Raw genomic sequence first — 144,179 nt, forward strand, 5'->3', positions numbered from 1 at the left:
TTGTGTAGTTCGTAGAACTGTACAACGTGATCGCGAAATGCTTCTTGTTTCGATGGCATTTTTAGCAAAACTAAGCAAGCATAAACCAAATTAAAACAAAAAAATGGCAGAAAAAGGAAAGAGAGCTAACACATACATACTGTCATTTCTCTCTGAGCCTATTTGTTGTTAACACTCCTATACTCGCGCATAGGTCTGTCAGACCGAGAAATCAATAATTCGTTCATTTCTCATAAAATATCAACACTGCACCTTTGCGATTCTCTCTAGCTTCGTTATTCGTCGTTCGTCATCGTTTAACACTTTCGGTCTGAGACACCGACGCGAGTATAGGAGTAACTTTTTTGGACGTGTGACTTTTTTCCTATTTTAGAGTATTGTTCAATGAAATGTATAAATTAATGTTAGTGGCGTAGAATATTTATTGAATATAATGCATAAGATCCTTACCGGACTATTCTTAATGGATTTTAGTCCTTTTTGTCCCCGGATTGAACGGATTCATATATTATTCGTCGTTAAATTCGTACGTGCAAAGGCAAAATATAATTTTTTTTTCCAAAATATATATTTTTATCAAGGATCATATGGCGTTAGCCTGACGGGGCCGGAGTTTAATATTTTGACAGTTTTTCTTATTATCTATGTTAGTAATATGTAACCGATTACTCGCGGTCGGCTCGAGGTTAGTATTACAAGTGTTTTCGTAATAGGGATGTTGCTGTCTCCAATGCTCTGTACGTGTGCCCGACACGGGATACTTCCTATTGGGATGCAGCTGACCATTAATCAGCAACGCCCCCCTAGTATGTACCCCATATCTAGCGTGGTGCGTCTTCTCGACTCGAGGAATCCAGGATAGAATGGTCACTAGCCGGCGCAATCATCAGCTCGTGTAGAGTTGTCATGAGCGGTACAACCTTTGGCTCTTGTTGAATCATCAGTGGACTGCACAACCTTTGGCCCGTGTATCTGTAAAGAGTGTGTGTATGTATTGCCGCGACTAAGTAAAAGTTTATCGATCGGATAGGAGGGATATGAAACGGGGACACAACGAAGGAAACATCATTAAACGTTGACATCGGCGTTTCTGAGGAACAGGTATAGATGAAGCAGAAGATCAGGATCACGGCTACCTAAGATATCCCGGACGGGGATATCCGATTGTCTGTCTTGTGCTCTCAGTGCTCTAGAGAGCTGAGAGCGAGCAGCATGGAACCGGATACACGACCAGACAACATGATTGATGTCGTGGTAGCCATCGCCACAATCACAAAGATTGTTTGTTGCGAGCCCAATGCGATAGAGATGCGCGTTTAGGTTGTAGTGATTGGACATAAGCCGAGATATCACGCGAATGAAATCACGACCTACATTCAATCCCTTAAACCAAGCACTCGTCGAAACCTTAGGGATAATCGTGTGTAACCAACGACCGAACTCATCTTCACTCCACATGCGCTGCCAACTAACGAGTGTGTCCTGACGAGGAATGTGAAAAAAATCATTATAGGCAATTTGCCTTTCAAAAAATGTGCCTTCTGAAGCGCCCACCTTAGCTAGCGAGTCCGCTTTCTCATTCCCCGGAATCGAGCAATGAGAGGGAACCCATGCTAAGGTAATCTTGAATAATTTTTCGACCAAAACACTCAATAGATGTCTTATTCTTGTTAGGAAATAAGATGAGCGTTTATCAACTTTCATTGAGCGGATTGCCTCTATTGAGCTGAGACTGTCTGAAAAAATAAAATAATGGTCGATGGGCAGTGTTTCAATGATCCTTAGAGCATATTATATCGCACCCATTTCTGCGACATACACGGAACAAGGATCTTTGAGTTTGAAAGAGGCACTGGAATTTTCATTATGTATGAACCGTCAGTAAAGAACTTAAAATGTTTGATTTTCGTATAGTTATTCGGTAAATACAATGGTCACACATATACACACTTGTGAAAGTATTGCACTTGTGGAGGAATTGTAAACTGTAAATTATGAACTAATCGGTGGCTTATGGTTGTACTTTTCAGTTACATTTTCGGGGATATTTTTTTTAAAATACATGGGCTAAACAATATCGACGCAGGAAGCAGGAGGTTCTTAGATTCTTTTATATTACCTTTTTATGCATCATCAGAAAGAAAGCATTAATTCTTAGTTTACCAAGAACACAGAGACAAAAGATATTGAAAATATGTAAACTTTATATTCCAGAACCTTTATCATTTGGAAATTAACTAGAAGGTTTTTCTACATTCTTCTCCTCGAAAAAAGACCCGCAAAACACGTTACAATTGCATGAAATGTAAAAACTATGTTTGTCTCGAGCATGCAGTTATGGTATCTTCTGATTCTTACACCAGTTAAACCACATAATCGATTTATGTTATTTTATAGCTCTTTATACTTTAATACGTACGTTTGAGAATCGATCCGATAACGGTGTTTTTTTTTCACGCAGATCTATATTGTGCTTTTTTTCATCAGTGCTTGCGAGTGAAGCGAGCTCAATTAAAAGTGGTGCACGATCGAGACGCTGAGGATCCAGTTCAGATCAACACACATTCATCACACGCTACACAGCAGCGGCAAGTAGAAGTTTATTTTTCTATTGCTCCATATATCATTCCTTCAACCTCCTGTGTACGATTTACACCATTGTCCAACATTGTATTTACCAAATCGGCAAGCGTTGGCATTAGGGGTGTACATCTTTCTTACATTACCGTTGAACTTTTGTTGAAACTTTTTTTCATTTTTGAATTTTATACAATAAAAAATTGAAATAAATATAATTTATATATACCTTGAATACAAATATAATTTATTTACTCATTTATTTTTTTTCTATTTTTTATTATTATTCTACACTGTTCACATCGAACAGGTGACTAATTCATTATTATGGCTGAGGGTGGGGAAGATCCCCCATCCACGTCATTGAATGTTTCTGATGCTGACCCACCTCCTGAAGAGCAGGTGGATGAAGCAGACGTTGAGGAGGAAAATTCTGTGTATGAAGTAGAAAGTTCTGAAGATGAGGAAATTGATGAAAAACATGATTTTCGTCTAAAGGAATACCCGGAGGGATTCAAAGGTCCATTCATTGTATACTTTAGACGAAAATCAAAACCTCTTAATGTCATTCGCATCTCAAAAGAACTAACGCAGAAATTTTCCAAAGTTACAGAAATTACTCGGATGGGGCCAGACAAATTACGAGTTGTCGTCTCTTGCAGGACCCAAGCGAATGCAATAACGCGCTGTGATCTCTTTGCGATTGAGTATCGCGTATACGTACCCTGTTGCAACGTTGAAATAGACGGTGTAATAAACGAAAAGGGTTTGACTCGAAAAGAGATACTCGATTGTGTCGGTCGCTTCAAGAATTCCTCACTTAAAAGTGTGAAGATTCTTGAATGCGATCGACTGAAGTCTGTGTCACTTAAAAATGACAAACGAGTTCTCAATCGGACAAACTCTTTTCGAGTGACATTTGAGGGTTCCGCTCTTCCAAACTACGTTGCAATAGGTGCTCTTCGTTTACCTGTTCGGTTGTTTGTACCCCGGGTACTGAAATGCAACAAATGTATGCAACTCGGTCACACGGCCGCCTATTGTTGCAATAAACAACGTTGCGCAGATTGTGGAGAGAGTCATGATGGGACTTCTTGCGCAAAAGAGCGCAAGTGTCTTCATTGCGACGGGGCCCCCCATGATCTTTCTCAATGCCCGGTGTACATACAACGAGGGGAAAAAATCAAGCGTTCCTTAAAGGAACGTTTCAAGCGGACTTATGCAGAAATGCTTAAGAGTTCCGCCTCAACGACTCAGGACAATCCCTACTCCATTCTGCAGAACGACGAGCCTGTTGCAGACGCTCCCAATGCAGGAAGTTCCGGTACATCACAGGGTGCCATTAGGAGAAGAAAAATTACTTCTTTTCCATCACTCCCCAGAAAGAAGACCGAAACTTCCCAAGTTGGAATGAAACCTCGTATCGAACGTGCTGAGAATAGACCGAAGCAAGTACCTCCTGGTTTAAGCGGTTCTTCTACGCACCAGGGGTCCTCAGCACTTCCCGGAGCAGAGCCCAACACGTCTGTTCCTTTTTCGCGGTCGAGGCAACAGCCACAATCTGGCTTGCTTGCGCTTTCTAACCTGGTGGACAATATTTTAAATGCTTTAAATATAAATTACCCTCTTAAAAGCTTAGTATTATGTTTGCTTCCGATTGTGAGAACATTTTTGAAATAAAAATGTGGTTTTTTAGCAGCGTTCATTTCCCTCGATGCCTGATTCAGTGCAAGAGATCAAGGATTCGACCACTGTAATACAGTGGAATTGCAGAAGCATCATCCCTAAACTAGATCAATTTAAATTTTTAATTCATAGTTCTAACTGTGATGTATTTTCCCTCTGTGAAACATGGCTTTCTTCAGCCGACGAACTGAATTTCCACGATTTCAACATTATTCGCCTCGATCGAAATGACTCGTTTGGTGGCGTACTATTGGGGATCAAAAAATGCCACTCCTTCTATAGAGTCACTCTCTCATCGATGACAGGCATTGAAGTTGTCGCTTGCCAGACACAAATCAATGGCAAAGACCTCTGCATTGCCTCGATATATATTCCTCCAAGAACTATGGTTGGCCGCCATCAGTTTTTTGATATCATCGAGGCACTGCCGAAGCCGCGGCTAATCTTAGGTGACCTCAACTCCCATGGAACAGCATGGGGTTCACTCTACGATGACAACCGTGCCACTTTGATTTATGATCTGTGTGACAACTTCAAATTGACAGTTTTGAATACTGGGGAAGCAACTAGAATAGCCAACCCTCCTGCACGGGCAAGCATGCTAGACATATCACTTTGCTCTTCTTCGTTATCCCTGGATTGCACGTGGAAGGTAATCCAAGATCCCCACGGTAGTGACCACCTGCCAATAATTTTATTGATCGCCAATGAATCAGGTTCTCGTGAGTCAGTCGATATTGCGTATGACCTCACGAAAAATATTGACTGGAGAAAATTTGCAGAAATAATATCTGAAGCACTTGTTTCAATGCATGAACTTCCTCCACTCGAAGAGTATAACTTTATATCGAGTTTGATTTACGAAAGCGCACTTCAAGCACAAAAGAAACGTGTTCCTGCTACCACTTTACGACGTCGTCCTCCATCACTTTGGTGGGACAAGGAGTGTTCAAAGGTCTACCTTGAAAAATCATCCGCTTTCAAAAAATTCCGGAAAACTGGACTAGTGGAATGGTTTCGAAAGCACCAAGCTCTAGAAGCCAAACTCAAAGGTCTGATTAAAGCAAAAAAGCGTGGATATTGGCGAAAGTTCGTCAATGGTTTGTCAAGGGAGACCGCTATGAGCACTCTTTGGAATACGGCTAGGAGAATGCGTGGCTGGAACCATACAAATGAAAGTGAGGAATACTCTGACCGTTGGATTTTCAAATTTGCAAGAAAGGTTTGTCCCGATTCCGTTCCTGCACAAAGCGTCGTACGCGACATTCCACTCCAATGCGACTATGAGAATTTTTCGATGGTGGAATTCTCAATTGCCCTCCTCTCATGTAACAATTCAGCTCCGGGGTCGGACAAGATTAAATTCAACTTATTGAAGAATCTTCCCGACTTGGCAAAACAGCGTTTGCTGAACTTGTTCAACAAGTTTCTGGAGCTGAATATTGTCCCGCATGACTGGAGACAAGTGAGAGTGATAGCCATACGGAAACCCAACAAGCCGGCTTGCGATCACAACTCGTATAGGCCGATTGCAATGTTATCTTGTATTCGTAAATTGTTAGAGAAAATGATTCTACTTCGTTTGGACAAGTGGGTTGAAGCGAACAATTTGTTGTCAAATACGCAGTTTGGCTTCCTCCGAGGTAAAGGGACAAATGATTGTCTCGCGCTGCTATCTTCTGAAATACAAATCGCATTTGCTCGCAAAGAACAAATGGCTTCCGTTTTTCTCGATATCAAAGGGGCATTTGATTCAGTTTCCATGGAAATTCTCTCAGAGAAACTTCATAATCGTGGACTTTCACCAATTCTGAATAATTTCCTGTACAATTTACTGTCAGAAAAGCACATGTTTTTCAATCATGGCAGCTTGAAATCTTCTCGATACAGTTTTATGGGCCTACCACAAGGCTCCTGCCTAAGCCCCCTCTTGTACAGTTTTTACGTCAATGATATAGATGATTGTCTAACTAGAGACTGCACGCTGAGACAACTTGCAGACGATGGAGTAATTTCCATCACGGGTACTAATCCCGCCGTTCTGCAAAAATCTTTGCAAGATACCCTGAACAATCTGTTCACGTGGGCTCTCAAGCTGGGTATCGAATTCTCTACGGAGAAAACCGATATGGTCGTTTTTTCTAGGAAGCACGAACCCGCCCAATTCCAGCTTCACCTATCCGCCAAAACGATCAAGCACTCGATGTTTTTCAAATACCTTGGAGTATATTTTGACTCTAAATGTACCTGGGGAATACACATTGCGTATTTGAAACAGAAATACCAGCAAAGAATCAATTTTCTCCAAACAATAACCGGAATATGGTGGGGTGCCCATCCAGGAGACCTCATTCAGTTGTACAAAACAACGATATTATCAGTGTTAGAATATGGCAGTTTTTGCTTCCGATCAGCTGCCAGGATTCATATTCTCAAGCTGGAGAGAATACAATATCGTTGCTTGCGTATAGCAATGGGGTGTTTGCATTCGACACATACGATGAGTCTCGAAGTTTTGGCAGGAGTACCCCCGCTTACTCTTCGGTTCACAGAATTATCCTACAGATTTCTCATCCGTTGCAAGATCATGAATCCATTGGTGATTGATAACTTCGAAAATCTACTCCAACTGATTCCTCAGTCAAGTTTTATGTCTTTATACCATGAGTACCTTACCCACGACGTGCACCCTTCACCAGGCATCTCCAACCAAGTTTGCTTCCCATACTTTTGCAATTCCTCTGTCAATTTTGATCTGTCCATGCGACAAAAAATCCATGGAATCCCAGATCATCTACGCTCAGATTCTATTCCGCCGATATTTTCGGCAGAATATGGGGGCATAGTTAGATCTGATAAAATGTTCTTTACTGACGGTTCATTCATAAACGGGTCCACTGGCTTTGGCATCTTCAATGAAAATTCCAGTGCCTCTTTCAAACTCAAAGATCCTTGTTCCGTGTATGTTGCTGAACTGGGTGCGATATACTACGCACTGGGGATCATTGAAACATTGCCCATCGACCACTATTTTATTTTTTCAGACAGTCTCAGCTCATTAGAGGCAATCCGCTCAATGAAGGTTGATAAACGCTCATCTTATTTCCTAACACGAATAAGACAACTATTGAGTGTTTTGGTCGAAAAATTATTCAAGATTACCTTAGCATGGGTTCCCTCTCATTGCTCGATTCCGGGGAATGAGAAAGCGGACTCACTAGCTAAGGTGAGCGCTTTAGAAGGCACTCTTTTTGAAAGGCAAATTGCTTATAATGAATTTTTCCACATTCCTCGTCAATATACGCTCGTAAGTTGGCAGCGCATGTGGAGTGAAGATGAGTTCGGTCGTTAGTTACACACGATTATCCCTAAAGGCCCATTTATACGTTGCTAGTAGCTGACTTCACAACGAGCAGCTACTGACCCGGTGAACTCGCTTGACAAATGGTTGACTCGCCTTGTCCGTTCACACAATGTGAGCTGCTGACAAGAAACTAGATACTAAGTACGGGTTTACCAGAGATGCCAGACGATTTTTCAAATGTCCATCAAATAGTCAGAAACAGCAATCAGGTCCGAATTTGACAGATGATTGATCCGAAATCAACTTATTTATTGGCTGTTTTCGGCTTAGGTTTTCAGTTGAATTTATCATTACACAATTTTAAATTTTATCGCGAGACACACGCTGGCCGTGTTTACAAATACTTTGTGCTGAATTTCTTTGAACTGAGGGTACTATCCGAAAAAAGCAGAAAGAAAAAAGGATTCGGGCCAGGAATTGGATGCAAAGAAAAGGAGTAACAAATACAATACTGAAAAAGTGAAAAAACTGTTGGATTTAATTGCTCCACAAATACAACGCCAATATACACTCATGAGTGAAACTAGAAATGATGTGCCTTTCTTCTGGAATATGGAATATATATCAGATTATTGTCGCTATTTTTTAGAACCTCGAAAGCATCCATAGCTTAATTAATTCCGAAAGTATGTGGTGCTACAAATGGCAGTCTAAAAGATTTTTCAAAATTTGATTTACTTCGCGTTGACAGCAGCTTCGTGTACCAATTTGTGAAATGAAAATGATAGTAGATTCGCCGGAGGAATAAATACGTCTCAAAAACTAAAATAATGAATGAAAATATACTTTTTTCAAATCGAATATGTATTCTGTTTCTTAGAACAATACTTTTTTTTGCAAGTTGTGAGTGAATTTTGAATGAAAATTGTGCCCGATGATGATTTTATATTTAGATTCCCAATAAAACTGTCTCAATAAGAAAACGTGCCCCGCCAGTGTGCCAAACAAAATAACAACGATTCCGTTTAGAAACTATTAGGGTTTTATTTGTTTTTCCAATATTTTTCAAGTCTATAAATATCTTCGCATATTTTCAAATATCTTAAAAATAGAGACATTTGTTTACATTTGGCATCCCTGATTCGAACGCTAAATTCTGTTTTTTGACGTTTTGAGGGATGCGAGTGCGAGTAAATTCAAAAAACTTTGAAGTAGCTCGCACGCCGAATCACACATGACACTAACTGGCATGATGTGTTCACACGGTGTGAGTAGCTGCACTGCAGTAACTGACTAGATCGACTCGTATGCTTACTCGCACCGTCTGAACCCGGCTTAAGGTCTCGACGAGTGCATGGTTCAAGAGATTGAATGTAGGTCGTGATTTCATTCGCGTGATATCTCGGCTCATGTCCAATCACTACAACCTAAACGCGCATCTCTATCGCATTGAGCTCGCAGCAAACAATCTTTGTGATTGTGGCGATGGCTACCACGACATCGAGCATGTTGTCTGGTCGTGTTTCCGGTTCCATGCTGCTCGCTCTCAGCTCTCTAGAGCACTGAGAGCTCAAGGCAGACAATCGGATATCCCCGTCCGGGATATCTTAGGTAGCCGTGAACCTGATCTTCTGCTTCATCTATACCTGTTCCTCAGAAACGCCGATGTCAACGTTTAATGATGTTTCCTTCGTTGTGTCCCCGTTTCATATCCCTCCTATCCGATCGATAAACTTTTACTTAGTCGCGGCAATACATACACACACTCTTGACACACGGGCCAAAGGTTGTGCAGTCCACTGATCATTCAACAAGAGCCAAAGGTTGTACCGCTCATAACAACTCTACACGAACTGATGATTGCGCCGGCTAGAGACCATTCTATCCTGGATTCCTCGAGTCGAGAAAGACGCACCACGCTAGATATGAGGTACAGACTAGGGGGGCGTTGCTGATTAATGGTCAACTGCATCCCAATAGGAAGTATCCCGTGTCGGGCACACGTACAGAGCATTGGAGACAGCAACATCCCAATTACGAAAACACTTGTAATACTAACCTCGAGCCAACCGCGAGTAATCGGTTACATATTACTAACATAGATAATAAGAAAAATTGTATTGAACTCCCGGCCCCGTGAGGCTAACGCCATATGAGCCTTTATAAAAATATATATTTTGGAAAAAAAAAATTATATTAAGTGGCTTATTTTCAATTAAAAACAGGAAAAAAAGGAAAAAAAATTCTATATTTGTGTTGAAGTATCAAACATTACTCTGTTTTGAGGAGGCTGAACTAGATGACTATTGAAACTGAATGAAGACGGAGAAATCATATTTCATTGAGTTTTTTCATTCAATTATACCCTCTTCTTCAAATATATACCAATAAAGGCTAAAAAATACACAATGACAATATTACAAAGAAGTTCAACTTTCGGTCTGTGACATCGTGCGCGAGTATACGTGTTATGTTTTTGCACGCGAGTACAAGAGGGTTAAGCATAGGGGCATTGACAAAAATCCAAAATTTTAGCATTTGAAAATCTTGCTGTATTACAGACCATTAGAAGGTGGGAATGTTAGCAACCAACGTCCAAACACTTCGATGAGCTGTGCTGGAAAACTACGGAAAGGATCATAATTAAAAACCTTCGCCAGCTCTTGGATTCTCATTAGTCATCAGTCTTTCACCACGGTAGAGAATTGCCGATCTTAAGCGTAGTACCGTCGAACACACTGACAGCAAAGCATACAACAGGATACCGAATAAAGCTATTTAATACTGTAAAATTGGGGTTCTACGGTCACTTACTGCGCTATGTGCGTAGATTTCTCAAGCAAAGGTTCTTCAGCATAACTATTAGAGAGGTTTTACTAATGCTACTCTGCAAACTGCTGTTCTTCCGTGGTTCTATATTAACCCATTAACGACCAAGCCGTGAACATTCTTTTTTTAACGAAAATCACTGGCGTCATTTTGATTATTGACGCTAAATAAATCCCAATGTTCTAGAATTATTTTTTTTCTCCTCTTCCATTTTCGGGGATATGACTGTTCGAAAAATCAAACATCGGCCGAAGCCGGCTCTTTTTTTGCAAGTGCAAACATACTGCGAACTAAAAGTTACTTCAATTAGCTAATATGCGGCATTTACGAATGCATTATTTCACATTCCGGGACGAACAAACACAGGGGAATGAATGTCTCTAAGTGTAAACCTGAATTAATCCACCTATGGTGAGATGTGATCCTTCTTATTACATGTAGTTTTAACTTATTACCTGCAGACTTTTTCTTTCTAACGACAGTTTTTGCTGTTATTTTTATGCATAAGAATTGAGGGACTCAAAATGATGTAAGTGACATCATCGATTTCTCTACATCGACTCTCTCTTTTGGTCATAACTTAGCTGTACACTTTTTCCCAGCTGTATTTGACAAAGTGGAGGATAGGTCAGCGCCTCATCTATCAGATTCTATAGCAAACTCAAATTGGAATGTTTTTGTAGTCGAGTTATTAACTAAAGAGAAAAGTTGATGAAGAGAAATCGATCAAGTCACTTACACCCCTTTCCTTCTGAACCTGAGGTTATTATTCAGGTGAAAAGAATCATCATTCGGGGGGAACTTGGTAAACCAAGGATATAACCTTTCTACACTAGAGAAAACACGGGTTATTTCGTGATCCATCCGTAACAGACGGAACGCGAAATCAAAATCCATCGATTAAAAATTTGCTACTGAAAGGAGAATTTCTCAACCAGGTGAAAGACTTTCCGGGCCCGGTCCAACGATGGAAGGGGGAATTTTGGAGTACATTATTCATTTTCATCGGGAATTACAAGAACGTCAAAATCGTCAAAAGAAGAAGTCGAAATTTTGGAAGCAATTCAACACATTACTCATAACACCTGACAGCGAATTGAAAAAATCGATTTGACAAATTGACAACTTTGAAGCTTCGGAAAAGCAGGTTTTTGCTAGTGATACCAAAAACTTCGATAGACATTTGAAGGCCGCTGAAATTAATTCTAATGATGTCATTATTGAGATTTCATTTTTTGTGAATCAGTTCATCACGAAGAATCGGTTTGGACTTCCATGAATCGGTTCTAAATCGTACAGTGAAGCTGTTTTTAACCGTGTACGTTCATGTGGCATCTTATGAAGAGACTTATTGCTGCGCATTCCATTGAGCTCGCAACGAGAGAGCGGAAGCTCACTCATTTTTACAATAAATATCAGTGTCAGTCTCAGCTCCCGAAGATATTTATTTGATAAGATTTATTTGAGTCACATTTCGACATCCACAAATAACCCATATTTTATTTATTTTCTTATTTTGTAACTGTTTGATTTTTCATTCGAAAACGAAAACTAAGTATTATAGAGGGGTGACACACTAGTAACCCGCCCCGGCTGTCACCCGATCACGCTACGCCACTGCCTGTAGTATTCCTGATGTAGCCAAGAATTCATCAGAGAGACCATCGCCAATTTTCACCGTGAGGAAGCGTCCGATCAAGTAAAACTTCAACCAATGCAAGATATTTCCACTGAAACCAAGCTTGTCTAATTTTTGCACCGCAATAACCTTGTTGATTTTGTCAAAAACGGCTGGCAGGTCGGAGTAGATAGCATCCGTTTAGATCGTACCATTAGACATTCCATCATGTAAGAGACTTCGGCATGAATCCATGTTGATCGATGGGAGTGCATTGTTTGCTATGGGAGAATATCGGTCCCATAACCACAAATTCAAAAAGTTTGGAAATCGCGCTCCCCGATGGTTATCAACGTTCATTTTGTCCCCTTTTTGGTGAATCGGAAAAAAATTATGCTCTCTTTCAAAGCGAAGGAAAAATATCCGTTAACAAAGAAAGGTTGAACAAATACCGTATTGGAGACAGCAATCCGACAGCACATTTTTTTCACATCAATGATGGGATTCCATCCGGTCCAAGGGATCTCGAGGATTTCAGTTTATTGAACGCTGATTGTAGCATTGAATCTTCGACATCGACGTGGAAAAAAGTGTTGTTCTGAAGTGGAACGCTTCTTGTGGTCATTTAAAGTTGATTTTGAGAAAGACTCTTGAAAACTCCGATGAAAAAAGGTTACAATTCCCTTGAACATCAAACGCGTCTTGTCCGTTAAGGAACATAGATAACGAAAGTCCCGACTCTTAACGTTGCTCATCGACGTATATCTAAAATTATTTAGGAACCCCACGTAGGTATATTGCATGACATCGATGGCTCAATCGCAAATAGTTTTACTTGAAAATTGAGAGACGGTTCTTTGCATATCTCTTGAATGTAGCCCTTTTGGCCGTTTTTAATCGTCAAATTTCGGTGGTTTGCCGCGGTTGGCGAGTAGATGAACGTTTATTTACCTGTCAATTATGTAGCTCATTATTTTTTTTTGATTCGATTATTTTTACAGGCTCAGTTACATAAGTTTAAAGGAGCCAAACTCCTAACTGTATTGTTACTAGTATATATTAACATTTTTCCTTAATTCTAGTGTTCGTAATGTAGGGTTTCTCAGTTTTCATAAAAATATATTTTGATGCCAATGTCTTCAAATTGTATGAAACGTCTAGATCGGGTGTTATCTCGAAAAAAATGTTTTGACCGAGAATCGAACTTCTGGGACTCAAAACATTGAGCGTAAATCATGTCCGATTAAGGTGAAATTTTGCACAGGTCATTTTTTGGGACAACAAAAAAACAGTACATGTTCAGTTCTTCGGTGATGAAATTTTTTCCATACATTCATTGCCCCTCAGGCTAAGGTCTAAGAAGGTCGATTTTCGGTCAAAAGTTTTTTTTTGATATGACACCAGCTCTCGACGTTTTATGCATTTTTAAGCCATTTGGCATCGAAATTTTCTTTCGATTTCCCAAATAACATGTACCAACCATCCGCCGCCCCATTAACACCCCTGTTGATTTTCCAAATTTCCTTGGAATTTCGAGGATTTCGATTTTCGAGGATCAAAAAATCGAAACTTTGAGCGCTTTGAGGCACCCCTAAATCATTTCCGATTAAGCTGAAATTTTGCACAGATCATTTTTTTGGGCCAATAAACAAATTGTACATGGTCGGTTTTTGAAATTCGATGATGAATTTTTTTTCCATACATCCATTGCCACTTTAAAGAACATATTGCGATTGCGACACCGCCACCGTCACCGACACCGTTCTTTGAAACTAACTATTCAAAAGCATGAAATCCGGCAATGATTGGTCGGATTTATCCTGTCTCTCAGTTGTGCTGTAGGAAGAGCAAGTAATGTAGCGATAATAATAGAACATGTCACGTTGCATCAAAGTGTATATACATTACGTGACTGCTATATATGATAATATATGGTAATCTGTTATAAGGGAGAATGAACTGCAAAATTAAAAGCCTCCCAAAACTAAAGAAGATGAAGTATATATTCTTTTATAGAGATGGGCAAATCGGCTCTTTATGGTGAGCGGCTCAGAGCCGTTCAGCTCATACAAGTGCGCTGATCATTTGGAACAGAATTTTACGGTTGTTCACACAATTGTAAAGCGTAAGCGTAAGCGAAAGAAAGGAGAGAAAAACGAATTGCATGATATACATAAAATACCGAATAATCTACAAAAATATACCGAATACTAAAATCACACTTTGGAGAAACTGGATTTAAACAACGGAAGAACCAGTCAAAAGAAACCGTTTTTTTTCAAATAGCAATAATCTCACCTCGGTAAAACCTCATTGGTTACGATATCTTTACTGCGCAAAGCTAAATGAAACCGTTTAAAAATATGAATATTCAAGATTTGTGGTTTTCCTCATATTCGTCCTTCTAATATTTCCTTCTGTCCATACTTTCTTTCTACCCTTTCCTTCTTTTTCTATTTTCCTTCAGAAATATAGCTCGAAACAAAGTTTCTAGATAAAACTACCGAAGTAAACTTTTTTCTTGCATTCACTCTCGCAAGATAAAAAAAATGTTTCCATTAATAGTCGCAACGCGAATAAAACTATTCGCTATGACAAAGGTCACAAACAGACAGCTTAGCAAAAAATCTAAATAAAATATAATATATTAATTTCATTTGCTAACAGTTATTGATACAATAAAGTTTTTTCATTTTGAAATGAGTTGTATGGAAAATATAATCAAAATAGTAGAAGGGTCTGAGCCTAGGGGCACGGACGGAAGTTTGACGTAGGACTGTGATTGCTCAGAACACTTGTGTAATTGTTTTCATTGTTCTGAAATTTGTTTAACGTTTAACTTTTTTGAAAATCTAAATAGTAGCCCTTAGGAGGGCCGTTCTTTGTTTGTACTCGTAACCTTCAAACGGTTTATGACGAACAAAGAAAAGCAATGATCTTCTGGCAGGTTATTCAACTGTCAACTTCTCGCATGAAGTTGAGTGATGCATGAAATCTTGCATCTGATTACTTTAACACCTTGCTATTTAATTTGTTAGATAGAACGAATCATTGCACGCAATTTTGTGTTACATACAACATTCATGGGAGCGAAGTTGGAAGGAAGAATACATAACATACCTCTTTTATTTGTTAAATTATTTTATTATTTCCACTGTTGATGTCTCAGGCGAAAAAAATGTGGATAAATTTGCTGTCTAATGGTATATATTATAACATATATCGTAAGAGCGATTCTGCGTAATATGCATTTGAAAACTCTTGATATACGTTACATTTTCCCCCTATATAGAAATAGTACTCCTACTGTCGCCGCACGGATCATGCCTTTAGAGCGTGATTCATGGCGAGAACGATAGAGCGGATGCTTAGATCGCGCTCTATCCTAAATACACAGAATAGCTTGCGCAGTGGCTTTATCGTAACTAATGAGGTTTTTCCGAAGTGCGATTATTGCTAGCTGAAAACCTAAATATCATAAAACTCCTCCGGCCAGCGATAACCCGCCGGGAAGGAGAACAAAACAAAAATAAGCAAAACGACGTAATGTGTTTACGATCAGAGCCTATCTCCGATCGTAAATACCGAAGGACGGGAGAAATCCCAAAAAGAGAGCACTATGGGTGCTATAAACGGAGCCTATCTCCGAGCTAGGACAATAAGTAATAAAACGGAGAGGAAAAGATAACACGCCTGCGAGCGTGTTAATAATCATCCCTCGTTCGCCCGTCTGGCTTAGAATAAATAATTGTAATTTTCTCTCTCTTATGCTACGCCCTTCTGGGGTAGATAAGAAGGCAATGTCTGTATATAAGAGAAAACTTGAACAGAATAAACGCACTCTCAACTGGACACTCTCAACCATACCACGGACGTAGGAGCGTCGTGGCGAAGTACCGAACCCCTCTTTTTTGTCATAAACGTATCACAACCCTGGACATCGCCCGAGCATCCTGGACACCATCGGGAGCACCCTGGACATCATCGCCGGCAGATCCCAGCGCAACAAGCGCTGGTAAGTATTGAACACCCCTCCTCCAAAGATCCGAAATTCCAACCACCCTTCCTCTCCCTTTTCCTTCCCTTGGCTCCGCCCGGCCAAACTCCCAAGTGACGCGGTACTACCGGATCGCACCAGTAGGCGCATACTCGTTATGCGCTCTACGTGATCTGGCCTACCACATAGCGTCCAGTAAAGGGCTTTCCCTTCGTGTCATCAGCACGATCTCGAACTGCAGCCACATTTGGTGGCTCCAGAGAGGATCTTTCCTCCAGCGTAATCAGCACGATACCCTGCAGCCACATTTGGTGGCTCCAGAGAGGAGTCTTTTCCTAAAGACACTGTACGAACTCACAACACGCTCGGTTGAGTTGAGAATCCTGTTAAATTGATTTGCGCCCGTCGTTGAACGGAGAGGTTCGGTCTTGTAAAGACGAACAAGGTGAGGTTGTCTGTGGACATCACCATTTAGCCAAGAGGCAAATTGCGCATTTCAAGAAACAGAAATTAGGTCCTGAAAGACGGACAAATTAGGCCGTAGAAATCGGCATCTTGTTGAAACAAGTCCAGCTTTATAAACAGACCGATCGCCAGTCAGGCATAGTTGGACGAAGGCAACCAGGCGCCTCGTCAACATCAACTGTAATCCGGTCACGAGGGCCGGAAGACGAATATTGTGCAACGTTTGAAATCAGCGTAGGCAACTAGGCGCCACGCTTGGTTTAAGACAAGGCGAAGGCAACCAGGCGCCTCGCCACTTGCGCATTATAACACAGTTTAAACATCGAGTGACGGCAACCAGGCTCCTCACTCAGGAATAATGATATCAAGCTTTACGAGATCATCACGCCCGTGCTGTGATGCATGTGGCAAGAAAATTGAACTAGACAATCTGGTCCAATGCAGACAGTGCAAAAGGAATTATCATCATTCCTGTGTAGGACATACACCCACTGAAGAGGAAACCTATTTAGTATGCTCGCTTTGTTCCCCTACCAAAACAAACGAAAGTGAGGGAAAGGCACAGGCACCTGCAGCGTCTCATCCCTCAACTAATTCGAGGGAACAAAAACAGATAGAGGAGCTGACGAATCTAGTTACACAACTAGCTGAGATGCATGTTAGCGAACGCAACAACATAACCACATTAAAAAAGGAAATAGTAACAATGCAGGCATCACTCAACGCTTTAGTCGTGGGCGCAACGACAATAGCAACACAGCGACAAACAGAATTACCATGCTCTCCGGCGCAAGCGCAGTCAACTGAACCCCTAATCAATATCTCCGGGCAACAACGTGACCGAGCAACGATTCAAACACCACTACCAATGAGATCCGGTCCATCAATTGGCTGGGAGCAGAGTGCAATGATGCCAGCTCCTCAGCACGGAGACTTTACGACACTAATGAAGAGGCAAGCTTTGACTCCCTTGCCAAAATTCAGCGGGTCGCCCAAAGATTGGGCTAAATTCAAAAGGATCTACGAAGTCAGCACGAGAGAATGTGCGTTTTCCAATCATGAAAATCTCTCCAGACTTGAAGCTGCCCTTGAAGGACGCGCAGCTAGAAGCGTGCAGCAACTATTTATAAACTCGGAAAATGTTCCGAGTATAATAGAGAGACTAGAGGAAAATTTCGGAAACCCTAAATTCATATATGAGGAACTACTGCACGATCTACAGAAGCTTAAAAGAGAAAGTAGATCAATAATAATCGAAATGTCAGATGCTTTAGAAAATATGGTGGCAAACATGACGATCATAAATCAAAGAGGTTACCTACTAGATGCGAGGTTAATAGAAGACCTAGTTAAGAGACTACCTTATAACCTGCAAATAGAATGGACACGCCATAGAACGACGACTGGTGATGCCCCATCTTTAGAAGAAATGAGTAACTGGCTGAAACCTCACGCCAAAATAATGAGGAATATGGCTTCTCCTCTACCTTCTACAGTTAGAAGCCAGATACATGTCCATCAAGAGATGCCACGCATGAAATGTCCGGTTTGCTCGAATAACCATAAAATCTTCGATTGCACGGAATTTAAGAACTCCAACATCCAAAAAAGATGTCGATTGGCAGTACAATGTAAAATATGTTTCGGATGTCTAGGCACCGGACATATGGTTAAAGATTGCAGACGATCTAGGAGGTGCGGCTTGAGTGGATGTAACAAGCACCACCACAGAATGTTACACTCGAATCCAGACATGGAACCAACACCTCGTAATACGTCCGCTACAGTTCCGCTTGAAGCCAACTGCAATATTCACAAGTCCTCAGCAAACGAGATATACTACCAGGTGATTCCAGTAACACTTCAACACGGAAGGCATTCAGTCGATACATATGCCTTCCTAGACACAGGGTCTTCCCTGACATTGCTAGATGAGGAAATGGCAAACTCCTTGGACCTATACGGCAGAGAAGAACCACTACAATTAAAATGGACACAGGACGTGTCTCGAAACGAGCTGAACAGTAGAAAAGTACAAGTTCGCATTCAGGGGTCGTCCAGAAGGTCGTACCGACTTGACGGTGTAAGAACCATTAAAAACTTACAACTTCCGACTCAGACAATGAACTACAAAGCAATGGCTACAAAATATCCGCATTTGGAAAACCTTCCGATCGAAAGCTACGAGCTTGCAAGGCCAACAATTCTCATAGGGCTGAATCAAAGCCATTTGCTTACCGCCATGGAAACAAGAAGGGGAAGTGACAATGACCCAATAGCAGTCCGAAGTAAGCTTGGATGGTTTATTTTCGGTAATGTCAGATCAATTTATCAAAACGATCATGAACTATTGCAACACGATAAAGAACTACGAGATATGATGGCTGCGCACTTCTCAATCGATGAATTTAGCATCAGACAACCAATAAGAGTCAACGACAACCCCTTGCCCTTAGAACCGGTCAACAAGTATACCACCGCGAGTTCTAACAACGTAATGCTGATAACCTCGACCGAAGATAAATCAAAAAAATCAACGCGAAAAAAAAGACGTAGAAATAAGACTACAACAAAAGGCATTTCTAAATCTTGGTTCAACATCTCACGTATATTGAAAATAATGATGTTGTTCGTAATGTCGTTCACGTTGATCAACGCTATATCCATAAAACCCGTTGACAAAGACGGTCTAATGTTCGACCACGAAGGAACGTGCTTATTACATAGAGGCATATGGCAAACGAATATACAAACCAACGTAGTGCCCGATGAAGACATTGAAGTAATTAACTCGATACGGAATAATGTGACAGTAGCGATGAAAGACATGGAGTTTGTCATCGAAGACTCTCTCCTAGAGCAAATTGCAACATCTGTTGAACGTTTATGCGATGATGCGATTGATGAGATCAAGCAGACAACGAGAACTAAACGAAGCAAAGGGTTCTTCGGTTTTTTGGCGGACTTAATATTTGGTAGCGACGATATGGAAAACGAGCTACAGGCAATGAGGGTTCATGAAGACGAAAAAATTCACCAAATATCGGAGTCAATGGTAAAAATGAATACCAAGGCGTCCAAAATGGGAGAACAGCTTAACGAGAGATACTATAAATTGTACAAAGACATGACTCAATTAAAACAATTATATTCTGCGGATAAGGTTCAAAGGTTACGAACAACGATGTTAGAAACCACGATATTGGCACGAGAAGTTATCGATGGAACGTTGAATAGATATAGGAAAGTTCGAACGTTTCCTTTGTCCGTCGACGAACTAGCCCAAACCAGAAAAAACATTTCACAAGCGTTGCCAACTGGTTACATTGTCCTGGATCACCCATCAGCCGTAAAATACAACACGCGTGTAGTCAACGGCTCCCTCATAATTACCATGACGAGTGTTGTCATCAACAAAGTTGAGTTCGAGGTATTTAAGATAATACCGATCCCACGGGCTGAGAATGGCTCAATTATTGTAACAGAACATGATCGCATCGCGGTAGGCCACAACCAAGACTTCTTCTACCCATCGATCGAACTAACAAAACTGAATGATACGCATTTAATTACGGTTCAACCAGAACTGAGTAAGGAAGTGGATTGCGTAGCGGCTGTCATACTGCATATCGCAAGTACCCGCAAATGTGCAACAAAACTGTTAACCACGCCTTACGCTATGATGGAGACACTGTCCACTCCTAATACCGTTTTATACTATGCATCCGATACAAAGGCAATAGTTATACATTGCGACAACGTGGTAATGTCACCACCTTATGAGGCAGCAGTAGTAACTCTCCAGCCAGATTGCCGTATACAATCCAACAACAAAACGATACATGCAAGTTTAAATGGCATGAACAAGAAGATTGCAACATACTTCAAATCTAAATACCAGGTGGCCGATCACCTATTGGACGAATTCAATGACACCGTAAAAGATGTGGTGGAGCCGAAGCCCGATAATCCCTACGATAACAACGCTATGATAACCGTGTACAACAGTTTGGATCCCTTCCATCCGAAATCGAAGTATCTTTGGAGGAACGCCGCCCTTTTCGTAAGCATACTAATGATTATAATCGGGATCATTTATCTACGTTGCTGCAGACGAAGATGCTGCACCAGATCCAGAGCCACAGCAGGACCCGATGTCCATATCCGAATGGACAACCTATTGAACCGGCAACAATTAGAAGACACAGCGCTTTAAAACCAAGCATTGGAGGGACGTTCAATGAAGCAAGGCGGCATGCCGAAGAATTGAAGAGAAAAAGTGATTTAAAACTCTGTTAGACCATAAGTACACAAAATGTAAAATAGAAGAAAATAATTGAATATGAAATAATTGTAGTCAAAATGAGGAATCTGACAATGAATAAGAAATATAAGCAACAAAGGGTTGCATAAACTGACGAGAAGATATGTCGTCTAATGTAATAGTAAAAAAAAAATAATTTGTTCAGTGAAAGAAGCAATTAGGCGCCGTTGTATGGCTATTAAAGTACATAAAGTTGAAGACTCTTCTATGGATAGAAGAAGTATTGAATTTGAAAATTGAATACTCCTGCGAGAGTAAAATGAAGTGTAACACAAAGCTAAAATGAATAGGATTTGCATTGTAAATGAATCTGAAGGCAAAGTGGCTAATAAATTGTAACGAAGCAAAGAACGAATTTATAACAAACCATGTATGAAGAATAAACGGAAGTCATCCGCTCATAGCAAACGAATTGCATTGTATAACTTCAGGTTAGGAAATTGAATGTAAGAAAAACATAATATTGAAAAGAGAATATAAGATGAAACAATTGCGAATTATACAGTAATAAAAGATACAGCATCAGAAGCATAGAAGAAAAATTATTAGAAACAGATGCGGCGTAGCTCAATTGGTAAATCTGCCTTACGCGATTTACGAGGGCCGGTATGTCGCCGCACGGATCATGCCTTTAGAGCGTGATTCATGGCGAGAACGATAGAGCGGATGCTTAGATCGCGCTCTATCCTAAATACACAGAATAGCTTGCGCAGTGGCTTTATCGTAACTAATGAGGTTTTTCCGAAGTGCGATTATTGCTAGCTGAAAACCTAAATATCATAAAACTCCTCCGGCCAGCGATAACCCGCCGGGAAGGAGAACAAAACAAAAATAAGCAAAACGACGTAATGTGTTTACGATCAGAGCCTATCTCCGATCGTAAATACCGAAGGACGGGAGAAATCCCAAAAAGAGAGCACTATGGGTGCTATAAACGGAGCCTATCTCCGAGCTAGGACAATAAGTAATAAAACGGAGAGGAAAAGATAACACGCCTGCGAGCGTGTTAATAATCATCCCTCGTTCGCCCGTCTGGCTTAGAATAAATAATTGTAATTTTCTCTCTCTTATGCTACGCCCTTCTGGGGTAGATAAGAAGGCAATGTCTGTATATAAGAGAAAACTTGAACAGAATAAACGCACTCTCAACTGGACACTCTCAACCATACCACGGACGTAGGAGCGTCGTGGCGAAGTACCGAACCCCTCTTTTTTGTCATAAACGTATCACAACCCTGGACATCGCCCGAGCATCCTGGACACCATCGGGAGCACCCTGGACATCATCGCCGGCAGATCCCAGCGCAACAAGCGCTGGTAAGTATTGAACACCCCTCCTCCAAAGATCCGAAATTCCAACCACCCTTCCTCTCCCTTTTCCTTCCCTTGGCTCCGCCCGGCCAAACTCCCAAGTGACGCGGTACTACCGGATCGCACCAGTAGGCGCATACTCGTTATGCGCTCTACGTGATCTGGCCTACCACATAGCGTCCAGTAAAGGGCTTTCCCTTCGTGTCATCAGCACGATCTCGAACTGCAGCCACATTTGGTGGCTCCAGAGAGGATCTTTCCTCCAGCGTAATCAGCACGATACCCTGCAGCCACACCTACGTCAAAACGACCGATTTAATATCTTCAAATTATCTGGCTTTGCTTATCTGGCACCTCTGCTACAGCTAAAGAACGGAGAGGAACAAACGAAAACAAACTGACGTCATATCACGAAGAGCGGGTGACAGATAATCTCTTCAGCTCCGATGTGATGGAAAACTGGAAAACTGGAAAACTAAAACTAAACTTTTAACCCTCCTGTACTCGCGTTAAAAATCATAACACGTATACTCGCGCACGGTGTCACAGACCGAAAATTGAACTTCTCTGTAATGTTGCCATTGTATATTATTCAGGCTTTTTTGGCATTTATTTGAAGAAGAGGGTATTATTAGATGAAAAAAACTACAAAAAAATATGTTTTCTTCGTCTTTATTATATTTTGATAGATCATCTAATTCAGCCTCCTCAAAACTGAGTAATTTCTGATACTCCAACACAAATAACGGAATTCGAATTTTTCCCTGTTATTAATTAAAAGTAAGTAACTGAATGTAATTCATGGAAGTATAAAGAGCTATAAAATAACATAAAAACGTATTAATCGATTGTGGTTTCATCGGAATTAGAATCAGAACATAGCATAACTGAATATTAGAAATATGATATCACCAGATGATAAAGGTTCTGGAATATAAAGTTTGCATATTTCTAATATTCTTTGTCTCTGTATTCTTGGTAAACTAAACATTAATGCCTTTTTTTAGATGGAGCATAAAAAGATGATATAAAAGGATTTCTAGGAACTTCCTTTTCTTTTTCTTGTTTTCTTGTCGATATTGTTCATTATAAAAATATCCCCGAAACTGTAACTGTTAAAAATTACCATAAGCCACCGATTAGTTTATAGTTTACTGTTTACAATTCTTCCACAAGTGAAATTATTTCACGAGTGTGTATATGTATGACCATTATATTTAGCGAATAACTATACGAAAGTCAAACATTTATATTTTGCTTTTGAACGTATGAATCTAACGACGAATATATCGACGAATAATTAATACATGGATCCGTTCAATCCAGTTACAAAAGGGACTGAAATCAAATAAAAATAGTCCGGTAATGATCTTATGCATTATATTCAATAAAAAATCCACGCCACTAACATTTCATTCAACAATATTCTAGAATATGAAGGCAATTGTCCAAAAAAGTTACTCCTATACTCGCGTCGGTGTGTCAGACCGAAAGTGTTAAAAAAGTGGCACACTTCCCCTTTGTACCAACAAATGCGAAACGCAAAACGATGACGAACGACGAATAACGAAGCTAGAGAGAATCGTAAAGTCGTAGTGTTGATATTTTTTAAGAAATGAACGAATTATTGATTTCTCGGTCTGACAGACCAATGTGCGAGTATAGGAGTGTTAACTATCGATCTTGAGAGAAGTTATTTAGAGCCTAGCTGCTGCTGCCAAGGTTGCCACTGTTTCAGTTCAAACTGGATTCTTCCAGTTTTGACGTAGGACTACGTCTTTCATTTCTATACCGGGGTGTGAAACCAAAGTTTCGAGAACGAAAGCGTTACGCTGGAGACCGAGATTTTGAGCGTTAATAGCTCTTAAACAACTGAACGAAATGGTATGATAAACACTTCATTTGAAAGATAAAATGTCTACGCGTCAGATACTTGTTACTTTTTCATCCAAAAACTTGTTTCAATAGTCTTAAAATTGCTTTCAAAACAGGCTATTGAAATCTCCAATCGGTATATAAGCGAGCGCCGCTCGTAAACCCATTCAGTTATGATTGAACAGCGATCGGAGCATGTTGTCGCTGTTGTTGTGAAGCTAATTTCGTTTATCATGAGAACGCTGATGAACGGTGTCACCAAGAGCCTGTTTGTGCACCTAAGGCCAAAAGGGAATCCATCAGGAGGAGAGTGATGCCACGGTTCCGCTTGAAACATCGGAGCAGCCGCCACACACACACATACACACACACACACATACACGCGTGGAATTCTCGTTGCTATCATCGTTGCTGAAAAATAATCTGCCAGTTCCCCTGGGAATTGAAAAATACATTCATGCGAAAGAGTTTATTTTAATGTTTTCTATCCATATAACACTGCAACCAAATACATTTGGTTTTGTTATTTTTCAATCAATCGCAATTAACAGGAAAGCTTCTGAATATTTTTTCCCCATCAGTGGAAATTTTCGTATCCAATATTGGATGCATAACATGAAAAACGGAAAATGTTTCACATCGCGAAAATCAAGTCATTTTCGAGCGATTATTTGCTTTCTACTCATATAATGCTGCGACCAAATACATTTCGTTTTGGATTTTTTCAATCAAGTGCGATCAACGTAAGACCACGTCTTTCGGCAATTTATTAGAGGTGCAATGAATCTTTAGGAATTCCCGCTCTACGCGCACTGGCAAACAATGTTTACTCAACAATTTCTCAAACGAGAAATGGGTGTTGTGTGAAAGGATTAGCGAACGCGAAAACGACAAACGGGAGAAAGATACGTTTGGAGGTTGAAGGAAATTGGCAGAAAACTTCTTCATTCTATCATTCAAATAATGTGATTCATACAACATCGTTTTGCCAGAAAGAGATTATTAATGTTCAAAGGAGGAATCGAGTCCTCCGAGGAAATTACCCAGCGCAAATTAGAGTCGACTATCGATTGCGGCATTCGTACACAAATAATTTTATAATGCAGTTTCACCAAAGTGATTTCTTCGGATATATTCACTACATCATGTCATGTATTTCATATTGTTCATTAAGAAATCCATATCCATGGCACCTATCGGTAACGAATTATTATCGAAACCACGATTTTCGCTAAATGCTCCTTTCAGTTCGGCCTGTAAAAAACTTTTCTGTACTCTAATCCATCAAATTTGGAGCCCTGAAAAGGGCTGTTGATTATATGCTAAGCTAATATAGCACGCTCTCCTCGGATACGATGGGCCAGCTGGATGTCCTTGGGCATGATGTGACGCGTTTTGCATGGATAGCACACAAATTGGTATCTTCGAATAAGCCTCCTGCAGCGTCATAGCCGCGGAACTTTGGAAGCGCAAGTCGGTTTTGAAGTCCTGAGCAATTCCACGATCCAAATGCTGCAAAGGTAGCTTCGGATCAGCAATTCGGTCGACTTCTGATAGCGATGAATTTCACGCAAAGTTCCCGGTCGATAGCGATGTGGCTTCTCCACCTATCCTGCTACTGGTGCGCTTATCCGAGCTGACTTCGTGTGCCTTACCACCGAATGACTAACGAGCTGTCTGCGAAAGACTAACGAGTGACGACTCGTTTGTTTGGGACCAAGCAGATAGCAGGTTAGTCTTTCAGTGGTAAGGCACACGAAAGCAGCTCGAATAAGCGCACCAGCCGCAGGATAGGTGAAGAAACCACATCGCTATCGACCGGGAACTTTGCGTGAAATTCATCGCTATCGGAAGTCGACCGAATTGCTGATCCGCAAGCTACCTTTGCAGCATTTGGATCGTGGAATTGCTCAGGACTTCAAAACCGACTTGCGCTTCCAAAGTTCCGCGGCTATGACGCTGCAGGAGGCTTATTCGAAAATACAAATTTGTGTGCTATCCACGTAAAACGCGTCACATCATGCCCAAGGACATTCAGCTGGCCCGTCGAATCCAAGGAGAGGGTGCTATATTAGCTTAGCATATAATCAACGGCCCTTTTCAAGGCTCCAAATTTGATGGATTAGAGTTCAGAAAAGTTTTTTGCAGGCCAAACTGAAACGAGAATTTTCGTTTGGATGCCATACAGCATCGAGAAAATTCCGGAAAGATCTAATCGTTGCTGAAAAATAATCTGCCAGTTCTCTGGGAATTGAAGAATACATCCATGCGAAAGAGTTTATTTTAATGTTTTCTAATTATATGGCGAACACAGCGACCAAATACATTTGATTTCGTAATTTTTCAATCAAGTGTAATTAGCTGGAAAGCTTCTGAAGATTATTTTTTCCCATCAGTAGGATATTTTCGTATCCAATAATGGATGCATAACATGAAAAACGGAAAATGTTTCGTATCGCGAAAATTATATAATTTTCAATCGATTATTGCTCAGTCGCCGAAATTTTCATACTCAGAGAGTTCATTCTCCTCTAGTTTGCCTTCCAAATTGACATCGTAAACCACACCTTCTCTCGATTCTATCACGCACGAAAAGCATACTGAAATGATATTCTGGTGGTGAAACCCATTAATTTTTCGTGAGGCGTCGTGCACAAATCACGTAACGCGATAAGGGGGGAGGGGTTAGATGTTGCGTTACTTTCTGTTTATTAGAGATAGGAAATTGCGTTACGAAAGGGGGGGGGAGGTTCACAATCCGGATTTTTGCGTTACGTAATTTGTGCACGACGCCTGAGGACATCGACAAGACAACATCGTTACTGAACGAGCTGAACGGCGAGGGATCGAGATATTCATTACCTGGCTTGACCTGACCTGAAATGCAATCAGTTTGTTTTAACTGTGAGGGAGCGCAGAAAAGCCGATCGATCAGAAGGAGAAGAGAAGGTGACCAAGAGAGTATCAGCATCGAAATACGGTTCCTCGGGAAGACATAGAAGCAGCCGCCACACACACACACATACACGCGCGCAACTCTTTTCGTTTGCTGGTTATCGAGAGGAAACCTGGAAAGAAATGATCGTTGCTGAAAAATAATCTGCCAGTTCCCCTTGGAATTGAAAATTAGATTCAAACGAGTTTATTTTAATGTTTTCTATCTATATAATACTGCGACCACATACATTTTGTTTTGTGATTTGTCAATCAAGTGCAGTTAGCAGGAAAGCTTCTGAAGATTATTCTTCAGAACAAGGTTTTTTGTATTCAATATTGGATGCATAAAACCTTGAGCCTCCAACGTAACGCTCTCGTTTTTGAAGTCACCCAAATATTTATTTATTCATTCATTCAGGATGGATTCAGATTCAACTGCAAACAAATGATCTCTAAATCAACGATAGTCCTACGTCACCCTTGCGGTTATACCATAGATATAGCCCACTTCCTGTTTTTTTTCCAGTCAAGCAGTTGAATTCTTAATCATACTGTTTTTAAATATTATTCAGTTTTGTCCAGTTTTGAAATGTTTAAAAAAATCATTTTAGATAAATCAAGGCCAATCTTCCAGAAAAAAAAAACGATTTTAAAGGATCAACTTTTCTTCCAATTTTTTTAAAGCACTCTTTCAGTTTACTGAAAAATCTCATTGGCAACCCTGGCAGTTGCCATTCGGTCACTATTTGGAAGACTAATGAATCATGTCTGAAGTATGCGTTTCATCTTCTTCTTAGTTTGCTCGCGGAGACTTTGGATTATACGATTCATTCGTCTTCAACAGGTCAATTGTATTTTGTCGAAGAGGTCGACTTTTTTCACAAACGTAGTCAAATGACGTAGTCAAAGTCCTGTATTATGTCGAGTTCGAGCATTTTTGATATGATGACAAATCAGAAAAAAACAATGCTAACGGATATGGAGGACGCATTACAGGAACATAAGGGTTGTTCTGCTTTGCTAATTAGGCAGAAGAGAGAGTAAAGAGAGTACAGAAAATATGACATATGATACGGAACCAGTCTTTTTCGACTGTTGTTTCGGTCGAACCAAAAAAGTAGACCTTTTTTATCGATGCGGGTGTAATGGACATGTAGTGGGGGGATATGGACAGGTCAATAATATACGAAGCGTAAAAGTTTATCGCTCGCGAGAGGAATAATTTCGCTCTCTCTTAGTGTTTAAATAGAACTAGAAGTAACTAATAGAAGTAACTAAAATAGAACAAACAGAGAGAGCAATATAAAAAAAGAGTTCAATATTATTCCCTTCACTTGCCATCCTGCATTGGGTGGGATTATGGATGTAACTGTCCATTTCAAGCCCACCAGTGCAATTATTTAAATAATTTCAATCTATCACTTGCGAATGAATTTACTTATCCGTACATACCGAATATCGCTTCTCTGTCAACTCACAAACCGAAGTATAACCATCAGAGAATTCAATTTTGCAACAGCCAAAACAGCTTTTGCCAGTTTTCTCCTTTTCTCGAGTGTAGTCAGTCCAAGTAACTGACAGCGAGCTTCGTAAGGCGATAGATTCTGCGGATTATTCCAAGGTAACTTTCTAAGGACGTACCGAATGAATTTACGTTGAATGGCTTCTATTCGATTCGTCCAGTTGCTGTGGTACGGTGTCCACACGATTGAAGCATTTTCCAAATGAGAACGAACGTGCGCGCAATATAAAGAGCGAAGGCAATGCGGATTATCAAACTCTCTCGCAATCTTGAACATAAATCCAAGTTGTCTATTCGCTTTGTCGATTACGGTAGACTGGTGGTTTCGAAATGTCAATCTGGAATCAATCGGGACGCCTAAATCCTTGACGCACTCCACACGCTCAAGCTTTTGATCATTGATACGATAGTCAAAATGGAAGATCTCCAGGGGAACTCCAGTTTCATTCACGAAAACATTCGACAACGAAGAACCTACTTTGACTTGCAGTATTCTATCCTTGAGGTACGATTCCAACCAGCGGCAGAGGCTACTAGAAAATTCGAGTTTAGCAAACTTCTTCAAGGCGATGTCGTGGTTAATCCTATCAAAAGCTGATTTCAGATCAGTGTAAATAGCATCAACTTGGTTACCAGTATTGTCAATGCAAAACGTGATGAACTCCATCAGATTTGTATCAACAGACCTGCCTTGTACGAACCCATGTTGTTCTTGAGCAATGTAACTCCTGCAGCTGAAGCGAATTACTTCACTCACAATTATTTCCAGCAGCTTAGAGCCAGCGCACAGCGAAGTGATGCCTCTGTAGTTACTTACAGACCGCTTTTCACCTTTTTTGAAAACTAGGAACATGTATGATTTTTTCCATTCTGCAGGAAATTTGGCTTGTTCCATTGAAAGTCTGAAGATCTTCTGGAGTGGCGTTGATAGACCGTCGGGTCCAGTATACGAAGACTTAAGCTTGCGCGCCGCTCTAAAAAGCATTTCTTCAGATACAAAGAAGCAATCAACATCGGCAAGATCAGCAGGAACAGTATCGAGAAATTCATTGGATGGATTTTCCGGACCAGCTTTGCCGAAAGCTGACGCAAAATGCTGCACAAACAATTGACATTTCGTTTCGTTCGTCGAGGCTGTAGAGGTTCCGAGTGACATAGTCAGGGGTAAACCATGTTCCTTGTGCTTTGATTTTACAAACGACCAAAACATCCTTGGATTGCGACGCAATTGCTCCTGGGTTCTCCTCACATAACCAGCATATCTTTGGCGACTGTATGCACGGTAAGCAGAACATGCTTCCTTGAATTGAGTCTTCGAATACATACACAGTTGAACATAGTTGATTCTTTCGTCCAACCATGTCACAACTAGCACTATGACATCGTATTCCGCTTCCAAACAAGCCAAAAAAAAGTCATCAATTTTGGATTTCAGACCACGAACGTTCTGGTAGTAGAAGCGGATCGGAGAGCACGAATCATTGTCAGACGTTGAACGCGCCTCGCTAGAGCCATCGATGCCATTCACGACTCCATCGCTGCCATTAACAGGGTTGACGACCCGCTGGTCTATGGCTGTTGGCTGAGGAGATCTGTGAATGGTGAATGAATCAGGAAGCGTATTGGTCGAAGTGGATGTGTTCTTGCCTGGAAAAGCAGGCTTGTCATATGATGGTTTAAATATTCTAGGACAGCATGTACGAGGGTCACTATTTATATTTCGGGAATAGGAACAAAAACAAATAGTTAAGCTGCGAATGTATTTTTATTGTTTTTCAAAGTACTCGCCACGATGATCGATACACTTTTGCATGCGCTTAAACCAATTTCCAAAGCATTTATTCCAATCGACACGAGCCTTTTTTTTTAGCGATTGTCAAATTATGTGGGATCCAACGTGAACATAATTTTCGCACAACTAAGTGTGCATGTAAAATCGCATATATGCTGGTGGAACTAATGCTTAGGGATGCCTCAATCTCACAATAGGTTACATGACGATCTTGCTTAATCATTTCGTGCACAGCATCGATGTTTTCTGGCACTACAGTCGATTTTGGACGACCTTCACGAAACTCGTCGGACAGCGAACTACGACCACGATTGAATTCACTATACCAGCGATACACAGTGGTTTTTGATGGAGCTTCATCGCCAAAAGTCAAATTAAGTTGATTGACGCACTCTTGTTGTGATAATCCACGTCGAAAGTCGTAAAAAATCATCGCACGAAAATGTTCACGATTCAGTTCCATTTTTTTGCCGAGACCAAACTTTCAACTAAATATAAAATAAACAAATAGCGTCCGTATGACAAAATGTTCTGAGTACGTATATCGTCAAAAATGTCAAACTTTACGATGGAACCGTCAGAAGGACTCACATGACATCAGTGTTGCCAATTCCCGAAATATAAATAGTGACCCTCGTAGAAGGGTCTCCCATCAACAGAAATTTGAAATTCATAATGCAACTATACAAATCAACCACCTGTCCATCATACCCCCACTGTCCGACTTACCCTAAGTGTCGGAAGTGTATCCCACTCAGACGGACCTGATGTTTCACCCGACGGATGATGTTAGATGATGGACAGTCTGCTGAGACGATAGAGTTACAACAAAATCACGTATCAGGGCTACTAAAAATTTTACTAAAGAGTTGATTATAAAATTTCGTTGCTTCCTAAGTTAATATCGAAAATGACAATTGAATTGAACCCTTTTTTGACGTAGGATTACGTCTTTCGGGAACATATCGGGGTACAAATTGAAAATCGAAAATCGAGCACATCGTGAAAATTGTCCAATTTCAAACGCTTATTGCTCAGTCATTTCATGATGGATTGATGAATTTTTTGCGTCAATCGATTTCGGCACTCCATAACATTTTTTTATATTGAAGAAAATTATATATGTCATGAAAATAACTATCTAACAATTAAAAAATCTCAACTCCTATCCTAACCCGAATACCCACTTCTGATTGGTCGAAATTGACGACACTTGCGGCGGGTCCCTAACAGAGACTCCAAAAAGTAGCTGCCTGCGGGGAATTGACATTGCAAATACATAAAAGTAGGGGGAACTTTAGTTCCTACTGAAATGTGTTCCCTAACAGAGACATCCAAACCAAGGTGGCCGAGGGAAATCGGTATTGCAAATATATGCGAGTCAGGGGAATTTTTATATTACAAGTAAGGTGAGTGATACGAATAATTATAGCAAAAAAAATTTGAATTTGAAACTTTAATTTTGGTTGCTTCGTGAAATTTCATATCAATAACCGATCGTGTATTATGAAAAATTTAGCACAAGTGTAAGTGAAATATTGTATATGGTAACAGTTGTGTTTAAAATGACTTGATATATGAAACAATTTATTTAAATTTTGGTAAATGAAAACCAAGGTGTGTTCCCGCTCGAGAACGGGTTGTTTAGTTTAAGCTGTCTGTTTTGTTGTGTTCATTTTTACCCAAGGAAAGTTTATACGGCGAGAAAAGTTGGAAAAGGGAAGAAATATTAGAAGAAGTGATTTTTCATATACTCTACATATAGTATTAGTTGTTGTTAGTCCAATTAAAATTCGCATTGGGTTAAATAAAAACACAGAAAGTAGAAATTATAAAAGAAAATTACCTTTTCCATTTAAATATGTTTTCTCTACATTAAAGTAACATGTTTTTACTGATGAGATAAATTGATCTGTTTTGGTGAATATCTTATATTACATTGATGAGTATTTGTTTTGTTTCATCCATATATAACACAGAAGGCATCTCGTCGAGGATCACAGAGGGCAGATTTCATCAAATCTCGTTCCACTTCGGTATATTTTATCTGATACGCACCATCCAACGACTGTTTACCATCCTTCTGTCACCATCACTCAGTAAGCACTGGTGGAGTGAACAAACAATACCTAACAACCAAACAAAACGTTCCTTTTCAGAGCCACCATATCATTATCAAAGAGTTTAACGATGTAATTCTTCAAACATATCCAAAATCAGCATGCAACAGATAGCCTAACGGAATCCTACGTCAACTATGCGGTCGTGTCTCGGACACAACCCTTCTGTGACTTTTTTAATACAGGGTGGGCCATTTAAAGTGGAAGGATTTGTTTTTGCAATAGCAAAGTAAAGAAGTGGAATTTTAAAATATTTTTTTTGAAATTCATTTATTTTGGTCCAAGAAGATTTGTTCTAACTAATTTTTGATTATGATAGCTCGTAAATGACCGCCTCTGGCCTTGACCGCAAAATGTGCCCTTTTTTCGGCTTTTTCCATCACTTTGCCCAATGTTTCGGCCGATATGGCAGCAATTTCTTGTCGGATATTGTCTTTCAGCGCAGCCAGGGTCCTTGGTTTACCAGTGTATACCTTAGATTTTAAATATCCCCATAAAAAAAGTCAGGAGGCGTCAAATCAGGTGATCTCGGTGGCCAGTCATAATCGCCGTTTTTCGATATTAATCTTCCGGGGAACATTTCGCGCAATAATTTGGTCGTGGCAGCCACTGTATGGCATGTAGCGCCGTCCTGTTGGAACCAGTAATTGTCCAATTCATTTTCACGAACAAATGGCAATAAAAAATCGGTTATCATTGTCCGATAACGCTCCCGCAACACTGGCTCGAACTGCATCAATATTCTCGTCGAAACGTCTTGGTCGTTGTCTGGACAGATGACTGGCATTACCAACACTACCAGACGATATAAATTTGGCATATAATCGACGTATAGTGTTGTCTCCAGGCGATGTTTTAACTTTATTTTTATTTTTCCACGCACGTTTAGTTAACACAATTGAGTTATTTTGAATGTACAGCTGAACAATTTCAGCGCGTTTTTAGGTGTGTATTGTTAAAATTGTACTGAAATGACGCTTCCAACGCGGTATGACATTTGTTAATCTGACATCTCTGTTAAAAGTTATGGGGTTGCCAGATGCTTCCACTTTAAATGGCCCACCCTGTACAATTTACGATTGGCCCTGAAACCGACCCACCACTGAAGTCTTTATTATGTAGCTCGCAGAAGTTAATGAAATGGTATTTCATCTTTTCATTACTCTCAAATGACCTATTAACGTCATAACGTCTCACTGGAAGAATGTATCACTTCATTTACTATTCCCCATCATCCAATGTTTGACTGGAACGTATTTTCCGCTCGAAGCGGACAATCGAATCCAGTGTTTATAATTCCGCCGCTGTCAGTTGACCGATGCTTCCTGCTGGAGACTTACGCTAGCGATAATAGTAAAAAATAATAACTTTTACTAACGCGTGATCCAGTGGCACCGCCATATGTGCCAGCTTATTAGTCAGAGTATTTTTTTGCAGTGATATCGCGCAACAAGTGGGCAGCAGTCCTCTGGAATATCCACGCAAACGCAAAAACTAATCACTCCAGAATGAAAGATAAACAGTGGTGACTCTCGAACGGCGGGGATTTGACAAACACGACTTATGGAGTGTAGAGCGAGAGAAAGATCATAATTTATCACTCAGATGGATTGCGTCATTCGTGATAAAGACCACTGTGCATAATGAAACAGTCAAACCGATCGGATAGAGTCGCGAATTCAATATAGTCTATAGTTGCTCTCAATAAGTTTGGGTTTACCCGTTGAAGACGGGTCTGTGATGAGAAGTTAATAATTAAATCTGGAAAACAATGAGAGTAACAATTTTTCAGTTGATAACGGTTAAGATAACGTTCGCGTTTTTGAGCAACGGTGAGCTGCCATGTGAATTTCTAGATTCCATCAATATCAGCAACGGCACTCGACATCCAGATGGCAGCATAGTGTTCGATGACATTCGGTACGAATCATCCAATTATGCATGGATTGATTATGATCTCACGGAGAACGGTACCGTCATCGATGTTCCAGCCTACGCACGTGGATGTGTTTGTCAGGTGAAAAGTTGTGTGTGGTTATGCTGTACCAAGGATTTCATTCAGTATGGTGAACCATATCCAACCTGTTTTGGATTCAACGAATCAGCGGAGCTTCCTGTGAAAATGGACTCAGGATTGGACCACGTTGAGGTTGTAGATTTGATGGCCCAACGAGGTATATTCAAAGCTTTACGCAGTGAGCAGTGCGATGATCTGACCAACGCACATTCCGACGAGTGGAACATGGACAAAGTAAGTAACGACGAGTTTGAAATATTGTTCATGTTTAAAATTTTAGTTTGCGTTTCTAGAATGGGCACGTGAATTCTCTGCACTCGGTAAAAATACGACAGCATGAATATTGCCTTCTGCAGCCCGCGGAATCAAGTGAGGAAACCGAATTGTATTACTGTCCCCAAACTGTGATGAATGGGGGAGACAAAAACATCAGTCTATCATATTCATCAATTATTGGTATGTAAACGCACTTTTTTTTTTCATCAATGCAACAATAGAGTTTCATTTAGTGATTTTTTATAGCAGCATCTAACGTGAGCATGCGTTTCGATTTATTATTGTAGCTATTACACAATTATTTATCTAAATATTGCTGCAATATGAACCAAAAATTTGTTTAAGAATAGGTGTGAATGCAATTCGTAATAATATTACTGATTTTTGAATCGCTCGAACCTGCTCTCTTTTATTTCCCAACCAATTTTCGAATTTCATCTTAGAAAATGACTTTTTGACGACGCAGAAAATTATAATTTGGCACGAATACGAACTCGTTTTTGACATAGGACCATGAATTTATTTGATTTAATTCACTTGTTCATCAGCTCGGATATTATTGTAGAATGCACGACATATTAGTATCAATTCTTTAATAGACATGCTCTCTTTCGTTGTTGATCCAAGATTTATCCTTACTACCGCAAGAACAATATACATACTGGCCATATGTTGCTACGTGCAACGATTCGTTGATGCTGACCTTGATGTGAAAGATTTTGAAGACTTTCTGAAGAAGCCTGAGGATGTTTGCGTTGGTATCGATGCAGAAAAAGTTGAAAAAGGATTGTATGCAGCTAGGAAGTGGATCTTTGAATCGATTTGTCGTGACTTCTATATTGAACTGGTGAAACATAGTTGCAGCCTTGATAAACCCTCAAAATTTCGTCAAGCTACCAAACCTTAATGATTTGATGCTGCAGTTCCCTCAATTAGTTGAAACAGGTAATAGAAAAGGCTTGGGTTACAAATTTAGGCTACTCAAGTCGAATATAAATAATAATTTCATGGGAAAAAAATTGAGTGACTCGGATATAACTTGGTCCCAGCTGTTGGATATCAAAAGGCGTGATGGGAAATTTTTGTATGCATTGCTAAGGTCGTTTGTAAGAGATTTTTTGCGGCTCCCCAAAGCTTATGCCTTACGAATAAATGAACTGAAAAAAAAGACTTTCATCAGCAAGTGTTGAGCGAATATTTTTGCTTTACAGTTTACAGTTGCTTTGATCTGCTGCAAAAACATTCCAATTTGAGATGGGGTTCTTACCTATCGTTCAAATTGTCAAATTACCCCAACTTGCATGTATTTGCAATGCCAATTTCCCCAGCCACCTTGGTTTTGATTGCTGTGTTGAGGAAACCGTAAATCGGGCCAATCAATACGGGGCAGTTAGGGTGGGGTTTGCTCTAACTTTTATATTAAAAATTTCACATGCAAACTGTCTTTAGAAGACTTTTATAGCTTACTAGGACAAACATTTTGCGATGCAAAACCTGTCAATATCGCAATTCTACTCTAAGTTATTGATATTTCTTCCTTAAAAATACGCTCTCTTCATTCGTTTGTCATTCCTTTTGGGGCAAACACCAAAAATGTTTGTTGATGGCATTTAAAAAAGCATACTTGACTCTATATAATGTGGGATTTTAAAAATTTGTTTTTTTTTTTGTATTTGAGTAAACTAAAATTGAAATTATGAGTTTTTGGGTGAAATAACTCTTAGTAGTATTAAGATATTCACAAGTTCTGCATAGCAAAATGTTGGTCATGATGAGCTCTAAAAGTTGTCCCGAGACAATTTTGATGTAGAGGTTGAAATATAAAAGTTAGAGCAAAAAACCCGTTTTTCCATTGTGAGCCTAACGCAACTTAGATAGAATACAACTTTATGGTAGACTTCATTCTCTGGACAAAAACTGTCTTCAACAAAGTTGTTACAAATGATAAAGCGTTCATTTCGATGTAGTCTAGAATAGGGCGACCAAAATTTTCGATGAAATAAAAAATCTAACTTTCTTATCTTCATAGATAGAGGCAAATATAGTTAGACAATATTGTAGCCTCAATTATTTTAAGCAGCTTTGTAGGACAGAGTTTTATTCTATATCTTGAAATATCCGATACAGCGCATTTTATTCTAAGCTTCATCAGGGTGATCATGAAAGAACGGGGTTTTTGCTCTAGTTTTTATATTTCAAATCCTACATCAAAATTGTATTACAACAACTTTTAGAGCTTATTAAGACAAATATTTTGCGATGCAGAACTTGTCAATATCTTAATCCTACTTAAAGTTATCGATACTTTTTCACCCAAAAACTAATGATTTAGATTTTAGTTTACACAAATAAAAAAAATTACATAGTTTTAGAGATCCCATATTGTATAGAGTATGTTCTTTCAAATGCCGCCAAAGAACATTTTTTATGTTGCCCCAAAAAGAATGAGAAATAAACGAAGAGAATGTATTTTTTGAGAAGAAATATCAATAACTTTGAGTAGAGTTACGATATTAGCAAGCTCTGCATCTCAAAATGATTGTCTTAGTAAGCTCTAAAAGTCTTCTGAATACAGTTTGCATATAAAATGTGCAATATAAAAGTTAGAGCAAAAAACGTTTTTTTTTATGATGACATTAACGCAACTTTGAAAAAAGGCGCTATATCGGTTATATCAAGAGATAAAAAAAAATTTGTTCTGCAAATTTGCTTAAAATAACCTAGGCTAAAATATTGTCGAACCATATTTACCTCTATCTATGAAGATAAGAAAGTTAGATTTTTTATTTCATCGAAAATTTTGGTAACCCTATTTTAGACAACATCGAAATGAACGCTTTATCATATGTAACAACTTTGTTGAAGACAGTTTTCATCTAGAGAATCACCGTCGAGCTCTAGGTGCTAATTTATTTTTAAATGCACTTCCTGAACCATTGTGCATTGACTCCAGAATAAATTTCATTGTGAAAAAACAGGAAGTGGGTTATATCTATGGTATAACCGCAAGGGTGACGTAGGACTATCGTTGATTTAGAGATCATTTGTTTGAAGTTGAATCTAAATCCATTCTGAATGAATGAATAAATGAATATTTGGGGGACTTCGAAAACGAGAGCGTTACGTTGGAGGCTCAAGGTTTTATGCATCCAATATTGGTACAAAAAACCTTGTTCTGAAGAATAATCTTGATTGACTTGATTGACAAATCACAAAACTAAATGTATGTGGTCGCAGTATTATATGGATAGAAAACATTAAAATAAACTCGCTTGAGTGTAAATTCCAATTCCAAGGGGAACTGGCAGATTATTTTTCAGCAACGATCACTTCTTTTCAGGTTTCTTCTCGATAACCAGCAAACGAAAAAGTTGCGCGCGCGCGTGTGTGTGTGTGTGTGTGTGTGTGTGTGTGTGTGTGTGGCGGCCGCTTCGATGTCTTCCCGGGGAACCGTTTTTCGATGCTGATCTCTCTTGGTCACCTTTTCTTCTCCTTCTGATCGATCGGCTTTTCTGCGCTCCCTCACAGTCAAAACAAACTGATTGCATTTCAGGTCAGGTCAGGTCAGGCCAGGTAATGAATTCCTCGATCCCTCGCCGTCCAGCTCGTCCAGCACGTTCAGCTCGTTCAGTAACGATGTTGTCTTGTCGATGTCCTCACGAAAAATGAATTGGTTTCACCACCAGAATATCGCTTGAGTATGCTTTTCGTGCGTGATTGAATCGAGAGAAGGTGTAGTTTACGATGGCAAATTGGAAGGCAAACTCGAGGGGAATGAACACTCTGAGTATGAAAATTTCAGCGACTGAGTAATAATCGATTGAAAATTATATAATTTTCGCGATACGAAACATTTTCCGTTGCACGCAAATCTTATTTTTCATTAGATAAACAATTGGATAACTGTAAAATGTTAAGCGTTATCTAAACGCCCTAATTTCCTCGTTTTGATTGGCCCGATTTACGGTTTCCCCAACACAGCCATCATAACCAAGCAGCCTTGAGGAAATCGGCATTGCAAACACATGAAAGTATGGGGATTTTTGTTCTCATCGAAATATGTTCCCTAACACAGACTTCAAAACCAACCAGTGTTGAAGAAATCGGCATTGCAAACACATGAAAGTTGGGGGTATTTTTGTTCCGACTGAAATGTGTTTCCCTAACACAGACTTTAAATCCAGGGAGCGTGGGGAAATCGGTTTTACAAATAAATGCAAACTGCGAGTACTTTTGTACTCGCTTGCCTTTGAGCAGATTAGAATATGTTTCCTTCACACGGTCTAAACTTAGGAACCTGGAAATATCTAGCAGACATTAGAAGCGAATGAACTGAAAAGTTTAAAACCTCTCTAATTCATCATCAGTCAGTCAGCAGTCATTAAAGGCGAATGCACTTTCAAGTTTAAAGGCTCTATAATATAAAAAGTATAAGTTGAAGTTTTCGATTTATACAAGCAGGGGGTACTTTCCTCACCCGCAGGTTTTTTGACTTGGGACTACATCTAACCGGAGTATATGGGGGGTAAAATGAAATCCTAAACACAGAACATGCAGGAAAAAATGAAAGATTCCGAGTGCTTATAACTCGAACATTTCTTACTGGATCGGAAAGATGTTTGCATCAATTGATAGGGAATATTTCTACGCATCTATTTCAATTAATAAAATTTAATTTTTCATTAGATAAACAATTGAATAACTGTAAAATGTTAAGCGTTATCTAAACGCTCTAACTACCTCGTTTTGATTGGCCCGATTTACGGTTTCCCCAACACAGCCATCATAACCAAGCAGCCTTGAGGAAATCAGCATTGCAAATACATGTAAGTCGGGGGCATTTGTGTTCCGACTGAAATGTGTTTCCCTAACACAGACTTCAAATTCATGGAGCGTGAGGAAATTGGCGTTGCAAATCCATGCAAGTCGGAGGTATTTTTGTTCCTACCGAAATGTGTTTCCCCAACACAGACTTCAGAACCAAGGTGTCTGAATAAATCGGCTTTGCAAATAAATGCAAACTGCGAGTATTTTTGTACTGGCTTGAAGACACTAGAGGCGAATGAACTTTCAAGTTTAAACCCTCTATCGTATAAAAAGTAGAAGTTAAAGTTGTTAATTCAAGCAAGCCGGGGGTACTTCTGCACCCGCATGTCTTTTTTGCACTCCGAAAAGTGTTCCTAACACGGATTACAAAAGTGGGTACGAACACAACGCTTTGGCTCGGTTATTCAAGATTGCATTGAAGGATATGCCTTCATATCTTCTGCTCACTGATTTTTTACGTATACCATTGGATTATTAGGTAAAAAGTTGATAACCATTTGCTGCGATAACGCCAATTGATTAAACAGTATGCGTTCGACGTACATGTCAAAATCGAAACTGAGTGCTTGAAGTTCATCAAATCAAGCAAATAAAATAATCGTTTGATAATTATTTTGTTCACATATTTTTTTTCTAGGCATCATACCAAACATAGAAGGACTGTCATTAAATTTACCTGTAACGAAGAACATAATCCATCACAATGCATGAATTGACATTTATTTACATGGCATTTATTCAATCTCTTTACTCACAAAGCAAATATATTAAATTCGATTGAATTCGGTAATTGTTTAATTCAATCAAAAATTTAATCAATACAAACAAATGATTGCTAAGCTAGTCCCACGTCAAGTGTGCGGTTATATCATAGTTATAACCCACCCATTTTTTTTCTTTCCATTCTTTTCTAATTTTCAAGACATTTATGCTTATATTTTTCATTTTCAGAAAAAAATAAAGGAGGTTGTGTTCAAGACACGACCGCATTGTTGACGTAGAACCACGCTGTTGTTTAATTGAAGTCGCTTGTTTATAACTGTGGATATTATTTTATAATGCTACGAAAATTTTGAAATAACCATTCTACCAGTTGGGTCGCCTTGAAATGTTTTTTTTTATTGTAGAATCATTTGACGATAATTGTTTGATGGCTCATTCTTGTACTCGCAGAACAATACATGCTCGAGATAAGCACAGCTGTCATCCTTAGTGGAGAAAGTTTTTCTACTGGCAAGCGAAACCAAATCACATACAAAATTCCAGAAAACTGACTTTCCTACTGACTAATAAATGAAATAAACTCTATCTGTTAATCTCAACAACCTAGAGTAGCACTGCTTCATTATGATCAAGATTAGCGCAAATGCAATCCTAGTTGAAAGCAGTTTTGCGACTACCACGCAAGCCCAAATAAATTAATAACTTAATATAACTTATTGAATAACTTGGTATTCCCCAATATTTTGTTTTGTGCACAACCTTAACACCTGTTTCACCATAGCGTCAGTTCAATGCATTGATGCAATGTCAAAGGCACCAACGAAACTTTTATGATGACAGAAAATAAACAATGTTAACTGCTTGAAAAAAGGACTCAGCAGAGATTCATTACTAATAGCCCAGCGCAAATATTTCCCTCCCGCTATCTCCCCTCCTTGTTATGCAAATTATGCAGCCGTGATGATAAATATTATCATCACGGCTGCATAATTTGCATCATCAAACAATCGTCCATCATAGCATTAAAAAATAGACAGGGCCAATGCAAACGAGAACAGATACCAATTGGGTTTCAGCGTAGCGAGATGTACTATTATTTACATACGGGTTATGGAGCACGCACGTACGCACACAAATATCCATATATCGATGGCTTGAAGCAACTAAATACACACACACTTATCTCCGTATTGCGCTCTTCTCAACAAAAGCCCTTTCTGTTGATATTAGCAGTGTAGATTAGCTTAGCTGTAATACTTTGTGGAGAGAGTTTTCCTAACGTCATGCGAAACCTACATTTATTTTCTTGGTGAGCTGACGATAGCCTAGCTTGATGATTCCCCACATAATTGTATAGCTCAGAACCTTAATGCAATGGCGTTAGTTCGATGCAATTATTGCAATGCCAGAGACATCAGCGAGTGAGTAACTTGGTCGCGTCCACAGCACAATCCGAAACAAAGACATGTGATGACGCAAAACAAGGAAGAACAAGCGATATTCATTGCTTCGAATACAGAACAAGACTGAAAGTTTGCCTTCTTTCCTTGCTTGTTGAATTAGAGAGACTTTAAACTTCTTCAGTTCATTTGTCTCTAAGCTTCAAAAAGGCTCTAGGAAAACTTTACCCATCATATTACTCCTCCACTCACATTGCCTTGAGAAAGGCATTCGATCCCTCGCCGTCCAGCTCGCCCAGCAACGATGTTGTCCAGTCGGTGTGCTCACGAAGAATGAGTTTGCATCAGCGAGATCAATTGTTTATACTCTAGGGAAATATTCCCCTTCGTTATTCTTCTTTCTTTTGTTCACGGAGACTTTACATCTTACAGTTTCCCTTTTGTTGCTCGTCGATAAGTAGCTCGTTATTGACAGCTCTGTTCGTAAAAGCACAACAAATGTATCAGGAAATGGGAATGCTTCCAATTTTCATCAATTTAAACCATATACAGACAATGGGATTGTAATGTATAGCATATCAAACAAATCTTATGGAATTTCCGATTCGTTTGGTATGTAAATCGCCAAGATCCGTTCGCGGAAAAAATAGTTATCAACGTTAACTTTATTTCATAAAAACGTGACCTATTTTCTTAATGAAAGACGTAGTTCCACGTCAAAAAATCTTCCGAAGCCCTTGTTCATTTTTTTTCTGTTAGCTTCAAACTCCCTGTAGACTGCAGATTATTTTCACATTATAAAAACATTTGATGAAATTGCATGAAATTTTAGTGGACACCATTTGTATATTCAGTTACACAATGTTCATCGCTTAGAAAATGCAATTAGAAACGTTACTGATCAAACAGGAACGTTCACAAGCGACCGTTTTTCAACGGTTCCAATCAAACAATTCAGTTCGACATGTCAGCCCAGTTAACTTGTGGCAATCTATAACTGGGTTGCCCCTTCAGCCCAATTAGCGAACGAGTACCGTTCAATAAAATCGGTGCTCGCCTGGCCGAGTGATTAGCGTTACAAACTATCATGTCGAGATTTCGGGCTCGTTATGGGCGGGAAATCTTTCAGCAACGATTTTTTTCCGCCTTGCACTGTGGTCACGCGTATTCTGGAGCTGTCACTTGGAATATATTCAAGGCGTGTTATTTGGCATAGTACACTAAAAAAAAAAGTACACATAAAAATTACGTAGGTAATCTACGTTGGCACGACGAGACTCATCACAGAAAATCATTTTTGGTATTGTGTTCGATTATTTTATATTTCCGTACGTTTCAGCAAATTATGTACTTATTTGATACTTATGAATCATAAGTTATGATACATCAAATGTTCCGTTCAAAGGCGATACTTCCAATAAATATTTCGGTAGCGCCAGAAATCCCAGGCAAAATTTTAACCTCCTTCCAAATATAATAATTCGGTTTGTTCCAAAACTGGCAGAATAGTATCCGATGGCGTTTAACTTATTCACAAATCTGTCCACCCACACTGCACGTACACATACACTTCAGATGGAGCAAATGAGTTTCATTAGTTCACAACTGAGCAATTCAAACTATTGGCAGTTGAATCACGCACCGTACCGAAAAATAACTTCCACATCATAATAATCAGTTTTTTCCTCCCTGGGATACATTAATATTTATTACTATTTAATGAATGAATCGTGCAGTGTTTATCAATATTTTGGATCATATGGGTCGTGTATACCAGTTTCAAAATTCATTCACTAGGGCCTTTGTTCAATATATTGCAGTATAACATTTCAGTTGTGAGCACGTTGAGCCCCATGTCGGGACCTAGGAACCGACAATGAACATTTTGTTAGGAATGTGTTGATCACTGGGACAGACAGTTACAAAATGAAAAAAAAAGATATTTAATAATTGTTTTCGGATGTGTTAACCACTTTATTGTCTAATTTCTGACTATTTTCTCTCAATACAATTTTTTCAGTAGCTAATATTTCACTTCTGTTTTGGACTGAATCGAAAGCGCAGCAAGAACAGAGCAAGGCTCAACGCTAATATTAGATTGGAGTAAAAGTAATTCATTATTTTTGGGTGAAATTCAAAACTTGTTTCAATATGCTTCGGATTGTCCGATTTGGATCAAATATGCACCTTTCGTTGTAAAATTTGTTGCCATTCTAAAGGTAGCTTCATAATGTCTCTCTCATAGAAGTCTTGGTCCTTATTGGAGAAAAACTCTAGCAAAAGATTTTAAAAATCTTCTCTTGATCCCAATTTCTAATCACTCAGGAAGTTTTACAATGCGAAAAAAAGTTGGTAATCGCTTCGTGCCAGGTCTGGACTATATTGTGGATGCATTAATACATCACTATCAAAATAATCCCGGAGTGGCGTGCTCTTGCGTTATCCTGATGGATCACAGCACCTCTCCTGTTGACCAATTATGTACGTTTCTAGTTAACTACTAGCTTCAAAAAGTCCATGTTTTGACGATAATGGTCTAAATTAAGTGTATTGCACTAAAAAAGTGATTTTTTTCAATCATTGAAATTTATGAAAAATAAATGAAATAACAGAATTAAATTGCACGAATTTTACTGTTTCAGTATCGGCACAATGAACACCATTCACAATTTCAGCGGTCAACAATCCAAACGTGTGATTCAATCAGACATCGTCAATCTCCACATAACGGTATGAAAAATGACACTATTTCTATTTAATATTTCTCTTCTACTTTGCTTCTGCCTGTTAATGCAAGCTCTGAACTGAGCTTGAGCTTGAGCTTGGGTAGACGGTACAATTCGTAGTTGCTCTCCATGATTGAGAACACACAGAATGACGCTTGTGACTAGCAAATCATTCTCGTTGTGCAATTTTCGGTGATTCGAGCTTTAAATGGTCAATAACGACGCCGGCCACGTCCTTACAGTCACCAGGGGAAGAGAAGGAATGTTAGTATGATATTTGCCGCCCGAAGGCCAGAAGGGTCGCCTCTATTGCGTGGTTCCCTAGCGTTTATTATGGAAAGGATAGTTGTTAGTGGCAATGGTAAGGAAAAATAAGGATTCACAGGATTATTCGGCGAATTAAGATGAATTCTTTCCTATGAATTACTGTAATTTGATTCTAATTTTTTCTCAATTTTCACCCAATGATTACTACATAATATTTTGTAAGCCGTACGCAATACTGCATGCCCAAAATTACACAAATATCTCAAACAAAACAATGAAAAACTCGCAAGGCAAGCCAATGGTTGAATTTCTGTTTAAATGATGGCGATGAATATTTTATTACGATTGATAGTCATTTACCAAGAAAACTTGCGTTAGTATGCACTGGGCTGGATTTTTTCCTCTACACAATAACACAATTCCCATCAGAATATACAAGGAATTTTAACAAATTATAACCAGATAATCAATGCTTTGGGATTAAATATATGGCAAAAGATAAAATTGATTAGAATTGATTAGAAAGATAGAGAAAACTTAGTTGTGGGATATATTTGCTTGACAATTTAACTGCTTGTACAGCTATTATGTCTCGTGATAATAACACTCGAATAAAATTCGATTATATATCTTGCTGCTACCAAGCCTTTTACACACGATTCCGCTTTGATTATGAACGACTAACGCACACACTAACACTTATAGCTTTCATCAATCGGTGGAAGAAAAATAAACATGATGGAACATGAAAATGACCGAGTCAACCGGAAAGCGGTCCGGGTTCACATAAGGCGAAAATGCCTAATATAGATTTATCTCATAAACTTTGATCTTCTACTTTCAGTAGATTTCATTTCACTATCACTTCACTATCTGTTTTGCAAGCACACAGAAACGCGAATAAAAATTGCGTATTGCAAAGCAAGACGAACTGTACCAAAAAACCGAAGCACTTGGTTTTAAATCAGAAAACAATGAAAACTGTGAGAAATAACACAGAGCACAAACGCGTATGTCTGCAATCGCAACTCAATCCGAACTCTATCGCCTGTCAATGCAAGCTCTGAACTATGAAATTACTTCACTTACTTACTTACGCATGTATAGTATCTTGAATGTTTCAAAGAGGATCTAATGTTAAATAATAGGAGTCGATTTTTAGACCTAGTCGATCCTTAAAATTAGTGCTTTAGCCGGACTGAAGTGAAGTCAGAGCACCTAGGAACATCATTATAGCAGATACTCTCTAATTTGAGAAGAAAAGAAGGAGAAGAAAAAGAAGAAGAAGCCCCTTAACAAGTTCAAAAGAGCTGGATTCCATCCTCTCATACACTAACAAGAAAAACTTTCAGCGTTCTTTCAAAATATTCATTCATTCATTCATTCATGAGGAATTAATGGACCTTCAGGGTAAAATCTCTTCAAAACAACAACAGAACATCGTTGAGCATTGATTCAGATGCAGCTTCAAACAAATGATTACCATTCTAGCGGTAGTTCTACGTCCACCTTGCGGTTATATTACAGATATAACCAACTTCTTGTTTTTTTTAAATTTTGATAGATCCGTAGAGATATTTCCGGAATATTTCGCAAAAGCATTGCCAGCAGGAGACCGTTATCAAACCCAAATGCGAAAGATTTCAGCTGAACTAATTCCATTGTAACTTTATATCGGATATAGAATAAATGTTGAATGTTGTAAAACATTCGAAAAATTCAAAAAATATTTTATATTGCAATTACCAGAATTTCAGATAGAATTCTGGAAAAATGACTTACTTCTGAATTATTGAACGTGACACATTTCATATAGGGCAGTAGTAGCTCTTATCTTAACGATACCATCTGAATGTGAAAAATATGCATTCTTTCCTTGAAAGTACGCATCGATTAAGCCCACCATTAATGGATTAATGAATCAATCAAAAGATGGCCCCATTATGGATGAAGTGACGCCGCCGCAAAACTTTGAAGTTTGCCGATCCAATTCTAATACGCAATACGAAGTTTTAGTTACCCATATCCAAATTAAAATACACGTTAAATCGTTACCTTCTGTTAGGGTGCGTTTACATAAGATACTTATGTTTGAAGATATAAGACGAGTATCAACTACCAATTGCTTCGATTACTAGCAATTTATATTATGAATAAAATTTAGGGCAGATGGACCTAAACCTCTTGGATTTTCGGAATTCAGATCTCGCATTTATTGTAGACCTTGAGTGCATAGAATCGATTCGGATCGCTTCAAGACCACATTTTTCGATTATGTAAAATAGGCTTCTGATTTGGCCTCTATATTTCTCTTTTATTTAACAGCGATATACAAATTTGGGTGCAAAAAATATAAAGAAGGGTGCAAAAATTGTTAAGTGGGAAAAATGTGCAAAGTTCCAGGCAAATCGGAGTAATTTGATCAATGGAATTGTTGCAAATTTGTCGGAACCATGCAATAATTCTCCGATGTAAACGTATCTTGAAATTGGAATTCTTCAGACATGTGCTCCACATTTGAAGACACTATTTATTAGCCAACTGAGTACGACAACGAAGACAAAAACACTCAAGTTAATGACATGCGAAAACATATATGTACTGTTGATTAAACAGCCTTCGTTTACTTCCGTTCGCTAGGCTGGAATTGCGGAAACGCCCGGTCAATATTGTGTTCACCCGTAAAACATAACACTGCACGCAAAACTGCTGTCGCACCGAATGACGCCATCAGACCGATCCCAAGAACAATTAGTCCATTTACTCCCAACTCCTTCTTCTCCCCTCTCACGTTTCACAAACACGTAGTCTCAGAGGATCTTATCGCACGGGCAACCACCAAAAGGGGGGGTGCCTCCCCCAAATGCTGCGGGTTCATATGTAGGTTGCTTACATTCAACAAGCTTTCCCATCCATCAGTCATGATACGGCTACCCACCGATAAGGTAAACTCGTGTGTCGGTGCAGAGGTTTCGTACCGTTTCTGAGTTGATTTTAAGAAAATTTTCTTAAATTTTTATTACGCGGCGTGAAGTGCCCACTATTCACAACTGGCCCTAGCGCGTATCTATTGTCTGGATTTCGGAATCCGTTCGTTTATGGTCATGTAAACACATTTCTGGCGCTTAGGAAGCACCCCAGTAATAATAGGTAAATAATTGCGTTGGATCGGATCGACGGCAGTTTTTTCTCTCCTTTTTCCCGATGCCGCGAAGATGATCGTCTGCAGGTGTGTAGATAATTAGAAGATAGTGAGGGAAAACACGTGTGCCCTTCGTCGATCAATGCTGGTGTATCGATATTTTTGGATCTGGAATCTCGAAACGGACTCAAATCCGCGCTGACTTACATGTTGAGTGACTTTCGGGTGGAGTGAACGTGCAATGTTGTCCAGAGCGTAATGACGAAAGTGTTGTCTTTTGATGGCTTATCAGCAGCGATACTTGGCTTAGTCACAGCGGCTGCACTCATTGGTGCTGGTGATAGTCGCACTCAGCTGCCTTGTCATTTTCGCGACTCGATAAACATCAGCAGCGGGACGCGCGATACTCAGCGGAATATCTTTCATAGCGGGATCAAATATGGGCCGCAGAATTATGCCCTCATAGATTACGACTTGGAAGGCTACGATGTGAAGGTGAAGACGGCTAGCTATCTTCGTGGATGTCTTTGTCAGGTTGCAAAATGTGTCCGGCTTTGTTGTCCGGTGGGAGAATGGTTCTCCAGCGATGCGAAGTGCGTTGTTCTGAACGACTCATTCCGAGTGTCGGTGAATATCGAGTCCGCGGAAGGTATCGGCGTTACCAATTTGTTGGAAACTAACAAATTCGGATTTGTACACCAGAAACCCTGTCCTGGATTACTGCGGGAGGATGCTGATGACTGGTTCATAGATGATGTAAGTTTTACTTGGTACTAGTATGAGTAGCATGCGTATCCAACCGTTGACCGTTCGACTGTTTTATCTCAGACCGGTGCGATTCGAATGATGGATGTCGTTTTTCCACAAGACGAGTATTGTTTGGCAGTCGAAGCCAATGCCAGTACAGCCATTCCACATGTGTGTCCCTTCTTCGAGGAAGCAAAAATCACATATTCGCTCGGTAGGTATAATATGAATCAGTCCATAACTATCAGTTATAATCAGGACTCATAGACCAACTTGCAATTGGGTTGTCTTAATCCTGAGAAAGTAGAATTGTATATTCGTGGTGATGAATCCCCATCAATGAAACTTGCTAATAAATGTTTCGAAAAATCTTAAATTATTTTTATAATACAAAATAATGAGTACTTTTAAGAAGTACAGGTCTTGAAGTTAGTAACATTTATCTAATATGTTCCACTCTTTAGACAGCTGCCACTTGTTTTGTATTTAATTTGTTTTGATATTCAATCATCAAAATGCTGACATCTGGACAACCTCTGAAAATTATGCAGATTTGTTCACGAAAATCATGGTTCAAGAGACTCATCGGGCCTGATCACAAACATCACTGCCACGTACGCTTTCACGTCACTTACACTTCACTTAATCTTTTTGTGTCTATCATTGTCACGGAAAGTTGCGTGTAAAAATGAACTCCGTGAAGTGAAAGTGTTCATTCCCGTTTATAAGAGACATGTTGGTTGCCGACATTATGGGTGTTTGAACGTTGTGGCGGTCATGATTTCGGACGTTTGAACGTTAAGAAGGGAAAATTAATACAGCGTATGAGATAATGTTCCATTCAATTAATCGTATGTTTTAGAATGACAAGTTTGCGATTATACCTCGATGATTAGTTTGCTGAATCAAATGCTGGCTCAAAGATGAGGAGGAATACTTGGTTGCTCGGGAATAATGTAGTTGTTGAACATATAGGAATGTTATTTTACGCTAGAGATAAAACATCAAAATAAGATAAAACATAATAGTCATGTTTTATCACTAGCGTAAAATTACATTAAATCATAATTTTATAATTAATAATCGAAATCTCGCATACTCTTGTACTTAGCTCTGTCTTACTCGTAGTGAGAAATATTTAGAATCATTTTTTATGAATCGTTTCTACAATTTTGATGAATTATAATATTAGGCTGTCAAAAAAGTCCTGCGGTATTTCCGCGAGGTGTCGTTGTAAGCGCGTAGTTCTAGTTGTATTCATTGTATCAAGTCATACTATAGCTTGTTGCGCTATAATATAGTCCTTGACAGTGTTTTGTTTGGTTAAGTCGTTCGTGAGTTATAGTGTCGCAAATATGGAGCAAAATAAAGAGAAAATCCGACATATTTTACAGTACTACTATGACAAAGGGAAAAATGCATCTCAAGCTGCCAATAAAATTTGTGCAGTTTATGGACCCGATACAGTTTCCATTTCCACCGCACAACGATGGTTTCAACGTTTTCGTTCTGGTGTAGAGGTCGTCGAAGATGCGCCACGCTCCGGAAGGCCTGTCGTCGAAAATTGCGGCAAAATCGCTGAACTAGCCGAGAAAGACCGGCATAGTAGCAGCCGTAGCATCGGCCAAGAGCTGGGGATAAGTCATCAAACCGTTATTAACCATTTGAAGAAGCTTGGATTCACAAAGAAGCTCGATGTATGGGTGCCACACACGTTGACGCAAAAAAAAACATCTTTGACCGTATCGACGCATGTGAATCGCTGCTGAATCGCAACAAAATCGACCCGTTTCGGAAGCGGATGGTGACTGGCGATAAAAAGTGGGTCATTTTCGACAACGTGAAGCGCAAATGGTCGTGGTCGAAGCCCGCTGAAGCGGCTCAGACGGTGACCAAGCCCTCATTAACGGCCAGGAATGTTCTGCTGTGTGTTTGGTGGGATTGTCAAGGAATAATCTATTATGAGCTGCTTCCCTATGGCCAAACGCTCAATTCGGACCTGTACTGCCAACAACTGGACCGTTTGAAGGTAGCACTCATGAAGAAGAGGCCATCTTTGATAAACAGAGGCCGCATTGTCTTCCATCAGGACAACGCCAGACCACACACTTCTTTGGTGACGCGCCAGAAGCTCCGGGAGCTCGGATGGGAGGTTCTTTTGCATCCGCCGTATAGTCCGGACCTTGCACCAAGTGACTACCACCTGTTTTTGTCCATGGCGAACGAACTAGGTAGTCAGAAGTTAGCCACAAAAGAGGCCTGTGAAAATTGGCTATCCGAGTTTTTTTCCAATAAGGAAGCGAGCTTCTATAACAGGGGTATTATGAAGTTGGCATCTCGTTGGGAACAAGTCATCGAACAAAACGGCGCATATTTGACTTAAAACAGATGATTGTAACTAATTTTATGAACAAATGAAAATTCAAAAAAAAAATACCGCAGGACTTTTTTGACAGCCTAATATCTTCTATATCTCAGAACAAACCCGAATTTATCCACCTCACAATCAATATAATCTGAGCTACTCTCATGTGGGATTCTGAAGTTTAATCCTCTTATCCTTCCCATTCTCGTGTAATTTGATACACGGGACATGTGGTTTGATTGATTTATTTAAACAGAAACTGGTCAGCACTTTTTTAATATTCTTTCATTCAAAGTATGTCTTCAGAACAATACCGTTGAAAATATCTATAACGTAAAAAGTTATAACTATCGTCCTGATTCTGGTCTGGTCCGCTAATTGTGAATGTTTGAATTACAAAAACTCTGCAATGGTGGAAAAAACTTTACAGATATTTTTTTATATTCAAAATATCAACAAATCAATATTATACATAATCAATCATAATGATCGTATATGGACCAGTGACCTCCACTCCCATTTTATGGTATTGCAACTCTCTCTTAGTCTAATCTAAGTCTAAAAGTCTAAAAAAAAAATAATTATTTATTTATTCATTTTCGTCAAACAAATGTAGACTACATACTTATATATTAATGTTACAATGTTTTCTTAGGTTAAATATACGGTACATGTTTCTTTTCAGCTGTTTTTTATTCATTGTTGAGTCAATTAACACGTTCGACGCCCAAAGCGGCTTTTCTAAGTTTCTTGCGGAGCTCAACTTGCGAATAAATTATTAAATGAAGATCAAACTTAGTTTGAAGACAACTTTTACATGATCTAGCAATATTTAATTTAATTTAAAGATGAATTGATAACAATAACATATGCTAAAGTCATGTTATATGGGTTTTGCAAAAAGCTGCCATACAAACCATCCGCACTATAAATCAATAAAAAGTATATAAGTTATAATAATATGGCTATAATTTAATTATTTCTCTACATATCCTATAGGTACACTTAGGTGCCTATTCTATCAAATTCCTTCTAAAAATCCTATTAAATTTGAACGAGGAAAGTGTCACCCATATCTGGGTGACGGGGCGTCGAAAGTGTTAATTCGCAGTGCTGATTGTATATACGCATCATGCGATTGATAGGAGCGTTGTTTGCATAATGTGTTCTGGATGTTTTGATTAGAAACAAATTGCGTGTTCTTAGTTGACGCCCAGGTACATAGAAATTTAATTTTTCTAGTAATTCAACTGATTGTACTCGTTGCGAAATTAGATCATTAACAAAATAAAGCATTGTAAATTTACGGCGTTCCTTCAGTGCTTGAATGTTTATGAGCATGCAGCGTGCTTCATATGAAGGAAGTGGAAGTGAGGTCCAGTTCAACTTACGGAGTGCAATTAAGAGAAACTGTTTTTGGACTGACTCAATGCGTTTTTCATTTACGACCATATACGGGTTCCAAACGATGTTACAGTATTCCAGAATGGGTCTTACATATGGGCTATACAAAAGCTTTATTGTGTATGGGTCCTGGAAGTTATATGAGAAGCGTTCGACAAAGCTTAACACACTATTTGCATTATTGATTACAGAGTTGTAGTGTTCTATGAATGTGAGTTTACAGTCCAGGACGACGCCTAGATTTCTAACTATTTCACATTTCTACACATTTTGATTTCCAAGACGTATTACAATATTTGGTAGGGTAGCACGGGGTGATTTTAGATAAAGGGGTGGTCCAAATCACCCCATATGACCAAAAATTACGGCTCAACTTGGATTCTCTATAATGTCATTTCCTTCTATTGTTGGACCGTATGTAAACCAAAGTAAAAAAACTTTGGTAAAACTTCACAAGTAGAGGGAAACGGTAGCATAAATACATCAAGTACTTCGAGCGTCAAAAAATGTGAGTTTTCCTACCGTGGTTTTAAGGTTTTTCCCGCTGATTAAACAAACTTTTCGTGTATTGTGCAGTAAAGTTCTGTTCGTCTACAGAAGAGGAATAATTTGATGTAGCGAAACTGTAAGTTTTATAACAATAATTTTTTATTTATTATTACTTTTATTTATTATGTATATCAATGACATGCGGAGAGTCTTTTTTTGCGTTTTCTAAGTAGATGGTTGAAGTATAAGCATTTGAAATTGAACATAAGTAAAACAAAATACATGATAATCTCGCGAAATCGAATAAATGAAAACGTCTCTATTGTTATTGATTATGAGACTATTGACCGCGTTCGGGAGATTAAATATCTTGGCGTGATTATTGATGACAAACTTAAGTTCAACACTCACATTGACAATGTCATCAAGAAAATTGCCAAGAAGTATGGAATCTTATGCCGATTGAAAAATGATTTAACTATTTGCAGCAAAATACAGCTATACAAATCAATAATCTCTTCTCATTTGGACTTTTGTTCATCCATTCTATTTCTAGCCAATGGAACACAAATATCGAGATTGCAGCGTTTGCAGAACAAAATAATGCGATTAATACTAAAATGTAATAGGTTCAATTCCTCATCTTTGATGCTGGACGCTTTGCAATGGTTATCCGTAAAGCAAAGAATTGTTTATTTAACTATGGTGTTCATTTTTAAAGTAATTAACGGTTTGCTACCTCGATATTTGTGTGATTGAGTTGAAAGAGGAAATGACTTTCATAGTTATAACACTAGAAACGCGAATGAATTAAGAACACCCCATTTCTTGACATGTGCTTCACAAAATTCGTTATATTTCAAAGGAATAAATGTTTTCAACTCGATGCCAAGACATATTAAACGTGCAACAACATTAGCAGAATTTAAGAGAAGCTGTGTTTCACACGTGAAAGCTGTGTTTTCATAACAGCTGAATGATTTTTCTTTTACTTTATAACGAAAATTTTAAATGACGAAGTTTTATACGAACGGATAATTTATGTGAAAAGTTTTATGCAGTCTTTTTTATTTTATTTTTTTCATTGAATATTGTATCTGACGAAGTTTCTATTGAACGGATTATAATGTGGGAACGATTTAATTTTTTTTACATTATTTTTTTTTCTCTATTTTGTATTAATCTCTATTATGTCTGTCATGATCTTGGTGATGATGGACTAGTTTTATTTTTATTTTGTTTTTGACGTAGAACTACGTCTTTCATTAGGGGGCCAAATCAGAAAACAGGTCACGTTTTTATGAAATAAAGTTAACGTTAATAACTATTTTTGTCGGGAACGGATTTTGGAGATTTACATACTAAACGAATCGAAAATTCCGTAAGATTTGTTTAATATGCTATACATTAGAATCCTCTGGTTTGTAGATGGTTGAAGTTCATGAAAACTTTAAGCGTTTCCATTTTCCCATACATTTGTTCTGTCCATTTGTGTGCTTTCCCGAACAGAGCTGTCAATAACGAGCAACTTATCGAAGACCAACGGAGGGGAAATCGTAGGATTGAAAGTCTCCGTGAACAAAGGAAAAGGTAGAAGAATGAAGGGGAATACTTGCCTACAGTATAAACAGTGGATTTCGCTGAGGCAAACTTTCATTCGGCATCGGACTGTTGAGCAATCCAGTTCACTTTGCTTTCGCTGCGCTTCGATCTAAGATTGGACCCCACCAGTGGTAATCCAACTTGGATATCGTCGTTTGGTTTTTCTGTTCGTTTTTCGCGTTATTCGTATCGTGTGTTTTGTTTTCCGCGTCATAAATTAGACGCTTCGCGTAGTGTGTGATGAGCAAGAAGAAGAGGAAGGCAGGCTCGAGTCCTGCAAAAAAAAATGAACGCATTGCCAGGGGCAATAAAATTTCGAGGCAAGCGTTATCTACTGCTGCACGCGATGTTGGTGCAGTGAAAAGCGCTCGCACTGAACCGAGCCTTCGCGAGTGTGACACCGCATCGAACAACAGCGAAGTAGGCGATTTCGGCGCGTCGGTCGAAAATGTAAACGCCGTTACCCAGATAGCAACCAAAATCAAGCTCCCCCCGCTGGTGGTGAAGGCGGCCGCTCTTGACAAAGTCATCAGCGAATTCGCATCGATGGGTGTTACAGCAGAGAACAAGCTATGTGGCATAATTCAGTCTTTTTCCAAGCTGTTAACATTGTTTGTTTTCCGTCATCATAAGGGCTTCGTTGGTGCCTTTGAGAATGCATCAATGCATTAAACTGACGTTATGGCGAAGCAGGCGGTAAGGTTGAGCGCCAAACAATTATTTGGGGCATACCATGCATCTTGAATGTCTTACTGGAATGTTATAAGTTATTTGGGTTCGCGTGCCAATCGCAAAACTGCCTTCAACTAGGATTGCATTTGCGCTAATATTGATCATAATGAATCATTGCTACTGTTTTCGAGGTTGTTATTAACAAAAAGAGTTCATTTCGTTTGTTTAGTCACCAAGAAAGTAAATGTCATTCTGGAATTTTGTATGTGATTATGTTTCGCTTGCCAGTAGCAAAACCTTCTCCACTAAAGTTGACAGCTGCGCTTCCCTCGAGCATGAGAAAGTTATGCAACTTTTTTCGAGGCCAGTAATATTAACATAAGCGTTCTTTTGAGAATAGCGCAAAATGATGAGAAGTGTTTATATTCCTAGTAGTTTCAAGCCACCAATGTATGGCGACTTATATAAAATAACAGTGTAGTTCTACGTCAACAATGCGGTCGTATCTTGGACACAACCTCCTATAATTTTTTTTTATATTGTAGTAGTTGAAAAAAAATAAAAGTAGTCTACTAAAGTTTGAGCGTCGCGCGCGTGTTGCAGATATGAAGGATAAAAATTTAAAAGTTTTGTAAGGGCCGGTCTAGAAATTTTTCGTGAAGGAAAATTTCTCGATTTCTCTGGATGGGGATATTCAAGTCAATCCAAAACAAGGCTGGCGGTTGGACTTGTGTCTTGGTGGACCATTTGGCTGCAAGGGCCTTGTCGGGACCGTATCGGCTCTGTGGCGGACAAAACTGCGTATTGGCTTGTCTTTGGACATTGAAATTTTTTTTGAACTTATATCTGTAAATAAAATCAGTTCGTTTTTTTTTTGCTAAACTGATTTCAATGCTGAGAAAAAAAAATCTTTTAGATAACTCGTCTTGCTCAAATCTCTGTAGGGGAAGGAGGCGGGACCATCATCATCATCATCATCATCATCATCAAATGAAATTAATTGCATTTTAATTTTTGCGTGTTGTGTGGGGTGACATGGACACGTTTCTGTGGGGTGAATTGGTCCTACAGGTTTGAGACTTTTCTTTGGTCTAATTGATTCCAGATGTCGCTGAATTATAAAAAGAGGATGGGCAGACAACGTTGGAAGAAGGAGTAGCTTGAAAGAGCAACGCAGGCCATCAAGAGTGGATTTTCTTTGAGCAAGCATCGAAAGGGTTCGAAAATGCTCGAACAACAGTGAAAAAATCCATACATAATTCGAGATGGTCTCAATCCAATTTTTCTGGTCTGGAATCTGGCCAAAACACCTGGTATCGATCCCAGAACACTGTTACTGCTTGTAACATTATCCCAAAATACTTGACATAAACTTAAGTATGTTTTTTTCGATGAAACACACACTGGACCAAATCACCCCGCATCAAATTTTAATGTCCAAAAATCATCTCTTTTATTTTATGATGTATTTGGTAGATTGAAGCTTTATATAATGATTAAACATTATTTATTGAGAGAAAACAAGTGTAGCTCAGTATACAATGTGACATTTTTTATTTAGACCGTATTGGTTTGGAAATATTAGGCGATTTGCTTAGGTGATCCAAATTCCCACCTTTTCCCCTACATAATTTTTTCTGCTAAATGTAATGGAGTTGCATTTTCTTACATTCAGTTTTAGTAGATTTTTATTACACCAAGTATGGAATACATGTATTTTGTTTTGGAATGCTTCGATGTCGTTTTCATTACCAATTTCCGCGAAAAACTTCATGTCGTCTGCATACACAAGTACATTTATACGCTTGAGAACGAAGGAGATGTCATTAACGTGCAGAATGAAAAGAAGAGGACCAAGATGAGAGCCTTGTGCGACTCCCTAAGTGACTTTTACCGGATTAGAGAGAATTTTGAAAATGAACAATTTGTCCACGATTTGTTAAATAAGAATTCAGTCAGTTTTTAAAGTTTTTTAAAGTTTTTAAAGTCCTTGTTTCAATCCAATTTTTCGCAATTTGAAGAGTAGTAATGGACTGTCGATGTGGTCAAATGCTTTACTGAAGTAAGTGTAAAGAGCTTCTACGTGTTTGTCATTTTCCATTGCATTCAAAATAAAAGTCACAAATGCCAACAGATTAGTTGCAGTTGAGCGGCCTTTGATGAAGCCATGTTGCATACACGTTATTCTATTCTTTACTTGTTGGAAGACTTTTTCATTCACTATTGCTTCGAATAGTTTAGGGATGCAAGAGATAATGGCAATTCCACGATAAGTACGTACGTCAGATTTAGCGCCTGATTTAAAGATAGGTATCAAATGAGATTGTTTCCATTTTTCTGGGAATATTTCAGTTTGTAGTGACACATAGAAAATGCAATATAAGGGAAGGGTGAGTTCCTGAACCAGCTTCTTCAGAAATACAGGTGCTATTCCGTCAGGTCGTAGTTCTTCGTTCCATCCAATTTCTTTAATGCATGACTTATTTCTTGTTGTGGAAGATAGTTTACCGATATGTCATTTGGATATTCCGGTTAAAATCAAAAGTAGTCCCGATCGCGATTTTCTTCGGAAAATGTGGTATATACTTCCTGAAAAAAATTTGCAAAGAGACTACAAATTTCGTTCGAAGAATGCCCTACATCTTCATCGAGATGCATCTGCGATGAAAAGTTATTGCTTTTGAGCTTAGACCTTACGTAATTAAAGAATTTCTTCGGACATGATTTGACTTCTGTTTCGACCTTTCTATTATACTCTTCGTGTGCACTTTTAATAGCAAAATTTAGTTCTTGGAAAACATTCTGATATTTCAGCAAATTTTGATTTTTTTTGTCTATTTTGTATTTTTTGTGTGCTTTTTGTTTTCTATTCTTTAAATGTCTTATTTGAACGTTATACCAAATAGGATATTTGCTGGTTGAATTTCTTTGTCGTCTTTTCTTCGGCACAAATTCTGATATTATGTTATTCAGAATTTCGTGGAGAACATGTACGGATAAGTTGACATCTCGTTCGCTGTTTAATAAAGTATGCCATTCTATGGCTTGTAGACTACATTTGATTGCTTCAAAGTTCGTCTTGTTGTATTCCGGTACTTCTTCGTACTCCCAGTCGATGGAATTGTCTGTTATGTACAAAGAGTCATGGACCCATTCACACAAAAGTCGTCGGTAAATAATAGGTCTAAATAATAATTTTGGGAATTTTTTACGTGATTTATTCGATTAAGACCGAGATGTGCAATTTCGTCAAATATATAATGAAGGGTTTCATTTTCCCCGACGACTGGAAGTAGAATACATTCATTATCGTTATCGGGAATGAAGTCTACGTTATTTTGATTGAAGTCGCCATGGATATGCAATTTCACTTCTGGTTCTAGTTTTTCTGTAATTCGATTTGCCGTTTGTAATAATAATTCATACGACTTTTTATTTGCATATTCTGGTGGGAAATACACGGTAGCAAATATGTGTACTTCGCCAGCTATAGTTAATTTTGCCCACCCATGTTCAAATTCTATATGTTGTTCGGTTATAAGTTCTTCTGAAGTGAAATTTGCATTAATGGCAATGGGGACCCCTCCTTCAGACTTCTTCTGAGATAACGATAAGTTGCGGTCGTGCCGGAATACATTAAAATTATTTCCAAAAATTTCTTCGCTTCTTACGCTTTCGTCCCATCTAGTATCAGTTGCAAGAATAACAATGAAAGAAGCGGGTAAATGATTTTGATAAATTTCTTTCATTTTTGCTGGATATATGGCCTTCATTGTTGCAAAAAGTTATAAAAAAAAGCTTCCTCCGAGGTAGCCATATGCTGGAAATCATATTAAACTAAAAATGGCAAAGAATTATCTTACATAACTGGCAACAATCACAAACTGTATATTTTGTATAAAAACATATGTACATTAGGACTGAGAAGCGGTACACTCTAGCCATATTCATCATAACAGTTCGGCTGAAAAGTTTATAAGGTTGACGACTATATGGCCCCTCTTGCAAAAATCTACTTGACTATCACAAAGCACCATCTTTCAATGGATACGTGTCAAAATTTGACAGCAATCGGTCGATTGGTTCGTATGTTACAGCATTGAGAGTGAAGCAACTATTGTTATTGCAAAAAAAAAGAAGCAAAAAACACAAATCAATGAAAACGATGGCAAAATTGCATGAATTTGGCTCCGAATTGCTTCCGTATCCACCGTATTCTCCAGATCTTGCCCCCAGCGACTATTTTCTGTTCGCAGACCTGAAAACAATGTTCGCTGGTAAAAAAATTAAGACCGATGATGAAGTGATTACCGAAACTGAGGTCTATTTTGAGGAAAACCCGAAAGAGTACTATGAAAATTGTATCAAGTAGCAAGAAGGCTATAATCGCCGATCGCCCTTGAAGGCAATTATGTTGAATAATAAAATTGAATTTTGCAAAAAAAAATGTTACCTAGCTTTATCACACATTATGCGGATAATACAATAAAAAACATACCAAATTTGGTTCCATTTGCTTAATCAGTGTTTGAGTTGTGCAGAAATTTGTGTGTCATTTGTATGGGAGACCCCCTTAGATCTGTTCACTAGTTTCCAAGTCCATGAGAATCAGACAGACAGACAGAAAAACATTAGACATTAGACCCGTATTTTTCAATTTTTTTTTTATTAGGGTGCCCATTTACAGGATTGTCCGGAAAATCTATTATTCACTTTTTCGCAAAAATGACTTTTTTCGAAAATTTGAACAACTGGACCGATTCAGATGATCGACATATCAAGTTAAAGACAATTGGTTGGTATTTTTTAGAAAAATGCTACATTTGCCACAAAATTGAATTTTGTTTTCGTAATTATTGATTGTATTTGTGTTTGTTGTTGTTTTCATGGCTTTGGACTAGAAAGCACTTTTTTATATTTTTTTTCTTGGAAGCTGAGGATTTTTTACATAACATTTCCAAACATCAAAGATGTGATTTCTTTCGTTTTTAGGTTATGATTTTTCAAAGTTAATCGATGGCCCGAAAAATCGTTTTTTCCTTTTACTTCCAAAAATTACTTTTTCAAAAATTCATAACTTTGGGACTACTGGACCGATTTAGATAATCGATATATTTTTTAAATTTTTATTTATTTATTTATCCAGTCTTCGTCGAAAATTGTGGGACAGACCAAAATTCAACTATCAGTCCTTATACTAAACACCTTTCTAGTCATGCCAAATTCAAACAGGAAATACACATAATTAAACCGTTTGCAACAAACATCAAAAGGATTATTTTGTCCGTATAGAGTACGATGCGCTGCCTGCCGGAAGAAAACAACTTGTCTAGTTGATCTACCCGAAGTTCTGCACAGTCAAGATCGTTGCTTAGAAGGTCAAAAATCAGCCGTCTCTGGAGAATCTCACGTCGTTTTTGCAGTGTCGGTAAATGGATCAGTGCACAGCGTTCTTCATATGAGGTCAGAAGCTGATCGCTGCGCCACGGCAGATGACGAAGAGCATATCGGATGAAAATTTTCTGCATACGTTCCAGGCGAGCGATGTGAACAGCACGGTATGGGGCCTAAACAGTGACACCGTATTCCAATATACTGCGTACAAGAGACACATACAACGCTTTGAGGCAATATACATCACTAAATGCCTAAAAAGTGTGGCGTTTTATTAATCCGAGAACATTGAAGGCCTTAGCTGTAACTGTTGCAATATGCTCCGTAAATTTTAGCTTGTTGTCGAGCACGATACCAAGATTTTTGACAGCTGCAGCCCTTTCCACTTCGGTCGATCCCATCGTATAATCGAAATTTATTGGTGAGCAAAGCCGCGAAAATGTTATCGCGTGACATTTCCTGATGTTCACATCCATGCCATTTATCGAGCACCAATCCAGCAGAGTGTCTACATTCATTTGAAGAGCATAGCAATCCGCATGTGATGTTACTACACGAAACAATTTCAGGTCGTCTGCATACATCATTTTAGGCGATTTGAGAACAGCGCAAATATAGTTAATGTAGAGTACAGAGAGCAGTGGACCCAAGTGACTGCCCTGCGGCACGCCAGAGGTGGTAGAAAAGGGCGATGAAACTGACGACTCAATCCGTACGTATGCACAACGATCAGTCAGATATGAATTAATCCAATCGGTCAACCAAAGCGGAAACCCGTACCGCCTCAGTTTTTCCACAGCAAAGGTGTGGGGAACGCGGTCGAAAGCTTTCGAGAAGTCAACGTAAATGGCGTCCACCTGTTGTCGTTTTTCAATTTTATCAATCAGTAGTAACACGTAACGTTTGTTGTAGTAGATCGTTTTTTGACAAACCCATGTTGTTTGTTCGCGATGAAGTGGTGGACAGCTGGGTGGTCCAGCAGCATACTTTCGAAAACTTTCGGAATGCAGCTTAGTATCGATATTCCTCTGTAATTCTGCACGTCGTGGACGTCACCTGCTTTATGAATTGGGGTTATTGATGCCGTTTTCCATCGGGATGAAGAATAGAAGGTGGGAAGATTCATGGGTTTTGGTTGTGTTAAACTTTGATTGTATTAGTAGCCTGGAAGATTGGAAGTTCACATACCAGGCATACCAATTAGTTACTCAAATGTTACAACATTGAGTGCAGAGCTTGGAAATATTGAGCTTGTTAAGCAACATTGAAAATATATTTTTATCAGTGTAACGCGTTTATTTTGCTTGTCGATGCTACTGTCATTCATTCGAAGGCAAACAAATTTACAACTGTGTTCATTCATATTCATTCTGTGCTCTCTGAGCTTTCCTCAAAGCTCGAGTCATGATAATTCATTCACATTTATTCATTGCCATTGAATTGTCAGGAATGTTGTGACTGTTCATTTTCAGTATCCCGATATGTGTGTGATTTTCTCATTGAGTCAGTGCCTTGCTTATTCAGTTGTTTTTGAAGTTACTCCGAAAGGGCAACGCAAATCGGTGGCGCAAGCGGAAATGCCAATAAAAGAGCAAGATCTGCATGCACACTCACAGCTAAGGATTGCTTAGGCTTGGACGACGAGGGGGCATTCTGCAGAATCGATCCAAGCAGCGAATGCAAACTGTGTCAGCCAAAGCTGGATGTTGGCAATTTCATCCGCTAATCCTATAGCATAGTTTGATCCGTTTGCAAAAGGAAGCTCGAAATATTCCCATTGCGGTCGTGTCTTAGACACCACCATTTTATGTTCGTGTGTTCAGAATTTAAAAAGAATTAAATGTTTGAAATTTGAGTCAAGACGGTATTTTTTACATCGGAATTCTTCTTTTGAAGCATTTCTGACAAGTGGATTTGGAACTGCATATTCACTATGTAAAATAAAAGCAATTTAACTGAGACGGAAACCTTGCATGCTTGAACAATTTAATTTATTGTCACTATTATGAGCATTCTGTACTTTCTTATCTTCCTCAACGAATTTCTCCGTTTCGTCAGTGTCCGAGAACGATGCTGATAGTGAATGAACTGGTATGTTAATGTCAATGAATGACAAATCTAGGGATATTTTGTTTTGCTCACATTCCGTGAACGCAGAACAGAACGAAAAACAGAATGAAAAAAACTGGATGAATCAACTGTGAGTGGCTTGCTGTGCTTGTGCGGTATCCCGAATGCAATGGTATAATGATCGAATGTGGCCGGAAATTCAGCTGAAAATATTGATGTGATACAGATATTTCCAAGCACTGATTGAGTGTGTCAGCGAATAAATTTTAAAGAGGATATACAGAAACTAATTACATATTTCCAAAATATATTTTTCGCATTATAAAAAAACAGAGCATATCACAAACTAAAATGTTTATTTTTTTCTTTGATTTCTTCTTATATCAGAAATAGTATTCTAATGTCTACTATGTTTGGATTTTAGAGCAACTTCATGGAAGTTTTTCTCTTGTCAGCAATTGTAATTACTTTTTTCACAATTAGGGTGTTGAACACTTCATTCGTCTAAAACTAAGACATGAGCGGAAAATTATTCGTCTCAATCTAGGTCATATTTTTCAAAAAACTTGCAACCTTTTTTCCCATCCACTGTCAAATGTTTCTCCGTTAAAGGAACAAAAGATTCCGTGACTCTGAATTTGTTCATTTACGTTTTTGGTCGACGAACGAGATGAAAAATTGAATTGAAATTATGTTTAGAATACCTCAATAATACTGAAATTTCAGTTTCTGCTAAATTGTCAGTTGGGCTTTTAAGATTTTGAACGCTAACATTGATTTAAGAAAAAAAAAATTGTTCATTCATTTCATCTGCTTGTTTTTACTTTTAATAAGAACACTTTTCTTATGTAGTGGACTATTATAAGAAAAGTAACATGCATAAACAAAATCTGTGACGTCACAGATTTAAAAATCTTCCCACCTTTCATTTTCCATCTCGGTTTTCCATAATGTGGGACATTGCCCTTCTCTCAGCGAACGGTTGTAGACGGCAAAGCCAACGAGGAGCTACATGTCTTGATGAAGGAAGGTTGCAACTTATCCGGTCCGGCTCCTTTTGAGGCTTCGAGACAGTAATATTTTTTCTAATATCGATCATCTGAATCGGTCCAGTAGTTCAAAAGTTATGAATTTTTGGAAAAAGTCATTGTTCAGAAAAAGTAAAAAACTGATTTTTCGGACCAACCTAAAATGGAAATGGGCGCCCTAATAAAAAAATAAAACGTTTTATATTTTGTGATAATGAACAAAATTACCACTTTTGACGAAAATCTGAGAACCACTATATCGATTTGACATGGAAAGGCTGTATATTAAGGTGCCAATGAATGTATGGGAAAATTGTACTGGTCAAATGAATCTTCATTAACTATGTGAATTTCAGCAAGAAATACCATTTGAGGTCGCATGTTTTCTACAAGTAATCGCATTCCTGCGTAATTTATAGAAATCCCAGCTATATTCAAATAGATTATTGCTAACTTACTTTCACGTGTACTTTTCCTAAATTGCTATTTAGTTGTTTGAAAAATGTTTCTTTTTTTTCTTCTCCAATAGTCTCCGATACACAGGACACTGTGTACTGTAAGCTGTATGATTTTCATCCAAATTCAATTCTTATTCTTTATTTACTTTATAACGATTGATGCATTCCCTTTCGGTTGATGAGCACTCAGATGTTTTATGTTTCTCAGTACATCTAAAACATATTTGTTCTTTGTTGCAAACAACAATTCTCCACATTTGAAACAACGCAAAAAATTAAAGGCCTCAACCACGTTACATCTATCCCACCCGATGCATACTTTTTGAGCAGCCATCAGGTTGATGTAAGTATCATGGTCAACTTCAATGATTGTATTATATTTGTTATACTTCAAGCATGGATTTTCATTTTCTACAACAACTTTAACATCCTTAATCGAAATGTTTTCATTTTGACTCTTCAAATAATCAATGAAAACATCAGAGGAATATCGATCATTCATCCCAATAATTTTAGATCTTGGTTTCATTGGTTTTGGTATGAATGTGCTGTGGCACTACGCCTTCCAAAATTGAACTTTCCCACAGACCTTTTCCAACACTTAAATTACAAATGTTTCATCTTATTTCACACTTGGTGAAATTCAATTATCCGAGATCCCAAACCCTCTTTAACCACAGGTCATAAATTGTTTATCACCCACCAAACAATTTATGACCGCAGAAACAACATTCCCACCAAAGAAGTAAACATGATACTTGAACCGTGTGTACAATTCGTCGCACGACGCAAGCGTCAGTGTTTTGTTTCAATGACCCACTTGAGACATGTTTGTGCGCACAAGGCGGAAACCCAATTGCAAGCACAAGAACATTTCTCCGTCCTCGTTCTATCTCTTTCACTTTCTACTTGTATCATTTCCCTGTGCGATGCTCCGCCCAGTAAATTATGTCACGGTTTGTGTAGAGTTAAGAAAATAAGTGTAAACTAGTATTTAAGCAGAACACACGGAAATAAACGAACAATCTTCTTTGGACAGTTTAACCACCGCATTTTTTTGTCGAACATGTTACATGGCGACCGTGACAGGACACGAACCTGCACGAACGAATACTGGGCTCCGCCCAGTAAATTATGTCACGGGTTGTGTAGAGTTAAGAAAATAAGTGTAAACTAGTATTTAAGCAGAACACACGGAAATAAACGAACAATCTTCTTTGGACAGTTTAACCACCGCATTTTTTTGTCGAACATGTTACAGTGCTAAACCTTTCTCCAAGAATGTTTTCAATTCCTTTTTTTACGTTTTCAATATCGTCTCCTGCCGCACACTCAACACTAATCGAGTCATCTTTACCGTTTCTATTTTGTGTATTTTTGGATCCAATTTAGTTTTTAAAATTTTTCTAGTATCATCACTTTTTTCATTAGACTCGACTGGTTTCACTACAATGACTGGGCGAACCTTACGAGTCACGACATTCGCGTAGCTTTCAATATTATTATTATTGTAATTATTCATAAAAACATTTCTTGTCAAATTTCCCTGCATCGATTCATTACGTTTATTTATTAACATCATTTTTTTACTTGGAGTATCCAAGTTAACACTTATTTGCTTGGGCTAACATGACGCTTCCTGTTCATAATATCCGTTTCCTTATCTAAATAATTTTTTCACTAAACAAGGTTTCCAAATTTTCCAACTTTTTGGCCACACTGTTTTCTAAGCTAGCCATCTTTGAAAGATTTGATAAGCTTTTCTCTTTCTTTCTCCAGCGCAATGTTTATTTGCTCGTTGATGTTTTATATGTGGATAGCGTAGTCATGTAAAAAAAAGCTTAAAAATCCTCGCTCCGCTGCCGTAACGATCATTCTTTGTGTGGACACCGACTGGACAACATCGTTGCTGGACGAGCTGGACGGCGAGGGATCGAGTGCCTTTCTCAAGGCAAGAGGGCGGAGGTGGTGGCACTGGAGTTGAATAGAGTAGAGTTTTCAAAGGGCCTTTCTCAAGGCTAGAGACGAATGAACTGCAAAAGTTTAAAGTCTCTATAATTCAAGACCTTCCTTCCTTCCGTAACGATCATTCTTATCCAAACCGTACACCATCGGTTCGCATCACAACACATCAACAAACCAACCCAAGCAGCCATGTCTGGACATGGTAAAGGAGGAAAAGTGAAGGGAAAGGCAAAATCCCGCTCGAACCGTGTTGATCTGGAGTTCCCCGCAAGGGTAGCTAGGCCGAGCGCGTTAGTACCAGTGCACCAGTCCACCTAGCCGGCGTTATATAGTTTCGGCCGCCGAAGTGATCGAGTTAGCTGGCAAAGCTGCTCGCGACGATAAGAAACCCCGCATTCGGAACAGAACACATTCGGTTCGGTGGACATCAAGACAACAGGCAGTTGCAGCGAGTGGCGAGTGGCAAACGCAATCACAAAACGGCATCAGGTAGCAGAAGAAAAAAGTTTGTTCTTTATACAAACTGCTTTGGTGGCAAATCCAGAACAAGGCGGCATCGAGGACGTTCGAAATGGTTTTTTTCAAAACCACGAGTACTAAGTTTTCTAAATTGGAACCATTCCATAAAACAAGGCGCTTTTCAGGGCCATTAAACCTTTCAAAAAAGAGTTTAGGAAATACAGTTCAATGCTTTCTAAAACAATATCCAAAATAATAATAAAACACAAATTGATTTTTTCATAATTTGTTTGCCAGGATATGATGAGTATGTGAATTTGGCAGTTGTTCTGAGCTTATTGATAGTTGGGGACTTTCCTGATTATTCAATTTTTACCAATTCTTAAATTGTTTCCAGATTGAAAGTACAGTAATTTACAATTAGTTCGACATTTAGCTAATTGGACGGACATGTAATGCGACTTATTTAGTTGAACATTTTTGTAAGCATAGAGATCCAAATTATGACCCCACATTGAAAGTCGACACTGTACCACTGTCATCGCAAATGTTCAATTACAGGTTAAAATCGCCTCCAATGTGACACTGAGTGGCGCTTCGACACGTCGCATTGAATGTAATTTACTGTACAGCATGTCACAAAGCTGGATGGGAAGAAATTTTCCAACTGTGAAAGCTGTGGCGAGTGGCAAACGCAATCGCTAAACAGAAAGGTTTAGCCGAACAAGATGGGGATATCGAGTGATAACAAAACAATAAACTTTTTAGATTGAAGATAATTTTGTGATCCTGAAAAGGACCCTTTTTAGCCTGCATGTGAATCCAACGAGCGAACAAATCGTAATGAATGTATTTTTTTGCCATCGCTCCCTTTTAACGCTCATTCGTTCGTCTCGTTGGACTCGCCCCTTTGGATGAGTCTGCCGATTTGTCTCTATCCTGTGAGTGTGTACCGCTAGAGTACAAAACGCGCGCTGATGACCACCTATGCATTCACATTCTTTGTGTGGACACCGACTGGACAACATCGTTGCTGGACGGGCTGGACGGCGAGGGATCGAGTGCCTTTCTCAAGGCAAGAGGGCGGAGGTGGTAGCGCTGGAGTAGAATAGAGTAGAGTTTTCAAAGGGCCTTTCTCAAGGCTAGAGACGAATGAACTGCAAAAGTTTAAAGTCTCTATAATACAATACCTTCCTTCCTTACCTATGCATTCCCTATCACAGCCATCATTTTGATTGTACGATATGTGCATACGCCAAAAATTGCCCGGCGTTGATAAGTACAAAGGTTTCAGAAAAAACGCAAAAACACAACGCCAAAGGTTCTTTTCAGAACCACCAACATGTTCATAAAGAGTAAACAGTAAACTAATCCATTTTTCATGTAGGAGAAGAAAATCAAACAATATATTTAAAATATATATTTAACAAAAGCTGTCCCTTTTGTATAGTCCTACGTCACTCCGGTTATGTCCCCGACATTACCCACCCGTCTGTTTTTATCCAAAATATATATTTTTATTAAGTCTCATATGGCGTCAGCCTAACGGGGCTGGGAGTTCAATATTTCTACAATGTTTGCTTACAACTATGTTAGTAATATGTAACCGATTACTCGCGGTTGGCTCGAGGTTAGTATTACAAGTGTTCTCATAATTGGAATGTTGCAGTCTTCAATGCTCTGTACGTGTGCCCGACACGGGATACTTCCTATTGGGATGCAGCTGACTATTAATCAGCAACGCCCCCCTAGTCTGTACCCCATATCTAGCGTGGTGCGTCTTTCTCGGCTGGAGGAATCCAGGATAGAATGGTCACTAGCCGGTACAATCATCAGCTCGTGTAGAGTTGCCATGAGCGGTACAATCCTCAGCTCTTGGTGAATGATCAGTGGACTGCACAACCTTCGACCCGTGTATCTGTAAAGAGTATGTGTATGTATTGCCGCGACTAAATAAAAGTTTATCAATCGGATAGGAGGGATATGATACAGGGATACAACGAAGGAAACATCATTAAACGTTGAAATCGGCGTTTCTGAGGAACAGGTATAGATGGAGCAGAAGATCAGAATATCCCGGACAGGGATATCCGATTGTCTGCCTTGTGCCCTCAATGCTCTATAGAGCTGAGAGCGGGCAGCATGGAACCGGATACACGACCAGACAACATGCTTGATGTCGTGGTAGCCATCGCCACATCAATAATCGTGTGTAACCAACGACCATTTGCAAGAAGTCGTATTCGCGAGCTATCGGTTCCCTTCCTTCTAACATTAGAATAAGTTAAATTGTAAATACATATTAGATGTAAGGATAGTTTTAAAAATTGAGTTTGAATGAGAATGTGGATGTGAATTTGAGTGTGAGTGTGAACACACATCTCCTTACATCCCATCCTTTTCCAAATGAAAATGTGTCACCCTTCTAAACTCGAGTCGACCGCGAGTAATCGGTTTCCTATTTTATTAACCATAGAATTAAGGAAAGATGTTAATATATATTAGTAGAAATATATTTTAAAATTTGGCTCCCTTAAACTTATGTAACTGAGCCTGTAAAAATAAAGTTTTAAGAATTGATAAAAATTAATAAAAAAAAAAGAAGTCGTATCCAATTTAAAATAGCAAAAATTACAAAACCAAATTAATGATAATTCATGAGTTAGAGTTGAAGGACGTTTGGACGTATACTACTGAAATTTAAGAAGTTTGTTGTAATAATTTGACCGGGAGAATAAAGAGAATGGTGCAGACATTTGGGATAGAAGAGGAAATTAAGCAAAATAAATGAAGCAAGCCGTCACTAATTATTTATTTCCTTAAGAGAATCCGATAAACAGTGTTCTTTTGGTAAGCAATCAGCGCGATGTGTTTACTTTTCACATCATATTAACGCCCTTTTATACGATTGGGCCAAATGCTACAAAGTACAAGAAAATTATATTGATAAATGAAACAAAAGTTGGCAGATTATTCCCGTTTATATCTGACTAATCCTCGTTTCCTTAAAGATTAACACGTTGAGTCCCGAATTGTTCGTCCTGCACTTTCTATTTAGTCCGCATCAAGATCGTTTGCACAATATCAGTGTCGGTTCCAGCTCACAAATCTACTTATTGTAGAAATATAAAATAATCAGAAATTCGACTAGAAAGTAGTCACATTTTGTAACTGTCAGTCCCAGTCAACGCTCTCCTACCAAAAAGCTCAACGTCGGCTCCCAGGGAACGACGCGGAGCTCAACGTGTAAATTAACATTATCATCGGTCGGTATCTTTATATCTTCCCCAAAACTAATCAAACATGGATTCTAATTAGTTGCTTTTTTCGGATTTAGTTCGCTGTGTTGTTGAGCAAATACAAACAAAATATAAAAAGGCTGCCTCTATTCGTTTTCGCAGCTAGCAAAACGTAATGAACTTCACTGATACTCTGGTCAGGCACAATGGAAATAGAGTAGTATATGCTTGACAACCACGCGAGTAAGACCACTTTTTTTTCGCTAGATTGTTACATTGTATCAACTTATCCCACTAGCTAGCGGATTATAAACAATAGTATGCATACGGGATCACCCACTCACATCTATCGATCTGAAGAATGTATTAGTAATTCGTAGGTTCGTAAGTGTATCGTAAACACAATTGAGGAATAACACGTAAAAATCAAGTGGTACTATGAATACATTAATATGAGTATTCTACAATAATTTACAATAATCATTTAGTTCTATGAAATACGACTCATGAAGTATTATGGTATGGAAAAATGACTAAATAGGCATTGCCATTTTCTTCATTGAATTGTTCCCATTGTCTTTCGAAGTTTTTCTAACTTTAAATTTTTCAACATTTGCTCGGTCTTAAAAAGTATGTAAATATAAAATATTTTTCTCTAAATACGCTTTGTGCACAACGAATATTCTATTTCTACGTAAAATGTCATACTGCCCACAACAATTTCTTTCGACGAAGAATCCCTCGGCATGGAGGGTAAACGTACCGGAAACCTTGGCTCTAAACATATGACGCTACGGGACCCGCATCCACCATCCCAAATTTATTGTGGATGAAACCTTCAAGTCAAAACAACAAACCAAAGGAATTTAGGTCGAAAGGTAATAGTGTTCATTGGCAAACACTTAAAATCTAATACACAAACAAACACAGATGTTCAGCCTGTCTTGTTTACCTTTCTATTATACCATAGCTTCGCGTTTTACATAAGAGAAGCCGGAAAAAAACGCATAATTGTCGTTTCAGTGCGGATTCCATTGGTGAGGAATGCAAGTAGTGTTTGCTTAGAGAAATGTTTATTACGATTTCAAATTCATATCGAACTGTAGAAAGAAGTTGTTCGAAACAATCCACACGAATGATTTTAAAACAAAGAATTTCACGTTCAATCGATGGGGATCAATTTCTTACATCTTATCAGAATGACTTTTGACATAATAATCGAAGGTTTTATGTAGAAGGGAACGGATGCATTCACTCTGAAACAACACGCAATCAACATAAATATTTAGATTGCAAACATGGGATGAGTTCTTCAGAACCCAATTCCATCTTTTCCCACAGGATACCGTTTTGTCTCAAATTCCGAACACTTAAACTTTGATGGACATTAAACAATGTCTCATCCCTGAAAATGGTACTTTTTCGCGAAATTAATTTGATTTTTGGATACAATAGAGCCTTCTTTTTCATTTGACTTCGAAGTATTGATTTACAAATATACTTTCATGGTGAAAAACTAAAAATTACATTAATCATATTTGTTTCAAATTCCGAACACCATTTGGTCGGTGTTAAGTCAGACCGGACCATGTGGCATTTTTCTGATTTCGAGAAAAACGTGCTTGAAGTTTTGCGCTATAAGGGACCTTCATTGGGCATTCAAAGTAATTTCGATATGTTATTCCTACTGTAAGCGTGATTTCCCAAATCTGATAAGTGTGGTATGTATCTTACGTAATGCTTAACCAAATGCAATCAAAAACTCGCGATTTTTTATTTTGCGACTTGGTCCCCTCTGACTTAACACCGACTATTTATGTCACTGATTCATATTCCGAACACTTTTGTCTCAAATTCCGAACAGGAAAATAGCATTTGTTTAAAAAATTCATAACTTTTGAACTACTGTACCGATTCAGATGATCGATACATCAAAATAAAGAGAATTAGCCATTCTTTTCTCCACTTTAGGAAAATATTTCACTTGCAAAAAAAAATTGAATTTTGTTTTCGTAATTGTTGATTGTGTTCGTTTTTATTAGTTTACATGGTTTCGGGACCAAGGGCACTATATTTTTTATATTTTTTCTTGAAGGCTGAGGATTTTTTACATAACATATCCAAAAATCGGATATGCTTTTTTTCATCGTTCTGAGCCCTTGGTCCCGAGAACATGAAAACTATAAAAAAACACTTATTATGATAATAAAATTCAAGTTTTTTGCAGGTGTATTATCTTTCCAAAAAAGACCAACTAAATGGCTTTAATTTGATATGTCGATCATCTGAATCGGTCCAGTAGTTCAAAAGTTATGATTTTTTGAAAAAAGTCATTTTAGGAAAAAAAAATTAAATCGGAGAACTACAATATCGGGTTGGCATGGAATGGCTGTATAATCGAATCAGTATATAATCGAGTCCGACCTGCTACTTCAGGACCCCGGTTTTGTTATTGTGGTTTTAGTTGAAAACCTGACTAAGAAAATCAATTTTACTCTGGTTGATTTGCGCCTGCGACCTGCGTCTGGCAAGAAAAGAGATTGCAAATATTTGTATACAAATTGTATTTTATATTGTTGCCCCAGAATTGGATTGTCCTTGTACCGCAATTTGTGAACTATCGCTGTATTTGCCTGAAAATAGTGTGTTTAAACATTTTCTGTTCGGAATTTGATTCATGCGTTGAAACTTGATTCAAATTACGAACGCTACATTAACAATAATTTTAATAAAGATTACCGCATAAAAGATTTTTTTTAACAATTTATAGTAGATTCGTAAGGAGATTCTTACCGAACGAACATGAAAACAGCAAACTAAATAGTTAAAACAACTACAAAAATAGAAAAATTAACGATGCTTGTTTTCTACGGAATTTGCTAATGCAAACATTTTATCACTGGTTTTGATGGTCATTTTTTTGTAAATGCTTAGTACTATAAATTACAGGCAGTATCAATACCTGTAAATTATTTGAAAATGAAGCCTCTAAACCAAAGAATGTCAGGGTTTTCATTATGGAATTATTTATAACATTAAAGTTCAGTAATTTCTCATTTAAAAATGATGTGTTCGGAATTTTAATCATACACCGAAACTCGATTCAAATTCCGAACACTACTTCAATACTAATTTTAATAAATATTTCTGCAAAAAATATCATTTTTTTATCCATTCATTGTAGATTCTTACTTTTCTAGCACATAACATGAAAACAGCTAACAAATAAGTTGAAAAAACTACAAAAACTGAATAATTTACGTTGCTTGTCTTTTACGGAATTTGCTAATGCAAACATTTTATCATTGGTTTTGACTGTCACTTGGTTGGAAATGCTTAATAATATAAATTATCGACACCTGTAAATGATGAACTACAAAAACTTAAAAATTAAAGATGCTTGTTTTTTACGCAATTTGCTAGCGCAAGCATTTTATCTTTGGTTTTGACTGTCACTTCTTTGTAAATGTTTAATATTATAAATTATAGGCTGTATCAATGCCTGTAAATGATGTTAAAATGTAGCTTATACCTCAAAGAATGTCAGGGCTCCCATTATTCAATTATTTATAACATTGAAGTGTAGTAAATTTACAATTAAAAATGTAGTGTTCGGAATTTGAGACTGTTCGGAATATGAGACAAAACGGTACTTTTTAAATGTTGAGCGTATTTTTACACCCCTTTTTCACAATGTTTAAAAGCTAATGTAGCTACACGCAAACTAGCGTTGACAGAAAACATTTCATCTTTGGCAGAAATGATGCCATTTCGTGTGCTGGAGGGTCAAATGCGCAAATAATGAGCTGTTTTAAAAGCTTAAAAATGGTTTGTATGTATGCAAGCAGAAATCTCTTTCTGTTTTTTTTTCTCATTTGGGAATGTGCAAAAAAAAAGAGTCCGTACGACGTCAATGGGGATCGAACCAAGGCCGACTGGAATGCAAAGCTGTTTCACACGACCACGCTTTCCATATAGCTGTCAGAGCTATTATATAGAAGCATGATAATATTACACCTCAATATGAAATGAAGTTGGAAAGTGTTTTCTAAGAGGATAAAGATGAACATGAACGAGAATATATCTTTCTCTGTCTGGGCCGTGTATTTGGGCAACTGTACGAAAAGCTTTCATATGCTTTCATTTAAATGTGTCTCCTGTGTCGCTCGCTCATATTGGCTCTAGTATATATATATATTAAAGGGCGAACACGAAATTATTTCGACACCGAAAATGTCATGCCAATTTTCTTATAATGTTTAGAATCAAATCAAAATTTTAGGGTAGTTTTATACATATATTTACTTCAAAAATCAAAAGTAAAGTTAATCGATGGAGCCTTGAGTGTAAAATTGAACGCATTTTCGCTTGATGCCTTCCATCAAAGTCTTTACAGTGTCATCCGGTACCAGTTTCTCTGTTTTTTTTTCCATTTTCTTAACATGTCCTTCTCGTCTTTGACTGTCTCCTTGCTCTTCCGAAGTTTCCGCTTCATTATTGCCCAGTACTGCTCCACCGGGCGCAGCCCCGGACAGTTTGGCGGGTTTATGTCCTTTGGAACAAAATGGACAGAATTGACCTCATACCACTCCAGGACACTTTTAGAATAGTGGCATGATGCCAAATCTGGCTAAAATAGCGGAGCTTCATTGTGCTGCTGCAAGAACGGCAAAAGGCGCTTCTCGAGGCACCCAGATTTATAGATCTCGCCTGTGCCCTTTGTCACCAAAGGCACAGGCGAGATCTATAAATGCCAAACGAGATATTTGGAGGCGAACTTCGACATTTTCTTCTTCTTAAATTTGTCGTCCACATCGAACTTGCTCTTGCCGGTGAAAAACTCCAACCCCGGAATTTGCTTAAAATCGGCTTTTATATACATTTCCTCGTCCATCACACAGCAGCCATATTTTGTCAGCATCTTCTCGTAGAGCTTCCGTGCCCGAGTTTTAGCCGTCGATTGTTGCCGCTCATCGCGGTTTGGGAAGTTCTGTACCTTGTATGTATGTAGTCCAGCTCTTTTCTTTGCATTCCGGACGTAGCTCTGCGACATGCCGATCTTTTTAGCCAAATCACGGCTTGAGACGTTGGGATTTGCTTTAAGGGGGTATTCTAGTCTAGAAATCTGAAAAAATCGAAATTTTTTTTTTTACCATATTTCTGTAGTTTAGGCATTCAAGAATATACTCTAGAAAGGACTTATCGAAAATCCTATTATTTACCTAGTTAGAGCCATCTTAGTGATGTGGTATCTAACCTGTTACGGCCATCACAATGAACTTCAAACGCGTTTCTCTCGGAACTAGTTTTTTTCTAACTGGCGTACACGATATCTCAAGTTCTACTGAACCGATTTATGTCAAATTTATATGAAAATAATCTGCATACATCTCTCTATCGCATGAACCAATAAAAAATTATAACTTTTTAATTTTACAATTTTTAAAAAATCGGTAAACGCAAAAAAAACGTTTTAAACAGCATTTTTGTTTTCAAACGGCCGCCATTTTGTTAAAACCCATGTTTTTGACTTGTCCGAGGTTCATGCCATAGCGACATCTTTACTGATTCAGAATCTGTTCGATTTTTTTGTTTCAGATAACCAGAAGGACTGGAATCGTGTACGCCATGGCACAACTTTTTTTTGAACACCCTCACTTCACCAGCATGTAACTATTCTAATTATGAATATTTTTTTTCCGTCCTATTTTTGTTTTATTGTTGAAAGATAGATAAACGAATAATGATATAATGGATAGTAAAAATATTCTTTGTTTTATTTTTACGGAGTTCGAAAAAACGTCCGAAATTCGTGTCTCTACACTAGAATACCCCCTTAATCATCCGCTTCACCTTTCCCTCCGTTTTTTTGTTCTCCGGTCCCGGTTTTCTTCCAGCTCCTTTGCCGTGGTCCAACGTCAACCGCTCCTGGAACCGCTTCAACACTCTGGAGACGGTTGAATGGTGAATGTTCAACATTTTTCCCAACTGCCGGTGTGACAGGTCAGGAAATTCCAGGTGTTTGGAAATAATTTGTTCTCTCGACTCGCGTTGGTTCACCTCCATTTTCGTTTAATCGAAAAACACGACTTCGAGTTTGACAGCATGTAGACAATACACATCAATGAGAAAGTGTGCAAAATTTGGTTGATTTTTACCAATGGTAAAAAAGTTATGCCCTGTTGAATGTGTCGCAATAATTTCGTGTTCGCCTTTTATGCAAATGATATACGTGTATTGGGGAGTAGAACATTTTCTGTTATTTTCAGCTCATTTATGGTAATAAATCGGGATGCCATAACATGTGCTACAAATGAACTTTGGGTGTAAATTAACTTAACTAACATTAGCTAAAAAAAGTTTTATTTTGCTGAATAGATTGTGTTAAATGTTGTACCAAATATGAACAGCTATAGACGAAAATGATACCGAAGGAAGAACTATGTGTGATGTGTGCGCCTGATATGTATTTTCTTGACTAAAATACATCAGCTCGAAAATTAAGTACAATGAAAACTGAAACGATTATATTTGATTAAAAGAAGAAAATTTGTATCCTGCCAATAGAACATGAGATGCTCGCTGAAAGCTCGACAGCTTAAACGGAATGTACTATTACCGTTAAGTAACTTACGCAACCTGCAAAATTTTCGAAAGATGTTTGACGGCAAACGCTATTAGTGAATTGGCTTCAGATTTAGAGAAGAGAATATCAAAAATTACATTTCTGGCAATCCAAGATAAAATATTGACTGAATATTATTTCAAATTCAAGCACTGTAAGGAGTTATATGAGATCCAACTGAATCCTCCCATCACAAGCAGTTTTATGATGCTCTCAAATTCCAATCCATCTTGCAGGAATTGTCCTCTCCATCCCCTTTCTGGTGGCTACCCTACTGATCTACGCTTGCATTCCGGACCTTCGGAACATCCACGGAAAATCGCTGATATGCTACGTGCTCGCGCTGACCATCGCTTACGTTGTGCTGCTGCTCATAAACTTCAACATTGCGATCATCCCGTGCAATGTTCAGGGCTATGTGCTGTACTTTTCGGTGTTGGTAAGTTTCTTCTGGCTGAACGTGATGTGCTTCGATATCTTCTGGACGTTCAGTAGTGGAGTTGTGATCAAGAACGAACGAAAGCGATTTATCTATTACTCGATATATGCCTGGGGAAGTCCGATGTTCATTCTCGGACTGGCTCTGCTGTTCGACCACACCGACCTTGTAGAGGAAGAATATCGACCTCGCTTTGGGATGGAAGGATGCTTTATTTTCCGTAAGATTCAAAGTCTAAGAGTGTTTGGAGTTGGACAGCTCATAACGAATCCGTTTTTCTTTCAGATGACAAGTTGGTCGAATGTTTGTATTTCTATCTTCCCCTACTGCTACTGGTGGTAGCTAACCTGTACTTCTTCGTGGTTACCGCAATTCGGATAATTCGAATCCAGCACGCAACCGATGCGGCCCTGCGCAATGACTCGAGAAGACACAGCAAGTTCGAAAAGGATCGCTACCGCTTCAGTCTTTATCTGAGGTTGTTCATCGTGATGGGAGTGACGTGGACGTTCGAAATTCTCTCCTGGGCGGTGGGAAGCAACGATTGGTTCTTCTACTTATCGGACACCTGCAACTGTCTGCTGGGAGTGATCATATTTTTTCTGTTCGTTTGGAAACAGAAAGTGAAACAGCTGGTCGTTAAAAGGTAGCGTATAGTATTTCAGCTTGGAGTAAAATCCAACTCTTGGCTGTCAGTTTTACTGTGCTCACATTTTACTTTGTTTTTGATAGGATAGGATATCAACGAGAAACTTCACGTACGAAATCAACGTCCGTTAATACCGCGTCGACCACGACGAAATTTTCCAGTATTCAAGAGTCGTCGTTGATTCCGGTGCATGCAAACGCTTGACTCAAACTGTACCTAGATGTAATCGTATATGGAACGTTATTGGAACGCTGCTCGTTAAATATGCAACGTTTGCATTTGATATTTTTCTAAGAAACCAAAGAATGTTTTAAGATATTTCAGTGTGATGCTTAAATAAATAATTGTGTATCAAACCGTGGAGTGAAATATATAGTGGAGTGAAATATACGCTGAGGTTGTTTATGGTGAGCTCAAAATTCACGCGTTATCGAAAGCGTTTCAAAGGAAGATATGAATGTGGGAAATACTCGATACATTTTAAGATATACGATCACCCACGACAATACATCAATCATCAAAGTGGGAGAATATGGCTTACTCGATGATATTCACGTATTTTTTCATTTTTATACTTTTTTAGATACACAGAAGTAAGTCAAACCCGAGACAGATATTGAAGGGCCTTTTTCAACTGAAAGTTATCCCATATATATATATATGTCTGACAGCAATTAGAACGCTTCCTCCTAATGATATCACTGTTTGGCTGCCGCCCTCCTCATCTATTCAAACTACCCCACTCGCTCCAGCCATACATCCATTCTGAATACGTAGAAACTATTGTCGAACAACTGAACAGAGTTGATTTTTTTTGTCCAACCATGTCTCAATTAGACCTATAACATTGTATTTTACTTTCAAATAAGCCATAGAGAAGTTATCGATTTTGAATTTCAGACCACGATCGTTCTTGTAGTAGGAACTCTGTTATTCCCATTAATTGAATAGGGGGCCGTTGGCCTGTAGACTGGGCAAATCTGTGAATGGTGGATGGATCAGGAAGCGTATAGTTGGAAATGGATGTGTTCTTGTATAGAAGAGTAGATTGGATGACCTCTTCTGTACCTACAGACACACGACCGAGACGACTGCGACGATTGGAATTGAATCGACTCAATTGCAGAGGTGATCTAGCTGGCTGGAACCCGAAATTAGGTGAGAGAGCGACGATTCTGTAGTGGTAAGGGACAGCCGTGCTAAACTGGTCTGTTGCTTGTTTGGTAGTATAACTATCATATTCTAATGAAGATCGTCGGACAACTGTGGAGCAGCCGCAAGTGAATCCATCCGGAATTACCCAAACAGTTAATTGCACGGAGTTCTCAAAAATTAGTCATCTCCCTAACCTCATTGTGGCGTATTTTGCGAAAAGGTCTTGGCCTACATCTTTACAAGATCAAATAGACTCAAGAACCAAAGACACTTGACCGTATGACGCGCCGTAACTTCTCCGATTGGGCTCTCGAAGAAAATGGTGATTTTCATCACAGCGATGAGGCTCGTTTCTAGCTAAATGGCTTTGTCAACAAGCAAAATATGCGTTATTGGACAGATGCCAACCCTCATGCTCTTCAAGAAACAACAGAGACAACATCCAATGCGAAATTCGACATAAATCGAATTTAATTTATAAATAAAGAATAAATTTGAACTCAATAGCTCAAAAACCTGTGTTTTATTTTACAAAAAGTTTACAAGTTCTTAATGAAAGACTTGCTATAAACGAAATCGCTTCGAATGTAGTTTTGTGCTAATTATATTTAAAGAATTTTCCGAGAAATTTAGTCTGTTTTGTTCGAACGATTGTTCACTTTTTATAGAAGAGGTGAACATTTTTTTTTATTTCAGCGATTAATTCGCATTCGAAATTACTTTGCAGTTTAAGGGCAAAATTGTGAGTGGTAGATAACGACTTCAAATGTTCTGTTTACAAAAACTTATAAAACATATTACATGCTGCACTTGAAGAGGTCAGGAGGATGTCAAATGACTTAAAAATGCACGAAACTTCGAGATCTAGTGTCATCTCGAAAAAAATTGTAATGGGCTGTATCTAGGACACTACCGCATATTCTCGACGTAGAACTACGCAATTATATTATGCAATCCACTTGTTTACCACTTCGAATATTATTTTAGAATGCGAATATTATTTTAGAAAACGAAATTTTTCTAATAGATTATGTTCTTCGTTACAAAGAAATTTGATGAACGTCCTTTTGCGTTTGATATTATGCCTAGGACTAGCAAAATATGTGAACGGAAGAATTGTCAAACGATCATTGTATTTTACATTTCCCTCTGAAATCATTGCACATCTCATGTTTACGTAGTTCTCGAACCGCGAAAGTTTATTCACCTCTAGTATCTTTAATGACGATTTTCCCAGGCTTCTCAGTTTGAAAGTACGTTTTAGAGAAACATATTTCGGTCTGCACAACGACAAGCGAGTACAAAAGTACTCAACACCAAAAAAATACCCCAACTTTGCATGTATTTGCAAAGCGGATTCTCCCAGGCACATTAATTTTGAAGTTCGTGTTAGGAACAAAAATATCCTCGACTTGCATGTATATTTGCAAAGCGGATTTCCACAGGTACATCGATTTTGAAGTATGTGTTGGGGAAATCGTAAGTCAGGCCAATCAAAACTTGACAGTTATGGCGTTTAGATAACGCTTGACATTTTACAGTTATCCAACTAATGAATAGTTGGAATCTCATGAAAAATAAAATTTTATTGATTGTGATGACGCGTAGAAATATTTCCTATCAATTGATGCAAACATCTTTCCGATATGTTGAGAAATGTTCGAGTTATAAGCATTCTAAATACGGGTAGGGTTAGCTCACAAATCGGTAGAACAAATGTGTTGAAAAAAAGTTCTTTCAGTTTTCATGAATTTAAACCGTTTAGAGATTAGCGAACTGTAATGTATAGCATATCAAACAAATGTTAGAGAATTTCCGATTAGATTGGTATGCAAATCATGAGAATTCGTTCACAGTGAAAATAGTTATTAACGTTAACTTTATTTCATAAAAACGTGACCTGTTTTCTGATTTGGCACCCTTCCTGAAAGACATAGTTCTACGTCAAAAAAATTTTGGCCGAAAATCGTCCTTAGTCAAAACGGCAATGGAAGTATGGAGCAATTCCAAATGAAATCGACAAATGACAAAACATGAGTAATTTTTGATTCGAATGACAGTTTGTATTCCGTTTGGGTTGGAGGAAATATGAGTTTTCCACAGCAATTGGGAATTTATTGACTCAAGTGTAATTTTTGAAAAGGACGAATCGATTTTAGTAAGAGAAATCCTTGATAATTTATATCTCAAAAACTATGAGTCTTACTGAAATAGTGTTTAAGAAAGAGTTATAAAGTATTGATGTTAAAATGTGAAATAAATATACACTGAGAAAAAAATAGTACTCTTTTTTATTTACAAAAAAACCTTTTATTTGCAATATCTAAAATATGATTTTTTTTTATTTTTTCATATAACTTCTATCATGTAGAAAATTTAAAAAATAAGTCCAAGATGGTAAAACTATTTTTGACGAGCTTTATGGAACATCGAGTTTTTATGAATTTTCGAAACATCGAATTGTGGTATGCTAATAATAATTTTTAACCACAAATTATGAATTCTGATGTGATTTAAAATAAGGAAGCTCTCTATAATTTTTCTTCTAAATGCAACCATTCTCGAGATTTTTTAAAAAAACATTTCTAATTTATTGTCTTTTTCAATTTTAATTCTTTTAAATTACATACCTATTTTTTAATTCCAAGATGGTAAAAATATTTGTGACGAACTTGGCGGAACATCGAATTTTTATGAATTTTTGAAACTTAGAATTGTCTTAGAATTTCGAAAATTAGTATGTCAACAACTATTTTTAGCCACAAATTTAGAATTCTGATGTAATTTAAAACAAAAAAGCTCTTCAACAATCTCCTTCTAAATGCAGCCATTCCCGAGATATTTAAAAAAAATATTTCTAATTTATTGTTTTGTTATAGTAAATACGCTATTTTAATATGTTTGTCGTGTTTTGTACCGTCAATTTCATGAAATTGTATGAGTTGAGCTTATAATTTTCAACAACTTTTCCAAATACATCTTTATGGAAAATAAATATGTTTAGGAGTTTTAACCCACAAATCTTCAATGTTTTTCAATGTAACTCCAAATATTAGGCTGTCAAAAAAGTCCTGTGGTATTTTTTTTAAATTTTCATTTGTTCATAAAATTAGTTACAATCATCTGCTTTAAGTCAAATATGCGCCGTTTTGTTCGATGATTTGTTCCCAACGAGATGCCAACTTCATAATACCCCTGTTATAGAAGCTCGCTTCCTTATTGGCAAAAAACTCGGATAGCCAATTTACACAGGCCTCTTTTGTGGCTAACTTCTGACTACCTAGATCATTCGCCATGGACAAAAACAGGTGGTAGTTACTTGGTGCAAGGTCCGGACTATACGGCGGATGCAAAAGAACCTTCCATCCGAGCTCCCGGAGCTTCTGGCGCGTCACCAAAGAAGTGTGTGACCTGGCGTTGTCCTGATGGAAGACAATGCGGCCTCTGTTTATCAAAGATGGCCTCTTCTTCATGAGTGCTACCTTCAAGCGGTCCAGTTGTTGGCAGTACTGGTCCGAATTGAGCGTTTGGCCATAGGGAAGCAGCTCATAATAGATTATTCCTTGACAATCCCACCAAACACACAGCAGAACCTTCCTGGCCGTTAATGAGGGCTTGGCCACCGTCTGAGCCGCTTCAGCGGGCTTCGGCCACGACCGTTTGCGCTTCACGTTGTCGTAAGTGACCCACTTTTCATCGCCAATCACCATCCGCTTCAGAAACGGGTCGATTTTGTTGCGATTCACATGCGTCGATACGGTTAAAGATGTTTTTTTGCGTCAACGTGTGTGGCACCCATACATCGAGCTTCTTTGTGAATCCAAGCTTCTTCAAATGGTTAATATGATGACTTATCCCCAGCTCTTGGCCGATGCTACGGTTGCTACTATGCCGGTCTTTCTTCTCGGCTAATTCAGCGATTTTGTCGCAATTTTCGACGACAGGCTTTCCGGAGCGTGGCGCATCTTCGACGACCTCCACACCAGAACGAAAACGTTGAAACCATCGTTGTGCGGTGGAAATGGAAACTGTATCGGGTCCATAAACTGCACAAATTTTATTGGCAGCTTGAGATGCATTTTTGCCTTTGTCATAGTAGTACTGTAAAATATGTCGGATTTTCTCTTTATTTTGCTCCATATTTGCGACACTATAACTCACGAACGACTTAACCAAACAAAACACTGTCAAGGACTATATCATAGCGCGCAAAAATACCTTTCCAACAAGCTATAGCTATACAATGAATACAACTAGAACTACGCGCTTACAACGACACCTCGCGGAAATACCGCAGGACTTTTTTGACAGCCTAATATATATTTTTCCCATAATCATGTGTTTAGAAAAAAGTTGGTGGAAATTATAACCAAATTCATAAAATTTCATGAACATGACGGTATATCACGACAAATATATTAAAAGAGCCTATTTACTATAAAAATGACAATAAATTAGAAATGTTTTTTTCAAATATCTCGAGAATTGTTGCATTTAGAATGAGATTGATAAAGAGCTTTTATATTTTAAATCACATCAGGATTCATAATTTGTGGTTAAAAATGATTGTTAACATACGAAAATTCGATGTTTCGAAAATTCATTAAAATTCAATGTTCCACAAAGTCTGTCAAAAATAGTTTTATCATCTGGAACTCATTTTTTAAATTTTCTATATGATTTCTATTTTATATGAAAAAAATAAAAAAATACTTATTTTAGATATTGCATATTATAGGTTTTTTTTTGTATATAAAAAAGGAGTACTATTTTTTTCTCAATGTATATTTTTCCACATTTTAACATCAGGAAAAAGCTCTGTCGAAGCTATCCGTTCAGTGAGGCCGGAAAAGCACTCGCCGTACTTCCTTGAGAGAATACGAGAAATTTTGAGTGCTTTATCCAGACGCTGTTATGTCATTACCTTTATCTGGGTCCCTTCACATTGCTCCATTCCGGGTAATGAGAGGGCTGACTCATTAGCAAAGGTAGGTGCAATTGAAGGCGATATTTATCAGCGTCAAATCGCCTTCAATGAATTTTATTCTTTAGTCCGCAAAAATACCATCGCTAACTGGCAACGCAAGTGGAATGAAGATGAATTGGGCCGGTGGTTTCACTCGATTATCCCTAAGGTTAGCCTCAAACCATGGCTCAAAAGTCTGGACTTGAGTCGGGACTTTATTCGCACCTTCTCCCGACTCATGTCCAATCACTGTTCGTTAGATGCACTACTCTTCCGTTTCAATCTTGCCAGCAGCAATCTCTGCGTTTGTGGCCAAGGTTATCACGACATCGAGCACATTGTTTGGTCGTGCGAGGTGTATCTGGTCGCCAGATCGAATTTAAAAAACTCCCTTCGGGCCCGAGGAAGACAGCCCAATGTGCCGGTGAGAGATGTGTTGGCTCGGTTAGACCTTGATTACATGTCCCATATATATGTTTTCCTTAAAGCTATAGATCTTCGTGTGTGATTGCCCCTACATCCTTATACCCTCCTTTCCTTCCTTTGCGGGTAATTCGTCCCCTTGCTATAAATAGTAGAATAAGTTGAAATGTAAATACACTATAGTATACTATAGATATACTAGATATACGAATAGATTTATAAATTGAGTGTTCATCAACATTGTTACAATTTCCTTATATCCCATCCTTCTCCTAAAATATGTCACCCTCCTAAACTCGAGTACACCGCGAGTAATCGGTTTTCCACCTTACTAACCATAGATGTAAGAAAATTGTTTCTATATATATATAGTTTTAAAATTATATTTAAGAATTCGGCTCCTTTAAACTTAAGTAACTGAGCCTGTAAAAATAAACGAATTAAAAAAAAAAACATCAGGAAAACGACCATGTACATTTTGTTTATTGGTCCAAAAGAATGACCTGTGAAAAATTTCAGCTCAACCGGACATGATTTAGGGGTGCCTCAAAGCACTCAAAGTTTTTATTTTTTGGCCACTCAAGCTAAGTCCCAAAAAATCGATTTTAGGCCAAAATTTTTTTTTTCGTGATAACACCATATCTCGACGTTTTATGCATTTTTAAGTCATATGGGATTGAAGAAAAAAAATCGACTTTCTAAATTTCCAAGGGGGGAGGAAGATTTTCGAGGATGAAAAAATCAAAACTTTGAGTGCCTCAAAGCCCTAAATCATGTGTGATTGAGCTAAAACATTGCACAGATAATTTTTTTGGACCAATCAACAAAATGTACATGGTAGGTTCTTTAAATTCGATAATTTTTTTTCCATACCTTCATAGCCTCTGGCATCGAAAAAAAATCGACTTTCCAAATTTCCTTTTGGAAGATTTTTCGAGGATGAAAAAAACAAAACTTTGAGCGCTTTGAGGCACCCCTAAATCAATTCCGATCGAGCTGAAACTTCGCACAGATCATTTTTGGGCCATTAAACAAAATGTACATGGGTCGGTTTTTGAAATTTAACATGACCATTTTCGCTGCCACCCTAATATACAGGTTGGACTCGATTATATACAGTTAGAATTTTTTTTTCTAATATTTCAAATATGACTTATTTCAAGAAGAAATGTAACGTTTCAATGTTGAGGTGAAATTTTATTGGTCATCATTAGTAAAGTGGGGTAAAAATAGTGATTGCTGAAGTTTTGCTTGAATTTTCACCAGGATTTGTTTATATCGACATTGCAATAAAATTTAAAAAAAATAGAAGTTGGGTGTCGAAGAACAAATTAGCGGTTAGAAGAGGGCTTAAATTTGGTTGATAGAAACAATCAAGTTTTATATGAATCTCTGGGATAAAATTAATAATAACAAATTAACAATAACTAACTTTCTGGTTTTTCAATTCCAAAATCCACTAATTTAGACGTTCCACTAATATATCCTGTACTAAATTTTCTCATCTTTCAAATGGAAGTCGTCCTACGTATTTTCAAATGTAGAATCAGTTTGAGGTTTGAGCACGAAACAAAAAAAAGGTTCTATAACTCTGTCATTGTTTTAATTTGACCATATTTGAAGAAGGATTTTTTGATCAAATATGATCGTCTATCACCTGCTGAGAGATTCAAGATAATTTTATTTTTTCATGTGAGGAAGGTGTTTTCTGATATAAGGGGATGAATCTAACATTAAATTCGTTTTTTATATACAATGAACGAAAAATATACGCATAAAACACAAATAAAAAAATGTTTTCTTTCACAATTTTATACAGGACTTGATTATATACAGTGGAAAGAAATCCGAGACTGTATATAATCGAGTCTGCGTTGTACCTCGGATAAGTCTATCAAAGGAATTCTCACCTGTTTAGAGGCTAGCCACATACCACGTGGACAGAAAAGGCACGATTTTAGACTCTCCCATCCCCCTCTGTGGACAAGCGTGGACATTTGCATACCCCTACCCCTCTTTATCCACGTGGACATTTTTACTTTTTAAATTAAAATAATTGAGTGAATTGCGTTTAAATTCCAATTAAATTTATTTTATTTCAAATTTTACTTGCTGTACCCAGCTATACTATGGCCCATTGTTGTTTTTTTTTTTTAAATCGTTTATTTTTACAGGCTCAGTTACTTAAGTTTAAAGGAGCCGAATTCTTAAATATATTTTTAAAACTATATATATATAGAAACAATTTTCTTACATCTATGGTTAGTAAGGTGGAAAACCGATTACTCGCGGTGTACTCGAGTTTAGAAGAGTGACATATTTTTAGGAGAAGGATGGGATATAAGGAAATTGTAACAATGTTTATGAGCACTCAATTCTTAAATCTATTCGTATATCTATAGTTTATTTACATTTCAACTTATTCTACTATTTATAGCAAGGGTACGAATTACCCGCGAAGGAAGGAAAGGAGGGTATAAGGATGTAGGGACAATCACACACGAAGATCTATAGCTTTAAGGAAAACATATATATGGGACATGTAATCAAGGTCTCACCGAGCCAACACATCTCTCACCGGCACATTGGGCTGTCTTCCTCGGGCCCGAAGGGAGTTTTCTAAATTCGATCTGGCGACCAGATACACCTCGCACGACCAAACAATGTGCTCGATGTCGTGATAACCTTGGCCACAAACGCAGAGATTGCTGCTGGCAAGATTGAAACGAAAGAGTAGTGCATCTAACGAACAGTGATTGGACATGAGTCGGGAGAAGGTGCGGATAAAGTCCCGACTCAAGTCTAGACTTTTGAACCACGGTTTGAGGCTAACCTTAGGGATAATCGAGTGAAACCACCGGCCCAATTCATCTTCATTCCACTTGCGTTGCCAGTTAGCGATGGTATTTTTGCGAACTAAAGAATAAAATTCATTGAAGGCGATTTGACGCTGATAAATATCGCCTTCAATTGCACCTACCTTTGCCAATGAGTCAGCCCTCTCATTACCCGGAATGGAGCAATGTGAAGGGACCCAGACAAAGGTAATGACATAACAGCGTCTGGATAAAGCACTCAAAATTTCTCGTATTCTCTCAAGGAAGTACGGCGAGTGCTTTTCCGGCCTCACTGAACGGATAGCTTCGACAGAGCTAAGACTATCCGTTACAATGTTATAGTGTTCAACAGATCGTGAGGCGACGCTGTCCAGCGCCCAATGTATTGCTGCCAATTCAGCAATATACACAGAGCAAGGATTCTGAAGACTGTGTGAGGTGCTAAAAAATACGTTGAACACTCCAAATCCTGTGGACTCATTCATAGAGGACCCATCAGTAAAGTATATATTATCACAATTGATACGCCCATACTTTGCATTGAAGATTGTAGGAACGAACCCCAATCTAAGATAATCTGGATTTTCATGGATTTTCTCCTTCATGAACAGATCGAAATGTACAGAGGAATTGATGTAGTCAGGAAAACAAACACGGTTGGGAATATACGAAGAAGGAACAACCTGCATAGAGGTGAATTCATGATATGAACTCATGAATCCAGAATGAAAATTTAGCTCGATCAATTGCTCAAAATTTCCGATCACCAATGGATTCATAACCTTACACCGGATGAGGAACCGAAGAGATAATAAATTGAAGCGATCTTTTAGTGGGAGTACGCCTGCCAAAACCTCGAGACTCCTGGTATGCGTTGAGGGCATACATCCCAACGCAATACGGAGACAAAGATACTGAATTCGCTCGAGTTTAATGAGGTGTGTTTTGGCAGCTGATTGAAAACAGAAACTGCCATACTCCATCACTGAGAGAATAGTTGTTCGATACAACATAATAAGATCTTCGGGATGGGCTCCCCACCAGGTGCCGGTAATTGTACGGAGAAAGTTTATTCTTTGTTGACATTTTTTACTCAGATACCTAATATGGGCCCCCCAAGTACATTTGGAGTCGAACCAGACCCCAAGATACTTGAATGACATAGCATGAGTGATCGGTTTACCCAAAAGTTGAAGCTTTGGTTTTGCTGGTCTAGGCTTCCTAGAAAAAACCACCATCTCTGTTTTCTCCGTAGAGAATTCGATCCCTAGCCCAATGGCCCAGGTTGAAAAATTGTTCAAAGTATCTTGTAAGGGTCCTTGCAGGTCGGATTCGTTTGATCCTACGACAGACACCACTCCATCATCTGCAAGTTGTCTTAGGCTGCAATTTTGTGTAAGGCAATTGTCGATGTCGCTTACATAGAAATTGTACAAAAGGGGGCTTAAACATGAGCCCTGGGGGAGGCCCATGTAAGAGACCCGACTTACTGCCGAATCTCCGCGAGAAAAGTTCAAATGTTTCTCACAAAGCAAGTTATATAACATATTATTCAATAGAGGCGGCAGACCCCGAGAGTGTAATTTGTCTGACAAAACCTCTATTGAAACAGAATCAAAGGCCCCCTTTATGTCCAAAATACTGAAGCCATTTGTTTTTTTTCGGCGTAAGCCATTTGAGTTTCTGAAGAAAGCAACGCAAGACAATCATTCGTCCCCTTGCCCCTGCGGAACCCATATTGTGTATCTGAGAGTAGGCCATTCGTTTCAACCCATCGATCAAGGCGAAACAAGATCATTTTCTCCAACAATTTCCGTATACAAGACAGCATTGCTATTGGGCGGTACGAATTGAAGTCGGACGCGGGTTTTCCGGGTTTTTGAATAGCTATAACTCGTACTTGTCTCCAATCATCTGGAACAATATTATGCTCCAGAAACCGATTGAATAAGTTCAACAAGCGATGTTTCGCCACATCAGGAAGATTTTTCAGCAAGTTGAACTTAATTCTATCCGATCCCGGAGCAGAATTGTTACATGAAAGGAGAGCAAGAGAGAATTCTACCATCGAAAACTCGGAATCAAGATCGCACCTATCTTGTGGTATATCTCGAACAATTTTTTGCACAGGAGCGGAATCAGGACAAACCTTCCGTGCAAAATTGAAAATCCATCGATGTGAATATTCTTCGCTTTCATTCGTTGAAGAGCGATTTCTCATGTATCGAGCCACTTTCCATAATTTTTTCATTGACGTTTCTCGTGACAAACCTCCCACGAAATTTCGCCAATAAGCACGTTTTTTCCCTTTGATCAAGTTTTTAAATTGATTTTCAAGGTCCAAATACGTCTGAAAATTTTCAGGGGTTCCACGTTTCCGAAAAGCTTTAAATGCATTCGATTTTTCTACATAAAGCTTGGAACATATGCTATCCCACCATAGATTGGGAGGCCTTCGATGAATAGTGGAACCTGGGATGGGTTTCGTTTGAGCGCGAACCGCGCTGTCATAGATCAAACGAGAAAGGAAGTTATACTCCTCCAATGGAGGTAAACCATCTCTGGAATTGATGGCTAGAGCAATCGCGTCCGTATATTTTTTCCAGTCAATGTGTCTTGTGAGGTCATATGCCATGTTTATAGATTCAGAAGAATTCGACCCAATGGTGATGGAAATTTTGATTGGGAAGTGATCACTACCGTTGGGGTCCTGGATTACATTCCACTTGCAATCTAACGATAGTGAATTCGAGCAAAGCGAGAGGTCAAGAGCACTTTGGTTAGCAGGAGGTTTAGGCACACGTGTTGTTTCCCCAGTGTTCAAAACGGTCATATTGAAGTTGTTACAAAGATCATATATCAACAATGAACGATTGTCGTCGTACTGTTCCCCCCAGGCAGTTCCATGAGAGTTGAAGTCTCCCAAGATCAATCGTGGCTCAGGAAGGAGTGAGCACATGTCATCAAGTTGTTTGCGGCTAACCGCAGCTCTCGGAGGCCAATACAAGCTGACAATACAGAGGTCTTTGCCTCTGATGTTTGCATGACAAGCAACAGCTTCGATCCCTCCAATAGGTGGAAGGTCAATTCGAAAAAATGAGTGGCACTTATTGATCCCCAAAAGCACCCCTCCGTATCTATCATCACGGTCCAAGCGTATAATATTAAAATCGTGGAAAGAGATATCATCTCGCGAAGAAAGCCAAGTTTCGGACAGAGCAAAAACATCACAATTGAACTTATGAATTAAAAATTTGAATGTATCCAATTTAGGGATAAGACTACAACAATTCCACTGTAAAACAGTGATATCTCCGACCTCTCTATTTAAATTAGACATCAAGAGAGATAATCATTGCAAGGAGGGGCCATGTTTGCATCAATTGTTGCAAAATTGTCTTTAATACTGGAAGCATTGAAATGACAATGGTTCTGATGGAGTCGGAAACATTAAAACACTTGAAGATTTGGTCCAAAAGGTCAGACAACTTTATAAATCCCGATTGGGAAGTTGAGCTGGACGGAAAAACAGGGACAGTTGGGGTTTTTGATGTTCCCTCGAGTGCTGGGTCGTTCGAAGGTGAACTATTCCCACGGAAGCCAGGAGGAACCTGATTTTGCTTGTCCGCTGCACTCGATTTTTTAGGCAAGCTAACTGGGGGTATCACCGGGGGGACTTGTTCTTGAACTTTGGGAGTGGTCACATTTTTGCGCCGGGGATTCCCTTTGAAAATAAACGGTGTGCCCCCGCTAGCTGTGTCCGCTTCCATTTCATCAACTGGCAACGTGGAAAAGATATTGTGTGTTGAGATTGGTTGTTGTTGTTGTTGGGCCAGTGGAGAAGCGCCCTTTAAAATTTCCGCAAAAGTGCGCTTCGAGCGTTCCTTTAAAGAGCGCTTCTGTTTCTCCCAGCGACTCTTGTAAGTTTCACAAGCTGAGAGCGCGTGTGGGGATCCTCCGCAATATGGACACTTATGCTCAGTCGCACTGCAGGATTTCCCCTCATGTTGCTCTCCGCAAGTGGCACAGCGCTCCTTGTTGGCACAATAATCTGAAGTGTGACCAACTGACTTGCATTTGTTGCAAGTCATGGGCTTTGACACGAAGAGTCGCACAGGTAGTCTCAATTTGTCCACCATAACGTAGTCAGGGAGGGCGGCACCAGCAAAGGTGACTCGAAACGAGTCTGACGGCGTAAATTTAGTTTGGTCCCCATCATGGGAGAGTTTCCCGAGTTGGCGACAGTCCAAGATCTTTACTTCCATTGAGGGAAGCTTCTTGAACTTGCCTTTTCCTTCTTTTTTTATTTGTTCGCTCGTCAGACCCGTTTCAGTTATCACCCCCTCAATTTCTACGTTATGGGAGGGTATAAATGTTCTATATTCGAGAGTGAAGTGTTGGTCAGCAACAATCTCGTTTGCGTGTTTCCGTTCATTCACGACAACCCGCAATTTGTTCGGTCTAACCCTGCGAATTTCAGATACAGAAGTGTATCTGGCCAGATCTTTCATGATCTGAATCACGTTAAGGCTTTTTCCTTTTGGTTTTGGCCGGAGGAAAACAACCCACGGGCCAGTTCCAGGTGCATCTTCTGGATAAACTCTGACACGTGGAGCGGTGACAACAGAGGGAGAAGACGAGGACGAGGACGAGGACGAGGATTGGGTTGGATCGGAAACATCAGAAGGGGGAAGCGAAATCGATGATGGGAGAAGGGGAGTGGAAGTAACAGTTGGTTCAGAAGGGAGGCTTGCTATTTTCTTAGAGGGGGGCTTGGAAGGATGAGCAGATTCGTCCCCAGAAGAATTATCTTCTTTTTGAGGGACTCGTTTATGTTTTTTCCCAGATCTTGAATGGGATTCATTATCGGAGATCTCCATCTCTGGAGATCCTCCACTATTCTCCATTTTACAAAAAATTTTGTCTTATTTCTAATCTATTATTGATTTTAACAATAATCTCAAAAAAAAAAAATAACAAAACAAACAAACAAAAAATTATGATGATAATATTAAGCAATGAACATATGAGTTGAACAATAATATTAATATTAAATATGTGTAGCTTAATATAAAAGTTGTTCCGATACTGCGCTCTACTGCCCTAACCAGGGAGAGACAGAGGCTACGCGCTATGGATCAACACAATAGCGCAAGAATAGCTCACACGGTCACGTGATGATAATTCCCGTTAACGACAGCCACACGATGGCGATCCCGTTATGCCAATGTTCAACAGCCGCCAAGGGCTGCAAGCTGCAAGAGCGCTGCTTCCTTTGTTCCACTTCACAAAAGGTCAATTCGAAAGCGGACAGCAATGACCTTCACTCGTACACTATACCAATCGCACTGAACTTTACTCGTCAAGAGTTGGATGGCCCATTGTTGTTGTACGGTAGAGAAATGAGTAGCATAACAAAGCACATGTTTCGTTTAATTTTGAAATATTTGTGTGCATATAATTTTTGTTTTGTTTTCCCATTATCAGCGAAAACACAAAGGCTATCTGATTTGAAAACACGTAAAGTACAGTTGACTAGTTGAAGAACCAGGCGCATCTGAATATAAACTACACAACTTCAAAGATCGCTCTTGAGCTTTACCAATTGTGATTGCAAACGCCAATCGAATAAAAATAAATTAATTTAAAATAATTTTCAAATACATATGAACATTTCTTGAGACCAATTTTTTTGCCTTTAGTTGACCACAACTCAAAAGTACGCTACTTAGTATGATTCAATTGCTTTCATTTGAAAGATGAGAAAATTTTGCATTCTGTTGTGAAATATCTTAAATAGTGGAAGATAACAATAGGAATAACATTGTGGTTTCAAAGGAAGGAATTGTAGAATAGTTGAAGAGCTTCAATTTTGTTGATAGAAACAATCAAGTTATAATACATTTTTGGGAGAAAAATAATAAAACCTTAAAAACAAGAAAAAATAAGTTTTTTCCGCTTCTAGAAGGTATTTCATTTCATCAATTTAAATTTTCTACAACTGCACTCTAGGCGAAGTTTTCAGAAAAAAAAAATTAGAATACTGGGTCATTTGATTACAGTTTGACGACTGGTGTTGCATGGATCATCTAACGCAAATGTTAATATTAATTCATAGGAATTGACGAAATTCCAATACTTTGAATACAATAAGTAATACAGAGAGAAAAGTAATACACAAAATTGATTTTACACGTAATTCTGCATGATAAATTATATACATTTTCCTCCTAACACTAACTTTTCTCGAGATAGAACAAAATGTATAGAAAATTATATTTGATGAAAAAACCATATGCGTAATATCATGAAAACTCAACCATTATAATTTTTCCCACTCAACCGAATCGTTGAGTTTTTTATAGTTTTTGGCTATGAACGTCTATGCATTGCTCGTAACAATAAAAGTCATAGGATCATAGGAAACAGCTCGGTTGTCCACAGTTTACGTGAATTATTTTCAGAGAATGGATTTCAGTGAAAAAATTCAATAATTTAGTAAAAATATCCGTTTAATGATAAATACGGAATACTCAGGTTGGGCGCAGTTTTAAAATTCTTGAACACCGAATAGCTTTTATTTAATTTAGAATGTATCGGTGATTATATTTGAAAAAAACAATATTCTTCGTGTCCACATGGACACATTCTTTACCCCCTCCCCCCTCTCCGTAGACAAGCGTGGACATTTTCATAGCCCTTACCCCCCTAAAGTTGTCCACGTGGTATGTGGACAGCCCCTTACATCTATTTTCACGAGAATAAATTCATCTATAGTTACAGATCTCCCTAATGTGAACGCGCCATAAGAGATCCACAACATGAGAAACTTTCAAAGCTTTGAATTCAATTTATTGGCCATCTGTTGGAATTGCTTCGTTGATTCCATTGAACATTCGAAGTTCAACATAGCGGCGGAAATTGAACACGAGCATGCGCTGTTGGTGTGGTTGAATGTGTTTAACAAAAAAAACTTTCATGGCTTCACGTTCAGATGTCGTTGCTGTAAAGTAAATTCGATATCGAATTCTTGTTTCGAAGCTGCAATTCAAATTGGCGGTCTTTTTTTTATTTACAAAATAAAAATTCAACTTGCAATATCCAAAATACAAATATTTTTTTCAATATCCAAAATACAAACTTGCAATATCCAAAATCCAAAAAAAAAAAAAATACAAAGACAGATGATATGATCATTGTTGAGTTATTAATAGAACAGCTGCCCGATGTTTCTTGCCGAGCAGAGCAGTTGTATGGATGAATCGATCTTATTTCGACCGTGGATCGATCTCCATCGTTGATGATAGTTGCGTGGACGTAGTTATTCTGTAACAACACAAACATGGTCAATGAGGGCCCTGGGTTTTGAACTCACGATCGATCGCTTACTAAGCGAACGCGCAACCAATGTAGCTACGGAGACCCCCAATTTTTGACGTAGGACTACGTCTTTCATTTCTGTACCGGGGTGTAAGTTCAAAGTTTCGAGAACGAAAGAGTGACGCTGGAGTGCAAGGTTTTGCACGTTAACACCTCTTTACCAGCAGAATGGAGCGGTATAAAAATCTCTTCATCCGAAAGGTAAAATGTCAACGAGTTAAATGATTGTCACTTATTGGTCCAAAGAATCGTTTCAATAGCTTAAAAATTGCTTTGAAAGCAATCTATTGAAATCATCATTGATCATTGATGATGATTGGTGATCGCAATCTGTTCCCGAACACGGACGCAAAATCTTGGCACCTGGAGAAACCGTCATAGCGTATACATGCAAGTTGCAACTTCTTTTGCTTGCTTGCATTGGGAAACCACAGCGGACACATGCAAGGCGTGAGTACTTTTACTCGCATCAGTTTCTGTTCTGCTTTCGCATAGAATAGTCATGAAAAATTGTTTGCGTGTGAATGCGTCCAAACGAACGAATATTCGCATTTGCGCATTCGATTTGGTGTTCCCGTGATTCAATCCAATTGACGAATTTACGAAAAGCTGAATCAGCTCATGCGACAACTACATTAGAGTTCAGAACCACGAAAGTGATGATGTTTGTTTATTCTACGCACTGAAAAGCTAGATTCGGTCGTGATTATTCATTTCATTTCTATTTAGATTTGTGTCAACCATTAAATGTCTTCAGTATATGGTAAGAAAGTTAGGGCTTTGTATATTTACGATGAATTCAACACGCGATCGTGTCAATGACCAAAGTCGTTGATAATTTTCGAAAATTTTGAGTTTGATAATGCATGCAGGTTTTGAATACTGTGTGAATTCGATATCATATTAAGTTAGATTATATCATTGATAATGTAAGGGCCCATACAGGATTTGCAGTATGTTTAGCGCAACACATGCTACTCATCGTTTATCTAGTTGAAAAAAATTAAAGTTACAACACTTATACCAATCCATTCTTCAAAATATACATACCACATTGTAAAATGGCGATTTTCTAACCTTTTTAGCGTAGAAAGAATACGTGAAACCGGGAAATTTGAAGATAAGTTCTGATTTTTTTTTTTAAATTTGAACGACAAAAATTATAGGAGGTTGTGTCCAAGATACGACCGCATTGTTGACGTAGAACTACACTGTTATTTTATATAAGTTGTTGTTTATAGCTTCGGATATTATTCTAAAATGCTGTGACATTTTAGAAACAACTGCTTAGTAGAATAATCCCTGAAATGGTTTTTTTCATTGTAGAATCAGTTAACGATAATTGATTGATGATTCATTCTTGCCCTCGCAAAACAATACACCAGCTGATCGTATGTTGCAATTTATTTCATGTCAATGCATTGAAAAATTACCTCGAACGCTATTCCGGTGGCCTTTTTCGCAATTGACATAGACTCGGCTACAGTCAATTATATACATGTTGCACCAGCACCATTATTCCACATTTCATAACTACATCAATATATCTTTGGCACCGCATGGAAACAACAACAATGACAACACTTGCAAGTATCAAATATCATGCTACATGTTATTTGGTATTGCCTCAAACGAATCGCACCTCTAGGCATCGTTCGTATAACGTAAACCAAGCGCCAAACAAGCGTTCGCCATAGCATGCATTCAGAGCCATACATTAGTGGCTTGAAACTACTATGAATATAAACACTTCTCATCATTTTGCGCTATTCTCAAAAGAAACGCTTTTGTTAATATTACTGGCCTCGAAAAAAGTTGCATTACCTTCTCATGCTCGAGAGAAGCGCAGCTGTCACCCTTAGTGGAGGAAGTTTTGCTCCTGGCAAGCGAAACCTAATCACATACAAAATTCCAGAACGACATTTACTTTCTTGGTGACTCTACAAGCGAAATAAACTCTTTTTGTTAATAACAACCTCGAAAACAGTAGTTATGCTTCATTATGATCAATATTAGCGCAAATGCAATCCTAGTTGAAGACAGTTTTGCGATTGGCACGCGAACCCAAACAACTTATAACATTGCAGTTAGACATTCAAGATGCTTGGTATTCCCCAAATAATTTTTTGGCGCACAACCTTAACGCCTGCTTCGCCATAACGTCAGTTTAATGCATTGATGCATTCTCAAAGGCACCAACGAAGACCTTATGATGACGGAAAACAATGTTAACTGCTTGGAAAAAGACTGAATTATACCGCACAGCTTGTACTATGCTGTAACACCCATCGATGCGAATTCGCTGATGAGTTTTACAAGAGCGACCGCCTTCACCACCAGCGGGGGAAGTTTGATATTGGTTGCTGCCTGGGTAACAGCGTTTACATTTTCGACCGACGCGCCGAAATCGCCTACTTCGCTGTTGTTCGATGCTGTGTCACACTCGTGAAGGCTTGATTCAGTGCGAGCGCTTTTCACTGCAGCAACATCGCGTGCATCATTAGGTGCGTTCGTTTTTGGCAGGGCTTGAGCCTACCTTCCCTTCTTCTTGCTCATCAGACACTACGCGAAGTGTCCAATTTATGACGCGGGAAGAAAAGCACACGATGCGAATAACGCGAAAAACGAACAGAAAAACAGGAAGTGGGTTATACCTATGGTACAACCGCAAGGGTGACGTAGGACTATCGTTGATTTAGAGATTATTTGTTTGAAGTTGAATCTAAATCCATTCTGAATGAATGAATAAATGAATATTTGGGGGACAAGGTTTTATGCATCCAATATAGGATACGAAAAACCTTGTTCTGAAGAATAATCTTCAGAAACTTTCCTGCTAACTGCACTTGATTGACAAATCACAAACTCAAATGTATTATCTGGATATTTTATGGATAGAAAACATTAAAATAAACTCTTTCGCTTGAATGTAATTTTCAATTCCAAGGGGAACTGGCAGGTTATTTTCCAGCAACGATTAGATATTTCCACATTTTCCTCGATACTGGAAGCCTATTCAAATAAACTCTTTCACATGAATGTATTTTCAAATTCCCAGAGGAACTGGCAGATTATTTTCAGTAACGATTAGATATTTCCACATTTTCCTCGATACTGGAAGCCCACCAGTGGTTAATGCTAATTCGATAACCATCTGTTAATAGCACTTGATTGAAACATATTTGGTCACAGTGTTACATGGATAGAAAACATTAAAATAAACTCTTTCACATGAATGTAATTTTAAATTCCCAGAGGAACTGGCAGATCATTTTCCGGATCTTTCTCGATGCTGAATGGCATCCAAACGGAAAGAATTCCGCGCGTGTATGTGTGTGTGTAGCGGCTGCTTCGAGATCTTCCCGGGGAATCGTTTGTGGCATCACTCTCCTCCTGATGGATTCCCTTCTGGCCTAAGGTGCACGAACAGGCTCTTGGTGACACCGTTCATTCGCGCTTTCATGATAAACGAAGAGCTTCACCACAACAGCGACAACATGCTCCAATCGCTGTTCAATTAGAACTAAGTGGATTTCCGAGCGGCGCTCGCTTATATACCGATTGGTGATTTCAATAGCCTGTTTTGAAAGCAATTTTAAGACTATTGAAACAAGTTTTTGGATCAAAAAGTAACAACTATAGAACGCGTAGACATTTTATCTTTCGAATGAAGTGTCTATCATACAATTTCGTTCAGTTGTTTAGGAGCTATTAACGCTCAAAATCTCGGTCTCCGGCGTAACGCTTTCGTTTTCGAAACTTTGATTTTACACCCCGGTATAGAAATGAAAGACGTAGTCCTACGTCAAAACCAAACGAGGATATCCAAGTTGGATTACCACTGGTGGGGTCCAATCTTAGATCAAAGCGCAGCGAAAGCAAAGTGAACTGGATTGCTCAACAGTCCGATGCCGAATGAAAGTTTGCCTCAGCGAGATCCACTGTTTATACTCTAGGTAAGTATTCCCCTTCATTCTTCTACTTTTCCTTTGTTCACGGAGACGTTAAATCCTACGATTTTCCCTCCTTTGGTCGTCGATAAGTTGCTCGTTGTTGATAGCTCTGTTCGGGAAAGCACACAAATGGACAGAACAAATGTATGGGAAAATGGAAACGCTTAAAGTTTTCATGAATTAACCATTTACAAACCAGGGGATGTATAGCATATTAAACAAATCTTACGGAATTTCCGATTCGTTTAGTATGTAAATCGCCAAAATCCGTTCGCGGAAAAAATAGTTATTAACATCAACTTTATTTCATAAAAGCGTGACCTGTTTTCTGATTTGGCACCCTTAATGAAAGACGTACAAAACATCATTTTACTCGCTGCGCCATCTGGTTGTAAATCTAACGTAAATTCGTCAATTGGCGATCTAACGTACAAATCTACAACTAGGCGGCGCTGCGGTGGAAGTGATGATGGTTTTAAATTTTTCCATGTGAGCTTATGGAAGGTTTGTAGTTCTTTCCATAAATTACAATGTTATAATCATAAAAGATTATTTGATTGCGATGTGTTTGTAAGAAATTTAATTCTGCGCAATTCTATATATAACATGTTATTTATTTACCTCTTTCAGTAGTGAAAACTGTAAAAATGTTGACAATGGTTGAATTAAAGAAAGAAATTCGAGAGCACAATCAAACACAAGTAGAAAGATGCACGATTCCTGCATGTAAGAACTACCTTGGAAAGCCGGGAAGTAAAATATACGTGATTTGTCTTTTGAGTTTTAAGTTACATTAGCATCATTTTCTTAGTTCAAAAACAAAATCCAGATGTCTCACCGATCGTTTACGTTTTGCGTTATCGCCAATAGCATCAGTTTCTGTTCTGCTTTCGCATGGACCAATCATGAAAAATTGCCACAACACGACAAAAAAGAAATGAATTTCATGCAAGGTTATGTAGAATTTATTTTGTTTCACTGTGAAGTGGCGCCCTCAGTTTCTGTTCTGCGCATGGCCACTCATCGGTTCTTTTCGGGACCACCAACAAGTTCGAAAGAGTTGAAATTTATGTTAATAACAATTCCATACTTATACTCATCCAACCACACACTAACAAGAATAACTTTCAGCAATCTTTCAAACGATTCATTCATTTAGAATTGATTCAAATGCAATTTCAAATAAACGATTACCGAGCCAACGGTAGTCCTACGTCTACCTTGCGGTTATATCACAGATATAACCCACTTCTTGTTTTTTTTTACGTAGAACTACGTCTTTCAGGAAGGGAAAAATCAGAAAACAGGTCACGTCTATTAAAATTAATAAAACGTTATTTTTCATGAGATGAACAATTGAATAACTGTAAAATGTCAAGCGTTATCTAAACGCCCTAACTGCCAAGTTTTGATTGGTCCGATATACGGTTTCCCCAACACTTCAAAATTGATGTACCTGTGTAAATCCGCTCTGTTAATATACATGCAAGTCGGGGGTATTTTTGTTCCCACCGAGCTGTGTTTACCTAACACAGACTTCAAAATCAATGTGCCTGGGGGAATCCGCTTTGTAAAAGCATGCTAGTTGGGGGTAGTGATCCCCGATTTTTGAAATTAATCGTTCATCCACTAATCGAATACTTATCAGCAGTTTATTATTCGATACGATTAATTGCTCCAAATAATCGATTAATCGATTAATCGTCATACTGAGAGAAGTAATTAGTTAGACTAATATATCTCATTTGTTAGAAAGCCATCTGGAATCAAAAAAGTGTTCATTCCGCTTGAAAATTAATTATTATCTTTTACGCACCCCTAAACTCGTGAACGAAGGTCATTTCGCATCGACGGCTTGAGCTTCTTTTAGGAGTTTAGGAGAGCGTCAAAGATAATGATTGATTTTCAGAATAAAACTGCTGCGGCCGTACGGTTTTTTTGCTCTGGGTTTGGATCGATTAATCGACGTAAATTATTCGTTCGCTTCGATTATTGGTTGTGCAGTATTCGTTCGATTAATAATCGATTTCTATAGGAAGTATTCGATTAATCGATTAATCGAACGATTATCGGGGATCACTAGTTGGGGGTATTGTTTTCCCACTGAGCTGTGTTTCCCTAACACGGACTTCAAAATTAATGTGCCTAGGGGAATCCGCTTCGCATGCAAGTCGGGGGTATTTGTTGGTGTTGAGTGCTTTTGTACTCGTTTGTCCTTTGTGCAGACCGGAATATGTTTCCCTTAAACGTACTTTTAAACTGAGAAGTCTGGGAAAATAGTCATTCCAGATACTAGAGGTGAATGAACTTTCGCGTTTCGAGAACTACGTAAACATGGGATGTGCAATAATGTCAGAGGGAAATGTAAAATACAATGATCGTTTGACAATTCTTCCGTTCACATATTTTGGTTGTCGTAGGCATCATATCAAACGTAAAAGGACGTTCATCAAATTTATTTGTAACGAAGAAAAATCTATTACAAAAATTTCGATGCATTCTAAAATAATATTTGGATTGGTGAACAAGTGGATTGCATAATATAATTGCGTAGTTCTACGTCGAAAATATGCGGTCGTGTCCAAGATACAATCCCTTACAATTTTTTTTTGAATTTCAGTACAGGATTTCAAGAAAAAAAAAGTTCGTATACAAACTGCTGTTGAAGTTTCAATTAAATCTCTGTATTTATGCAGAAAAAATATAAATTGAATGCTACTAGCGCTACAAATTACAAATCTCACTCACTTTCTGTAGTGATATCGGACACATCCCGACCCACCAGCCTTCCCATATCAGGTGCACAATTAATAGTGGCATCAATTGACAAAATTATTAAAACCCAATGCCCTTTACGACGCCCATCGGACAAGGAATTTAGATTAAAATTAAACATTTATCATTTCCAGCACGGAAAGATAGAAAATTTTCTACCGTTCAGTTCAGGCAGGTACGTGGTCATAATACGATTTATTTCCCACTCAGTTTGCAGCGAGTTTGCCTGCATTTTGTTTGCAATGGCATAACTCCGTGTCTCAGTTTCATATTCAAGGCTAGTCCTCTTAGTTTCCGCTTCCACTTGCGCTCCAGCAGCAAAACTGACCACAATATGTGAAGTTTCTGACACCATTTATAAACCGATGAGCAGCTTCCTGGAGCAAGCCAAGCCAAAAAGGGAAGGGAGAGCCAGGAACAATGAGTCACTCTGTTACCGCAAATGGAACACTGGAACACGGTGACTCGGGGTGGAGTCACTGGACGGTGCGAAGCGTGAAGAAGACTCACAATTTCCACGTGATTAAATATTCAGCTTATGCAGAGGACAATCTTTCATGGAACCTGTTCATACTGTCTCCGACTTTGCTGGTCAGATGAGGGATAGCGTTGTAACGTAAAAGAGGCTTAAAATCGTATTAAACTATTGTGAATATTAGCTATTAAGGGTTTTGCTACTGGTCTCGTCTTCCTACCATGCCAATCTATTGATGGTTTATTTTCTCTAGTTCAGTTTGTGGAACTGTCTGTGGTGGTTTATTGAAATGTTGTTAAACATGGCTTGGTGATACTAAAATACCGTTTACATCACTTGAAGTGAAAATGGAATTGTAAACAAACGAACAATTTCAATATTTTTTAGAGTTCATTTTCAGTTCTATCGTCTATTTTTCATTTAAAAGTACTGGGTAAGGGAATAAATTCGTAGCGTAGCTTTCATTAAAACTAAAAGCAAAAAATATATGATTGAATTAATCAACTGCAAATCCGCCGCAGTTCATTTTTTCCACCAATTCACAATTGTTGCCATCGACGTCAAAGTCGCCATTTCCTGAACTTTGCAAACCATTTCCGTGCGGTAGACTTTCTCCACGCAAGTCGCTAATGTCCAGGGCTACTTTGACAGCTTTCTGATCTCGATTAAAAGCAAAGAAGAGCAGTTGTCGAAGATGTTGACTTTTGTCTCCTGGGTATTCAATTCCTAGGCCTCAAAACTAATAAACAGTTCAATAACTCAACAATATAATTAACATAGTTTTGTAGAGCAGAGTTCTATCGAAGAAAAGCATTGGAAAACATTTTTTAGAAGATATTCGATTGATTAGCTCTGCAACAAAAAAAACATAATTTCCAAATCGAATCGAAGTTTTTAACGTACCTTTTCATCTCGGTTCCCCTTCATTAAAAGAACATTGAACTTAAATGAGGCCCATTATCATTGTTCTTTATCAGTTTCGAGTGTTTTGTTTAATACTGTTTATTTCGTGACGTACAAATATTGAATGAATGAAATCTAAAACATGGAGCAATTTCACGCCAAATCATCCAAAAAACATCAAATTTTGACCCGAGTCTCTCTGATTTCTTGCCTCGGGACTACGTCTAACCATTCAATCTAGCGGCCCATTTCAAATATTTCCATCGTTAATATCTCTTAAATGGATTTTGATTTCAAACACACAAATCACACAAATTAAAAGAACATATTCCCACCTATGTATTTGTCCAAGACATATACAGTGGGAATAGTGAAACAAGTCAACCCAGGCCTAACCGTTCTCGATATATAACCAATTTGACATAATTAAAATCATGTTAGTGAAATATTAGAAAATGCATCCTGCATACTGCATACTGTCTTTGATGAAAAATGTAACGTTTATTAAGAGTTTTCAAATGCATATTACGCAGAATCGTTCCTACGATATATGTTATAATATATAGCATTAGACGGCAAATTTTTTTCAGCAATGTTTTCGTCTGAGACATCAACAGTTGAAATAATGAAACAAGTGAACAAATTAACAAACAAAAGTGGTATGTTTTGCGAGTGGATCCGAAGGTAAATCATATATTATGTACAGTCAACCCTCCCATAACGCGGTGAGTGCATACATCGTTATATGGAAACCGCGCTACAAGAAACTCAGAATGACTACAAATCACATCATTCGTACCGCGTAGTATGGAGACCAATAAGAGATCATATAAGGAAATGATGAAAAAATAAAACAAAAACTAAACTAAAAATTTCCATCAAAACCGCATTCGGGTCTTCTTCTTTGATTAAAATGGATCGCTACCTAGATGGGGACTACGAACGTTGACGGTGCTGAAGTTCTGTCAATCTGCACATTCTTTCTGTAACCATTTTTAAAGTGTACTGTTTTTTTTTTAAACAAAACACAATACGCTTGTCCATGGTCTGTGAACTCTATAACAGTTCATGTTGCAATCGTTTCATCTTTCCTACACGCAAAACGTTTATCTTCGAATAAAGTACTAGGAGCAGAATACTACTGAAATTTATGAGAGTGTGCAGAATTCATTCAAACTCTTGTGATCACCCTTTCTGTTTGACATTTCAGATAAACCCCTTATTAACCAAACCATCTTTTTCGATAGATCTGCCTTCAGCTCAACGAGTAGTTTGATAGGTTTGGCAATCACAGCTAATTTTGCAGCACATGTTGACTTGCGGATCTTATCCTCTAAGCCGGAGCTTGTCTGAAACCGGTGTCGTAAACGACTAGGATATAAGCTTGAATGTTTATATAAACATATCCACTGTATTCTTTCTTTCAACTTCGTTCCCATGCATGTTGTATGTAACACAAAATTGAGTGTAACAATTCGTTCTATCAAACAAATTAGCAAGACCTTTTTCGAATGTAAACATGTTGAAGCAATCAGATGCAAGATTTCATTCACCACTCAAATTTCATGCAAGATTTTATCAAAGCAACGAGGAAAGTGTCATCCATACAGTGATCGTTCGTTAATTGGGCCGGAAAATCAATACAACTATCGAATCTTACTCGCTAAGTGACCGAATGCCGATTTCTCCAACACTGCTTGGTTTTGAAGTCTGTGTTAGGGAACACATTTCGGTGAGAACAAAAATTCCCATACTTTCATGTATTTGCAATGCCGATTTCCCCAAGGCTGCTTGGTTTTGACGGCTGTGTTGGGGAAACCGCAAATCGGGCCAATCAAAACGAGGCAGTTAGGGCGTTTAGATAACGCTTAACATTTTACAGTTATTCAATTGTTTATCTGATGAAAAATAACATTTTATTAATTGCGATAGATGCGTAGAAATATTCCCTATCGATTGATGCAAACATCTTTCCGATACAGTAAGAAATGTTCGAATTATAAGCATTCGAAATCTTTCATTTTTCCTTGCATGTTCTGTGTTTATGTTTTCATTTTACCTCCCATATACTCCGGTTAGACGTAATCCCGCGTCAAAACGTAGATTACTAAAATCACCTTGTGTTTTGTCCTAACTTTATTTTTCCGCGATTTCTGAGGCACTGAAACTTATTTTTTGAACGACCCTCGTAATATCAGATTATTTTCAGACACAATTCTCGTTCAAGATTTTTCAACCACTTGCAAATAACATGTTTCTCCGTTACATGGAAAAAATGTTTGATACAGAAAATATGATAAAATAAAGACAACTCTAAATCGGACAATTTCTCTCTCGAGTTTTGCTTTTATCAACACATTCGGCGATCCATTTTTATTTATATAAATAGAAGACGATATAGGAGTGCGTTCTAAATCAAATTAAAATCCATTTCCATTTTCGAGCAAAGATCAATTTCGTTAGCGCAAACATCAAATGGACTAGAAATGCTTCTCTATATGTAATTGTAGAACATATGCGAATTGATTTTTCCGGATTTTCCCATTTTCCTTCAGAGTTTTCCGAAAATTTTCAATTGTCATGTTTGGTTGGAATATGTTTGATTGAAATATGTGTATTATTTTTATGGGACCCCCTCTCCATTCCAGAAAAATTTCTCGTACATAAAAATCCTCACATACCAAATTTGGCTCAATTGCTTGATCAGTGCTCGAGTTATGCAGAAGTTTGTGTTTCATTTGTATGGCAGCTCCCCCTTAGAGAGGGGGTAGAGTGCCTAACCACCATAGAATCATTTACTGCACCCTTAAACCTTCATATACCTAATTTAGTTTCATTTGCTTGATTAATTCTCGAGTAAGGTAGAAAATTGTGTTTCATTTGTATGGCAACCCCTTCTAAAAGAGGGGGGTGGGTGTCTCACAACCGAAAAACATCTATAGCACCCTAAAGCTTTCATATGCCTTCTTGAATGGCGTTAACGTTCCCTGTGGAACTTTTGCCGTCTCAACGTATGCATTAATTAGCGTTATTTATTAATACTTAGTTGAGATTTCTTAAGCCAAATAACACGCCTTGAATATATTCCGAGGGGCAAGCTTTTGAATACGCGTGACCACAGTGCAAGTCGAAGGAAATTTCTTTGACGAAAAATCCTCCGGCCAGAACGGGAATCGAACCCGAACACCCGGCATGACAATGTGAGACGCTAACCACTCGGCCACGGGTGCACTTTCCCACGGGTCCATATGCCTAACATGGTTTAATTTGCTTGATTAATTCTCGAGTATTGTAGAAATTTGTGTTTCATTTGTATGGCAGACCCCCTCCCTCCCTTAGAGAGGGGGAGAAGTATCTAATCGCCATAGAATCATTTATTGCACCCTAAAACCTCCACATGCCAAATTTCGTTTCATATGCTTCATTAATTCTCGAGTAAGGTAGAAATTTGGATTTCATTTGTATGGCAGGGGGGGGGGGGCTTAGAGAGGGGGGTGGAGTGTCTCACCACCGTAAAAACATTTATTGCACCCTAAAGCCTCCATATGCCTCATTTGGTTTATTTTGCATGATTAATTCTCGAGTAATGTAGAAATTTATGTTTTATTTGTATTCCAGCTCCCGTTCTTTTAGAATCTTTTAGACCGAATCAACGCCTGCGATGCACTGCTGAAACGGAACGAACTCGACCCATTTTGAAGAATATGGTAACTGGTGATGAAAAGTGGATCACGTACGACAACTTAAAGCGAAAAAAGTCGTGGTCGAAGCGCGGTGAGCCGGTCAAAACCATCGCCAAGCCCGGATTGACGGCCAGGAAGGTTTTGCTGTGTGTTTGGTGGGATTGCAAGGGAATCATCCACTATGAGCTGCTCAACTATGGCCAGACCCTCAACTCGGTTCTCTACTGTGAGCAGCTTGACCGTGTTTGAAGCAGGCGATTGACCAGAAGCGGCCAGAAATGATCAATAGGAATGGTATTGTTTTCCATCAGGACAACGCTTGGCCTCACACATCTTTGATGACCCGCCAGAAGCTAGGCGAGATCGGATGGGATGTCCTATTGCACCCACCGTATAGTCCGGACCTGTCTTCAAGTGATTATCATCTCTTCCGGTCCATGCAAAACGCTCTTGGTGATACTAAGTTGGCCTCAAAAGAGGCTTGCGAAAACTGTCTGTCTGAGTTTTTGACGTAGGACTACGTCTTACATTGAGGGTGCCAAATCAGAAAACAGGTCACGTTTTTATGAAATAAAGTTAACGTTAATAACTATTTTTACTGCGAACGGTTTTTAACGATTTGCATACCATTCAAATCGGAAATTTTCTAAGATATGTTTTATATGCTATAAATTACAATCCCATAGTCTGTATATGGTTGAAATTGATGAAAATTGGAACCATTCCCATTTCCCCATACATTTATTCTGTTCTTTTGTGTGCTTTCCCGAACAGAGCTGTCAATAACGGGCAACTTTTGCAGCCGCTAGAATAGAACAACTCTCGTGCGTATCGGCTCTGTTCTGATGCAACAAGCTCCTAGCTTTGTTGACGGTTTCGACCGAGAGTCGAGAAACGATTCTTCACGAACGGTCATTCTCGCGATGTTTCATTTTTATCGCTACAACTGAGTGCATCTGTTAGACGCGTGTTTGATGCTTGTTGAAAGGCGATGCACGGAAGATGCCTCTCGTTAAACACTCAGTGCAATGCGTGTATTGTTCTCGCAAAGTCAAGAAAGAATCGTTGCTTCTCGAAATGATTCTACAAAACCACGCAAGCCATTAAACCATTTCAGGGTCCCCGAAACTTCCTACTAGAGAGTGATTTATGAAATTTCGACGTATTCGCAGATAATATCCGAAATGATAAACCAACAAAATAAAAAAAAAAAAAGATTGCGTAGTCCTACGTCCTAAGCGGTCGTGTCTCGGATACAACCCCTCGATTTTTGGCATAAGGCATTAAGTCAAATAAATTGGATAATTTCAAGTATGTTAAATAAAGCGTCAAATTTCGATCATAAATACGACATTTCTTTTTCCCCAACCCTATATATAGAAGAAGATATACATGGATGGGCTGAACTAAATATATCGACAAGAAAACAAGTCGCAGAATATTTTTAGACGTGCTTTTATATCATCTTTTTATGCCTCACCAAAAAGCAGGCTTTAATTATAAGTTAACCAACAACGCTGAGACAATGAATACATATTAGAAATATGAAATATATCTGGTAACTTTCTAGAAGTTCGTTATAAATTCTGCTCTTCGAAATAAAAAACCGGGAAACACGTTACAACTGCTTGAAATGTAAAAAAATATGTTTGTCTCGAGCAAACGGTGACGGTATGTTCCGATTGTTACACCAATAAACAATATACTTTTATCAATTGTATTTTTTTTCGAAACTTCGTCCTCTTCGTATATAATTCTATTGGACTATTGGTCAGTTCTCCTGATTCTTTTTTATCACTAACTTTGCAAAGAATAGCATATAAAACAAACCACCGAAACTGTGTATCATACAAACGAGTATTTGTATAATGAATCCGATGCGCAGATATAAACGAAAATGAAAACAAAATCTACACCATTCATTGTTGATTCATTTCGGGAAACAACCCACCAACTCAGCGTCGAAATATGAACAGATGAATCACGTTTCTGTATCCATTCCAGTTTTCGTCGTCGGACCAGTTTTTTTGCCGGTGTATGATAACGTTGTGACGCCACCACTCAACGGCGGAACAAACAAAGGTGAGTATGGGTAACACCATTAACAACTTTTTCGGAATGAATAGTTTAACTCCTCTCCGCGGTTGTAGAGCTTCAGATTTTTTTTTTTTTTTGTGTATGCGCTTGTTTATTTCGGCTTTGGATTTTGAAGAGCGAACATCGCGTGCGCAGTTTTTGGGGAAAATGTTCATCAAAAGCGTATTGTTAGCGACTTGTTTGGTGGTGATCGTATTTGGTAAGTTAATTAACGTGGAATGAATAGTAGTTTCGTGCGTTTCCGTGCTTCATTGTACAGATGATACCATTATTTCGAGCAGCAAATGATGTTCCATTAAACAAAGGAAATGTTGCATCCCATTTGAGCCGCATTCAGAGGAGCCCTCAGCAGCCAAATGTCGGCGAATTTCCAAATTTTGTTCCGTGAGTACAAACGCTGGTTAAAGTTTATCGGTTATGCATTATATAAATTACATCGCTTTAGTCCATCATTTGATAATTCACAAATCGTGTCACAGCAAACCGATAGGAATAAGAATGGTTATGCACAAACTACAATTTACAGAGGCGAAAATGGCTACGGGGCTTCATCGGTTTCCGTTTCAAAATCGGTAATTGGTAATTGTGTCAGAAAGTATCCAATTAAAAATTCTCTTTTAATTTTAGGGAGCCACAAGTGCTGCGATGTCGTTTAGATTTTTACTAATATTGGCGATACTACCCATAATCAATATCCTTCGAAAATAAGACGGATCTTATTTTAAGACATATTTATTACCAAATGTTTTTTTTTTTATCTTAGAATAACAATAAAATGAAAAAAAAACGGAATAAACATTACTTACAGCGATGAACATCGTCACATAACGCCATCAAGGTCAAACCGAAGGGCCGGTGGCTGAATTCACCACGCACTAAACGTTACACAAGTATTCGCGGTTCGGTGGTTTCACACGGCTCGTCTGTGTGTGAATTCATCAGCCTCATTCAACGGTGGCTCGGTTCAAAACGATACAATATTAGGGCTGATATGCTAATTTATGTACAAACTGATGATAATAGACACATCCGTATGTTTCTGATTCAGTCTTCCAGTGAATTTTTCGTTTTGTACGATTTTACGAATTTGTTATCCAACCATCAATCTCGTAAGGCTATAAAAAAACATTGAACACACCCATGCATATACTTTCGCGAAATTCGCGCAGTCCAATAAGAGACAGTATAAATGGAAACTCATCTTTTCAAAAATTTAAAAGCAGTTTCTTACAGTTCAATATACTCGAAATAACTGGCCAAATGTTTTATAAAAATGTGTTTTTCCATGTTTTTTACTAAAATTAAAACAAGCCGAAAAGTACAACATTTTTATCGGAGCGGGTATAATGGACATGTAGTGGGGGGGATATGGACAGGTTCATAATATACGAAGCGTAGAGGTTTATCGCTCGCGAGAGGAATAATTTCACTCTCTCTCAGTGTTTGTGTGTCCAGCAACCGAAATATTAGGCTGTCAAAAAAGTCCTGCGGTATTTTTTTTTGAATTTTCATTTGTTCATGAAATTAGTATATTATTATGCGCCGTTTTGTTCGATGACTTGTTCCCAACGAGATGCCAACTTCATAATACCCCTGTTATAGAAGTTCGCTTCCTTATTGGCAAAAAACTCAGATAGCCAATTTTCACAGGCCTCTTTTGTGGCTAACTTCTGACTACCTAGCTCGTTCGCCATAGACAAAAACAGGTGGTAGTCACTTGGTGCAAGGTCCGGACTATACGGCGGATGCAAAAGAACCTCCCATCCGAGCTCTCGGAGCTTCTGGCGCGTCACCAAAGAAATGTGTGGCCTGGCGTTGTCCTGATGGAAGACAATGCGGCCTCTGTTTATCAAAGATGGCCTCTTCTTCATGAGTGCTATCTTCAAGCGGTCCAGTTGTTGGCAGTACAGGTCCAAATTGAGCGTTTGCCCATAGGAAGCAGCTCATAATAGATTATTCCTTGACAATCCCACCAAACACACAGCAGAACCTTCCTGGTCGTTAATGAGGGCTTGGCCACCGTCTGAGCCGCTTCAGCGGGCTTCGACCACGACCGTTTGCGCTTCACGTTGTCGTAAGTAACCCACTTTTCATCGCCAGTCACCATCCGCTCCAGAAACGGGTCGATTTTGTTGCGATTCAGCAGCGATTCACATGCGTCGATACGATCAAAGATGTTTTTTTGCGTCAACGTGTGTGGCACCCATACATCGAGCTTCTTTGTAAATCCAAGCTTCTTCAAATGGTTAATAACGGTTTGATGACTTATCCCCAGCTCTTGGCCGATGCTACGGCTGCTACTATGCCGGTCTTTCTCGGCTAATTCAGCGATTTTGTCGCAATTTTCGACGACAGGCCTTCCGAAGCGTGGCGCATCTTCGACGACCTCTACACCAGAACGAAAACGTTGAAACCATCGTTGTGCGGTGGAAATGGAAACTGTATCGGGTCCATAAAATGCACAAATTTTATTGGCAGCTTGAGATGCATTTTTGCCTTTGTCATAGTAGTACTGTAAAATATGTCGGATTTTCTCTTTATTTTGCTCCATATTTGCGACACTATAACTCACGAACGACTTAACCAAACAAAACATTGTCAAGGACTATATTATAGCGCGCAAAAATACCTTTCCAACAAGCTATATGACTCGATACAATGAATACAACTAGAACTACGCGCTTACAACGACACCTCGCGGAAATACCGCAGGACTTTTTTGACAGCCTAATAGAACAAAAAGAGAAAGCAATATAAAAAAGAGTTCAATATTCTTCCCTTCACTTTCCATCATGCAGTGGATGTGATTATGGATGCGACTGTCCATTTCACCGCCACCCCCCCAGTGCAATTATTTCAATAATTTAAATTTATCACTAACGAATGAATTTACTTTTCCGTACATACCTAATATCGCTTCTCTGTCAACTCACAAACCGAAATATAACCATCAGCGAATTCAATTTTGCAATTAAATCACTCAAAATGCTTAATATCGAAGCCGCAAAAGTTACATCCACATGCGGAATCATGTTCGATTTTCGGTTTTTGTTTCTCTATTCTACTTTCGATCAGTATTCATTGTCATAGGATGGTTTAAATATTATAGAATAGCATGTAGAAGGGTTTTCCATCAACAGAAATTTGAAATTCATAATGCAACTATACAAATCAACCACCTGTCCATTATACCCCCACTGTCCGTCTTACCCGCGGCTCCCCTATATGATTTTCAAAGACCTGTTATGCAATACTTGTAGATTTTTTTTAGTTATGTTCTACATGCATGTCCCCATACTCTTATTCCATATTGCAAAAGTGAGTGTATACATGCAAAATACAACTTTATTAACGCTCTCTCAGTTACGAAATGGGATACTCTCTTCAATAAACCACAGATTGAGGAAATTTTTCTTCCTAAAGAATTTATTTGTTGCGTCTATGATAAGCATGATAAGGGGCTGCTAAACAAATGAAACGCAAATTTCTACATAACTCGAGAACTGATCAAGCTAATGAACCCAATTTGGGATGTGAGGGTTTTCGGGTACGATAAATGTTTCTCTAATGGTATGACACCCCTCCCTCCTCTGATTAGATTGGGAGTTCCATAAAAATATTACACAACCCATAAAAATGTTTCAACCAAACATGGCAATTGAAAATGTTCGGAAAACTCTGAAGGAAAATGAGAAAATTCGGAAAATTAAATTCGCATATGATCCATTCCAGCGTAACGTGACAACGGTTTGACTCACTAAAAACAGCTTTTTTCTCGTTTTCATGAATAAATCACACGATTTCCAAATGGTAAACAATTTTAAAGTGAAATTGAGAAAATTTCCTACAACAATCTTCAGTTGGAGAATATTTTGCAGTTGAATTCGCTTGTTGCCAGCTCAATACTTTTGTGACGTGTCTTTTTGCGGGTTCCGACTTTTGAACATTAATGTTGTATTTTCAGTTCCGTTTCAAAACACACAGATAAACTTTGTTCTATAATTTGTCAATGAAAAATGAACGTAGATTCCTGCATACTCAGTTTTTCAAAAAACTCACAAGAACATGCATTTTGACGGCATGCATTTTGTGACGTGACAACGCGCTCTGTGCGAATAAACAGTCTCCACGAAGCGTTGTCACGTCACACAATCAATAAGTTGTTATATACGAATTTCACCGTATTGTTGCAAGCGATATACTATTTTTTATGTTTCTTTATCACTCTGAATACTTTTTACTTTCCTCTGAGATCTCCCCTTCCTTTTCCAAAAGTCCATCCTATAGGGGAAGGTGGTCCTAACGCAACCGGTGGTCCTGAACCTACCCTCCTTTGTATCTGAGGAACAGTGCTTCCTACTAAATTTTCAATAGTGTCAAATAAAAGGTGTCATAACGCTGACAAACGCATTTGATTTTGCCATCAGAAACTTTTGATAAACTCTTTGTATGCACATATACATTTGCAAGGGAGTTTGTGTTTGCGTGTTGAAGATGACTTTGACTTTGACGTTGACTTTGATCGTTGATTGTTGATGTTTGCGGGTGCATTTGTATGTGCACTTTCTTTGTATAACTCCACACACGTCGCTCTAAGGTTAAGTGCTTTTCACCCAAACATTATCTCCCTCTCACTTAAACCCTATCTCTCACTATCAAACATTATACTTATTTTATTCCCCTTCGCGCACCCATGGATATATACCAACACTGCCATTCACGATCGTATTGTGAGATTTCATGCCATTCCCGGTCTTTTATATCCGTTTTTAACGAAACGGAAGTCACCATCCTCGATTCCAAAATGGCATCGGAATACGATATTCGACTTCCGCTGGTAAGTATGGGTTTTCCATATTTTTTTTAGCATTCAATACTGCCATCAGCAAACCGGAAGTTGAAATGAGCTAATAACTTATACTATGGAATCTACGTTCATATATTGTTGATGAAACATAGGAGAAAGATCACTCACATGTTTTGAAACGGAACTGTAATTAATTAAATCAATCATTAATGTTCAACTGTTCGAAACAGCAATAAGTCAGGTGTTGTCATGTCACAAAAGTATTTGACTGACAACAAGCCAATCTAACTATAAAATATTCTCCAACTGATGATTCTTGTTGGAAACTTTCTTATTTTCAATAACATCGTTTAATTTGATGATGATGATGATGATGATGATGAAATGAAAAAGCAAAAAAAGTGTTTGTAGTGAGTCAAAATGTTGTTACGTCACACTGGAATGGATCCTATACTTCTCGTGACGTGACAACAACTTCTGGAGACAGTTGATACTCCTCTATTTGTGAACCTATCTCAACCAAATTTTGTGGGTTGTTGACCTTCATTGTTTGCTCTGAGAAACCCAAGTATAAAAATGTTTGAACCTATGTTCATCTGATAAACTAAAACTATGCTCTCTTTTTGTGACATGACAACGCTTCAAGATACCTATTTTTCAAATGCTTGTTTCTCATAAATTACAAAATGAAACGTAGGTCTATCCACGGCTCTTCAAACAAGCATTGAATCACCCATTCAATGGTATATAGACATTGAAGTTTGGTTAAGCATGTGCAGAGCTAGCTCAAGAAACATAACAATAGTGAAAGCCTAAAATATTTTAAATATAATTTTGTAGTTTTTAAAACTCGTCTCTCTAAAAAGTTGGTACATAAACATTAAATTTGTCACAAAATAATTATGAAATAACTTGTGTTTATTCAAATAACGTTTTAGAATTCCTCCTAAAACTAGATTTGAAATTTGGTTCTCTGGTGCATAACCTCATGGAATGGGTCATGTTCTACAATTATCTACAATTACATAGTGACAAACGTTGTTAGCCCATTTGACGTTTGCGCTAATGAAATTTATCGTTGTTCGAAAAGGGAAATGGATTTTAATGTGATAAAACACACTTCTATATCTTCTTCTATCTATATAAATAAAAATGGATCGCCGAATGTGTTGATAAGAGCAAATTTCGAGAAAGGAATTATCCGGTTTAGGGCTGTCTTTATTCTATCCTATTTTCTGTATCAAACATTTATTCCATGTAACGGAGAAACATTTTATTTGCGAGGGGTTGAACAATCTTGAACGAGAATTATGTTTGACAATAATCTGTTATCATAATGACGAGTTTTGGTAGATGTACTAGGAATTTGATAGTAAACGGTAATATTAAAGGGTAGATTAGAAGATCAATCAATGAACAGTTTTGCGATTAGACCCATGAGCATGCGCTTAGTAAGAAAACGTCATAATCTTACATGATACATGTAGTGAAATTGATTCTGACCAGTACGACACCCATGTGATTTCACTACTCTGCTGAGCGTTCTAACGCATATGTTATCCAAGTACACCACGAGTGAGACTCGATGTTGTACGGGAAAGGGTTAAGGAGAAGCACCTTGTCTTTCCCCAGTTATTAACTGAAAATAATTCCATTCAAATAAGAAAATGTCCTATCTAATCTAACGATAACAATGCCACGACATCAATAGCTGTGAGGTTTCTTCATATTAGATTCCAGAACTGGTTCACTTAGGTGAACGGTTAGCGTCTGAGCCGTCCATCAAAGTGAACTACGTTGCCCATCTCTACTCCATGGTCTGGTTTCCTAATTCGTTCTCACATATTTTTGACAAGGTGAGTCGATGTATATTAAGAACTACGCTACATTCTATTCGGAGTTGAGATGACTTGGAGAAAGCGACACTCTATTATCCCCAATGTTTCGTTTCGGAAAGTTTCGGATCATCACTGATGGTATTGATGGTTTTATTTAGCCAGCTACACTTCTCCAAATATACTTGTCCATTCTGCTTTACCTCCCCTAAAAATAAACAGCACCCGTTGGAATTAGTTCACTAGAGAATCCTCCCAAATTTTACAAGGGAACGCTCACGGCCGAGAGATATCTAATCTGCATAACCTGTCAATATTACGAATCTCCAATGTTTCAGACAAAGATACTATAGCCGAGGCAAGCTGACTATTTAAACTTAAGTTTAAGAATGTACTGAAGATGACGCCTTCTTCTCGTATTCAGCTAAATAAAATAAACTAAAACAAACGATTACCCGAACCGAACCAACCTAACGATTAATATTTCGGTAGGAACGGTTTTATCAATGAGGGTTTTATGTACATTTATGAACATCGATATAAGAAAACCAGAGAATGTCGAGTGTTTCGTGTTGTTGTTGGGATATCTATCTATCTATTTTTTCAGCAATTTACTATTGAAAGTAGACAGGATTGATAATAAGTGATTTCGGATTCTGCCCCTACAACTCTTCCAATCCGTTTGAAGTTCAGGTCAGTTCATATAACAAAATGTTTCCCTAGAGCCACCATTTGGAACATTGAATGAGTTCAATTTACGGATTTCTAAACAGTTACAAAATCTTCTCAAAGTCCTAACCGTTATAAATGTTATCAGTGTCCTCTATGCGCGATTCTGGGAGTCATAGAGTAAACTACCCAAAGCGGTAACAAGCGTCAACGCGTGCATAGTGACGCGGCGACGAACGTGTTAAATCGTTCTTTGTCTGAAGAACGTCCAGAAGGTAAGAAAAGCAACATAATATACTACAAATGATAATGTTTCATAAAACAATGCAAAGCTGGACTCGATAGAAGAGATTGAAACTTCTGCATTCTGCTAACTCACCATGCTTGACCATATCTGATTTAGATTTCACATCGACGGAGGATACACACTTACTGAGAAACGATTCATACCATACAAAAATGTTAAAAAAAATTACTTGAACAGCTCTTTGTGTGACATAAATTAAGAATTTTATAATAAAATATGATGGTACTGATAATATATTATTCTGGTAATGCGATAGCACAGTTTTTTTACGTAGAACTACGTCTTTCATTAAGGGTGCCAAATCAGAAAACAGGTCACGTTAACTTTATGAAATAAAGTTAACGTTAATAACTATTTTTGCCGCGAACGGATTTTGGCGATTTCCATACCAAATAAATCGGAAATTCCCTAAGATTTGTTTGAAATAGTATACATTACAATCCCATGGTGTATAAATGGTTAAAATTCATGAAAACTATAAGCGTTTCCATTTTCCCGTACATTTGTTCTGTCCATTTGTGTGCTTTCCCGAACAGAGCTGTCGATAACGAGCAACTTATGGACGAGCAACGAAGGAGAAATTGGAAGACTTAAAGTCTCCGTGAACAAAGGAAAAAAGAAGAACGAAGGGGAATATTTGCCTAAAGTATAAACAGTGGATCTCGCTGAGGCAAACTTTCATTCTTCGTGAGGACGCCGACTGAACAACATCGTTGCTGGGCGAGCTGAACGGTGAGGAGTGAAGTTTTCCAAGGGTCTTTTTGAAGGTTAGAGACGAATGAACTAAAGAAGTTTAAAGTCTCACGTATCTTAGTTTCGGATTGAGCTGTGGACGCGGCCAAATTACTGACTCGCTGACTTTGACATTGTATCAATGCATTGAACTGACGCTATGGTAAAGCAGGTGTTAAGGTATTGCACCAAAAATTTTTTTGGGTATACGATGTTATTCAATAGGTTATAATAAGTTATGAATTTATTTGGGTTCGCGTGCCAGTTGCGAAGCTCCCTTCAACTAGGATTGCATTTGCGCTAATCTTGATAATAATGAAGCAGTGCTACTCTTTTCGAGGATGTTAAGATTAACAGGAAGAGTTTATTTAATTTATTTAGTCACCAGGAAAGTAAATGTCGCTCTGGAGTTTTGTATGTGATTTGGTTTCGCTTAACAGTAGCAATACTTCCTCCACTAAGGATGATAACTGCGCTTGTCTTGAGCATGTATTGTTCTGAGAGGACAAGAATGAATCATTAAACAATAATCGTCAAATGATTCTACAAGAAAAACATATTTCAGGGCGACCTAACTGGTAGAATGGTTTTTTTCTAAAATTTCGTAGCATTATAAAACAATATTCGCAGTTATAAACAAGCGACTTGATTTAACTACAGCGTAGTTCTACGTCAACAATGCGGTCGTGTCTTGGACACAACCTCCTATAATTTTTTTTAAATATTTGACCCAGTGATTTTCTTTTTTTTAGTTTTATTCTAGACAGCGATCAACCAACGCCATATGGCAAGGCTTAGACTTATTATCAAACTTAACTTCTTCTTTTGAAATTACAACAAAATCATACATCAGAGATGCCAGAATTCTACTAATGTCAGGTCATTACAAAATTTCGTTCCTTCCAATGTAAATATCGAAAGCGATAATTGAATGCCATAAGTTCGTAGTTCCTACGTTGGCGATGTGGTTGCGTCTGGGACATAATACTCTTAACTTTTAATGCACGATACACATAAATGCATCAAGTTGACCCAATCTTGATCGTAACATCCTTTTTTTCAGCTTGCAGCAGCTTGGAGCTGTTTTCAGCTGTCAAATTTCTGAAAGATGTCATGTTTATTTATTAATTAAAAATCCTGGCAAATTTTGATCCGAAAACTCAACACGTAGTTGCCCAACAAAAATACGTGCAGAGTTTTCGAGCAATTGTTGCTTGCGGTGCTTCATATTCCGTTTTGTGGTCTTCTGTACTTTGTAAACATGTAGTTCAGCTGTGAAGCTTGAAAGGTGAAAACAATACACTTTCAACTAGTTTGGCTCACAATTTATGTTTCAAGTTTGTGTTTGTGTGTAATTTTCATGTCCATTACGATAATGCACCATCTCACAAGGCCATCAACGAATACTTTCAACTATTTCGTAATTCTTTATTAGTATAAGGTGAATGATGTTGGTTTGTCCGATTTTGGGTGTTTTTACGCAACTAGTAAATGCAAATCGGGGTTTCTCATATAATCAAGACGATTTTGGGTTTGTTGAGAAGCCTCAAATCTCTAGTTGCTAATAATACCATAGGACGATCAAATTGTTCATTTTTTTGTCTTTAAGAAATTATTATCATAATTTGACCACCTCTAATCATGGTTTATCCGAAAAATGATCAAGGCTTGTTCGGCTTTAGAAATCATTATTTTTGAATTAAGAAAATCAAATTTTGAAGTAGATGTTGCATTCCTCATTGCTTGTGTTTACTGCCATCAGAAGGGTTACCCTATCTACAGAGTAATCTGTATTTATATAGAATTTTCAGACATTTTGAAACCAAGAATCTGTAGTTAAAGATTACATATTTTCCATAATAACATTCCAATATTTGTAATGGTTTGATGTCAATGATATTTTTTCCCAATTTTATTCATCTATCATTCTAAACAGTCTTCATGGAAGTCATTTTGGCATTCATATGTAGCATGAAATCCTGCTTCCTCATGTTCGATCTAAAGCGAAAGGGTGTAAAAGGCTGTGTCATCGGCTAGCTCAACAATAAATATATAACACGATTTATCTTTTTCTTGCTAAAGCACATCGAATGTAAATTTCTAAAGTGCGTTCATACTGTCATAAAAACCGGTTTTGATTTGAAAGTTCTTGTTTTAAGGATTGAAAATATCTGAAACAGTAATCGATAAATTTTGACGTGAGATTAAGTTTTTGGGAATATATGTCGAGTACAAATTGGAAAACTAAATATCGGACGCGTCATGAAACGAAACTTACTGGAACCCGTTGTTGTTAAACTCAAACGCAACGATGTTCAACTATGTCGGTATTGAAGCTGTAGAAACAGAAGCTGCTAAACTAGGGGAAAGTAAAAAAAGATATAAATCTAAATAAAATCTGTCCTTATCCCAAAAATATGGCTTCAAAGCAACTTTATGACCATTTTCAATCGTTGAGAGCTCTCCTTTTTCTGAATTGTTTTGTTATTGTTATTGTTATAACAAAGCTACTTACGTAGTGCAATGTAAACAAGCAGGCCCTGGTAACTGTGTGAGCTTCCATCACACCTCGATGAAGCATTGTGTTTTATTACAGTTATGGCTCTACCTGTATACCAAGGCGCCTCTATATGTACCAGGTGAAACAATCATATGAAATGCACTTTCAGTCATATTGGAATTGCTGTCGGTATTGTTTATAAACAGCATCAGAACGCTGGCGGCGGCTCTCTACAAACTGCTACGACGCTTATTCGAACGATGCCTACTATGTTCGGCTTTTGCGAATTTATGTGAAATAGAAGGGATGATTTTGTAGTATTTCATTCTCATTTCCACACTCTTGCATGTAAAAAGGCAAAAATAGCGTATCGTAGCAATAACAAAACAAACAACCCCCGCTCCACAAACCGTAATCCCCTTCTTAATGAAGTGATGATGTTGCTTCACCTGTTATACATTGATATAAGCGCCTTGCCTGTATACAGGGTAACTTCGATATAACGTACATTTTACTTTCAGAATTGTACTTTGTATCGAATTATACGTTATATCGAAGCATGATAAAGAACTCTGAAACGGAGCTTTTATTACTTTATTGTGTTGCTGTTTGAGTAAGGTTGATGAATAAAATCAATAAGAAGACGAAGCCAACTTTTCTCATGATGTTTCCCTCCGTTCTGTTGATTGAAGCCTGGTTCATTTAGAATCCGGAATCACAAAACAGTTGTTTTTCGGGATTGGTTAAAGTTACAACACAAGCTTCAGTATCAAAATACAGATAATTTATTGTTCTTTCAGAAAAAAATATTCAAAAAATTATTTTTTTGGACTTTCATAATGTGTACGTTATATCGAGGTAAAATGTACGTTATATCGAGTGACGTTATATCGAAGGTAAGTTATAACGAGGGTACGTTATATCGAAGTTTCCCTGTACCACCAACATCGTCAAATTCATAATAACTATTTATAATTTAGGCATTCTTCAGAATATTGCCTTTTCTTGAGCATTTCAATGGTGAACAGCACAGAGTAACTTTATTTCTGCTACGCACGAAGGTATACAGCCCTGCGCTGACAACCGTTTGACATAGCTGTCAACCAAAGCGTCATATCGTTAGTTGAATGTCTGCCATTTTACAATATGAATCGTTTTAGCATCGCACAACGTGTTAATTTTGTTAAATTATACTATAAAAATGATGAAAAACCGGCAAAAAGCATTACGGATGGATTTTGGTCGTCATGGACGGCCTACAGAGCACACAATCGCTAATGTAGTGCGTAAATTCTAACAAACTGGATCCGTAGCGGATATTGTGAAACCTGTGCATCATCGTAATGTGCGTTCGGCCGAAAGTATTGCTGCTGTTGCTGCCAGTGTGGAGGATGACCCGAATGTTTCGATTCCACGGCGTGCTCAGCAATATTGCGAACGAAATTTGAGGGACGCATAATTTCCCGTTTTGGTGATGCCAATTGGCCGTCCAGATCATGTGATTTGAACCCGCTAGACTTTTTTTTGTGGGGTTATGCGAAAGACCGTGTCTATGCCAACTCTTCGCAAACTCTTGAACATTTGAAAGACAACATTCGTGAAGTTATGACCGAGATACCGCCCCATATGTGCCGAAAAGTCATCGAAAATTACCTGTTCCGGATCAAGGTGTGCGAGGAAGCCCTAGGTGGACATTTGAATGATGTTGTATTTCACACATAATGGCATAAACCAAACTTTAATTTGAAATAAAAGTTTCATTGAAATTCGAATTCTAAGTGTGTTTTATTTCAATTTACTTTCGGAATTTGAAGTTGGAAAACCCTGTACAATAGAAATTTTTACTTTCTTTTTACTTTTTACCTCCTTACCCAGACAGACCTTTTCCCCCGTACAACTCGTGAACGTTTTGGCCAATAACTTTTCTCATACCCTTTCCGAACCAATGAAAATTTGGCTAAAGATAAATAAAAATATTCTTTATCGAATGAATACTATCTCGAGATAGTATTCATTCTTTTTTCTTTCATTCTTTCACTTTTTTCACTATTCTTTAAAATAAGTAATTTCTTCCATACAACTTATTTTTTATTAATTCGTTTATTTTTACTGGCTCGGTTACATAAGTTGTAAGGAGCCGAATTCTTAACTATATTTTTATAACTATATACAAACAATTTCCTAATTCTATGTTTAGTAAGATAGAAAACCGATTACTCGCGGTTGACCCACCTCCCATACAGCTTGGCCTATAACTTTTCTCAGACCCTTTTCCGGTTAATCAAATTGTGGCTGGAAGTATTTCTCTATCGAATAACTTCGATAACTCTATTTGAACAACTTTTTTTTATTTGATTTGATTTTTTTTAATGAATTATGTGGAAAGATGAATGATTCAATTCTCTGTCTAATGAGCATGATTTTGAAGGTTGTTACTTGATAAACAATCAATTTATTTCAACTGAAATAATTCCTTATTCGCGTTAACGGCAGAATGGTGTCGACGTCTGGATACGACATTAGTTTGTATGAGGCCAACTCCTCTAAATCAGATTAGTCGGCCCTAAGGCAGTTCTAAATTACTAAAATTAGTATGAATTTTTTTTCTTGGCATTATGTACCTACTAGAAGTACGTTGTTTTGACTCTAATTTAAACTATTTTCTATGAATTTTCCGATACTCTGACCAAAACTTATCATTATAATGTAAATAATATAAAATTATCTTTAGATACAATTTTTGTATGATATTTTTTCACTACTTGCTAGCAAAAATGATTTTCATTCACATAGAGTACTAATTTGATTTGGGAAAAATAATTTTCATTCATAATTTTTATTTTAAAAGTGTGTTCATTTCTTCAGCAAACCCATATTGTCGTGCCTACTCCCGCATTTCGTAATACGAAGCTTAATGCCGTCAAAGCGGATTTATTCAACTCAGCAAGACGTTGAACAGAAACCTGCACGCAACAAAAAGTATTGTCCGCTGAACTTTCATCCGCTAACTTCACACATAGAGGGCAATGAACTGCAAAGTTTAAAGCCTCTTAAAAACATGCAAGCAAAGCAAGTAACTTCACACAAGTCAGAACGTGCGGTCCCAGGCGTATGTCTGACATATTTATTACTGGTCCTTAAGGTGAAGGTGGAAGCTAGCCACAAATGGCTGCCACAATGGCGCTCATTTCTTTCATCTCCCTCCCTCACCCCTCGCCAGAAAATCAATAATTTTGCGAAACAGTGTGAAGAAAATGATCATTTTCGCACACTTCCTATCAAATAATATCAACCAAACTCTAATCGATTACTCACAAGATATTAAATTTTCATCTGCTGTCGCACTGTATAGTGAAAAACGTCGGAAAACTCGAGCAAGTGCTCTGAAAGTTAAATTTTCATCTTTCAATCTTCGGCAATGGTTTTGTTTGTGTTGGTGAAAGCATCGTTATTTTTTCGACACTGATGCCAGACAACATCAGCGAAACTGCTATAGAAACCACTCAATAAAATGTAATTTCTGAGTCATAGCGATTCATGTCATGAAAATCGATAGAATAAAATAGTGTTGATATCAATACAATTTTTTTTTTTACGTTTAATGGGTCCATAATGTAAGTTTTAGAAACTTTAACATTGGGTAAGAAAAGTGTATTGCAGAGCTCGGAACACTGCCACGGCTGCCTATGCTTTCAAAAACAGTAAACGGAAAAGTATTACATTCAATCAAAATGCCACGGCCAACGAAGAGAGGGGTCATGGCTCTCCAAAGTGAATATGTGAAAACAATACCAAAAGAGCCCCAATTCGTATGTGTTATAAATTTGCTCATGTTACGCTCCCGTATAATCAGAATTTTACTTCATATGCAAATGCACCTTCTATATATATTTATGTTTGCAATTGTTCATCGGAACATATCGTTCATACATTCTACTTTAGTATTGAATTGTTATTTTTTCATCAAATGTATTCAAGACTCGTGTCAATGATGCGCCACACAGTCTGATAAGTGTATTGATCTATTTACGTGTGCTTTGCTCTTCTCTCACAAACACTATTACCCCATTTTTACACGTGGGTTTACCTATTCTACTACAATGGCTAGCTTCCACACACGAGTCTTTGAATACATTTGAAAAAAAAATAACAATTCAATACTGAAGTTAAATGTATGAACGATATGTTCCGATGAACCAAGCCAATTGCAAACATAAATATATAGAAGGGGTATTTTTGCATATGAAGTAAAATTCTGATTATACGCGAGCGTAACATGTGCAAATTTATAACACATGCGAATTGGGGCTCTTTTGATATTAACAAGTTCTACCGCATAGTAACTCGATGTTGATAATTCCTCAATATTTTCCTTCGTTGGTCGTATTGTTTTCACATATTCACGTTGGAGAACCTTAACCCTTCTCTTCGTTGGCTGAGACATTTTGATTGAATGTAATACTTTTCCGTTTATTGTTTTTGAAAGCATAGGCAGCCGTGGCAGTGTTCCGAGCTCTGCAATACAATTTCCTTACCCAATGTTAAAGTTGCTAAAACTTAAATTATAGACCCATTAAACGTAAAAATAATTATTGTATTGATATCAACACTATGTTATTCTATTGATTTTCATGACATGAAAGGCTATGACTCAGGAATAACATTTTATTGAGTGGTTTTGATAGCTGTTTCGATGATGTTGTCTGGCATCAGTGTCAAAAAAATAACGATGCTTTCACCAACACAAACAAAACCATTGCCGAAGATTGAAAAATGATAATTTAACTTTCAGAGCACTTGCTCGAGTTTTCCGACGTTTTTCACTATACAGTGCGACAGCAGATGAAAATTTGATATCTTGTGAGTAATCGATTAAATTTTGGTTGATATTACTTCATGGGAAGTGTGCGAAAACGATAATTTTCTTCACACTGTTTCGCGAAATTATTGATTTTCTGGCGAGGAGTGAGGGACGGAGATGAGAGAAATAAGCGCCATTGTGGCAGCCATTTGTGGCTAGCTTCCACCTTCACCTTAAAGTGTTAATATTGTTTTTCGCCATTTAATATGAATGTGACAAAAATCAGTTGCAGCTTGCAGAATATTGACCCCAAAGATGTAATGAAATCGGCTCAGCAAAAGATATGTATGTATGCAGCCATTCCATGCCAAACCGATATAGAGGTTCTCGTTTTTCGTGAAAAGTGGTGTTTTTGTTCTTTATCGCAGAACGTTTGACCCGTATTTTTTATTTTTCCATTAGGGTGACCATTTCCTTTTTAGGGTTGTCCGAAAAATCAACTTTTTGCTCTTTTTTCCAAAAATGACTTTTTTCAAAAACTCATAACTTTTGAATTACTAAACCGATTCAGATGATCGACATATCAAATTAAAGCCAATCATCTGGTCTTTTTTGATAAAATACCAGAAATTTTGATAAAATATGCAGAAAATTTGAATTCTGCTCTCGTTATTATTGATTGTATTTGTTTTGACGTAGGAATACGTCTTTCATTTCTGTACTGGGGTGTAATTTCGAAGTCTCGAAAACGAAAGAGTTACGCCGGAGAACGATATTTTGGGCGTTAATAGCTCCTAAACAACTGAACGAAATGGTATGATAAACACTTCATTCGAAAGATAAAATGTCTACGCGTTATGTACTTGTTACTTTTTGATCCAAGAACTTGTTTCAATACCCCTAAAATTGTCTACAAAACAGGCTATTGAAATGACACCAATCGGTATATAAGCGAGTGCCGCTCGGAAATCCATTCAGTTATGATTGCGCAACGATTGAGGTACGATCGCTGGAATGGATGGATGATTCCCTAACACAGACTTCAAAACCATGGAGCCTGTGGAAATCAGCATAGCAAATTAGATGCAAGCAGCGGGAACTTTTGTACTCGTTTGCGTTTTTGCAAATTGGAATGTTTCCCTAACACAGACTTCAAAATCATGAAGCCTGGGGAAATCGGCATTGCAAAATAGATGCAAACTACGGGCACTTTTGTGCTCGCTTGCGTTTCTGGGAATCGGAATGTTTCCCAAACACAGATTTTAAAATAATGAAGCGTGGGGAAATCGGCATTGAAAAATGGATGCAAGCAGCGGGTACTTTTGTACTCGCTTGCGTTTCTGGAAATCGGAATGTTTCCCTAACACAGACTTCAAAACCATGGAGCCTGTGGAAATCGGCTTAGCAAATTAGATGCAAGCAGCGGGAGCTTTTGTACTCATTTGCTTTTTTGAAAATTAGAGTGTTTCCCTAACACAGGCTTCAAAATATTGAAGCCTGGGGAAATCGTCATTGCAAAATAGATGCAAACTATGGGTACTTTTGTACTCGCTTGCATTTTTGCAAACCGGAATGTGTTTTCTCAATACAGATTCCAAAACCAAGAAGTTGGGAAAATCGGCATTGCAGATACATTCCAGTCGGTAATACTTTTATACCCCCAAGCATTTTTACACTCCGGAATTTGTTTTGCTATCACGGTCTACGCACGGTGTAACGCTTTGGCTCGATTATTCAAGACTGCATTGGAAGATATCGCTTCATGTTGTCAACTCACTGAACTTCTACGCATACCGTTTGATGATTAGGCAAAATGTTGATAACTTTTTGCTGCGATAACCATAATGCATGAATTAACTTAAATTGGGATTGGTTTGTAATTGAATTCATAAATAGTTTCATTCATACACTAGTTTAATCAATCATTTATTCAATACACATAAAAGATAGCTCTGCGCAGCGGCGATATCGCACCTAATGAGGAACATCCGAGGTGCGATTATTGCTAATTGAAGAAATACAATTGTTTACTAAGCCAATGGCAGTCCTACGTCAACCTTGCGGTTATATCATAGGTATAACCCATCCATAGTTTTTTATTGTTTTCATGGTTTCGGGACCAAGTGCGCTATATATTTTTATATTTTTTCTGAAAAGCTGAGGATTTTTCACATAATACATGTCGAAACCAGAGAGGCATTTTTCTTTGCGTTTGAGTTATGATTTTTCGGTTTGGCATGGAATGGCTGTATGTACACTCTGTCCAACTCTGTCTGTAAGAACAGGTGATGATCTTGCTGCTTTGTGTCATTGTAAACAAACAACGCTTCAATTTATATTCTATTGTATTTGTATTGGTAACTATCATTCACCGCATGATTTTCAAATGTGTGTGTGTAAGCGTTGGGCGTAAACAAATGTTTTTTTTTGTATTTTTCAAGTGTCAAGTTTCTATAAGACCAGTTACGTTTTCCGTTGTTTTTAGTTAGTTTGATTAATAAATCTGGAAAATGCCGAAAGGAAAAGTGCCCACGGATAGAGAAAAAGGACAAATCGATGCATTTCACCAAGAAAATGTTGGAATTAAAGAAATTGCTTATTGGATTGGACGATCCCATCAAGTAGTGCTCAATTATTTAATGAATCCTCAAGGATACGGTAAAAAGAAGAGAGATCCACGTAAATCGAGGCTCTCTGACCGGGATAATCGGGAAATAGTTAGAACAGTTTCGAATACTTCAAAATCGCTAATACAAATTAAGCAATCTTTGAATGAAAATGTTTCACGGGAGAAAATTCGTCAAATTTTGGTAAACATTCCTTACATAAAAAGGGCTAAAATGGCTAAAGCTTCTTCTAATCTTACATCATCTCACATCGAAAGACGTCTGAGTTTTGCCAAAGCTGACATAAATCAACAGTGGAACATGGTATGTCACGACAAATAATGTTTTCAAAAGAATACATTTTGCTATATACCATAACGAAAAGTTTTTCAATTATTTTTTTTAACTTTTAACACTTCTAGGTTATCTTCAGTGACGAAAAAAAGTTCAATTTGTATGGTCCTGATGGTTTCAACGGGTACTGGAGTGATTTACGGAAGGAGGAACAGTATTTTTGAGCCAGTAATTTTGGTGTAGACTCGTGCATTATTTGGGCGGGATTCTGTGCAAGATAGTTTTCACATCATTCAAGGATTACATACATGTTCTGGAATCCTCTCTCCTACCGTTTTTTGCGTGGATATCGCCACAAAAAATCACATTCCAGCAAAACAGTGCTACTAATCATACCAGCAAGGGAACTATGCAATGGATTAAGGACCAAAAACTTAATTTTTTGGACTGACTGGTTCGCTCTACAGACTTGAATCCTGTTGAAAATCTTAGGAGGATCCTTGTACGCAGGATCTACGCTGAAGGAAAGCGGTACACTACGATTGAAGAGCTCAAGGTCGCAATTTTGGAAAAATGAAAAAATATTCCGAAAAATTTGGTAAATAGTATGTCAACACGAATTTTTCAGGTTATTAGCTCAAAATGGCAAGGTTGCCAATTATTGATATGTACATCAGGCAATAGCAATACTGGCTGTAATGTTCAAAATAGAAAATAAATGGATAACCATAAATGAAGCACAGCATTATATATGATTTTTTTATATAATATAATCATTTTTTTATATTATAAACATTTGCTTTAAGTATGATTTCAGTATGTCTATCCTTTCAGATAAGAGATAAAGAGTTCAAATAGCAAGGGGTGATTAGTAGTCAAATTTATTCCCAAAAGGTCTATCAATTTAAACTTTACGCCGACAAAATTTGTTGTCGAAGAGTGTTGTGAAATTACGTTGACGTTGACGTTAGGATACAGCGTAGATGAATCGCACTTAGGGCGGTACGAATTAGTGTGGTTTGTACCGGCTACATCGTTTCGCATAAAATGAACACAAGGATTTACTGCGGAAGAAAGAATGAAAATTCTGCAGCATTGCAGTTTGCACCGGCCATAAATTATTTGCTCCAGCGGTAGGAGTAATTGAAAGAAATTAAACGCATACGTTTGTGGCAAAAGGTAGAAATAATTCTTGCTGAAACAGTCGTCCTGTTTGTAGTATCAAATAAAAACCGGAAGATGAACAAATGTTGGACAACCATATTCCGTTTATGTCGTTTATGTCACAAATTCTATACATTTCAAAACGGATGCTTCTAAAAAAAGTTATCGCTATGAAATATGTTGATGTTTAGAAAAACATATCAAAAACAATTTCCAACAGATTCTGGAGTTCTAAGTGATTTTTTTGTACAAAATTTACATAAATACAGGATAAAAAAGCTCGGATAACAGTTTTTCTATACAACTATAGATATTTGTGTTATTTTCTCTATTGAAACTCAAGTACGTTTCTTTGTAAACTGAGTCCCCTTCAACGTTTAATTTGTGTGAATTTTCACACATGTAATCATTAGCGCATGCTTCATAAAACACAGCTTATTCGGTCCACTTCCTGTACAAATCAATTACAGTGGCCAAACCAATTGATATGTAATAGAACCAGCAAAAAACATCATCACCTGTAGTAATTTATACATCCCATCCATGATGTCGCCAAGCCCAGCTGTAGATGGGAAGACACTACTGTTCGTCTAATTCAATTTCAACTTTTGTGGTCCTCTGGTTGTCGTGTCGTTTGTTCCTGAGTGGAAAATTATGCAAATTTCGTTGTATCCTCCATCAGAAAGCAGCCGACCGTCGCAGGACCCCGCCAATCCACATTGCTTTTCACCCACGATTAAGTCGATTATTTGACGGGATAAATTTCATTTGTACGCAGATGAAGAGGACCGACAGAAGGAGCGACAAAAAAAAAGATCTACGACACAGTGAAGCGAAAACGACGGAAAAACGTCATTCCGGTGAAGATTATCTGAGATAATAGGTTTTTTTTTGCGACCCGCCTTTTTACGTGTTCAGAGGAATGATTTTTTCACCCATTTTCGTGGAAAAACAAGGATGGTCGCACTGTGCAACTCTTGTCGTCCTCCGTGGCGTGGCCTTGTTCCGCTCTACTTGGCGAAGCCAACGTTTGATGAGGGTTGGTTTTTGTATGGGTGTGTGTGTGCACGACACTGACAGACTTCTAACGCATGGGAAAACAGCCTTCCCCAGTTGCAGCTATTCATCGTGTGTCCTTGGGTTCTTGGAGGCTAAGAACAAGGAGAGAAGGTGAATTCGTTTTTAATTCTCAATTCTTCGCCAAGATAAATTTGCATTTAGATTGCAGCCTGGATGGTGTCTTGTGGAAAATAATAAAAAAATCTGTGTATCATTGGATGTAATGTTGAGGTTTATTTGAAGATGACAAAGGAATGACATACGTACTTGAAACGCGGAGAATAACATGCCAACTGCAGTATCAATGATCGATTGTAAGTTATCTACAACTAGTGACAGAACCGTAATATAGCGGCACTCGATTACACCCAGGTTTTTGACGTAGGATTACGTCTTTCGGGAACATATTGGGGTACAAATTGAAAATCGAGAATCGAGCACATCGCGAAAATTGTCCAATTTCAAACGCTTATTGCTCAGTCATTTCATGATGGATTGATGAAATTTTTGCGTCAATCTATTTCGGCACTCCATAACAATTTTTTATACTGAATAAAATAATATATATTATTAAACTAACTATCAAACAATTGAAAAATCTCAACCCCTATCCTAACGGAAATACCCACTTCTGATTGGTATTAGGTGTACATATAGTATTAGGTATTGTTATTTTTTTTATTTAAATCGTTTATTTTTACAGGCTCAGTTACATAGGTTTAAAGGAGCCGAACTCCTTACTGTATTGTTACTAGTATATAAACATTTTTCCTTAATTCTAATGTTAATAATATAGGAAACCGATTACTCGCGGTCGACTCGAGTTTAGAAGGGTGACATATTTTCTTCAGGAAAAGGAGGGGATATGAGGATATATTGACAATGATCACACTCACACTCTCAATCACACTCATCATACTCAATTCTTAAACCTATCTTATATCTAATATGTATTTACATTTCATCTTATTCTTAAGAAGGGATCCGATCTCTCACAAAGGAAAAGGAAAAGGAAAAACTAAGGGTGTAAGGACAATCACACACGAAGATCGATAGCTTTAAGGAATACATATATTTGGGACATGTAATCAAGGTCTAACCGAGCCAACACGTCTCTCACCGGCATCATGGGCTGCCTTCCTCGGGCCCGAAGGGTGACTACTAAATTCGATCTGGCAACAAGATACAGCTCGCACGACCAAACAACGCGCTCGATGTCGTGGTAACCTTGGCCACAAACACAAAGATTGTTGTCGGCAAGATTAATACCAAAGAGTAGCGCATCTAACGAACAGTGACATGAGTCGGGAGAAGGTGCGAATAAAGTCCCGACTCAAGTCCAGACTTTTGAACCATGGTTTGAGGCTAACCTTAGGGATAATCGAGTGGAGCCACCGGCCCAATTCATCTTCGTTCCATTTGCGTTGCCAGTAAACTATGGTATTTTTGCGGACTAAAGAATAAAATTCATTGAAGGCGATTTGACGCTGATAAATATCGCCTTCAATTGCACCTACCTTTGCTAATGAGTCAGCCCTCTCATTACCCGGAATTGAGCAATGTGAAGGGACCCAGACAAAGGTAATGACATAACAGCGTCTGGATAAAGCACTCAAAATTTCTCGTATTCTCTCAAGGAAGTACGGCGAGTGCTTTTCCGGCCTCACTGAACGGATAGCTTCGACACAGCTAAGACTATCCGTTACAATGTAATAGTGTTCAACAGGTCGTGAGGCGACGCTGTCCAGCGCCCAGTGTATCGCTGCCAATTCAGCAATATACACTGAGCAAGGATTCTGAAGACTGTGGGAGGTGCTAAAAAATTCGTTGAACACTCCAAATCCTGTGGACTCATTCATAGAGGACCCATCAGTAAAGTACATATTATCACAATTGATATCCCCATACTTTGCATCGAAGATCGTTGGAACGATCCTCGATCGAAGATAGTCTGATGTTCCATGGATATCCTGCTTCATGGACAGATCAAAATGCACAGAGGAATTGATGTAGTCAGGAAAACAAACACGGTTGGGAATATACGAAGAAGGATTAACCTGCATGGAGACGAATTCATGATATGAGCTCATGAATCCAGAACGAAAATTTAGCTCGATCAGCTGCTTAAAATTTCCGATCACCAATGGGTTCATAACCTTACACCGGATGAGGAACCGAAGAGATAATAAATTGAAGCGATCTTTTAGTGGGAGTAGGCCTGCCAAAACCTCGAGACTCATGGTATGCGTTGAGGGCATACATCCCAACGCGATACGGAGACAAAGATACTGAATTCGCTCGAGTTTAATGAGGTGTGTTTTGGCAGCTGATTGAAAACAGAAACTGCCATACTCCATCACTGAGAGAATAGTTGTTCGATACAACATTATAAGATCTTCGGGATGGGCTCCCCACCAGGTGCCGGTAATTGTACGGAGAAAGTTTATTCTTTGTTGACATTTTTTACTCAGATACCTAATATGGGCCCCCCAAGTACATTTAGAGTCGAACCAGACCCCAAGATACTTGAATGACATAGCATGAGTGATCGGTTTACCCAAAAGTTGAAGCTTTGGTTTTGCTGGTCTATGCTTCCTAGAAAAAACCACCATCTCTGTTTTCGCCGTGGAGAATTCGATCCCTAGCCCAATGGCCCAGGTTGAAAAATTGTTCAAAGTATCTTGTAAGGATTCTTGCAGGTCGGATTCGTTTGATCCTACGACAGACACCACTCCATCATCTGCAAGTTGTCTTAGGCTGCAATTTTGTGTAAGGCAATTGTCAATGTCGCTTACGTAGAAGTTGTACAAAAGGGGGCTTAAACATGAGCCCTGGGGGAGGCCCATGTAAGAGACCCGACTTACTGCCGAATCTCCGTGAGAAAAGTTCAAATGTTTCTCACAAAGCAAGTTATATAACATATTATTCAATAGAGGCGGCAGACCCCGAGATTGTAATTTGTCTGACAAAACCTCTATTGAAACAGAATCAAAGGCCCCCTTTATGTCCAAGAATACTGAAGCCATTTTTTTTTTCGGCGTAAGCCATTTGAATTTCTGAAGAAAGCAACGCAAGACAATCATTCGTCCCCTTGCCCCTGCGGAACCCATATTGTGTATCTGAGAGTAGGCCATTCGTTTCAACCCATCGATCAAGACGAAACAAGATCATTTTCTCCGACAATTTCCGTATACAAGATAGCATTGCTATTGGGCGGTACGAATTGAAGTCGGACGCGGGTTTTCCGGGTTTTTGAATAGCTATAACTCGTACTTGTCTCCAATCATCTGGAACAATATTATGCTCCAGAAACCGATTGAATAAGTTCAACAAGCGATGTTTCGCCACATCAGGGAGATTTTTCAGCAAGTTGAACCTAATTCTATCCGATCCCGGAGCAGAATTGTTACATGAAAGGAGAGCAAGAGAGAATTCTACCATCGAAAACTCGGAATCAAGATCGCACCTATCTTGTGGTATATCTCGAATAATTCTTTGCACTGGAGCGGAATCGGGACAAACCTTTCGTGCAAAATTAAAAATCCATCGATGTGAATATTCCTCGCTTTCATTGGATGAAGAGCGATTTCTCATGTTTCGAGCCACTTTCCATAATTTTTTCATTGACGTTTCTCGTGACAAACCTCCAACGAAATTTCGCCAATAAGCACGTTTTTTCCCTTTGATCAAGTTTTTAAATTGTTTTCCAAGGTCCAAATACGTTTGAAAATTCTCAATGGTTCCACGTTTCCGAAAAGCTTTACATGCGTTCGATTTATCCTGATAAAGCTTGGAACATTGGCTATCCCACCATGGATTGGGAGGCCTTTGACGAAAAGTGGAGCCTGGGATGGGTTTCGTTTGAGCGCGAACCGCGCTGTCATATATCAAACGAGAAAAGAAGTTATACTCCTCTAATGGAGGTAAACCATCTCTGGAATTGATGGCTAGAGCAATTGCGTCCGCATATTTTTTCCAGTCAATGTGTCTTGTGAGGTCATATGCCATGTTTATAGATTCAGAAGAATTCGACCCAATGGTGATGGAAATTTTGATTGGCAAGTGGTCACTGCCGTTGGGGTCCTGGATTACATTCCACTTGCAATCTAACGATAGTGGATTCGAGCAAAGCGAGAGGTCAAGAGCACTTGGGTTAGCAGGAGGTTTAGGCACACGTGTTGTTTCCCCAGTGTTCAAAACGGTCATATTGAAGCTGTTACAAAGGTCATATATCAACGATGAACGATTATCGTCGTACGGTTCCCCCCAGGCAGTTCCGTGAGAGTTGAAGTCTCCCAAGATCAATCGTGGCTCAGGAAGGAGTGAGTACATGTCAACAAGTTGCTTGCGGCTAACCGCAGCTCTCGGAGGCCAATACAAGCTGACTATACAGAGGTCTTTGCCTCTGATGTTTGCATGACAAGCAACAGCTTCGATCCCTCCAATAGGTGGAAGGTCAATTCTAAAAAATGAGTGACACTTATTGATCCCCAATAGTACCCCTCCGTATCTGTCATCGCGGTCCAAGCGTATAATATTAAAATCGTGGAAAGAGAGATCATTTTGAGAAGAGAGCCAGGTTTCGGACAGAGCAAAAACATCACAATTGAGTTTATGAATTAGAAATTTGAATGTATCCAATTTAGGGATAAGACTACGACAATTCCACTGTTAAACAGTGATATCTCCGACCTCTCTATTTAAATTAGACATCAAGAGAGATAATCATTGCAAGGAGGGGCCATGTTTGCATCAATTGCTGCAAAATTGTCTTTAGTACTGGAAGCATTGCGGTGACAATGGTTCTGATGGAGTCGGAAACATTAAAACACGTGAAGATTTGATCCACAAGGTCAGACAACTTTATAAATCCCGATTGGGAAGTTGAACTTGACGGAAAAACAGGGACAGTTGGGGTTTTTGATGTCCCCTCGAGTGCTGGGTCGTTCGAAGGTGAACTATTACCACGGAGGCCAGGAGGGACCTGATTTTGCTTATCCGCTGCACTCGATTTTTTGGGCAAGCTAACAGGGGGTATAACCGGAGGGACTTGTCCTTGAACTTTGGGAGTGGTCACATTTTTGCGCCGGGGATTCCCTTGAGAAATAAACGGCGTGCCCCCGTTAGCTGTATCCGCTTCCATTTCGTCAACTGGCAACGTAGCGAAGACATTGTGTGTATTGATTGGTTGTTGTTCTTGAGCCAGTGGAGAAGCGCCCTTCAAAATTTCTGCGAAAGTGCGTTTAGAGCGTTCCCTCAAAGAGCGCTTCTGTTTCTCCCAGCGAGCCTTGTATGTTTCACAAGCTGGAGCACGTGTGGGGATCCCCCGCAATATGGACACTTATGCTCAGTCGCACTGCAGGATTTCCCCTCATGTTGTTCTCCGCAAGTGGCACATCGTTCTTTATTTGCACAATAAGCAGCCGTGTGACCAACTGACTTGCACTTTAGACAAGTCATTGGCTTTGGAATAAAAAGTCGCACGGCTAACCTCAATTTATCTACCATCACGTAGTCAGGGAGAGCTGAACCAGCGAAGGTGACTCGAAACGAGTTGGACGGCGTAAATTTCTTTTCTTCTCCTTCATGGGAGACTGTTCCGAGCTGGCGGCAACCCAAGATCTTAACAGTCGTCGAGGGCAGTTTTTTAAAACGGCCGGTACCTTCACTCGTAATGTATTCGCACGTCAAGCCCGTTTCGGTTATCACACCCTCAATTTCGACTATGTGAGAGGGAATGTAGACCCGATACTCAATTGTAAAATGCTGATCGACAACAATCTTGTTTGCGTCTTTTCGATCATTCACGACAACTCGCAATTTGTTTGGTCTAACCTTCGAAATTTCCGAAACGGAGGTATACCTTGCCAGATCTTTCGCGATCTGCATGACTCTCAACGCCTTTCCATTTGGCTTAGGCCTGAAGAAAACAACCCAGGGACCAGTTCCGGGCGCATCTTCTGGATAGACCTTTACACGGGGAGTGGGAATAACAGGGGGGGGAAGGCGAGGACGGGGATTGAGAGTGGGAAGACGAAGGTTGAGAAGGAGCGGGAATAACAGAGGGAGAAGACGAGGTTGAAGGTAGAGTGGGATCGTTAAGGGCAGATGGGAGATTTGCTAGTTTTTTGGAGGGAGGCTTGGTAGGGTTAGCTGACTCGTCCCCAGAAGAAGTATCTTCCGTATTTGGTACGCGTTTGAGTGACTTTTTTTTATCACTTAGGAGGGAACTAGAGTCAGAGACCTCTATATCCGAAGGTCCCCCACCCTCTGCCATTTTAAAATTGGCACTTATATTCTAAGTATTTTTAAAAAAATAATATTTCACAATAATAATAATTCACAAAAACAAAAAAAAAAAAAAAAATTATAATTAATTAATATTTTCTCTCACTACATTCAATCTTATTCACCTATGAACGCACTCCAGTGCAGATGAACGGGAGCGTGCTGAAAGCTCGTTGGTGGTGGGAATGTGCCTACGACGCCACTACACACAGTCGTCGGTGAAAGCTTACCCGCACTGTCACTGTTGGCACGATGACTCGGCGAAATCTCCAATGTCGGCGAAGCAGCGACAAAACAAAAACCAATGCTTGGCTTTCCGAGGATGAAAGCCTCTATGCACTTGCAGGCAGGGCACTTCACTCACTATTCAGATAGCGAAATGAACTCTTCAGTGGCAAAAAAAAACAACAATCACGCGGTAACCGATAACGGAACTTGGACGCGACTTTCCTTCGTCTGGTTACTTCGGGCAATCGGCGAAGAATCTAGGTATTGTTAGTCCAATTAAAATTCGCATTGGGTTGAATAAACAATCAGAAAGTAAAAATTATAAAAGAAAATTACCTTTCCCATTTCAAATATATTTTCGCTATATTAAAGTAACATGTTTTTACTGATAAGAAACATTGATAATTGTGTTCGGTATTAATAATTATCTTATATTACATTGGTGATTTTTTTTTCTTTATTTCATCAATACATATCACAAGAGGCATCTCGTCTAGGATTATAGAGGGCGGTTCTCATCATATCTCGTTCCACTTCGGTATCCTTTATCTGATACGCACCATCCAACGACTGTTTATCATCCTTTTGTCATCATCACCCGTTAAACACTGGTGGAATGAACAGATACCCAACAACCAAACAAAACGGCCCTTTTCAGGTCCACCTAATCATTATCATAGAGTTTAACGATGTAATTATCCAAAATCAACAGATAACCTAACGGAATCCTACGTCAATTATGCGGTCGTGTCTCGGACACAACCCTCCTGTGACTTTTTCACGCAGTTTTTTACGAGTTTTTTTTACGCGGATATTCCAATTAACGGGTTTTTTTTGCGCGGATTTTCCAATTAACGCGGTACCCCCGTTTAAAGCGACGAGTGCAATATCACATCTCCCCCACAACTCACATTTTTCTCTCATGTTTCCTCAGAGCATATTACGGTAATTTTTATTTATTTTATTACTAATTTTATTTTATTCAAAATAAAAGAATAATTAAATGTTTGATACATCCCCTTAAAGTCAGAAAACACCTTTCCCATATGAAAAAAATGAGTGGGTTATATCTATGATATAACCGCAAGGTTGACGTGGGACTACCTTAGCTTAGCAATCATTTGTTTGTATAGATTAAATTTTTGATGGATCCCCGAATTCAATTGAATTCAATATATTTGCTTTGTGAGTAAAAAGATTGTATAATGCCATGTGAAGTCAATTCACGCATTGTGATAGATAAAGTTCTTCGTTACAAGTAAATTTAATGACAGTCCTTTTACGTTTGGTATGATGCCTAGGACAAAATATGTGAACGGAAGATTTATACAACGATTATTCTACTTTACGTTTCCTTCTGAAGTGCTTTCTCGAACCGAGAATTTGCTTGATTCGATGAACTGCAGGCACTCAGTTTAAATTTTGACGTACGTCGAACGCATATTGCTTAATCAAAAGGCGTTATCGCAGCAAATGATTAACAATATTTTGCCTAATCATCAAATGGTATGCGTAGAAATTCAGTGAGCTGAAGATATGAAAGCATATCCTTCAATACAATCTTGAATAACCGAGCCAAAGCGTTGTGTTCGTACCCGCTTTTGTAATCCGTGTTAGGAAAACACTTTTCGGAGTGCAAAAAAAATGCGTATGCAAAAGTACCCCCGGCTTGCATGAATCAAAAACTTCAACTTCTACTTTTTATACCATAGAGGCTTTAAACTTGAAAGTTCATTCGTCTCTAGTGTCTGTACGATTTTCCCAGGTTCCTAAGTTTAGGAGACCGTGTTACGGAAACGTATTCTAGTTCACACAAAGGTAAGTGAGTACAAAAGTACTCGAAATTTGCATTCATTTGAAGAGCCGATTTTCCCAGACATCTTGGTTTTGAAGTCTGTGTTAGGCAAACACATTTCAGTCGGAACAAAAATGCCCCATACTTGCATGAATTTGCAATGCCAAATTCTTCAGATACCTCGGTTCTGAAGTCTGTGTTGGGGAAACACATTTCGAACGGAACAAAAATACCCCCGACTTTCATTTATTTGCAATGCCAATTTCCCCACGCTCCATGGATATGAAGTCTGTGTTAGGGAAACACATTTCAGTCGGAACAAAAATTCCCCCGACTTGCATGTATCTGCTTGATGAAAAAATCTTTCTACGCATATGTTCGAATTTCAACAATGACAAAGTTACAGAACTTTTTTTTTTTGGACTCTGTTGACTCAAACTGACTCTACACTGAAAAGTACGCTGCGTAAGCCAATTCTGTTGCCTTCATTTGAAATATTATAAAATTTAGTACTGGATATAGTAGTGGAACATCTAAATTAGTGGACCTAAATAACTGTTTTGGAAGTGATAATTTCATAGTTAGTAATTTTAAATGTGTGATTATTAATTTTATACCAAAAATTCATATTGAACTTGATTATTTCTATCAATCCATTTGGCCTTCTTTCGCGTAACAACTCGGCTCCTGGAGTGGATAAGATAAAGTTATGAAGATATTGAAGAAATCTCCCCGATTCTGTCAAAAGACGCATGCTGAACTTGTTCAACAAATTTTTAGTGCTAAACATTGTTCCGCGCGGCTGGAGAGAAGTTAGAGTTATAGCCATACGAAAACCCAACAAGCCAGCCTGCGACCACAATTCATATAGGCCAATCGCAATACTATCCTGCATTCGTAAATTGCTGGAAAAAATGATTCTTTTTCGTTTAGACAAATGGGTTGAAACGAACAGTTTGCTTTCAGATACGCAGTTTGGGTTCAGAAGAGGTAAAGGAACGAATGATTGTCTAGCGTTGCTCTCGTATGAAATTCAAATAGCATTTGCTCGTAAAGAACAAATGGTTTCAATTTTCCTTGATATGAAAGGGGCTTCTGATTCTGTTTCCATTGATATATTATCAGATAAACTTCATAATTGTGGACTCTTGCCAACTTTAAATAATTATTTGTATAATTTGCTGTTATGGAAATTTGGCAGTCTCCCGATTAAGCTATATGGGCTTCCCACAAGGTTCATGCTTGAGCCCCCTATTATATTTATAACTGTTATGTTAATTGATCGATAATTGCCTTTCGAGACATTGCACGCTACGTCAACTTGCAGATGATGGAGTGGTTTCCATAAGAGGATCCTCCTACGCCGATCTGCAAAGTCCATTACAAGATACTTTGGACAATTAGTCGACATGGGCTATCAAGCTGGGTATCGAATTCTCTACGGAGAAAACAGAGATGGTAGTTTTTTTTTCTCTAAAAAGCGCAAACCCGCAAAAGTTTCGCTTCTATTATTCGGCAAATCAATAACACACTCTGTGAATTTCAAATATCTTGGTGTCTATTTCGATCCTAGATGTACCTGGGGGAGACAAATTGTGTATCTGAAACAGAAATGTCTACAGAGAATCAACTTCCTCAAGGCAATAACTGGAACATGGTGGGGTGCCCATCCAGGAGACCTCGTAAGTTTATACAAAACAACGATACTATCGGTCCTCGAGTACGGTAGTTTTGGCTTCCGAACGGCAGCTAAGACTCCTATTCTTAAGATGGAGCGAATACAATATCGTTGCTTGCGTATTGCTTTAGGTAGCATGCAATCGACTCATACGATGAGACTCGAGGTTCTGGCTGGAGTACATCCTCTGCCTTGTCGATTTGTAGAATTATCCTGTCTATCGTACTTCTGTGATTCCGCTGTAAATTTCAATTTAACCATGCATCAAGAAATACGCGATATTCCAGAACATACACGTTTTGTGTTTATCCCACGGATGTTTTCTTTGCGAAGTAAATTCTGATAGAATGTTTTTACTGATGGACCATGTATTAATGGCTCCACTGGTTTTGGCATATTTAACGAAAGCTTCAGTGCCTATTATAGATTGAGAAATCCCTGCTCGGTGTACATTGCGGAAATGGCTGCAATCTTTGGAGAAAATTGAATCCTTGTCGATAGATTACTATTTTATTTATTCGGAAAGCCTCAGCTCAATAGAACCGTTCGATAAAACCTATCAGAGCCTCATGTTATTTTCTTATGAGAATAAGACAGCTCTTAGACTAGTGGAAAAATCTTATAGTATTACATTAGCCTAGCTCCCAGTCCATTGCTCCATTCCAGGTAACGAGAAAGCGGACTCGTTAGCTAAGCTCGGGACCTTGGAAGGCACCATTTTTGAGCGACAAATAACCTATCATGAATTTGTTTGTACTCCTCGTACAGGTAAACTTCGATATAACGTACATTTCACTTTCAAAATTGTACGTTGTATCGAATTGTACGTTATATCGAGGCATAATAAAGTACTCACAAACGTAGCCTATAATACATGATTGTGTTGCTGTTTTAGTAAATTTAATGAATAACTTCAATCAGAAGACGAAGCCAGCCTGTCTCATGATGTTTCCCTTCGTACTGTTGATTAAAGCCTGATTCATTTAGAATCCGCAGTCACAAAACCAGCTGTATTTCGGGATTGATTGAAGGTACAAAACTTGTTTTAGCATCACAATACAGATAATTCATTGTTTTATCAGAAAAAAAAATGAAGAAAAATGTCCTTTACACTTTGGAAATGTGTACGTTATATCGAGGTAAAATGTACTTTATATCGAGTGACGTTATATCGAGGGTACGTTATAACGAGGGTACGTTATATCGAAGTTTCCCTGTATTTATGTACTCTCCAATTGGCAACACAATTGGAGTAAAGATAATATGGGTCGCTGGTTTCATACAATTATTCCCAAGGTATCGACAAACGCATGGTTCAAGGGATTGAATGTAGGTCGGGACTTCATTCGCGTGATGTCCCGCCTCATGTCTAATCATTACTTGTTAGATGCACAACTCTATCACATTGGGATCGTTGATAGTAATATTTGCGCTTGTGGTGATGGCTATCATGACATCGAACATGTGGTCTGGTCCGGTATAAACTTTTATTCTGTTCATCTATCGGATTTACTCAGGGCACTAGGAAGGCAATCTGACTTACTTTTTAGAGACATATTAGCTAGTCGCGACCATAACCTTATGCTTTCTCTTTACCAATTTCTCAAAAGAAATGATATCCCTGTTTGATTCCTTCCCTCCTCATCAAACCAAACTACCCCACTCGCTCCATCCTAGTCCTATATCCTAATCCTGTCCAATCAATCTAGTGTTAGATTTAGTTATTATTAAATTGTTAGTCTCAATTATATAGAAAAAATAATTATATAGAAAAATAAGTTATATTTTAAGGTGAAATTTGACTCTGTAAACGTTAGATAAAAAGTAATTGAGTCTGAATGATAAACATTTTTAGAAAAAAAAATCTTTTCCAAATTTCACTGCAATATCGATATAAACAATTCCTGGTGAATATTCAAGCAAAATCTTCTCGATTTCTACCCCACTGCTCATATAATAGCCACTTAAATTCCGCCTCAACGTTCAAAGGTTACATTTTTTCTTGAAGCAAATCAAATTTGAAATGTAAAAAATTTTTTTTTTCAAACTGTATATAATCGAGTCCAAAATGGTATATAATCGAATCACATATAATCGAGTCCGACCTGTAATTACAACAAATGCCACTATTATCATAGGCGAATCATGATTGTGTTATGATTAAGATTGAATAGGTTGAATACGAGAGAGTCGCCTCAGTGGCGATCGTCATACCGAATTGTATTAATTGTACTAATGAATGACTTTACGGATTTGTTGTTGCCTAAAAAAAGCATTTATTTGAAACATAAAAATTACTGCTATTTTATTCGAAATATGCTTCATTGGCACCCCGCAACCTTGGCCCATTTTTCAGGCAAAGAACAGATCGGCCTGATTTTACTCTTTTTATATAATTCTTGACAGATTCATCAACATGTGGTCCAGCGTTGTCATGCTATAAGATTTTTTCGTGTCGTTTCTATTCTCCCATTTTCCGTATATCACCGAATTTCTCACTAAATTGAAACGAATTAGATTATCTTTACATTAGCGAGTAGCATAATACCAAATTATGTTTAAAATCAATTGAGCATTCCGTATCTGTTTCCAGGCAGACCGTAAACGACGCTTCTTGCATCGGACTTCCGACGAGTCACACACTTAATATTTTTCAATTTCAATTACGATAATTACGGACACTAGCTCCGGACGTCGAAGTGCCATAAATCCGGCCTAGAAAATGGTTCTCTAATTACATTGCCGGTCCGCCATCTGGTTTATGGGAGCCAAGCTCAGATCCGCAACGAGCAACGCAAGCAAGCTTCGCCACAACAGTGTTCGAATTGATTTAATTGTGTGGCTGCAAACTGCAAATGTCCCCGAATTATGAGTCAGACAACGGATAAAATGTTATCAGTGGTAATGGTATCTAATTGGTTTCGTTTATGACAGTATGGGCAGACACAGGTGTTTGGCGAGCGGAGGGAATCTATTCTTGGTATGGCGCATGGTATTGCAATTACCGTCGCAAATTCGATCCCATGGTCGACCATATCAGATGACCAATTACAGGAATCGAATTAAAAAGCCGCTTCAGCCACATATGGAACAGTTCGCTGCTCCATTAATGCACGGAAAAAGGGGCACTCTTTTATTTCTAGTACACTAATTAGATTTACGGCGTTTTCATAATCACAACCAGCCGTATTGTCGTTGCCAACTTTCATTTGTTTGTCCAAATACAATGGAACTCTCAATGGTGAGAGCATAGAGGAAGTGGGATTCGCTATAGTCTGAATTTTGTCATTCAGCATGTCGGGGTTGTCGGGTGTGCGTAGGGGTGTGCGATTTAAAGGACATGGCTAAGTATATAAACAATATAAACAAAAATATAAAATAAACAATCTGTAGTGAGACTTTTCCATGGAATACAAACAAAAACATATTGAGAAAAAAATGTAACGAAGGCGAACGAATGTCGCCATACTCGCGACATTGCAAATATTCTAAAAAAAATCGAACGCCACCACACATGCGGCATTCCGTTATATTTTAGGAATTCTGGTGGTAATGCAACGAGATCTGGAGCATTCCTTTTCTCGCTCTGGAAATAAAGCACTTATTTTCTTAAAAATCCGTCGATCGTTCTAGAAAATGCACTCGTTCGTTAAAGTTTAATAATCCAATTCCCGTTATATCCTTAACGTATGCTGAATAGATTTTAATTCGTCTGCATTTTTGACATTCTGTTTAATGTGAAATAATTTTTTTTATAATGGTGAGGAAAGAAACAGTTTATTATATACTGTTAAATATGCGTACAGCCAACGCAAACTTCTTGCTTCATTTCGACATGAATCCTACGTCGAACCATTAAAAGACTGAATCCCAGGGTAACGAAATTGAAATAAATAAAATTAATATTTTTATTCTCCTCTGTTTCCGTTCTGTTTATAGGGGAAATTTAACGAACTCATAGAACAGAATCGAGAGCTGAGTTCTATATAACCCTGGTTTTAAATTGGTTTGCTAGCTCCTACAAAAATGGTAGTTTATCCATGGAAAAGGATGCATATGTTTTATATTCAAAATTTAAATTATCTTCCAAGAGAACCTCGTGTCCTCGAACTTTGACCAAGGTTCCCTGGATTTTGATATTTGCTATTATTGGATATTTCAGCTTATCGCTTCCACACTCTTAAATCGTGTTCCAATGTAGTAGACGATTTTTGAAATGGTTTTATTTAGCTTGACCTATTTGTAACTTTGTATGTTTGTCTGTAGCGCTGCCCCACATTAATAGAATGTTGATCGCCTTCCTGTTGACCGATTGATCTGAAATTTGGAACACACCATTATCTTTGCTGTCATTCTAAAACAGAAAACTGCGTATTCTATTATCTTAAAAATCCAACATTGCGGACTATATATTTTTCAAACCCCAATCAATAGGGTTTTTTATTCAAAACCCCGACAATATGGGTATCCAATGAAAGAGCTTGACTAGAAAAAGAAAACATTTATGAAAAATGCAAATTCAAAACGGATTTCACCACAAAATGGCGTTTTTTTACTCAAAACATCATCAATATGGTATCAAATGAAAGATCCCCTTCCTTTTGTTTATTTGCTCTTAAATTTAGTCTTCTTCTTCTTGAATGGCGTGAGCGTTCCATGTGGAACTTTTGCCGTCTCAACGTATGCATTAACTAGCGTCATTTACTAATACTTAGTTGAGATTTCTTAAGCCAAATTACACGCCTTGAATGTATTCCGAGGGGCAAGCTCTTGAATACGCGTGACCACAGTGTAAGTCGAAGGAAATTTCTTTGACGAAAATTCCCCGGCCAGAACGGGAATCGAACCCAAACACCCGGCATGATCATGTGAGACGCTAACCACTTGGCCACGGGTGCACATTAAATTTAGTACACACCTTTATTTATGTAGTCATTACAACTGTGCGTATTCCATAATATCAAAAATCTATCTTGGCAGCCGCTGTAAAATGGCTCTGTCTCCGCCCAGATAGTTTCTGAGTGAGGTTCCAGAAGTGGGATGAGTAGAGTAGAGAATCCTGTCTACAACGCCAAAAATGTCGGAGCGGAGTGTTGAGATGAGGATAAACTGTCTACCCGTTGAATGATGAGATCGAATATAGTCAGAGCTGACCTGTACTGATCTAAGGTTTATTTGCGACTGACTCTGTTCTGCTTTTTTTTTCACTTAAATTCTTTTTATTTCTTAATTTGGTTTACATTATAATGTAATACTAAATTTCAAGTGATCAACCTAGGGTTCTACATCTTTAAGTTCTGACTCTGTTCTGAACATTTCGTGCCCTTCTATACAACCGTTCCAATTATTTGTTTGGATTGCGTCTGGAATACTCGCTATAATACAATTGCGCTTTGTATAGCGGGTTCGTTTCCATCCGTTCCTGTCTT

The 144,179-nt window shown here is 38.3% G+C and overlaps 3 protein-coding genes and 4 pseudogenes across 5 annotated transcripts; 6 read left to right on the plus strand and 1 right to left on the minus strand.

The window, feature by feature from the left end:
• Window positions 1–14,202: 14,202 nt before the first annotated feature.
• On the minus strand, window positions 14,203–14,357 carry LOC129772205 (U4 spliceosomal RNA; annotated as a pseudogene).
• Window positions 14,358–15,413: 1,056 nt separating this feature from the next.
• Window positions 15,414–15,542, plus strand: LOC129772143 (U4 spliceosomal RNA; annotated as a pseudogene).
• A 1,887-nt stretch (window positions 15,543–17,429) lies between these two features.
• On the plus strand, window positions 17,430–20,910 carry LOC129764648 (uncharacterized). Its single transcript, XM_055763928.1, has one exon. The coding sequence runs from the start codon at window positions 17,735–17,737 to the stop codon at window positions 20,690–20,692; it is 2,958 nt and encodes a 985-aa protein (XP_055619903.1). The 5' UTR covers window positions 17,430–17,734; the 3' UTR covers window positions 20,693–20,910.
• Window positions 20,911–21,501: 591 nt separating this feature from the next.
• Window positions 21,502–21,630, plus strand: LOC129772144 (U4 spliceosomal RNA; annotated as a pseudogene).
• A 12,033-nt stretch (window positions 21,631–33,663) lies between these two features.
• LOC129764650 (G-protein coupled receptor Mth2-like) lies at window positions 33,664–77,730 on the plus strand. Of its 3 annotated transcripts, none has more exons than XM_055763936.1 (5): window positions 33,664–34,608; window positions 34,668–34,830; window positions 76,489–76,911; window positions 76,977–77,337; window positions 77,429–77,730. In XM_055763936.1, the coding sequence occupies exons 1-5, from the start codon at window positions 34,129–34,131 to the stop codon at window positions 77,469–77,471; spliced, it is 1,470 nt and encodes a 489-aa protein (XP_055619911.1). In that variant the 5' UTR covers window positions 33,664–34,128; the 3' UTR covers window positions 77,472–77,730. The 3 variants fall into 3 exon arrangements, with proteins under 3 accessions (XP_055619911.1, XP_055619909.1, XP_055619910.1); XM_055763934.1 differs by having other exon boundaries at window positions 33,668–34,608; window positions 77,424–77,730; XM_055763935.1 differs by lacking the exons at window positions 33,664–34,608; window positions 34,668–34,830 and adding exons at window positions 47,521–48,491; window positions 48,564–48,696 and having other exon boundaries at window positions 77,424–77,730.
• A 30,310-nt stretch (window positions 77,731–108,040) lies between these two features.
• On the plus strand, window positions 108,041–109,248 carry LOC129768855 (uncharacterized). Its single transcript, XM_055770793.1, has 4 exons — window positions 108,041–108,186; window positions 108,269–108,371; window positions 108,433–108,559; window positions 108,615–109,248. The coding sequence occupies exons 1-4, from the start codon at window positions 108,069–108,071 to the stop codon at window positions 108,693–108,695; spliced, it is 429 nt and encodes a 142-aa protein (XP_055626768.1). The 5' UTR covers window positions 108,041–108,068; the 3' UTR covers window positions 108,696–109,248.
• A 16,338-nt stretch (window positions 109,249–125,586) lies between these two features.
• Window positions 125,587–125,759, plus strand: LOC129772251 (U4 spliceosomal RNA; annotated as a pseudogene).
• Window positions 125,760–144,179: the final 18,420 nt, after the last annotated feature.

Source organism: Toxorhynchites rutilus, chromosome 2 (genome assembly GCF_029784135.1).
Source record: "Toxorhynchites rutilus septentrionalis strain SRP chromosome 2, ASM2978413v1, whole genome shotgun sequence".
NCBI lineage: Eukaryota > Metazoa > Arthropoda > Insecta > Diptera > Culicidae > Toxorhynchites > Toxorhynchites rutilus.

Coding starts and splice junctions, on each gene's coding strand:
- LOC129764648 (XM_055763928.1), top strand. CDS start 17,735: ATGTCAGATGCTTTAGAAAATATGGTGGCAAACATGACGATCATAAAT.
- LOC129764650 (XM_055763934.1), top strand. CDS start 34,129: ATGAGAGTAACAATTTTTCAGTTGATAACGGTTAAGATAACGTTCGCG. Junction 34,609..34,667: donor ACGAGTGGAACATGGACAAA/GTAAGTAACGAC, acceptor TTGCGTTTCTAG/AATGGGCACGTGAATTCTCT. Junction 77,338..77,423: donor AAACAGCTGGTCGTTAAAAG/GTAGCGTATAGT, acceptor TGTTTTTGATAG/GATAGGATATCAACGAGAAA.
- LOC129768855 (XM_055770793.1), top strand. CDS start 108,069: ATGCGCTTGTTTATTTCGGCTTTGGATTTTGAAGAGCGAACATCGCGT. Junction 108,187..108,268: donor TTTGGTGGTGATCGTATTTG/GTAAGTTAATTA, acceptor TATTTCGAGCAG/CAAATGATGTTCCATTAAAC. Junction 108,560..108,614: donor CGGTTTCCGTTTCAAAATCG/GTAATTGGTAAT, acceptor TTTTAATTTTAG/GGAGCCACAAGTGCTGCGAT.